The 132,500-nt window shown below is 34.7% G+C and overlaps 10 protein-coding genes across 17 annotated transcripts in view; 7 read left to right on the forward strand and 3 right to left on the reverse strand.

Annotated features, from left to right (window-relative positions):
- The first annotated feature begins 23,607 nt into the window (after positions 1-23,607).
- LOC134281186 (uncharacterized) lies at positions 23,608-27,259 on the forward strand. Its single transcript, XM_062763655.1, has 3 exons — positions 23,608-24,359; positions 24,452-24,580; positions 26,839-27,259. The coding sequence occupies exons 1-3, from the start codon at positions 23,660-23,662 to the stop codon at positions 27,231-27,233; spliced, it is 1,224 nt and encodes a 407-aa protein (XP_062619639.1). The 5' UTR covers positions 23,608-23,659; the 3' UTR covers positions 27,234-27,259.
- Positions 27,260-32,022: 4,763 nt separating this feature from the next.
- Positions 32,023-45,112, forward strand: LOC134281185 (uncharacterized). The gene is made up of 3 exons (XM_062763653.1): positions 32,023-32,785; positions 32,880-33,008; positions 44,718-45,112. Exons 1-3 carry the CDS (start codon positions 32,023-32,025, stop codon positions 45,110-45,112), a joined length of 1,287 nt encoding a protein of 428 aa, XP_062619637.1.
- Positions 45,113-49,022: 3,910 nt separating this feature from the next.
- LOC134281182 (A disintegrin and metalloproteinase with thrombospondin motifs 9-like) lies at positions 49,023-57,173 on the reverse strand. The gene is made up of 6 exons (XM_062763650.1): positions 57,066-57,173; positions 56,079-56,330; positions 51,004-51,281; positions 50,153-50,347; positions 49,764-49,911; positions 49,023-49,480 (listed from the first exon to the last, which is right to left on the reverse strand). The coding sequence occupies exons 1-6, from the start codon at positions 57,136-57,138 to the stop codon at positions 49,422-49,424; spliced, it is 1,005 nt and encodes a 334-aa protein (XP_062619634.1). The 5' UTR covers positions 57,139-57,173; the 3' UTR covers positions 49,023-49,421.
- Positions 57,174-62,317: 5,144 nt separating this feature from the next.
- LOC134281188 (uncharacterized) lies at positions 62,318-63,250 on the forward strand. Its single transcript, XM_062763659.1, has 2 exons — positions 62,318-62,885; positions 63,204-63,250. Exons 1-2 carry the CDS (start codon positions 62,327-62,329, stop codon positions 63,248-63,250), a joined length of 606 nt encoding a protein of 201 aa, XP_062619643.1. The 5' UTR covers positions 62,318-62,326.
- On the forward strand, positions 63,227-94,967 carry LOC134281187 (cilia and flagella-associated protein 47-like). Of its 3 annotated transcripts, none has more exons than XM_062763656.1 (60): positions 63,227-63,381; positions 67,521-67,814; positions 67,920-68,074; positions 68,787-68,994; positions 69,193-69,239; positions 69,474-69,702; positions 69,962-70,131; positions 70,401-70,540; positions 70,748-71,008; positions 71,308-71,466; positions 71,758-71,962; positions 73,263-73,415; positions 73,779-73,882; positions 74,071-74,153; positions 75,217-75,417; positions 75,523-75,635; positions 75,915-76,048; positions 76,381-76,491; positions 76,682-76,812; positions 77,643-77,765; positions 78,009-78,218; positions 78,432-78,500; positions 78,770-78,949; positions 79,320-79,616; positions 80,957-81,164; positions 81,256-81,454; positions 81,651-81,742; positions 81,881-82,013; positions 82,339-82,438; positions 82,673-82,847; positions 83,062-83,314; positions 83,487-83,714; positions 83,899-84,121; positions 84,364-84,559; positions 84,812-84,909; positions 85,151-85,267; positions 85,488-85,622; positions 85,891-86,154; positions 86,437-86,454; positions 86,984-87,254; positions 87,422-87,673; positions 87,780-87,919; positions 88,151-88,273; positions 88,416-88,545; positions 88,649-88,845; positions 88,986-89,129; positions 89,222-89,340; positions 89,440-89,494; positions 89,613-89,761; positions 90,347-90,494; positions 90,735-90,910; positions 91,016-91,123; positions 91,452-91,668; positions 91,885-92,041; positions 92,265-92,493; positions 92,647-92,915; positions 93,127-93,298; positions 93,407-93,568; positions 93,722-93,890; positions 94,031-94,967. In XM_062763656.1, the coding sequence occupies exons 2-60, from the start codon at positions 67,665-67,667 to the stop codon at positions 94,247-94,249; spliced, it is 9,678 nt and encodes a 3,225-aa protein (XP_062619640.1). In that variant the 5' UTR covers positions 63,227-63,381; positions 67,521-67,664; the 3' UTR covers positions 94,250-94,967. The 3 variants fall into 3 exon arrangements, with proteins under 3 accessions (XP_062619640.1, XP_062619641.1, XP_062619642.1); XM_062763657.1 differs by having other exon boundaries at positions 79,320-79,601; XM_062763658.1 differs by lacking the exon at positions 86,437-86,454.
- Positions 63,968-67,360, reverse strand: LOC134281183 (dnaJ homolog subfamily B member 13-like). The gene is made up of 7 exons (XM_062763651.1): positions 67,233-67,360; positions 66,891-66,997; positions 66,549-66,710; positions 65,880-66,037; positions 65,272-65,404; positions 64,637-64,808; positions 63,968-64,398 (listed from the first exon to the last, which is right to left on the reverse strand). The coding sequence occupies exons 1-7, from the start codon at positions 67,298-67,300 to the stop codon at positions 64,245-64,247; spliced, it is 954 nt and encodes a 317-aa protein (XP_062619635.1). The 5' UTR covers positions 67,301-67,360; the 3' UTR covers positions 63,968-64,244.
- Positions 94,968-98,215: 3,248 nt separating the features above from the next.
- LOC134281189 (nucleolar protein dao-5-like) lies at positions 98,216-107,069 on the reverse strand. Its single transcript, XM_062763660.1, is given in 11 exon segments — positions 98,216-99,033; positions 99,467-99,556; positions 100,261-100,320; positions 101,002-101,748; positions 101,790-102,169; positions 102,172-102,189; positions 102,192-103,460; positions 103,463-104,001; positions 104,464-104,553; positions 106,710-106,771; positions 106,945-107,069. Coding segments are annotated over 11 exon segments (3,525 nt in total). The 5' UTR covers positions 107,056-107,069; the 3' UTR covers positions 98,216-98,874.
- A 2,672-nt stretch (positions 107,070-109,741) lies between these two features.
- On the forward strand, positions 109,742-110,494 carry LOC134281201 (uncharacterized). The gene has a single exon (XM_062763684.1). The coding sequence runs from the start codon at positions 109,742-109,744 to the stop codon at positions 110,492-110,494; it is 753 nt and encodes a 250-aa protein (XP_062619668.1).
- Positions 110,495-110,618: 124 nt separating this feature from the next.
- On the forward strand, positions 110,619-111,254 carry LOC134281202 (uncharacterized). The gene has a single exon (XM_062763685.1). The coding sequence runs from the start codon at positions 110,619-110,621 to the stop codon at positions 111,252-111,254; it is 636 nt and encodes a 211-aa protein (XP_062619669.1).
- An 8,273-nt stretch (positions 111,255-119,527) lies between these two features.
- LOC134281190 (trithorax group protein osa-like) overlaps positions 119,528-132,500 on the forward strand; it is a 35,949-nt gene continuing 22,976 nt past the window's right edge. For 2 of the 6 annotated variants that reach the window (XM_062763665.1, XM_062763663.1), the window contains exons 1-4: positions 119,686-120,806; positions 125,813-125,986; positions 126,411-126,614; positions 128,265-128,318. In XM_062763665.1, the coding sequence (XP_062619649.1) occupies positions 120,138-120,806; positions 125,813-125,986; positions 126,411-126,614; positions 128,265-128,318 (1,101 nt within the window). In that variant the 5' untranslated portion in view covers positions 119,686-120,137. The other 4 variants (XM_062763666.1, XM_062763667.1, XM_062763661.1 and 1 more) reach the window with 4 other exon arrangements.

The raw sequence follows: 132,500 nt of genomic DNA on the forward strand, positions 1-132,500 counted from the left end.
ATTTTATACAAATTGAATAAAAGGGTATTGGGAATAACTCTTTGAAAGATGAGTCGATTCCTTGATCATTCTACCGGAATGTAAATCAGACAAAGCGATAGGGGTTTTTTATTTGAATTTTGATTGGGCAGCAGGCAGAGCCTAAATAAGTCCTCTACACAAAGGGCAAAGTAATAGGGGAGGAGCTGAGGATGCCTTATGTGTACGTATATCCCGCAGAATTCAAAATATGCACATAAATGTCGTGCAGCCGAATTTGTGTTTGACGTCAGTGGGCAGGGAACAATAGTAAATAATGAAATTGACATGGAGGCCTCGTGTAATTGAAATCATGTAGTCTTCATTTTTAACTCTAAACTTGATATACAATGTAACTTCACAATGTTATGGAAGTATAAGGAATCACTGTCTAGTTATTAGAATATACCAGGGACATCAAGGTAGTTGGATACGTGGGATAATTTATGCGAAGCGGGCTTTGCTTATATATATATACACAAATTGTCCCACAGTTTCAACTATCGTTGATGCCCTGGCATAATTTACTAACTAGACAGTGATCCCCTTTTTTAAATTAAATCTCGTACGTCTGTCTTTGTGTCTGACGCTAATTATAGCCTAATATGCATGTAAATCTCCCGTGGCTGTCTTTGTGTTTGACATCAGTGGGTGGGGACTATTGAAATTGACATGAAGGCCTCGTGTTTAATTTAAATCCATAAGACAACATTTTAAAATCTAAATGTACAATGTAATTTAACAATGATATGGAAATATAAGGAATCACTCTCTAGTTAGTAGATTGTGCTAGGAACATCAACGATAGTTGGAAACTTGGGATGATTTACGCGTAAGGGGCTTCGCTCGTTATATATGCAAATTGTCCTACGTTTTCAACTATCGTTGATGCCCTGGCATACTCTTCTTACTTTAGATAGTGTTTCTTTAAATACATTCTATTCTTGTAAAAAAGACAAAAGAGTGAAAAATTCAAAGTTAATAGACGAGTCAAACAAAGTGATAATTTAATTCTAACACTCTTCAATATCTTTTTTGGTGATTTTGTGAATTATTTTTAGAATTAAGTACATACTGTGAAATCATCAATTTTCGGTTGGGTTAAATTTTCGTGGTTTTCAAGGTATGAAGAGACCCACGAATATATGTCCACCAATGAATGCAATTTATAACATATATTACAGTTTGTACTACTGTACAATTTTTCAACCATGAAATCAAATACTCACGAACCAATTTATTTTCCTCTAACCAAGAAAAATTAGGCACTCGAAAACATGTGATTTTACAGTATTCTGCTTATCTTTATGATATACCTCATGTGTATCACTCAATTTCACTGTTGATTTTACGCCATCACGTGACGTTGTGGTCCGACTTTCCGGATCACCACACTATGGTTTGCTATATTTTGCTACTTATAAGGGGTTATATCATAAAGAACAAGGTATGGTTTCCATACTAATTTTCCCCTGTGGTTTCTAAAAAAAATGAAACTGGTGTAAAAGATGAAAATTAATACTTTCTGAATCATTTAAATACCATGCAGAAAAATCATACAAATCAGTTTTCTCACACGTGTGTTTTTAAATGCTAATTGTGACGTCATAAACATGTGCATTTTCCCGTATTTTCTTCAAAAGTTGCAGAAGACACCAATTTTCAATGGAACTTTCTTTCAGAAAACATAATTGTCCACAGGCATCGCCCACAATGATTTTAAGATATGTGATTTTTTTTATGGTTTTTTGCACAACATATCAAAAAATTAAAGTGGGTGACGGCTGTGGACACTATTTTCTAAAGGAAAATTACTCTTGGAATTGGCTAATTTGAGGCTCTTTCTGTATTTTAAATGCATCTTTTATCATTATAACAGTAACCCGAAGAGCCTTATCACGTCTCGTTGACATGCGCATATCATCAGATCAAACTCGACAATTCGCGTCTCGCGAACTGTATTGATGTTTTAGTTGTTCAGATTGGAAATTGTATGTTAATATGAAAAAAAACCCAGATGTTACGAATTTTTTCAAGAAAATCAGTTGATCAAACATTAGATTCTATTACATTCATCAAATGAATAACGTAACTAATGAATCTAAATATTTGGCTCACAGTTGTGCTCAGATCTGATGGAAAACCGAAATTTACAACTATACAGCTTTCATAGTGTGTAAGAAAAGCTTATTTTGCTATTATATCAAATCATCTTCCAAATATTAATTTTCCAGCTGAAATTATGTTGAAATTATATCAGTCAATGACCACCAGTTTTAAACATATGGATCGGAAATATGGATAACTGACTTTAAACGTGATTTAATGTCTTCAGACCAGTTTCCCCTTGGGGTTTCGGGGTTTTCGAATTTTTTTTCCTGTTTGTCTGTCTGTCCACTTATCTGTGAATCCCTTGTAACCAGAATTTTCTCTAGGTACCACCAAATTTGAACTCTTGACCTTAGATTTGACTAATTTTACAAAAAAGGTTACCACACTTTTACCTTGGCCATATCTTTTAAACAATTTGACCTAAAGATTCTATGCTTCACATGTGTATTCACTGTGATAAGACCTTTCAGTAGATAATCATATCTTTGACCTTTTGATATTAGAGTTAGATAAACTTTTTAACATTGGCCATAACTTCAGAACAGTTGAAACTATAGGGCTTTCATATATCACAGGTGTGTTCCTTCTAAGACATTCCTTTGGATACCAACAGTTTTGACCATTTGACCTTGACCTTTGGAGTTTGGCTTGCTTTTGAGAAACTTCAACCCTCCCCATAATCAATTACCATTGAACTGTTCTTTGTATTTAACAAAGATTTTATGACCAAATTGCTATAGACATTTATTTGAATGGGTGTAAAATGTAGGCAGGAATCGGGAGTTAGAGTGCGTAGTTCTTTGTTTCCTTTTATGTATCGAAAAAAACCGTACCAAGACAAAAAGTATAATATACGTATCGAACCATGAAGAAGGCGTATTGTTTCACCTCTAAAAACTATAACTGTTTCATTTCTAGAACAAGAATCTTTTGTTGATATCAAAAAGAATATATAAACAAAATTGATTCATACTGGCATTAATGTAATGTAATACTTTTGTGTAAAAAAAATAAAATACACCCACTGCATCAATTATTTAGCAAATTAAGATGAGTATAACCATGATAACGATGAGAATAATTAAAAATTCATGTGGCATAAAACTACCTGTTAAAAAAGAAAAAAAACCCGTAGATGACTCAATGTGTAAAATGAGGGTCTAAAAATTGGTAACGGTTGATTGATTGATTAATTGTATATTGTTTAACGTTCTTCTCGAGAATTTGTCACTCATATAGAGACGCCACCACGTATGAAGCACCATTTCTATATTTTTGGGGTAGTTTTTTATATAAAAAAATTTTGAAATCAATAATTCGATTTCTTGATATCAAAAAATAAGTCTTGATATCAAGAATTGAATTTTTGATATCAGAAAATCATTTTCAAGGCCAAGAGAGGACGTATGTGAGAGGGAAGAATATGGGGTTAAAAATAAATGCTTTAGTATTCAAGTGAAAATAGTTTCATCGTAATAGTGATAAATGGGAGACAGATAGATACTAAACCAATTATTTTGTTGATCCTAATTATACTATTCTTCTTGCTTTTCGGCAAAAAGCTTTATCAGCTTAAGGATCCTCTTTTGTACTCAGGTGACCTTTAAGGCTCTTGGGTCACTTGTATTCAATTAAAATCAATTCTTAAACGCGCACCAATCCGGTAAAAAAATAGTTTAAATGTTTTTTATATTCATTATGATGAAATAAAACTTTCCAAAACAACATTTATTGATATTCTAAATATTAATCTTAAGTACAAAAAATAAACTGTTTTTAAAGACTTCGGTGCAATCCTCTAAAGATTAATTACCTCTTAAATCTATTTGTACTCTAAAATGCTTTGAAATAATATTAGAGTACATGTATTTTAAACATGATGAATATTAAAGGTTAGAAAATTAGGTCCTGATTGTACTAACTGATAAGATGATTCGACCATAAATCTTGTGAAATGATGACTTCAAAGGAGGCTGTTGATATAGTTATTTCATCAGTTTGATTTTCAATACCTTGCCTCATTTTAAAAAATGTTCGCACATGGAGTATGATCTTGCATTTCAAATCAACTGGGAGACATAAACCCTAGTATATGCAGGTGATAAAAAGGGTATATTTCTTTCTGCTGCAGCTCTCTGCTTGAGAAAATTCGGACAACTTATCTGCCCGAATTTTCTCAAACAGAGAGTCAATGTTCTTCAGCTATCTTAACCTCTGTAAAAATAATTAATAAGTAAAGGAAGATGTCAGGAGTACTGTGCAACAATCAATATATTTAAGAAGTAGAGTATATATATAATTAAAATTTGCTAGAAAATTTACTCCCCCCCCCCCCCGATAAATGCAGGATGTTTGACATCATAGACAGGTCCTTTTTCGATACAAACGGACAAATTTATGTGTATACAAACTAACGTTCGTTGCCGTCATGTTTGTCACAGAGCTTGGTTGTTTGAATACCATCAGCGTATTTTTCTAGCAAAATATCCAAATATGAAACAAACTTGTCATCTTTATCTCAAGCTCACCGAGTTATATCAAGTTGACATAAGAATGAAAATAACCATTGCTGATCAACAATACGTCGTCCATATTATAAATGTCTAACTGAACGCCAAAGCAAGCGTGTTTGTCTTTTCATATACCAGATTTAGCACAAAGTCTGCTTATATGAATTTAAAAATAGATTTGCTAATAACGGAGAGCAATTCGTATCAATTGGAATTCCAATATATGAATGGAATACTTGATCTCCAAACACCACATAGATATTGTCAATCAGAATGTTTTTAGCAAAATAATTTTGCGAATGACCAATTACAAGGTAAATTATTTTGCTAAAAACATTTTCATGACATGTACACTCAAGTACCCAAAATTAATATTTATACTAATCAAAAAGATGCTTGAGCCTCTGATTGACAATATCTACGTGGTTGAGACCAGCACTCAAAGAAAAAAACCTAATGAATTTAACTAGTGTGCCTCGAACAGGTTTTGCGATTAGTAAACTTTAGGTTTTGCGATTAATAAACTTTCAGTATACGAGTTAAGTTAGTGAGTTGTGTAATGGGGGTCGTATAGATACTTAGATACGTAGTGAAAGATACTTTGCAATTCTAGATTTACCAATTGTCAAGATTGTAGCACTCATAGAAAACACATCTGAACCGTATAGTGGTTTATTTGAAACTTCACAAGTATATAACATAACGTTATAGTAACGTCTATTTCATAGAACTGCGACGTCATAGTTCGGCAAAAGTCATTTACATAAACATGATTATATTGACAAAGGTAAATAAGAAAAGCACTTATGTCTATAATTCACAACATTCTCCGGCCCACCAAAGTGTCCATATTTTACAACATTCTCCGGCCCACCAAAGAAGTATGAATTGAGTGAGTCTTTGGACCGAGAAATAAGAAGGGATATGAAAGATGAATAAAATCTTCGAAAAGTTCTTCGCAATGTCACATGAAATGTACGCTATTTCACTTGGATTTAGTTTGGATTTGCTCTTTGCCTTTGAGTTTGGTACCATCACGTATATGAACAAAGTCTCACAAGAAATCGTCTTCCTCTTTACTCTAATGTCCGAAGTACTCTCTGATGAATGCATTCTCTTTGGCTTGAATTTGCTCCTTATGCTGATCAATCTGATGATCCGTAATCTTCACCTTCCTCTTCATCTCTGCGATCTCATCCCGTGACTCGATGAGGTTCTGACCGTATGTCCTCTCGACATCTCTGAAAGTTTTGAATGTGTTCTCCTGTTGCCTGATATTGGTGTCATCCTCGGAAATCCTCTTGAAGTCAACAATCTGCATGCCATGAACTTTGTTATAGTCTGCGTAATTCTGAGTTAGGTTGCTGGCCTCTTTGGTGTAGTGGGTTCGTTCCTTTTCCAGTTGGTTGATGATGTTCATCCTTTCTCGGGTCTCCTCTCTGTAACTCTGTTCCAGGTTATTCTTATGAATGTTATCTAGTTTATTGGATATCTCGGACTCCCTCTTCAAACCAATAATTTGATCTCTTGGAGTTTCTCTCTGCTGCTCTACATCTGAGTGAATATTTTCTCCCACTTGTTGAAGTTTCCTTTGAGGTGCCCACTTTGATGATTTGAGCCGTTGTATCTCCTGTTTGAGTGTATTAACTTCAACTTCTTTTTTCTTCAACTCTTCAGCTTGATTCTCAGCTGTCATCTGATGTGTAGCAATTGTCTGTGCATGAAATTTGGTCTGAAGCATTGCAAACTGGGTATGTAAAATGTTTACATCCTTCATGGTTTTCTCAGTCAAAATCCTCTGTTCTGATATCTGCTGTTCCAATGTAGCAATGACACTTTTATAGTTCTTGTTTTCATCTTGAAGATTCTTGATTTCCCTGGTCTTTACATCCAGTTCAGCCTTTGCTTGTGATCCATGGGTATTCCTCCTATTGGTTTTGACTGCATTATGAGTAGTGCACAAACTTGTGTGATGACGTTTTTTGCAGATTTTGCAATTGGATTTGGACTGGCATTCCGCAACACGATGTCTCCCTAAACAATTAAAGCACAGTTTGTCACGTCTGACAATTTTCATCCGGTCATTGTGTTTTGTGTATCTTGTACAGCCACTTGAATGATGCGACTCCTTGCAAAATGCACAACATACTCGATGATTCCGAGGACTGTAGTTTCGTTGTGGTTGCTCATCACTGGATTCTGAGTGCATGTAGAAAATAGCTGTAGCACGGTCTTCTGTTGTGTCCATATGAGTTCCTGCTTCTAGTATGTCAAGTTCCTTGTATAGAGCCTTTCTCAAGTCACCTAGTAACCAGTCGGTAGATCCATGCTCGCGTGCCAAATTTTTGCGTAATTCACAAGGTAATTTGTTAAGAATCACAGGTACTAGAAGAGAACCGTATGTATCTTGAGCTTGTCCGTATGATTCTAAACCTCTGACGTATGTCTCCACTTGGTCATGAAAATGACGCAGGCTTGTGAGATTATTCTTGGGAGTGGGTAGGTCCAAGAGCGCTTGCATGTAAGACTGAGTTATCTTGTGTTTTTGTCCAAACCTTTCATGTAGAAGCTCAATCGCTCTGTTGTAGTTTGCATTTGTGAGTGCAAATCCTGAAATGGTGTTCGATGCCTCTTCTGCTACTAAAGACTTTAAGTAATTAAACTTTTGAACTTCTGTCAACGTGTTGTTGCTATGAATAGCCGAATCGAATGAATCCCAGAATGACTGCCACTCCAACACATTTCCCTCAAAAATGGGTAAGTTTAATTTCGGAAGTTTGTGGAAGTTACCACTGTTTGGATTTGAATGAAAGCTTGTAAAGGACTGAGGAGTTCTTGAATTTTCACTGAAATTGTGTCTTGATTGACTATTCTCTTCAATTTGTGAATTTTCATTCTGGTTTGAATAAATGTTGGCTGATGGATTCAAATTTGAACGATGAACTATCAGATGTTTCTTATATTTTCTCATTTTAGAATTAAGATTGAAATTGTACTCATCTGTCTCCAGTATTTCTCTTTCAATATCCTCCTCTGCTGTTTCTGTTAGAATCATCCAGATCTCTTAGAATTTCCTGTTTGTCTGCCAATGTCTCTAAAATTGCCTCAATTTCCTCTGCATCTTCATTTTCTTCATCCAGTCTTTTTAGAAGTCTGGTTACAGCACTTCTCTGTCCTGCTCTTACTGCCTTCAGTTTAGAAGTCATCTCTCCTCTTTCGTCACGGCACCAATGTCAAGATTGTAGCACTCATAGAAAACACATCTGAACCGTATAGTGGTTTATTTGAAACTTCACAAGTATATAACATAACGTTATAGTAACGTCTATGACGTCATAGAACTGCGACGTCATAGTTCGGCAAAAGTCATTTACATAAACATGATTATATTGACAAAGGTAAATAAGAAAAGCACTTATGTCTATAATTCACAACACCAATCTTATCTAGTAAATATATCCAATACCTAGTAAAACTACCTTTAAGGTAGTGATTGTATAGACAGTTAATTTACTTGTGTTCTTAGTGACTTTAACTAACTAGTTATTTTTTACAATGAGGTCGTTCCAACAATTTATTGGAATTCCCATGGGGATAAACTGTGACCTGTTATTAGCAAATCTATATTTATATTTTATATAAAAAAATTCTGATTGTACACACAAGTAATCTCCATTGATATTAAAAAGATGCTCCAGTCTCTGATTAATAATATTGATATGTATTTTGTGGAGAAGAATTCTTACAACACACTGTTAGAATTCTCATGGGTACCAATTACGCCCCACTAGCTGTCACATTTTAGTATTCATATGAAGCAGAATTTTAAAAATTCTACAAACAAGGAGAAGTGCGAGGTCGATATGCTTTTCCTTAAAATCGATATATGTAGGATTAACCGAATAAAGGGGCTACATTTTTATATTATCTTTTAAATAAATTAACAAACCCAAATTTAAAATAATATGAACAAGCCTCATGTTTTCTATGTCATCTTTTTTAACACAGGCTAAAGATTAAAGAAAAATAAGTGTTCATCCTAATTGTCACTTTGAGTTTTCTTTTTACCGATAGAGTAATCTAAGGAACGTACATTTAATAAAAGACTACATTTTGTTTTATCATAATTTATGAAAACCATATTTTCTAATTTATATAAATTAAAAGACCCATTCTCTTTCCAATGCATTGTTACATGCAACCAGTTATTACATAACATCATAATTATAAAACGGAGTTAATTGAGAAACATCAAGCTATTCATAGAGACTTCAGCAATTTTGATATTTTAGAGATTATTTCCTTTTTTAAAAACATCATATCTATATGCGTTTCAGAATCTATAAATAGTAAAACAAGTATATACTGTTATATTCTTTAATCATGTGATCAAGTTAGAGCCATCTCTGAGAGCTTAGAATAAAAGAGAAAGATAATATCATAGTATAACATTTTCCTACATCACATAATGAAACGCTTAATTTTGTGTATATTGCAAATGGGGACCTAAAATGGCTTATTTATGGTATTATTTCTCTGGAAAATTATCTAGTAATTTTACAAGATTTCACTATTGATATGATATACTTACTGAAATTTCTGATTCTTTTTTCATACAATTCAAAGAATACGGCGTCTGCTTCAATTTGTGTCCCAGCTCCTGAGGACGATACCCCCTGAAGCCGACATTTCTCAAGAGTGTTCGAATATATGATCCCAATGCAAACATCATTTCCGAAACAGGACTGAGAACAAAGACTAAAGGAAGCATTCCAGATGACAGCGATCGTCTCAGTCAATGTGGACTCTACAGTCGTCTTTTGGAGATTCATGCATCGGGTATCTACTTAAAATTTCAAAAACCCTCATGGTAAGTAGTGTTCTGTCGACTCAGGATAATAATAATAAAAAGGGACATGTAATTAGGTAGGGACGATATATTTTTCATTCGAAAACCCTTGCTAATGTAAAAATGTTTTTAAAGTTATTAATGGGGTAAAACACTAATTGGAATGAATAAAAACCTAATTTAAAAAAAATTCGAGTAGGTCGTTTTTGTCAATCGTTCGAGAGAGGGCAGTTTTTTTTTCAAAAATGGCCTTACACTTAAAATATCTTAAAATCATGTTCCATATATTATGCTGAAGACATCTTAAAGTCATGTTCCACATATCATATTGAAATTATTGTAAAATTATGTTTAATATATATCATACTGAAAATATCTTAAATTATTTTCCATAGGCCTATATCATACTGAAAATATCTTAAAATTATGTTCAATATATATTATTCTAAAATTATCAAAAAATCAGGTTTCATATATTATACTAGTACTGAAAATTAAATCATTTTTCAGTTTATATCATACTTAAAAATTAAAATATTTAAAAAATCATGTTCAATTTATATTGTACTATAAATATCTTAAAATCATGTTCCATATATTATGCTGAAAATATCTCAAAATCAAAATCCATTCCCAGAGCAAGTAGGACATCTTCTTCATATTTTTTAAAAAATGTTTTCATTTATTCTTTAAAATATTTAATATTATTTAATATTAGTTGCAGATTACCTGTGAGGATATATCTAACTGTAAAATCCAAAATAATCACTAATATAATCCACAAGAGTTGCACGCTTTTCATAATTTATTTTCAAAGAACGACTAAGCCGAATACAACGAACATGTGTACAGGTATATATAAAGTCAAACTATGGTCGATGATTTCTAAAACGTCCGATGAAAATCGATTTTTCGCCAATTCTGCTCCTATGTTCATGGTTTCCTTTAAATCTACATCTACGGCACTAACGGCGGAGCTATATGATATCTATAAATCATATATCTATAATCGAGGTACCCACCATCTCTCCCAATATCTATAAATCGAGACACCCATCATCTCTCCCGATATCTATAAATCAAGGCACACACCATCTCTCCCGATATCTATAAATCGAGGTATCCACCATCTCTCCAGATATCTATAAATTGAGGTACCCACCATCTCTCCACATATCTATAAATCGAGGTACCCACCATCTCTCCCAATATCTATAAATCGAGGTACCCACCATCTCTCCCAATATCTATAAATTGAGGTACCTTCCATCTCTCCAGATATCTATAAATCGAAGTACCCATCATCTCTCCAGATATCTATAAATCGAAGTACCCACCATCTCTCCAGATATCTATAAATCGAAGTACCCACCATCTCTCCAGATATCTATAAATCGAAGTACCCACCATCTCTCCCGATATCTAAAAATCGAAGTACCCACCATCTCTCCAGATATCTATAAATCGAGGTACCCACCATCTCTCCAGATATCTATAAATCGAGGTACCCACCATCTCTCCCGATATCTATAAATCGAGGTACCTACCATCTCTCCAGATATCTATAAATCGAGGCACCCACCATCTCTCCCGATATCTATAAATCGAGGCACACACCATCTCTTCAGATATCTATAAATCGAGATACCCACCATCTCTCCCGATATCTATAAATCGAGGTACCCACCATCTCTCCAGATATCTATAAATCGAGACACCCACCATCTCTCCCGATACCTATAAATCGAGACACCCACCATCTCTCCCGATATCAATAAATCGAGGCACACACCATCTCTTCAGATATCTATAAATAGAGGCACATCTCTCCCGATATCTATAAATCAAGGTACTCACCATCTGTTCCGTTGCAAAATTACGTTACTTCAATATCGCAAAAAGGACAAACTACCCCCGACGTTCACCCCACCCCAGGAACACACTCGTACAAGCGCGTTAATATATGTCCCCTTTAATACCGTTGCGAGGTTATCTGTAAATCTGATTTGATTTGTGTGATTAAGTTTAAAAAGTCAGTTCTTAATTAGCATAATATAAGTCCTTTTTTTATTTGCAACAAGAAAACTAAAATATGGGTACAGTCCACTTATTGTTTTCCCATAAGCGACAATTTTAACGTTTCTTCTCATAGCAATGTCCCTAATTTTCGTGACCCCTCAAATCGTTGTCTTTCCTTGGTTAAAAGATCGAGGTGGCATGTCAGATTCGTTTTCCGGCAAAATGCGTCTGTCTGCGGGAACCTCTAAAATGAAAGTGAAAGTAGGGGAAATTCAGAGTTCTCACTGGCGTTATAATACACAAAATAATTCGGCTGATTTTCTTGATAAATTACATTTGCCAAGCTTTTTTGGTAGGAAAGATACTCCTTATCAACAAGTGTGAGGCTCAGTTTAGTACATCTGCACAATTTTTTTATGCAAGTCTGCAAGTTAAGGAACTTATTTTTTTCTGCACTACTTTCTTCTCCACCGTTTCTAAAAATAATTAGTAAGATGTACCCATATATTGTGGATAGATGATTCGTATATATAAACAAGGGCAAAATAATGATACAAAATTCTTTTTTGAAAATAGTGAGAATACTTGAGATTCTGATTGGCAATATCTATGTAGTTTTAAAGATGTTTAAAGTCTTATAGCGGTGTATCGGAATATCCATGGGTACCAATTTCGCCCCATTATAAACAGACCACTTTTTGTATTCGTTTGAAGCAAAATTTATTCAAAAATTTACACATGAGAAGAAGAAAACACTTGCTATGAACTTCAACTCAACATTCAGATAGATGACCTATTATCAATTGAACAATAGCTACTTATTTTCATATGTAAACTCATATAATCCATTGAAGTTGAAATAAAAGATAACATAGAGTTTGAGACATCTATTTCATATTTGGATATTTTACTAGAAAAAGACATTGATGGTAACCTTACAACAAAGTATCTTGATAAACGTGGTGCTTTTAACTTAGTTATCATCAAATTCTCTTTTTTTTTAAATCAATCGATCCTTTTAACCTACAGATAGAGTTTATATCTCCCAATTGATTCGATACACGATACCTTGGCATGCGTAATCTAAAAAGAGACAAGATATTGAAAAACAAGTTGATAAAACAAGGCTATTAACGGTCTTATTGAAGTTCTATTGTCGATACAAGACCTTGTCAGGAAATAAATCTAAAATCGGCAGTTTTGTTTTGTTTTTGTTTTTTTTTTTAAATCCCGGCAATTGTTATAGGTAAATATAAAGTCTGTGTCAAATTCTCTAAGCAACTCAAAAGCGAACCCGCAGGGTTTTTGTTTGAAAAGCATGAAACTGCAGCGCATGACTACTTTCAAGACACAAGCACTTGTTCCGGTAATAAATTTTTAAGTGTTATTATTAAACTTATTATTATTATACTGAGAGTTAATTCTTTTATCGACCCAATTTAACTCCCGTTTCTTGAAACTAGTCATGCGTTGCAGTTTCAAGAATACAAAATAATTCAAAGGATGATTGTGTTAATGTAACTGAATGACTATATAATGCACTGTATATATCCTATCAAACTCGAGATTTGTGTTGTCATCATTAGCTGTGAATTGTACAAGGCATGAATCTCAAAAATAAATTCAAAGATAACTTATGGCAGCTTTCCATTAACAGATTAAGATGCTAAGAACATATGTACCGACAGTGTATAGGATGAAATAGAACTATGTATTTCGTTATTAAAGGCATGCTTATCCATTTTTGTTTCAATAAGAAAACATACAATTTATTAAATATTTCTACCTTTCATTTGAGATTTTATCAATGGTGTGATATTGAAAAAAATATTTCCTGCATTGAAAATATGCGTATTTGGAATTTAAAAAAAAAATCGTCATTCTTTATGTAGTTTCAATTCGAAAAGTGTTCTTAGAATTTTGTTTAATCTACAGTCGTACTTTCCGTTAGCTTCTTGACTTTTGACACGCCTTCTAATCTTTATCTAAAAACAAGAATGAACAGCTTGATAACTTTTTTGTATTATTTAGATAAAGGGTATATTTTATATCTTTATATAAATGTAAAAAAAAAAAAATAAGGTTTTAGGGGAAAGCAAGACAACCTTGTTACTATATTTGTTTCTTTATTCTTTATCCCAACCTGCTGCTTTAATTCAATGACCAACCAAGCGCTTCGAACTCATTAGCAGACCGAAAAAAAGGAAATAGAATAGGTGCTTCTTTATTCATCAACTGCTGGCAAAGGACATTGGTGCTCCTGAAAATAAATTCTCGAGCATAAGTACAAAATTTTACGCATTTTTAGCTTGTGTTGATGCTTTTTTTCTTAGTATCTCGAGCATAAGCGACAATTTCTTATTTCCAGCAGTCCTTGTATATATTTTTTATGTTAGCCAAGGCCTCTGACTTTGCAACATTAGTAACAATGTTCGATAGTTTATAGCTAGAGGATGATATTTTTTCCCCAGCACATGAAGGAGCACCTGCATTTTTTCTTTTTAACATATAACACTTTTTCAAATAGGTTAGGGGAGAAAAATTAATTTACTTACTATAAAAGACAGAAAATTGACAGATCTGACAGAAAAAATAATTTTCCGGAAATACTTTTAAAAATCTCATTACTTCCGTATTTTCTGTACATTTACACAACTCTAAAGCGCATGCTGATAACAGCATTTCTAATCTGTTCGACTGCTTCCATGTTCAAAAAGCTGTCTTTTTTTCAGGGTTACTTTCTGAAATCACCATCATGAAGGATACGTCCAAGCCTCAAAGTTTCAGGCCTAATCTAACAACCAAGCTTTATAATATACGTGATGACTTTAACTTTTCAATCTATAATTACTGGATTCAGAAACTTCATAAAAATCCTCACAAACAAAGATATACATAGTGGGTTCCAATAAATGTTCAACCAAGCCTCTTTCTTTACTCCTTACCTAGATATTTACAGAAGTGAAGGAGAAACTTCAAGAATATTGTGCAACAATATATTCAAGAAGTGGTGTTAATCAGATGTGGAAAATTAAAAATTCCAATGAACTTTGGGACAATTTGCAATCACAAGATGTTACCAAAATCAACAGCTTAAAAATTTACGACTTTTCAACTTTATTTACAACCATTCCCGACGACAAATTAAAGTCCAGACTTTATTATATCAGTGACAGCTGCTTTTTCCACAAAAATGGAATTAACTCGTATATATACTTACCTTGTCATTGGTCATTTTAATAATTAATTTGTTAATTTTCCGATTGTTCATACAAGTACTCTGAAGATGACAACAAAAAAGATGCTTGAGTTTTTGATTGACAATATATATGTGTATTTTTAGAGATCAGGTCTTTGAACAATCTTTTGGGAATTTCCATGGCTACCAATTGCGTCCCGTTACTAGCAGACCTATTTTTGTATTCATATGGAGCAGAATTTGTCCAAAATCTTGTCGTGAAAAGAAGAAAATACTTATCGTGGCCTTCAACTCGACATTTAGATATATTGACGACGTATTGTCAATTAACATATTGTTATTTCCATTCCTATGTCGATACGATATATCCTGGTGAGCTTGAGATAAAAGATACCACAGAGTCAGACACATCTTTTCATATTTGGATATTTTACTTGAATAAGACGTTAATGGTAATCTAATAAACAAGCTCTATAATAAACGTGATGACTTTGACTTTACAATCGTCAAATGAGAGATGATGGGTTTTCAGATTTGACCAGTGTTAAAAAGTTTCCAAGTGTGCTGTAATGTTCGACTCCCATTATCTTGACCTTGATTTAGACTTATTTTTCAAGCATTTTATCATCACTGCTAACTCTTGAAGGAGCGTAGTTAGGGCATTCATATTTGACTCTGGCATTATTACCATTAACAAGCATTTCCAAATCTACTATGATTTTTAATCCTTAAGACATTGTCCTAATTAAAGTTTGACTTTATTAAAAAAAATATTTTAAGCTGATACCTTTTGATTGAGAAAATAAGGGCCCATGCATTTGACATGTGCTGTGTGGTCGTCTGTTATAATTACGAACGATGTCTTTTACACTTCAACATATCTGTAAGAGCGATTATGAGCATAGTAGCGATACATCATGACTTTCAATGTTAACTTTTCCACATAATTAGCATCAGTGACAATCTGTCTGATGAAATGATGTACGTCTTTTCTTTTAAAACTGGTTTGTCCATCTAATGCTGTTGGTCCATTGTTATATATTCAATCAAAAGGTACATCCAATGTTAAATTTTTTTAAAAATTTGATCAAGCTTCAATGTCAAAGAAATGTTTTTTTTTTTAAATAGTGAAGACTCCTTGGACATTCTTCAAAAGATATGACCAAGATATTTTTTCTCTTTATTAATTATATTAATTACAAACAAACAATAATGTACGTAACATGTAAACAATATTTAATATGACAATTTTGATTAAAGATAACAATTGTATTTTAACATTTTAAGAAATAACAATAACTTCTACGAACTAGCTTCTACAAGATGCAAGACTAGATTTTTGTGTTTAATTATCTTGGAATCCGAGATGTTTTGGATGCTTGATATCAGATGTAACATCAATGATATCAATTACTCCTTATGTTTCCTTTCTCTTTGGTGTGATTCTTCTTATACGATCTATACTTTTCCAATCAAAATTTAAAATTAATGAACTTTTCTTTAACTTTTTCCCAGGTGGATTTGGCAGAATAACTGCGTTGTTTTGTAGTTTAAAAATACATATAATATGTTAACGATTTTCTTTTTTCCCAAAAATTAACAATTTTCTCTTTTCCCATGAATCTAATGTTTTAGAAATTCTATCAATTTTATCTTGCCATTTTTTTCTAAACATATTTCTTTGTTGAGTTCTATGTACATACCTAGGGTAACCTTTGTATCCACTATCCCGTAACATGATTTTTTAAGGATCCTAGTAATATACATTCCGATTTGTCAATGTTCACATTTGGCCCCGGACTTTTTGAGAATTTATTTATTACTTTAAGGACATGTTTACTGATTTTATTCTTTAAGTTGATTCGTTGAATCGCCTGCATGTTGCAACATATTGATCTCATTGTAATTTCAAATTTTGAAATTGTGCATATATTTCGAGGACTTAACACGTATAGCTAGTATTTCAAATGTTACTAGTATCATAAGTAATAAAGCGGATACTGGAAGCCTTGTCGTATACCTCTAGTCATGTTACATGTTCTGGATGTAAATCCTTTAGTTTTAACTCTAATTTTTTTTTATTGTTATGCAGTTTTTATATCCATTTGATAAAATGTGGGCAACATTTAGTTCTTTCAGCGTCTCAAACATAAAGGACCATGCTACAGCATCAAACTCCTTTTCAAAGTCAAAAAATAAACGAATTTTATTTTCATTTTGGTCTCCACAATATTAAAAAATATCCCGGATCAACCTGGTATTGCATCCACTATACAACTACCTTTTTTACATGTGGATTGGCCATTGTTAGTTTTGACTAAAGTTAGAATTTATTCATTTTTTTAAATAGGCAAAACTTTCTGAAAAAGGTCACGGGGTAAAAATAATCGTACTATGTTTGGAAAGGTCTTGTCACAGGAAATGTACATGTGAAATATAAAAGCACTATTGTTTCATTCAAAAGCTATGACCATGATTAAAGTTATACGACTGAACGAACAGAAGAATGATTTTAATGTCCCTTTAAAAGCCGGGGACAAGAAATACATTTTAGAAATCAAATGTAAAATCAAACTAGTTCGTGCATTAGGCCATGAAATTTTTTGACAAAAATTGTTTTATGCTTAATAGGTAAGAGAATTAATTTCAGAATATGGATTCAAAAAAAAATCAAACAAATAAAGGGTACAAAGATCTGTTAGACATGTAAATAAGATTTGTTTTGTACATTTCATTATTCAATTTACAGAAATCTATAAATTATTTTTTTTCCTTTACGAGATTAAATTTTGCTATATTATAGTAATGGTTAAAGGCTTGAAATGATTAAAGTTTTATTAACATAAGATTTTGGGAGTGCGAACTGATCTTGGCAGTTCTTGAACATTAACGACCTCTGAGACCTTCAACACCTCTAAGACGACATCCTCTTTTTCTAAGTCAAATAATTCTAAATACGGCAAATAAGTAAAGAAATCTTGAAATTGCTGCTTTAGCTTACTATTTCTGTACTCTTTTTCATATTTTTTATAATCCTCTCTGGTTCTAAATTCCATATAAAGTAAAAGAAAACCAAGTTCAACTTGTACTCTGCTCACATTAAATTCAGCAGTTATCAGAGCTAGCTGTTTTGCAAAGTGAAACAGAGCATTCATTCTTTGGAGTACTTCAATATTTCCCCACCATTCTATGTTTTTGGTTACAGTGTTTGAAAGGTCTCTAATAACATCTCCATCTGCCCCAAGATAAGTGCCTTGGGCACATAAATCGACGTTCTCGACAAGTGATAAGGCTGATAATTCCATACTTTCCTCACAGATCCAACGGTAAATTAAGTTTGTAATTATTAGTGGCAGATTGTCTGCATTCCCTTGTAGTAGTCACGGAAATCGTCGTTGAAGCTTCAATACCTGTGTCAGCTACAAAAAAATATTATCGATTATAACTTCTTTTATGATTAATGTTCTTTTATGAATTCGAACTACAAACCATTCAAAAAGCCTTGGCCATTTTTAATAGTTCATTTAAATATTACAAAGACATTAATTAATGCTTTTAAACTTTGCTAATCATAATATTGTCTTCCCACAAATTTTTATTAAAATAGAAAATTAGGTGTTATGACTACCTAATTTTCTATTTTAATAAAAATTTGTGGGAAGACAATATGAAACCAGTGCTAATTGTAACGGGGACCGTTACAGATGTTCCCCAAACACTCCCCAAATGTACGAAAGCCCAGAAGGCTCATTCGAGATTCGAGGTTCGAAATACAAAATTCGAGATTCGAAGTACGAGATTCAAAATTCGAGATTCGAAATTCGAGTTTCGAGATTCAACATCCAGATTAACCAATCAAAAGCGGGTTCAACATTTGATTACTCCCCTTTATTACGATTTTAATATCAAGAAATCGTTTAATATATTAATAACAAATGAGTCGTTTGATTAAATTACAATGCAAGAAATAGTATTATATATATTTGAAGGAAATTTAAATAATCATTGGATTTTTTTATCAGCAAGATATACTTCAATTTATATTATGGCTTCTTAAATATTAGAAAGAATACATGTATCAGGAGTGTATATATTTTTGTATTGTCTACTTTGTTTCCGGGGTTGATGACTTATAAATAAAGTTATGAATAAGTGTCAAGTGTCTTTCCAATCACACTGAAAATGTTACTTTGTAAAACTTGAAGGGCGACGTAGTATTGACAAAAATAAAATTATATATGTATTTTTCAAAAAATAAAATTTTCGCTTTTGATAGAGGAAATCCATAAAAATTAAGTATTTAATTACTTATCTTCATCTAAGGCTTTGATTTCTTGAATTAATTAAAAATTATGTATACGATACAGATTGGCAAGATGAATTTCCTCTGACCATACCGTTATTAGAGGAAATACATAAAAATTAAGTATTTAATTACTTATCTTCAGTCTACCGCACAAATTTCTTGAATTAATTAAAAATTATATATACGATACAGATTGGCAATAAATCGTGGACAAATTTTTCTCTAAAAGTAATGGGCGCACTAAGCTGAAATTTTCAGTAAATGTTTATTCATCATATTTAAGTGAATCATAATGTTTTTGATAATATATATTCAAAAATAAAGATTTTATTGAATGTGCACAAGGTAAATTCCTATTTGCACGGTAAAAATAGCAAGGTTATATTAGAGAAGACATAAGAATTAATTCATAAGAAAAGTTTTCAATACATAAGATTAAGATGAAAATTATCCTAATTCCATTCCTTAATCAATTCTGTCGTCTTTTTAAAAATTTCAACCGGTATATATTATAGGTATAAATCTACATTTTGGTTAATTTTTGGCAGTTTAGCATTTGAAATGAGAAAGTAAATACACACAATACACGAAAAACATCTTTTTATAACGTTACGGCGACACACGGAGAGCAGTGTCATAAATAAATTCATCTATGTTCTACAAACCAACTTTTGCTGGTGGTGTAAGAGACTTTAAATGAATACAAAAGAAAGAAAATATGAAAAATATTCAAACCAGATCTTTAGTATATAAATGAAATGAAAGTTTTCTCATGAACAAAAAGATGGCAGTATTGTATTATATTAAATAAAGTACAAAACATTTTTTTATGGACAATACCACTGTCCACAATGATTCTTTCTAAGATGGTTAAAAACTATTATAAGTATCAGAAAAGATTCTCTTTATTAGTTGAATGATAAAAAATGAGAATGTCTGTAGAAACTTGAAATTTTAATAAATCATAATTTAATGAATATCCATAGATTGTTTTTTATTGGTTTGACATTCACTGATTTATTTTCCTCATAAAATGTTTTTTAAATGTAAAATTTCTAAAACTGGGGCTTACCAACTTTCGTATAAAGCAAAATTGAAACGTGACGTGAAATTAAATAGTTTGTTATCATGTACCTCTACAATATAAGGGGGCTCACAATTTGTTTACCTATGCATATATCTATTTTAAAATTTGTTATGTATATTCATAATTTAATCAAACTAAAAAAAACTAAAAATTTCATTTTATACACCGCATATGTACCAGATTTTTTGATTATAGACATATTTATCAAAAATGTAATGAAATATATACCCTTGAATTACTGTGCAGTGTAGAGACGATTCGTTATACTAGTTTTTCATTATAATCAAATACAATGTTTTCCCTCAGCAATGATCTGATAAAAAAAAAATAGTCAACCTACTCATTCCGCAAGTCAACGATAAGACCATATAATATTCCATATATACGTATTTACTATTTTGTTTAATGACAAAAATAAAATTATATATGTATTTTTAAAAATGTAATCCAAACTTTATTTTTATTTCGTTTTAATACATAAAACATTTTTTCTTGCATTATCATTTTAGCAAATGACCCATTTGTTATAAATATATTCAACGATTTCTTGATAGTAAAAACATAACAAAGGGGAGTAATCAAATGTTGAACCCGCTTTTGATTGGTTAGTTTGGATTTTGAATTTCGAAACTCGAATTTCGAATCTCGAAGTTCGAATCTCGTATTTCGAAACTTGAATCTCGAATGAGCCTTTTGGGCTTTCGTACAAATCCCTTTCTGTGCCTAATTCCTGTAAGACATTTTTAAAAATATGATAAGTATCGAAAGATTTCATCAAAGAATTATAAAGCCTAGAACGATATCAACTATATGTCATTTAATGCATTGTACGCGCAAGCACGTGCATGCACATGCAAGATGATTATGGCATGTTGTTTAAGCAACTAAAATATCTGAATATCGTGAGAATTAATAAAAAATTCTTTACTATATACATTTTACTGTTTTTCAAATATATTGGCCATTTTGCGTATTTCACTCGCGCACATGCATGTTCGTGCATTCATTTTGATAGTACCATAATGTAGGAATCTATTATACCTATTCATATCCTAAATTTTATCCCGTTTCGTATAAAATTAAGAAAGTTGTAGACATTTAAAGTTTCAGCCAATCAGATTGCAGCACACGTGCATGCTTTTCATGATAATTCTTATATATCATGCTGTAGATCCTTTTAATGTATAACCATGTTCAAAATTTCAAAGGATTTTGTCGAAAAACAAGAAAGATATTGAGACTTCAGTTTAAGCCAATCAGAGCTGTTCATAAATATTTTACTTCTTATTTTAAAAAAAGTTTCCCATCTTCTCTGTTTTAGTATCATGGCAAAACGGAGAGGAAAACTGCAAAGAAGAAAGTGAAGCACATAAAGAGTGTTTAAGAAAACTAGGATTTAAGATATAAACATTAGAGGTACAGTAACATATCAAATTGTATAAATTTTTTTATTACAATGAATTATCAGGTGTGCAGAATCAATGGAATGTTTTCATTTACTTTCTCATTTACTTTCAGTGCTTATTGTCTGGTTGATTGAATGGAGAATATGAAAGCTGTGTACAAGTTTTAATTTGTCCCAAGAGTCTGCATATTTTATATGTAGGACTGTGTGAAATTTTGGTATATGTTTTACATAACTATTTATATTATTTTGACTGAGACTAAACTAATAAAAGAAGTTTAACATAAAAAAACCCATTAGGACAGGCTAGTAGGAATGGAGGAGAAACAGCAAATTTATCAGTATATAATTTCCGATAGAAAATAAAGACAGCTGTGTGTCTCATTGTGTGCCATTACTTCGTATCTTTGCAACAGAACTTGTCCGCATTAATTTTTGTATTTGGGAGACTATTTGGGTATACGTAACGTTGGAATATTTTAAAATGCACAGCTAAGGTAAGTTTTTTGTTTTATTCTTTGAACAAAATGTGTTTGTGAAACACTGCTGCTCCGTACGGCAGCTATTGACGAAGGTTTACATTTATCAAATGCGAATCAAATCCAAGTTAAATTGTTGGTATCAAAAGGAAGGACCTTTCACAAGCAATGCTTACGAAATATGAAAGCCCTAGTTCTAGCCAAGGTTAATGTTTTCTTTTTTACATAGTGGATCGAACTCTAAGAGCAAAGTCAAATGGTCAAAAATACTCATTCAAAAGTCTTGTCACAATGAATACACATGTGAAGTATGAAACTCTTATTACACTAACTGTTCAAAACTTATGGCCCAGGTTGAAGTGTGGTGGTGGGGGGGGGGGTTTAAAATTAAGTTAAAATCCAAATTCAAGAGTCAAATTAGGTGGTACCCAAATGAGTTCTCGTATTTTGTAAATTGCATATTCTGTAATGTTTTAATTTCTGAAAATGCAAAATGCCTTACTCCTTCTAATGTCTATGTCGTATATCAATTCTTTCTTTTGTAATTAAATACAAGTACTTTGCAATCTGCCATTTGATATAAAAATTATAGAAACTGAAACTTATCTATAAATAACTTCATTAATATCGCACCAAGAATAAATTTAATAATTTCTAGATCATATCTAACAGGTATATATATTATACCAGCATCTACACATGTACTCAAAATTGCGCTAATACTTTTCTGTGTTTTTCAACAAGGAAGACTTCCTTTCTGTTCAAATGATTTTACTTGACAACATCGCCATTTTAGCTTACCAGAGTCAGACTCTAAAAAAATCTTGTTTTTTAATTTTTATTTCTTTTGGGGTCCATTGAAAATGGAGCTTAGGCGGAACTTCACATACTTTATGCCTGCACAGATATAAGCCGTGAAACAATATTTTCTATTCTGTTAAAGCTATTGTCAATTCTCTTAAAGTTCCAGGGTAACAGTCTAACCTGTAAAGTCTTAAACTTCCTTACCAAAAATTGAATGTTTATTTTTCGGGGTGAAAATACAGTCTATAAATATTTAGTGTCCTTCCCTGTTGAACACCTTCACTGAAAAAAAAACTTAGTGAAAGTCACTGGGAATACTAGTAAATTTACTTTCCATACAATAACTATCTCGAAAGTAGTTTTACTGGGAATTGGGTAGATTTACTAGATAACATTAGTAAATCTAAGAACTTATAAGTAACTTTCACTAGGTATTTAAGTATCTTTACGACCACTACTCCACTTTTCACTATTTTAGCTAGTAAACAGAGTGATTACTAATCACGAAGAACGCTTTACTAGACACACTAGTTAAATCAACTAGGTATTTCTTTCAGTGTTTCTAACTAACCTTTTTAACATATTCAGTATGATACAACTTACTTTTGTAAAGTTTTATGACATCAGTGAGCTTAACAGTACCGACGTCTTCATAATTTGCTTTTAATCAGATAAAATGACCACTTAATTTCAATTGCAATTCTCCTACTTCAGATTATCCCACTTTTATCATAAGTGTTTGTACACAATTAATTTGCTTGGGAAACACATTAGTTTAGCGTATAAATTGTTCACAAATCCACGCCATGAATGAGAAACAAAAAAGTCTCTACATTTAGTATACATCCGTGCGATACTGCTAACTCTTTGCATGATGAATGCATTTATCTGTTTTACCCTGATGATTTTTGTGTATTCAACGCATTGTTTATCCGAATTAACTGACAGCGACTCTCGTAATACAACGGATTCAGGTGGAATCAAAAACTCAGACGTATTTCGTCAGCTTCTGAATCAGGAAACTCTTATTAGGATGAGCATGGGGAAAAATGTCCATGGCCTGATGAAAGACATGGTCACTCTGAAACAATCTTTGGTCTCATCTGAGAGCGAAATTTCCACTTTAAAGCGGACGACGACAGAGTTGAAAAAAGAGTTGGAAAAACTGAAAAAAGAAAACGAACGCATTAGCAGAGAAAACTTGGTCTATAAAGAAAATATCTCTGCCATTCACGAAGATATCAGTCGCATAAGCAAAACTCAGCAGGAATTAGAAGACGATATTGATAAACGAAGACAAGAATTTGAGAACAATGCCACAGAAATGCTTGTTAACATGAATACTGAAGTTCGGTACTTTAAATTGACTGTCTTGAACATGAATGAAAAAGTCTTAAGTGACCTTGAAAAAATCCCGGATATTATCAACGAGCAGTACAACTTGATATCCATGAACTTAAACAGGACTCTAGAATATTATAATACAGCTTTTACTGCCGAAAGCAAGAAATTATTCATCGCAATTTCAGACGTTGAAACATCTCAAACAAATCTTGTTTCCTCCGTCACAGGTTAGTACGATATGCTTTGGTAACATTTGAAATATATATCTCTTACAGATCGTAGAATTTTTAAAATGAATTTTAATTTTTACTTCTTTTAGATGGGATGAACACAAGTATCAACAGTCTACAAAGTGAAGTAAAGCAGTATCAACTAGATTTGCTCAAACTGTCCTCTGCTGTGTCTTCATTACAAGTGTCCCAAATGAACTTGTCCAGAAATGGCTGTGGTAAGTCATATTACTTTTATCATTTTAACTGATGGTATCATTTTTATGGGACTTAGAGTCTATAAACTATAATCATGTAAGAAAAGAAGTTCTTACAAACCTTTTTCTAGACCAATGAGACTGTGAAATGTTAACTTTTTTATTCTCTTGACGGTAAAACCGGTCTTTATGTCCAACCGCCTTTCTGTCAGTCCTGCCTACTTGATTTTCCGCACTTTTTTTCTAAATGCTTGCAGACATTGGACTGGTTTTTGGTATGCTAGTTGATAAATGTAAAAGCATAACTGAAATTGGTTTTCGTAATAAATGATTTCTAATATTGAAATAGAAACGGAACACGTTGGTTATACCGATAATCTAGATTCTTATTTGATACCCGGCAGTCACATTACAGCGTTTAAACCAATGAACTTGTGATACTATATATATATATATATATATATATATATATATATATATATATATATATATATATATATATATATATATTATATGCATTTTCCTCATGTGCAAAATCACTGTGTGACTTTTTCAGTAATGTGACTTTTTCTTGCTCTTGACTTCTTTCAATAGACAATGCGATGGTGAATGGCTTTTATGTAACCTTCAAAACTGGGGTTTTCCTTTTTGGTTTAAAAAATTTATTAATGGATGAACTAGAGGTACATGTATATGGCATGCCAAATTCACAAAAAATGAGCTAAACATAGTTTCACAAATGATAAACTAGGTTTATCGACTTTAAACTATAGTTTACAAACCGTAAACTATAGTTAACGATTCGTTAAGTATAGTTTTTATCTGTAAATTATATTTAACGGCTGTTAACTATAGTTTACAAATGCTAATCTAAGTTTATCTGTCTGTAATAAGCTTTAACAATAGATTTTGTTGATAAACATAGATTCACGTTTGTAAACTATAGTTTACAATCGTAAACTATAGTTAAGAGTTGTTAATCATAGTTTCACAAATCGTGAAACTATATTTATCAGATCGTTAACTACAGTTAACGGTTTGCAAACTATAGTTTACAAATCGTAAAACTGTATTTATCAGATAATCTATGTTTTGCGATCGCAAATAATTAATTTTGGTGTTAAGTATAGTTTACGATTGTGAAACATAGATTATCGCGTTAACTATGGTTTACAGACGTAAAATATAGATTAAAATTGTTTACTATAGTTTACAGTCCGTAAACTATACTTTACAAGCGATAAACATAGTTTATCGACTGTGAAACTATGTTTTGCTCATTTTTGTGAATATGGCGTGCCATACATGTACTATCAATCGATATCCTAATCAAGGCGTTCCAACGGCAGTATCCGTAGTTGTGACGATCTCTAGGGCTTCTTTGAAATTAAGCTTGGTTTCACTTAACAGACGCACCTGAATTCTGTCGACATTTATTCCCAATCTGTCCCGAAGCATTGTCTTCAGTGTTGCTCCAAACGTACAATGTTTGGAAAAGCCCCCGAGTTCTACTACATATTCCCTGACCGATTCGTCTGGTTTCCTCACACGTTTGTTGAACTTTAAAAAATGATTTCGAAAAATTTTGGATGTTTATGGACACGCTCTGATATCTTAAGTTACGCTCGTAAAAAGGTACTCTATATATTTATAGAGTTACTCGTCACAACTCAACCATTGGATCCATAATTTTGAATTCACACTATGTGGCCCAGTCTTTAAGACAATACGTGAATTTTTATGCATGAATATATGAATCTTTAAGACAATACATGAATTTTGACCATTTGAAAAAATTTTACTTGAAAGGAATAATGACCCTTCCTTCCCTTGGTAACTTTGTTTGAATAGGACTGAAGAAAAAAAAGTGAAGTGTTAATAGATGACAGACGACAGAAAGGTTCACCTGAAGTTTGGTTCAGACGAGCTAAAACTTATTTCTTCAAATACAATCAAACCATGTATTCTAGCTATCATGACTTCCGCCCTCCAATTTAAGGAGAAAATGATTTTTTATAATAAAAAATTAAAAAAAAAACAACTAAGGAATTAATATGAGAAAAGGGGAAGAAAGAAAAACAAACTAAAAGTATATATTACAAGAGAAACTTCCAGATTACTAGTATTTCAAAGCAATGGAAGGAAAATCGTATGAAGTATGATATATTAATTTTCTTTTTAAATATGTCAATGCTAGTTTGCAATATTCCTATGTATACATAGTACATTTAAAGAGGAGAACTTTGATATTTAAATCCAACATATTATTTTACTTTTAGGTCAAAAATCTCAAATTGGATTTACAGCTGGAATTACTTCACATAATAGTGGCTTTACAGGAAGCAAAATCGTATTCCCTAAAGTCTTATACAACGAGGGTCAATCGTATGATTCGACCACAGGGATTTTTACTTCTCCCGTTGAAGGACATTTTGTATTCTTTACAACCAGCCATTCGAATACCAAACACCTCGAAACTGACATAATGTTAAACGGCGTCGCAAAAGTGAGGACTGAAGCATATAATACGGGGGATGCAACATATCAGACTGGCACAAACATGGTACTGATGAAACTTCAGCGGGGAGACAGAGTGTGGATTGCGAGAACAGGTGGAACCGGCTACTACACAGAATCGGTACCCATAATGACGTTCTCTGGGTTTATGCTTTAGACGAAAGCATGGCTTGGCTTAAATTTGAAATGAAAATAAATAGGTTCAAATACACGAGGGCTGTTCAATAAATAATGTCCTCGGTGCTCAGAAAGAAGCAAATGACTTTTTTTCAATGATTTAATCTTCATGATTTTCGTATTGATCTCTTTTAATTCAAATACATGTCCGTAACATTTTTTATCCAATTTCTGATTCTTTTTAGAACTCATTTTTGGGTATGACCCTTAGTAAACTGGAAATTGGCAGATCCAATGATTTCATGGATTTGTTTTTTTCCTTCTGAAAGGTGTTTTTTCAAGTTTGGAAAAAAAACAAGTCAAAAGTTCAAAGATCTAGCAAATATTGTAAATGTGAAAAAACAATAACTTTCTGTTGATCCCGAAAACCCCTTTACTCTTCAGGGCATGCGGGTTTGGACGCTGTCATGAAGAAATTCAATGTAGTGGATTCCTGATTCTGAGTCCTTCCTTTAATAAAACTTTCGATTTTTGGGGGCAAAAAATTGCTTTCTAGACTTTTCCAGATATTATACTGTCTCTCCGAATACGAATTTGAACAACAATACCACTAATATTTAAGAAAATTGCATATAAATCTGTCTTTGTGCTCTTGCATACCTTTGCTTTTGTCAGACCGCCGCCGTTTTTATAAAGTACATCTTATGGTAAATTTTGTTTTGATGATTTTAAGCAAGAGATTCATGTTCCAATATCTGTTTAAATATAAAACAAACGTGGATAACTACAATTACTGGTATTTTAAAATAATTGTTAAGATTTTCGTACACGCTGTCGTTTTCACTCATTTTTCAAAATAAAGGGTGACCTTTGAGGACAAAGCTTTTTTTACTTCAAACGTTTCTTTAAAACAGTGTAAACTACTCCCGATATGATGGCTATCAAATTTGCTATGTGTCTTAAAGTCAATCATGCATCATCAAATATTTTTGTTGAAATTTGGCAAACAGTACATAAGTTGTTTTAATTTTTGTTGGCAAGGAAGGTACCCATTTCTGATACCTATTATAAAAAAAAAATTATCATTGAAATCCATCTGATCATTTGTCTATAAATCAGGCATCGGTTGCTGTAAATCACACATATTTCAGTGATTACTTCTTTGGGATGTTTAAGAGGTTTTACAGCAGCTTTAATGTAGCCTTTATTTTCACTCTAGTTTACCGATTCTTTACCATTCATTTATAAAGCAGTGTCTCGAAAAGCCCTTGTTTCCCAGCTTCTCACGATGAAACTATGTGATGAAAAGTGGTTACATAGACTATTATAAATTCAGTAAAGATTTAATAATGATAGAAAGTCAAGTTTAATGTCATATGATATCTGTATTGTATATCACGCAGTTCAGGACATTATTTATTGAACAGCCCTCGTATACTTGTCACTTTTTCAATTACTTCAAACTTGAATTACATTGATCTTTACAGGTGTAATTAACAACTTCCATACAATTTACTTGTATTCATTCGGATTAATTCCACACATTTCAAAATTTTTATAGTGAATAAAAAATTCATAGTGTGATATCAACTGAAATTTAGTTTTGTTTTTAATGATTGAAGAAAATGTGTAGGGATAAACTTTAAAAGGAGAAATAACGAGATAGCAATGAATTAAGTTTTATTTTACAATTTTTTTTCAACACTAGTATATAAACGATGTACAGAAATTTTTTTATATATATACAGTTCATGTTCATAACATACACATCATTCAACTATTACACAAAAATGTGTTTGTGAAACGTTGATACCTCCCTTTTGGTATTTCATGACCAAGGTTTATGTTTTTTTCAAACCTAGATCAAACTTCAAGATTAAGGCAAAGTGTTCAAACGTTAGTTGATTCCCAAAGAAAGGCCCTGTAACTATTAATATGAAATAGCCCTAGTTCCAACCATTCAGAATATATCTAGTCTGAAAAAAAAATTGGGATTGAAGACCAGTGAGTTGCATTGTCATCCACTGAAAAAAGTGCATGCATGTATTTATTGTGCACAAAAAGTGTGCTGTTTCTCGATTTATATATCTCTGTATATTAAACATGTCGTCTCAAATTATTATACACCTCGTGTTCCAAACATATTTTTCACTATTTCTACAACAAAACATTCTCAAAAACCGTTGTTAATAATCTTCCTGGGCTTAAAACAGGGCCCATACAAAATTTTGCCTTTTGATACGACCGTTAAGCTGCTGATCTAAAGCACTCTGATCTGAAAAAATGAGATTGATGACCAGAGAGCTATATTGTGCCACTCATAGAAAAAATACTGTAAATATATTAATTGAATTATGCTTGTTTTTGGATTAATTTCTCCACATTCTTACTCCAACTGTAAAAGAATATCTCAATTTCAAATTTTCAAAATATTCCTGTGTTTCTGTCAACTATTCTCATATATGATATCTGCACAAAGCGCGTAGGACTGAAAAATGGCAGGGTAAATATGCAAAAGTTTTGATGGTCTGAATTATAGACCCATGGGGTTTATAAACAACGGTTATGAAGAATGTTTCGTTGTTAGATTTGTCAATATCCTTTAAGATCATTTGTGATTTATTCTTTGAACAAAATGTGTTTGTGAAACACTGATGCCCCCGTATGGCACTAATGGCAAAGGCTGAAATTTCTCAAATGTGAATCAAATCCACAGTTAAGGTCAAAATTATTGGTATCAAGAGAAAAGTATTTTCAAAAGGAATATTTATGAAATATGAAAGCTCTAGTACTAACTGTTCAAATTTGTGCCAAGGTTAAAGTTTTTTGGGTTTTTTTTTTTACAAAGTGAGTCGAACTCTAAGATCAAAGTCAAGTGGTAAAAAAAAATATACTCTTTGAGAAGTCTTTTCACCATGAATAAACATGTGAAGTATGAAACCCTTACACCAACTGTTCAAAGGTTTTGGCCAAGGTTGAAGTGTGGTATTTTTTTTTTGTAAAAGTAGAGCAAAAACTACATAACCCCAAATCTTCAATTACGAAGGCATAAAAGAACCCTTCGGTTACAAGTAACAATACCATCCCACAGTGAATTCCTAAAAGCAAAGTTTTTCTGCCTTGCGCTACTTTTTTCAAACACTGCAGAGCATAGATTTATGTCCCAGTAAACGAAGTTTCGGGTATAGTGTTTGCCTTGTCCATCCGTCCGTCTGTCTGCCTATTTGTCGTTATGCTTTTATACTTCACATGTGTATTCACTGTAACAAGACTTTTCAGTGAGTATAGATATTTTTGACCTTAGTGTGATCTTGACCTAAGAATTTAACCCATTTTTTAAAGCTTTAACCTTTGTAGCACTGGGGCTTTCATTTTTCACAGGTGTTTTACCTGAAACAATTGAAACATTCCTTTGGGTATTAACACTTTTGACTTGACATTTGACGTTTGTTTGACATTCGAATTTGAGAAAATTCAAGCCTGGTCAAAAGCTGCGATTCATTAGCATCAGTATTTCCCAAACACATTTTGTTTATGATGTTTAACATTCTGAAATTGTTGAAAACTCGCTGATCTATAGCGTTATGGTTTTATATAATTTTCTTTGACCAATATGGTCAAAGACAAATATATAAAACCATAACGCTACATATCTGCAACTAGTTGAAAACTAATGAAGCGATGGTAGACAAACCATCTCTTCACATGCGTCTATTTCTTCATTTAGCTATCTTTATAAATACCTGGCAAATGGCTTTGATTCCAAATATATATGCACTTTTAAAATTATACTCAAAACAATCATACTTATAACTAAAATTGTTCGAGTTAATCCTAACTTCGAAAAAAAAATGCAATTGTCCTGTTGTTAATCCTAACTTTAAAAGAAATATGTAAATGTCTTGTTATAAAGGGTTTTGTATACTGTATATCTTAAATAGTTTTAATTTCTTAAATGTAAAATGCTTTATTGCTAGTATGAGCATTACTTCTATGTGATGTAATCTTTCTTTTGTAATTGAATACAAGTACTTTATAACCCACGATTTGATATGTATATGGAAACTGAAACTTATCTATAAATAGCTTCATTAATTTCGCATGAAGAATAAATTGAATAATTTCTAGATTATATCTAACAAGGTACAAGTACTTTTAAGTTTTCTAAGTAAATGCCAACACTTACACATGTACTCGTAAGTGCGTTATTACTTACATGTATCTGTTTTTATCAACAAGGAAGACTTCCTTTCAGTTCAATAATTTTACTTGGCAACATCGCCATTTCAGCTTACCAGAGCCAGACTTTGAAAAATCTTGTTTTATTATAACCTCTACTTCTTTTGGGATCCATTGAAAATTGAGCTTAGGTGGAACTTTTCATACTTTATGTAGACTATGAATAGAAATAAGCCATGAAACAATATTTTCTATTCTATTAAAGCTCTTGTCAATTATCTTCAAGTTGCAGGGTAACAGTCTAGCCTGTACATTCTTAAACTTTCTTACCAAAAATTGAATGTTAATTTCAGGGGAAAAACAATACAGCCTATAAAAATGTAGTGTCCTTTCCTGTTGAACACCTTTCTAGCTAACTTTACAACATATTCAGTATAATACAACTTATTTTTGTAAAGTTTTTTTTTCAGTGAGCTTAACAGTACCGACGTCTTCATAATTTCCTTTTAATCATATAAAATGACCACTTATTTTCAATTGCATTTCTCCTAATTCAGATTATCCCGTTTTTATCATATGTGTTTTTTACATAATTAATTTGATTGAGAAACCCATTAGTTTAGCGTATAAAATGTTCACAAATTCACGTCATGAATGAGAAACAAAAAATCTCTACATTTTGTATACATCCGTGTGATACTGCTAACTCTTTGCATGATGAATACATTTATCTATTTTACCCTGGTGATCTTAGTGTATCAACGCATTGTTTTTCCGAGTTAACTGACAGCGACTCTAATAATACAACGGATTCAGGTGGAATCAAAAACTCAGACGTATTTCGTCAGCTTCTGAATCAAGAAACTCTTATTAGGATGAGCATTGGGAAAAATGCCCATGGCCTGATGAAAGACATGGTCACTCTGAAACAAACTTTGCTCTCATCTGAGAGCGAAATTTCCACTTTAAAGCGGACGATGACAGAGTTGAAAAAAGAGTTGGAAAAACTGAAAAAAGAAAACGAACGCATTAGCAGAGAAAACATGGTCTATAAAGAAAATATCTCTGATATTTACGAAGATATCAGTCGCATAACCAAAACTCAGCAGAAATTAGAAGAAGATATTGATAAACGAAAACGAGAATTTGAGAATAATACCACAGAAATACTGGCTAACATAAATACTGAAGTTCGATACTTTAAAATGACTGTCTTGAACATGAATGAAAAAGTCTTAAATGACCTTGAAAAAATCCCTGAAATCATCAACGAGCAGTACAACTCGATTTCCATGAGCTTAAACAGAACTCTAGAATATTACAACACAGCTTTTACTGCCGAAAGTAAGAAATTATTCATCGCAATTTCAGACGTCGAAAAAACTCAAACAAATCTTGTTTCCTCCGTCACAGGTTAGTACGATAGGCTTTGGTAACATTTGAAATATATATCTCTTAGAGATTGAATGTAGTAGTTTAAACTGATTTTTAATTTTACTTCTTTTAGATGGGATGAACACAAGTATCAGCGGTCTACAAAGTGAAGTAAAGCAATATCAACTGGATTTGCTCAAACTGTCTTCTACTGTGTCTTCATTACAAGTGTCCCAAATGAACATGTCCAGAAATGGCTGTGGTAAGTCATAATACTATTATTTAAGCTTCATTTAGCACCGAGAATATATAAACTTTAACCATGTTAGGAAAGAAGTTCTGAATAACCTTTTTTCTAGACCAACATGTGGCTGTGAAATGTTTAACTTTTTATTCTCTTGACGGTGAAACCGGTCTGAATGCCCAACCGCCTTTCTGTCAATTTGTCCTTCTTGCTTTTCATCACCTTTTTTTCTAAATGCTTGCAGACATTGAACTGGTTTTTGGTAAGTTATATGATAAAATTCAATGTAAAAACATATAGGTCCTAAATCGAAATTGGTTTTCGTAATAGATGATTTCAAATATTGAATTAGAAACGTAACACGTTGGTCATACCGATCCCAGCGATAATCTAGATTCTTATCTGATATCGGCAGTCACGTGTAGCGTTTCAAGTTTAACAAAATCAAAAACTTAAAAATGTATGACTTTTCAACTTTATACACAACCACTCCCCACGATAAATTAAAGTCCAGGCTTTTTTTTCATATCCTTGACAGCTGCTTTTTCAATAAAAATGGAACTCGTTACTAAGTTTACTTACCTGGTCATTGGTCATTTGTAAAATTATTTTGTTAAGGACAGATGATACAAACAAATTTTTTTTCATTGAAAAAGATTTGATATCATGTCGCAAGTTTAGAAAAGTGGATGGTTCTTAGAATTTTTCTCCGAAGAACTGGAAAATGAAATAGACTTGGAAAATATTAGTAATATTTCAATAGAAAAACAAATATAAACAAATCACAGTCAGTAAAAGTTTACAGGTGACAATAAATATCAGAATATGTTATCTTGGCGCTAAAAGTGTAATATAAACCTTAGAAAAATATGCCAAGCCGGGTGAATTTAAAGAGGAAGATCAAAATGACCAAAAATTATCAATATCACATAGGCTGAATTTTACCATTTAGCTTTTCCTAATAAAATTCACCTGGTTTGATATATTTTTCTTAAACACATTCTGACTGCACACACAAGTACTCTGAAGTTGACATCAAAAAGATGCTTGAGTTTCTGATTGACAATATCTATTTAGTACATGTTTCTCACCTCGAACAAAGGATTTTTGCTGCTACCAAATCACTTGGTACACCCCAAGCCCAAGCTTTATGGTTGGTTGACTCTGCCATTGTGTGCATAATTATTGACCAAATCATTACCAATGATAGGTTACAATCATGGACACAGGGCAAGGTCACCATACAATGAATAGTGGACCTGATGTGCTTCATGATAAAAAAAAAATCTACATAGTTACATAAATCAGTACACGAAGAAATATCTCCTTCTCTTCCCCTGTATTTCTTCCTGAATTATTCAACTTTAGCCAAAATTAAAACATGAAAAAAATAATTAAAATCAAAAGTAAAAAAGAAATTTAAGAAATGTCTAATAATTGATTGAATATTTAGGATTTACCATTGGCATTTGTACTTTAATCAAAATTATCGCATTGAGAAGTGAGAAAAATAAAAGAATAAGATAGGACAAGAGACATTCTAGGCCCCCTCTTCAAAAAACTAATATAATATGTAATCCAAGGGTATACCAAGCCTAGCAGGAAATGATATTTTTTTGGTGTTATCCCTGTAATTTGGTTGCCTAGCAACACATCAAACATAACAACCATGAATTGAATTTAAAGTCAATTTCAGAAATATTTATTTATAGAATTATGTATGTGTTCCATATTTTTTAAGTAACACATGATAAAAATCATTTAAATCCTAGAAACATTGTAAATTGTAGGTGAAATACAGAATTTAATTTTCTAGGGCAACCAAAAATGTCCCAAGTAACAACTTTAAATGCATAAAATTATTGAGGAAAAGGGATGTTTGTATACTATGATATGAAATTGTAAGGTTCAATGTTGATATCTCAAGGATTAAGATCTATGTATCATTAGAATTCAAAATTTTATCCTACAGGCAACAAAGAAATCCTTAGCAATAGCATTACAGTCATGTAAAAAAAATGTATAAAAGTGTAGGGAGATTTCTTAACAGTTTGTATGCAACCACGGCGAGCATCAGAATAACAAAAAAATAATGTGACAGTCACATATTTTTGTGTATTTTGTGTACAGTGTATATATATATATATATATATATATAGATATATAGAGAGAGAGAGAGAGAGAGAGAGAGAGAGAGAGAGAGAGAGAGTAAACATTAAACTCTTAGTTACCCAATAAACCCCTAGTAACCATATATTTCAATTTCTATTCTTTTTCTCTGTGATAACTCTTTGAAAGTTGACAGAGTTTATTTCTGGATAATTCTGTAGGAATGTCAATTAGGCAGGACGATATGTCAGGAGCTAAGGAAGCCTAATACGCATGCAAATCTCGTGTGCATCTGTCTCTGACGCTAAGGAGGCCAAATATGCATGTAAATCTCGTGCGGCTGCCTTTGTGTTTGACGTCAGTGGGCGAGGACTATTGAAATTGGCATGGAAGTCCTCGTGTGATTTAAGTCTATGTCTACATTTTTAGCTCACCTGAGCCGAAGGCTAAAGTGAGCTTTTCTGATCACATTTTGTCCGTCGTCCGTCTGTCTGTCCGTCCGTCTGTCCGTCTGTAAACTTTTCACATTTTCGACTTCTTCTCAAGAACCACTGGGCCAATTTTGAGCAAACTTGGTACAAAGCATCCTTGGGTAAATGGAAATTTAAATTGTTTTAAATGAAGGGCCAAGTCCACTCACTAGGGAGATAATCAAGAAAAGACAAAAATAGGGTGGGGTCATTAAAAAAATCTCCTTCTCAAGAACCACTGGTCCAGAAAAGCTGAAACTTACGTGGAAGCATTCTGGGGTAGTGTAGATTCTAAATTGTTCAAATCATGACCCCCGGGGGTAGGGCGGGGCCACAATGGGGAATCAAATTTTACATAGAAATATATAGGAAAAATCTTTGAAAATCTTCTTCTCAAGAACCACTGGTCCAGAAAAGCTGAAACTTATGTGGAAGCATCCTGGGGTAGTGTAGATTCTAAAATACTCAAATCATGACCCCCGGGGGTAGGGTGGGGTCACAATGGGGAATCAAAGTTTTACATAGAAATATATAGGAAAAATCTTTGAAAATCTTCTTCTCAAGAACCACTGGTCCAGAAAAGCTGAAACTTATGTGGAAGCATCCTGTGGTAGTGTAGATTCTAAATTGTTCAAATCGTGACCCCCAGGGGTAGGGCGGGGCCACAATGGGGAATCAAAGTTTTAGATAGAAATATATAGGAAAAATCTTTGAAAATCTTCTTCTCAAGAGCCACTGGTCCAGAAAAGCTGAAACTTATGTGCACATGGAAGCATTCTGGGGTAGTGTAGATTTCAAAATGTCTAAATTATGATCAGTGGGGTAGGGTGGGGTCGCAATATGTATTACAAGGGGGAAATCATGTAAAGAACAAAATGGTCAAATCTTCTCAGGTGAACGATGTGGCCCATGGGCCTCTTGTTAAAGTTTAAATCTACAATTTTATTTCACAATGAAATGGAAATATAAGGAATCACTGTCAAGTTTCGCCTGTTATGTAAATTATCCCATGTTTCCCACTATTGTTGATGCCCTGGCATACTCTCAAAACTAGACAGTGATTCCTTAAATAAATCCCTAGTAACCAAATAAAATATCAAAAATAAAGAACTATGCACGATAATTCTCGATTACTGCCTACATGTAACACTTCTTTGAAAATTGATTGAATATTAATGGCAACTTTGTTTATGGCTTTATTCAAGTTTTACAAAAATTATATTGTTACATATATCATTCTTTTGCCAAATACTAGTACGTTTTGCGAAAATTCATACAATAATCTACTAGCATACATAGATGAAAATATGTTCATTATACCCCCCGCTTGAAAAGCGGGAGGGTATATAATAATCGTTAATTCCGTCCGTCTGTACGTCTGTCCGTCTGTCCGTCCGTCTGTTACGCTTTGGGGTACCCATCTCTTATCTGCAACTCCTCTCATACCACTGAATGAAATTTGATGAAACTTTCACAGAATCTTTATTACATATTGCCATTGTGCACCTCCTATTTTACTTTTTGATCCGACACATATTTTGGGTTTCCCGGACACAGCAAAACATGGACTTTGCAATTATAACTATATGGAGGCGGGAGGTATCATTTAGTGAGCTCAGCGCTCACATACCTCTAGTTTCGATTAATGGACTTTGGGTAGTCGGCAGAAAAACATTTGTAGTTCTTTTTATTTATTAAACTTATTTGATATCTCTTTATGTACTAAGTATTTTTCTGTTTCAATATACAACAGCAATGACCTCTCATTTTTATATAAATTAAAAGCATCACTTCCTTTTCTGCAATGATTGTATTTTGCATAAAGTCACTCTAACAGGTTTGATCCATATATGTATTGAGACTAGACTATTGCCACATAAAATGCAGTTTTTTCTTTTGGCATCTGTAACTACAAATTGGAGACTTAATTAATATACCTAAGAAACTTAATTTGATATGGATATGAAAATATATAAATTGAATGTGAACTTATGTTCGGGCGTAGTTGTCGCATGTTCGAAATTAGGTCCACGTAATTTGTTGGTACAAATAGCAGTTCGCTGGGTTGGGCGTTTATCTAAGCTCGCTCGGTTCTTTGAATATCAAGTTGTTAGGTAGTAAGGTACACTGTGTATTAAGAACATTTTGTGTAAAAAAAAAAAAAAAAAGGACGATATACAAATTGAATCTTCTGTAGATGATTTGGAATTGGGATTATCTTGAGATTATTTGTATAATATTGAAAATAAAGAGCTAACGAGCAGCATCCTGTTTACGACATATGTGTGTGTTGATTATTTAGTTCATGATTAATTTATATTTGGACGAACGAAGTGAGGGAGAATATAATATATCAAAACTAGACACCAAATCTGTGAGGCTATACTAGTAGCTGCATTCAAAACCGTATGTGCATTACAGAATAATCAGGAAAAATACATGTTACTGATAATCCCACGAATTTTATTTCGATCCCACGAATTTTATTTCGTTTCCACGAATTTTTATTTCGTTCCCACGAATTTTTTTCGTGGCCACAAATTGAAAAAAAAATCTCATACCATGTCAGGTATACCAGCTACCGTAATTATCTGAGTGGATAGGGGCATTTTAGGGGCTCACACATACATGTAGCAGAAAAAAGAAAGGGACATGGTTCTTTTCTCCTTTGATTTAAAACTGTTGTATTAAAGATTTTAGATGAATGAAAAGTGTCAAACATACGGTCGAAATGATAGTGTATTTACAAAGAGGCAACTAATTTTAAGCAGGGGTTTAAAAGGCATTTTTACGTGTATGCAACCTAAATTCTAGAAAGTTATATGATCTTCCTGCTAAGTTCCTGGACAAGTAATAGTTAGCTAGTTACTTAGTAATAATATTCAACACACATCGGGGTATTATCATTGCCCCAGCTATACAAGTCCCTTAAACCCGAAGTTTAATCTAGTTAAAAAACAAGAAAGTCCCCAAATTCCGTCAAAGATCATTTTAGCGGAAAAATGCAAACTTTATTTATAATTCTGCAATCTTTTAGAGAAAAAGTGAGGAAAACAAATGGCACATGTGGACTGACAGAGTACAGCTAGACAGACAGACGGACAGACACAGACAAAATCTACTGTTCCCTCCATCCAGTTTCACCGGTAGGGAACAAATAAGCTGATATCGGATCTACCTGGTAACAAGTAAAAAATAACAAAAAAAATAACAAACTGTAAAATACACTATGCATTTTCTGTCGCAGACTACCCTATACTTGTAGCTTAATCTATACGTGGAATATTGCAATCAACAGATATCTTTACTTTACTACATTTCTCTTTACAGTGGAAAAACTTATATACATACTTGTATATACTTTTTAAAAGAGTCTTACATTGAGTAAACTAAGGTGACCTATTGCTATATGTTTTCGTCCGTCGTCGTGCGTTGTGCGTTAACATTTGAACATTTTCAGCTTCTTCTCTGCAACCAATGAACCAATTTCAACCAAATTTAGCACAAAGCATATATGGGTGAAGGGGAACAAAAATTATGAATTTCATGATCCCTGCCCCCCTGGGGCCTGAGGGGTGGGGCCAAAACCACTAAAATTAATGTTATCTTTAAAAATCTTTTTCTTTACTCCTGGACATCAAGCAGTCAAACTGTTTGCATGATTATAATCAGCAATGAGTCCTCTACCAAAATTGTGAAATTCATGGCCCTGGGGTTAGGGGTTCAAGTGCTAGGGCGGGGCCCCGATTTGTAAATATTTCGATGAAATCATCCGCATCTAGGGTAATTTTTTTTTATGTGCACTGACAGCTGGGACGGAAGTAGAAAAGAACGATAACTCTAACTTAATAACTGTTCTGCATTTACAAAAAAAAAAACAACAAAAAACAGGCGTTGTAATAACAATATTGTGAAATTTGGATGTTTATGTAGTATGTTAAAAGTTAATCGACATTTATCAGAATCTACTAGTTACAGTTATCTTGTTACATGGCGAACTTACCGTTACATGTAATATGAAGAGAAATTATTCCCTCTCGAATTTAGTGTTCCGAATGACATTACATTTAATGATGACGCCCAAAAATACCGGGTACTTCCGTCCCAGTCATTGCACATAAAAAAAAATTACCCTAGAGGCGAGTGATTTCAACGAAATATTTACAAATCGGGGGCACATAAAAATTAAATGAAAATATGAAAGGAATATATTAAAAATTTATTAATGTATACATATCCCATGTTTTATTCAGGCTAAGATAAATAATCGACCGAAGTTTAAGCGAGGTGAGGCGGATGACGAGAAAAGAGTTGCAAGCCTTCTCTCTTTATATGTATCAGTGGAAAACGACATATTTAAAAACAGCTTGTAGAGACAAAAGAGTTACATTTTTGATAACATATAGTGCATATTAGAACAGAAAAATAGAAAAAAGGTGACTCGAACCCAGATTTAAAAAGAAAAAAAATGGAAAGGGGGGGGGGGGGGGGCGGGTCCAAACCCAAGTGCCTATGGATTTGACACAAATTTCTTCTCAGAGTCACTGTGTGATGTATACTTTTTTGTAATGTGATTTTTTTCTTGCTCTTTACATCTTTCAATGGTCAATGCGATGGTGAATGGCTTTCATGTAACCATAAAAACTAGGGTTTTCCTTTCTGGTTTAAAAACTTTGTTGATGTGTGAAGTAGTGGTACTATCATTGGTTATCCTTATCGAGGTGTTCCAATGGCAGTATCCATGGATATGAGGATCTCCAGGGCTTCCTTGAAATTAAGCTTGGTTTCACTTAATTAATAAAGGCCCTGAATCCTGTTGTCATTTAATCTACATATTTCCTTATCGTCTCGTATAGTTATCTCACACGTCTGTTGATCTTTAAAAAGTGATTTCGAATAAATTTGGTTGTTTTTGAATACCAGATTCTATTGTTACTGTAAATTACCTATTTTTGGAGGACTTATTATCGCAAATGGGCTCTTCAACAGCAAATGGCGAGAATAATAATTCGCGAATGGACGGTTAATCAAGAGATTTTACATAGATTTCAGATCCATTAAAATTAAAAGGCGAGTAATTTTATTTCGCGTGTGGTGCTTCTCGCGAAATTACGCGATAGTTAATTCCACGCGTAGATTTAGGAATCTACAGTATTTGTTTCGAACTATGCAAGCCCCCTCGTCTGATATCTGATGGATTGATTATATTTTGTTTAACGTCCCTCTCGAGAATTTTTCACTCATATGAATGCGCCCTTATATCTGAAGCACAAGCACTTGTTTCGGGAATACATTTTATCCCGTAGTATAATAATAACACAAGGGTGTTATACTATGGTAAAAAATTTATTACAGAAACAAGCGCCTGTGACTGAAGATACGCTTTTCTAAAGGTACTCTTTATTGATTATGTTATAATCAAAGTTTATTATCAAAATAACAAGTTATCACACTTTGCATCGCTTTCCTTGTTGTACCTCCATACTTTCCCTTGGGGTACCTCTATACACAAGTCACGTGGCTTAGTTGACCAATCATATCAGTTGTCAGTCATTCTATAAGCGTCTATCAAAAGTACAGTTGTGTTTACATTTTTACAGTTCAATAACTTTATTACCTATCTTTATTTGTGATTACTATGGATTTACTATGACTTCTCGAACTGTGTAAAGTGATATCTTAATGGTTTGAAGTGTATTTCGTTGGAATATAACTTATGTGATTGTTTACATTCTGACTCGGTAACTGTGATTACTCACGAAGTAACCTAATATACTTACTACACGGATTAATTATCGAGGACAATTTATGTTTCATATCTCGTATGTATTGTGTTTATTTATTTCACTATGCCTAGAAATATAAGAAGAAATAGATCGAGATCGGCAACAGAAGAACCACAAGTTGACCAACCAATGTCGGAGTCTGAACCCGAAACTGACACAGTGTTAGCTTCCAATATGTCGCGGAACTTAGACAGAAACAATCCTTTGAATTGGACTATTGCCGAACTACGTGAGAAGTTAAATGGTTTGGGGATTGCCGTTCCTAAGGGTTTGTCCGCGACTGTGTTAAGACAATTATACAACGAAAACAAACGAGACCACGTGATTGAGAGACCGCGGGAAATAGACTTGGGCGGAAATGACGTAAATGAAAACAACAATGGCGGCCAACAAGCATTGTTTTCTTCTTTACAGATGATGGCGAAGTCTTGTACGGCCTTACATCGTTACTTCAAAAGGACAAAGAGAAAGATAACCCATTACAGAAATTTACCGCCTTACAGAAAACAGTCACCTTGTCGAATGCACCTACTACAATTGGAGCCACAGGATATTCAGGTACTCAATCTCATTTTCTTCGTCGCATCACAATAATATGGGTGTCTCTTCAAAAGAAGTTGGCCATGTTGATCTAGTTTCGACAGATTTACGTAAGAAGATTCTAAGAGGCGATGATGTCAATCTGTGTGCGCTACTAATTCCTTCTTTTGAGATTCAAACGGAGAAAAAAGAGGACAAGCCGGATAAACGTTTGAGTAGAAATTTGTCTATCAGCGAATTTGTTACGGCATTTTGCCGTTACAAACGAATCATGTGTGCCCCAACAGCATATCCCTGGAGACAAAACGAACTTGATGGATATTTAGCTCACATCATAGAAGTAAACAACATTTGGCCCACCAAGTTCTTCGAATATCACAAGTTATTTTCTGCTAAATGTGCGATTACCTTGAAACAGAGAAACATTTTGATTGACTGGTCAAAGGGAGACGATGAATTACTGAAAAGAATAGTTGCAGGGGCAGAAGTTAATTCTTGTGACATTTGCAGTTCTACTGCTCACGTCACTTCCATGTGTTTAGAAAATGTCGAAAGCAAAAGTACAGATGATGTAAAGCATTTAGGTAAGAAACAAAACCAGCGAAGAGACAAGTACGATCGCCAAATTTTATACCATGAGGGCATGCCGATTTGCAATAACTTTAATTACACAAGATGTGCCTTACCTTATTGCAGAAGGGCACATGTGTGTTCTTCATGCATGTCTCCTAAACATGGAAGAAGCAAATGCTCAGAATTAAATGCAGAGAAAACAACATCGAATGTCAAATCAAAGAAATCACCGAGTGAACCTAAATGACTAGACAAAGAAATTGAGATCAATATGCAGGCAACAACTCCCATAAATGTAGAGAGATTACAAATGGAACTAGCCAATCATCCCGACAAAAACTTTGTTAAATACTTAATAGACGGATTAAGTAATGGTTTTGACATATTTATGGGAGATGATGTTAACATTGATCAATCTTTTGAATGTAGAAACCTTAAAACTGCAAGAGAGGACCCACATACAGTAGAACAATTGATTGATGCTGAAGTTAAAAAGGGATTTTTAGTGGGTCCATTAGACACTTTGCCATTTTCAAAATACAGAGTGAGTCCGATAGGAATTGCAACAGGAAAATACTCAGGAAAGAAAAGATTAATTCTCGATCTTTCCTCACCACATGAGAACAGTGAAATAGACAGTATCAATGATTTAATAGACAAAGACAAGTGTTCCCTCAGATATGTCAAAGTGGACGATGCTATTAAAAAGATTCAAGAATTGGGAAGAAATGCTATTTTATGCAAAACAGACATAAGTGATGCCTTCAAGCTTATACCTGTGGATCCAATATTATGGCATTTATTATGTATCAAATGGAGAAACCAATATTACTGCTTTGTACGTTTACCATTTGGAAGTCGCAGTTCTCCAAGGATTTTTGACTGTTTATCACAAGCTATATGTTGGATAGCCAAAAACAACTATGGTATTGATAATATGTTTCATCTATTAGATAATTTTCTCACTATTGATAAATCGGATAGGATTGGAGAAAGAACAATGGCTTTGCTTTGTACTCTGTTCAAGCGTTTAAACATTCCTCTGTCTATAAAGAAAACAGAAGGACCTACCCAATGCTTGGAGTATTTAGGCATTATATTAGATACCAATAAAATGGAAGCAAGACTGCCTTTAGAGAAAGTGGACAGAATTTGTAAATTCATCAAAGACTTTCTGAACTGTCGATCAGTGACGAAAAGACAATTATTGCAGTTGCTTGGTCATTTTAACTTTGCAGCTAGAGTAATTTTACCAGGAAGGCCTTTCACCTCGCATCTAATTGCCTTATCAACCACTGTAGATAATTTAAATTTCTACATAAAATTTGACCGAGAAAGCAGAGAAGATCTACGTATGTGGCTCGAATTCTTGGAGAAATGGAATGGTGTTTCCGTTTTTTATGAGAAAATACTTACAAGTAATGCAGATTTTCAACTGTATACAGATGCCTCCTCCACCATAGGATATGGAGGATATTTTCATGGACATTGGTTTGCTGAATGCTGGCCACAAGAACTGAATACATGTATGAAACAACCTATCTCCATGGCATTTAGAGAGTTGTATCCGATAGTAGTTGCTGCTTTGCTATGGGGACATTTGTGGAGGAGAAAACGAATTCTATTTCATTGTGATAACTTGGCCGTGGTAGAAATAATCAAAAAACGTCGCTCATCAGACTTACCAATTTCAAATTTGATGAGAACCCTGTGTTATTGTGCTGCGAAAAACAATTTTGATATTTATAGTGAACATGTACCGGGTATAACAAATGTCATAGCTGATTCTTTATCCCGATTACAGGTTCAGCGTTTCAGACAAGTTTCCTTATTGTGCTTTTTGGTAACTTTGTTTGAAACAGGACTAAAGTGAAGGGTTAAATAAATACATGGCAGACGACGAGCTAGAACTTATTTCTTCAAATGCATTCAAAAACTATAATCATGTGACTTCTGTCCTCCAAAATATGAAGAAAGCGATTTTATATTATATGAAAAAAAAATAATTAATCAAAACAAACAAAGTAATTAATAGGAGAGAAGGGGGAGAAAGAAAAACAAACCAAAAGTTTATTTACAAGAGAAACTTTCTGATTTTACTGTAAGTTAAAGCAATGGAGGGATAATCTTATGACATATGATATTTTTTTTATATGTCCATGCTAGTTTGCAGAAATCCCTATGTACACAGTACATTTAAAGAGGAGAATTGATATTTAATTAAATCTAACATATTATTTTATTTTCAGGTAAAAATTCTCAAATTGGATTTACGACTGGAATTACTTCTTCTAACAGTGGCTTTACAGGAAGCAAAATCGTATTCCGAAAAGTCTTATACAACGAGGGACAATCGTATTATTCGACCACAGGGATTTTTACTTCCCATGTTGAAGGACACTTTGTATTCTTTACAACCTGCCATTCGAAAACCCAAAACCTCCAAACTAACATAATGTTAAACGGCGTCGCAAAAGTGAGATCAGAAGCATTTAATACGGGAGATGCAACATATCAGACCGGAGCAAACATGATACTGTTGAAACTTCAGCGGGGAGACAGAGTTTGGATTGCGAGAACAAGTGGAACCGGCTACTACACGGAATCTGTACCCATAATGACGTTCTCTGGATTTATGCTTTAGCATGCTTTGGTTTTAAAATTGAAATGAAAATGAATATACATTTCAATACTTGTAACTTTTTCATTTACTTAAAATTTTAATTACTAGTACATTGATCTTTACAGGTGTAATTAACAACTTTCATGCAATTTACTTGTATTCATTCAAATTAATTCCACATTTCAAAACTTTTATAGTGAATTAAATATTCATAGTGTGATATCAAATGAAATTTAGTTTTGTTTATAATAATGGAAGAAAATGTGTAGGGATAAACTTTAAAAGGAGAAAAAACGAGAAGGAAATGAATAAAGTTTTTATTAACAATTTTTTTTTTCAATACTAGTATATCAACGATGAAAAGAGAAAAGATGCAATTTCATATATACAGTTCATGTTCATAACAATTACACATCATTCAACTATATTACTAAAAAATGTGTTTGTGAAACGTTGACGACTCCTTTTTGGTTTTTCAATGCCAAAGTTTTTTTAAACCTAGATCAAACTTCAAAATTAAGGCAAAGTGTTCATACGTTAATAGTTGATTCCCAAAGAAAGGCCTTGTAACAAGAAATTTTAATAGCCCTAGTTCCAACCATTCAGAATATATATAGTCTGAAAAAAATTGGGATGGACGACCAGAGAGTTGCAGTGTCACCCACCCATTGAAAAAAGTGTATGCATGTATTTATTGTGCACAAAAAGTGCGCTGTTTCTTGATTCATATATCTCTGTATATTTAGCATGTCATCTCTAATTATTACACACCGCAATTTCTTATAACAAATTACTCTGAAAACTAAAATTTTTAACCCTTTGACCTCTACAGGCACATAGTATCGGGGGCGGGGGAGAGCCCTTCCTCCATTTTTTTCAGACATAACTTTTTATAGTAGAAAATATTCATTAAAATATTGGTTGCCCCTTTTTGATGCAGTATACAGTAGTCAAATAAGGGTAAGATAGTATGAGTAAAACATTTGAGCAGGGAGGGATCTTTATCGTGCCACACCTGCTGTGACACGGGGCCTCGGTTTATACGGTCTCATCCGAAGGACCGCCCCATTTATTCGCCTTTTACGACAAGCAAGGAGGTACTGAGTACCTATTCTAACCCGGATCCCCACAGGGCGAATAGGAAAGAGGGTCGTTGAATAATAATTTCAACATACTAGTATAGTAGAATATGGCATGTCAAACGTTGCAATATTCGATCTTTTCCGTTTGTATGATATGATTTTTATTTGCATTCTATAATTTTTCATTTGTATTGCATAATTCTTATTTGTATTATATAATTTTCCCATTTGAATTCAAAAGTATGAGTAAAACATTTGGAACTGAAGGCAGTTGGAACCCCCCCCCCCTAACACACACACCCTCTCCCCCGAAATAGGATTTTCAAGTTTTAGCAATTTTCCCTTTTTAATATATTTTTTGCTTGTCAGGTTTTTTCCCGGTTCGGTTGAATATCCCCTCCCCCACTTTCAAAAGCGATGGTACTTGCCTACTCTACCTTGTAGACTTAAACAAAATTTTAATCTTCGTCTTAACTTTAAAAAGTTAGTACTCGGGCTTTTATATTTTACATACATACTAGCAAATTCATTGACACTTGTGTAAGTTCTTTGTTTCGATAGCAACATTTTGATCTCCTGACCTTGAAGTTTGACTTTCATTTGAGAAACTTCAGCCTTCGTTCGAAGCTGCCACGCGGGGCATCAGTGTTTCACAAACAAGTATTGTTTTATTTAAAATTATACAGTCTGAATTCATAAAAAAAATATTATATATGGATGAAACATAATAAAATGAAGATAACGAACAACGTCCCAGATCAAAAATTCATAAAACAATAAAAAAAATTGGAGCAGGGCAAATACGGACCCCCAAAACATTAGAAGTGGGATCAGGTGCCATGGAGGAGTGAGCATCTCCTGCCGATCGGTCACGTCTGTGCGTGCTACTTGTCACGATCCGGAAACAACGGAAAATCCATCGTCAATTCAATGTATAAACAATGGACTCTTGTTTCATCAACTTGTTTGTCAATAATTTACCTCGTTTAAATAAAAATTGTTCATACAGAGCATGCTCTTGCGTATCGAATCAACTGAGATACATAAATTCCGCATGCAGGTGATGAAGGTATAATATCGCTGCATAAGTAAGGGAAGTTGACGATTAAAAAGTTAAAGTCATCACGTTTATCATAGAACTTGTAAGATTTACCATTAACGTCTTTTTCAAATAAAGTATTCATGTATGAAACAGATGTTTCAGACTATGTGGTATCTTTTATCTCAAGCTCACCAGGCTATATCGTGGAAATCACCATTGTTAATTGACATACGTCGTCGATATAATGTCTCTTGAACAAAAGCTATCATTCATTATGCAAAAGTATGTAAGGCAAATATAGTGTCAGATATTGAATTACAAGATGTATAATTAAACGGTAGTACATGTATTAGTACAAATGCGGCCTTCGTTTGGAGTCTTATCAAATTAACCGATCGACACAAAACTGAAACCAAAGGTTGTCTTTGGAAAGCATTACGTCACGCTTTTTGCTCAAAAGCTTGTATCTCGTATTTTTTTCTGTTAGATTATTTGTACTAAAAGAACTTTGATTTCACTAAAAGGTAATAGTTAAATTGTATTTTACTAGAATAGTTGTTCCCTCTCCAGAATATTTCACTGATATGGAGACGTCACCATTGCCGGTGAAGGGCTGCAAATTTAGGCCTATGCTCGGCACTTAAGGCCTTTGAGCAGGGAGGGATCTTTATCGTGCCACACCTGCTGTGACACGGGGCCTCGGTTTATACGGTCTCATCCGAAGGACCGCCCCATTCAGTCGCCTTTTACGACAAGCAAGGTGATACTGAGGAACTATTCTAACCCGGATCCCCACAGGGCGAATAGGAAAGAGGGTCGTTGAATAATAATTTCAACATACTAGTATAGTAAAATATGGCATGTCAAACGTTGCAATATTCGATCTTTTCCGTTTGTATGATATGATTTTTATTTGCATTCTATAATTTTTCATTTGTATTGCATAATTCTTATTTGTATTATATAATTTTCCCATTTGAATTCAAAAGTAAACTGGTCGATTAAAACCTGTAGGGAAACCAACAAAAATGGATCCTGCGAGCAACATTAAGTCTAAAATTGCCAGATTTTACTGAAGGATACAGGTATGGCTAAGTCACAAAACATTTCAACACAACACTTTTATTAGAATTCTAACAAAGAAAACTAGAGGTACTTTGAGCACTGAGCTCACTAGTAAGTAAGTTAATTTTATTTAAGGTCGGCACTTTATACATTGCAAAACAAGAAACATGAGCTCTGTAGAGCTCTTAAACCGACTATCTGAAACCCACTTAAACCCACTAAATGGTCCCCACACCTTGCTACCATTATAATGGCAAAGTCCATGTTTTCTGTTCTGGGAGATAAAGAATAAGTGTCTGATCAAAAAATAAAATAGGTGATCACAATGGTTTTACGTAAAATGAATCTGTGAAAGTACCATTATATATAATGGTAAAGGAGGAGTTGCAAATAAGGTATGGCTATCCTAAAATATTATAGACAAAATGGCAATGTCCATATTTTGCTGTAGGAAACCCAAAATTTGTGTCCGATCAAAAAGTAAAATAGAAGGTGCACAATGACACTATGTAACCAAGATTCTGTGAAAGTTTCATTAAAATTCATTCAGTGTTGCCCCAAAGCTTAATGGAGGTACACAAACGGACATCTCGATCACTATAAGTATACCCTTCCACTTTTTTAGCAGGGGATATAATGAATGAAATAATATTTCTACCAGAAAATTTGTTTTTTATACCCTCCGCTTTTAAAGTGGGAGGGTATATAGTGATCGGGATGCCCGTCCGTCCGTCTGTTACGCTTTTGGAGTACCCATCTTTTATCCACAACTGCTCATATACCACTGGTGAAATTTAATAAAAATTTCAGGTCTACCAGAGCAAAACATGGAATTCGCTATTATAATCAATTAGGAGTCGGGGGTATCATTTAGTGAGAAAAAAAATAAGAATACGTAATACATTTTTTTTTAATTTTTAGATTACCTTTCGCATTATTTATTGAACGACCCTCGTACAGCATCAGAATGATCGTTTCCATAAGTTTCAAGACGAAGTATTTTTGCACAATATTTTGTAGACATTAAACCTTTTGTTATGACAGTTCAAAGACTATAAAAACGAGTATGAACGATTTTTTTATCCAATCATTAAATAAGTACATGTAGTACATAATCTATGAGTTCAGGACTATCCAGTTTTCACGGAATACCCTCTATTTCATCGCAGGTAATTCTCTTAGCAGTATGATAATAAACAACTGAAAAGAAAAAAATATGTATATTTAATTGCATGCATTTTTCACCCCCTCCCCTCATTCTATATTTATTAAGCCCTTGAAGTCATTGAGCAAATCTAAAACTGAGCGATTACAAGTTACAAGTATCTCTGTTAAAACATAAAAAGTATCCTCGTTCGCAAGTATGAAAAGGTAAAAGTGATAATAAACCTTCCAACCAAAATTACCCTAGTTTTATTTTCAAATACCATTTTTACATTTCATAATTCATTACGTTATTTTTATATCAATGAAAACGTCTCACCTGATCCATGCATTGGTTCTACAGTTATGTTAGTTTTCGGAAAACATTCAGCACACCAACCAATCAAATGGCAAGTCACTCTAGTAGAATCTGGAGACCGACTTAATTCCAGCACTTCTTCGTCATTTGCAAGAATTCCCCATGTAGTCTTTTGAAGAAAAATATGTCATATTTTAAAATGAAAGATCAGAGCATATAACAAAAAAATTATATGCTTATAATTATTTTTCAGCTAACTTGTTAGCAATGTCAAATTCCATTAGAGAGAGATATCAGCATTTTGTTAAGGTCACTCTGACTGAAGGATTGGTTACACAAACTATTGATATTCATAAATAATTGAAAAATAAATTGTCCACCCATTTGATAGGAAAAAAAGAGAGAATTACCGATTTTGAAATAGCTACCCCAGTTCCTTGCAGATCTATCTGAAATCTTGCAAAAAGCTGGCATGGTTGATTGTTTGCATAATACCAGGTCTTGGTAGCGGTGCAATCGTAAGTCGTCCCAAACGGCACGTTCTCTACCGCACTGACACCAGTGGTATTAGCAAATGTGAAGTCGTCCTGCTTAATGCTCAATGACTGCATGGAAATTTTAAATTCACTGGTATATACATCATCAAAAAGCTGTGTCAAATATTAATTATCATATCATAATATCTTTGGTCTTTGATATCAAGATTCAAAAGAGGAAGCTATTTTATGGAGAAGTAAGTTACACTTTAAACTGTCTTAATGAATTGTGCTATAAAATTTCTTTAAAAAGAAATCGCAGCCAAATGGAATGAGAGAATCAGGGAAAATAAAACATTTCCAATCGTATAGATATTATAAATGTTTAAATTTAAAATTGACTTTAGTTGCTAAGAAAAAATGTCAGGCTCTTTTATCAGGAAGAAGTCTTTTTACCATATGAAATTTTATTTTGGGATGGGGGGTCAAGGTCCATAAATGGGCGACCAGCATGTCAATGAATATTTCTAGTCTAATTAATTTGATTGAATTCATTAATTTTAAATATAAATTTGTTTCGTTTTTTTTACATAAATGATTAGCTATTCTAGATTCAATCTATTTGCCTTTTTTGTGGGATCACGAATATTAATCATCATTAAAAACCCAGTATGATTATAAATATGGGAATGATTTTGAAAATAATAAAAAAAATATAATCACAGTAAAGACAATTTTACGTGTATCCCCGTCACATTTAACACAATATAAGTAAAACCCTTTACCTTAATATCTATTTTTATCTTAGAAAAGACCGTCCTCATCAAAGGATTGGAATTCCTGCTACACATTTGATCCGCCTCTCTCCAGTGAGTACTATCATGCCTTATAAAGTAGTTCTCTTTGGGCAGTGTGACATACTCAGTCGCAGTGTCCGGTGACGTCATATTATGACAGTAAATCTTTAAGGGTGTCTGCCTGTCAAACCTTTCTGGGAATAACCAATACTCGCCGTCGTTAGAGGAAGGGGAGCATTTCTTAATCTCAAAACAACTGGCAGGATCTGTGTACGACAAATATTAATCATTTACTGACAATATATGTACTTAACCACTTGGAAACAGATATTTTTATGCAAAGAAAAGAATTTCTACATGTATGTGTGCTTTGTAGATTTTTCAAAAGCATTTGAAACTGTTTGGAAATCTGCAATTTTATACAAATTGAATAAAAATGGTATTGGTGATAACTCTTTGAAAGTTGATTTGATCCCATGATCATTCTACCGGAATGTAAATTTCTCCAAGCGGTTAGATCACGAGCTGAGAAGGCTTAAAATATGTATGTAAATCTCGTGCGTCTGCCTTTGTGTCTGCCGCTAAGGAGGTTTAATATGCATGCAAATCTCATGCGGATGTCTTTGTGTTTGACGTCAGTGGGTTGGGACTATTGAAATTGACAGGGGGGGGGGGGGGGGCTCGTGTGATTTAAATCTTAGTCTACATTTTTGAAATCTAAATTAACAATTTATTTCACAAAAAAGTGAAATACTAGTATAAGGAATCACTAAATAGTTAATAGAGTATGCTAGGGACATCAACGATAGTCGTTAGAGAGGACTTATATAGGCCTGATGTCTAATCCAGTTATGTAACCTGACTTTGCATAAAATTAATAATCTAATAAATTGAATAAAACATCAACGATAGTTGGAAACGTGTGATATTTTATGCATAACGGGCTTCACCCTTTATATATGCAAATTACCCCACGTTTCCAACTATCGATGATGCCCTGGCGTATTCTACTAACTAGACAGTGCTTCCTTAAATACATACTATTTTTGTAAAAAGAACAAATATATGAGTGAAATATTCAAAGCCAATAGACGGATCAAACAAGGTGATAATTTAAGTCCAAAACTCTTCAATATCTTTTCTGATGATTTTGTGAATTATTTTTAGAATGTAGGTACTTCATACTAGATACTATGTCAATTAATCATATTTTTTTGGCTGAAGATTTCGTCCTTGTATCAGAATCAGAATTTGATCTACAAAACTGAATAGATGTTTTAGTTATTCAGATGAAAAATTGTGTGTTAATATGAAAAAAAACCCCGAGATGTTATGATAATTTTTTCCAAGAAAATTGGTTGATGAGACGTCATTTAGATTTTATTACAATCTTTAAATGAATTGTTTTAATTGCAAATATTTACATTCCCAGTCTTTGTCAGAAATAAAATTAGAACTAGTCAACATACTTTAACTGGTTTAGGTTTATCGATAGGCTTGTTTTAAAAAAATCACGTGAGGGGCAGGACATCCATCCCCGTTACATCTGGGGTCCCTCAGGGCTCTGTCCTTGGTCCCATCCTTTTCCTCGCTTACATAAACGACTTGCCGGAGCATGTGAAGTCCCAGGTTAGACTTTTTGTAGATGATACTGTCATCTATATTACTATGGATGGACAGGGATGTCAGTCAATGCTCCAAGAGGACCTTAGGCAACTAGAGAACTGGGAGACCTTGTGGGACATGGAATTTAATCCAAGTAAGTGCCAGGTTATCCATGTAACGACATCCAGATACCCCATTTGTAATAACTATATACTTCATGGTCAGGTATTAGGGACTACATCATCAGCCCGGTATCTGGGTGTCGATATATCGAATAACTTGAACTGGAGCCAGCACATAAGTCGGGTCACAAACAAAGCCAACAGCCCCCTCGGCTTCCTACGCAGAAATATACCGACCAGGAACCAGCAGCTCCGGTCAGCAGCATACAAAGCAGTGGTACGTCCACAGCTTGAGTATGCTGCCAGCGTTTGGGACCCTCACTTGGTTACACTTATTAACCAAGTTGAGGCTGTTCAGCGCAGAGCTGCAAGGTGGGTGATGTCGGATTTTAGAAGAACATCAAGTGTCACAGATATGCTACAAGCCCTATGTTGGCGAAGCTTGCAACAAAGGAGGGCAGATGCAAGGCTTGTACTTATGTACAAGATCGTGCATGGACTAGTAGCCATCCCCTCAGTTCAATTCATCCCCCCAAGTAGGACTACCCGATCATCTCATTCCCTCACCTTTCGTCAAATACAAACTACAAAAAATGTGTATAAATATTCCTTTTTCCCTCTTACTATAGTTCAGTGGAACAGACTGCCGGGCAGTGTTGTCTCGCTTCCAGATGTTGAACATTTCAAACTGGAAGTGAGCAAACTGAATCACCCCAGACCTTAATCATATTATAGTGTTTTTACATCTTTTAATTGTGAATACTGTTTTTCTTAACTTTTTATCTTCACTAAAAATTTAATACTGTTCCCTTTTCACCACTTTGAAATTTACTTTTCTATACTTTTTTTTTACATCTTTTAATTAGCTGCGCACCCTACTCAGAGTACTCAAAACTTGAGGGCGAGTAGTATCGAGAGATAGATAGATAGAAATAGAGACAAAAGTGGGCCTGGCTTGTAGCACGTGAATTTGCTGAATCAAGAATGTAAATATGTAGGACTCTAAAGTGCGATGGGACTCCAAAGTCCGATGGTCACGCCAAAGTCCGATTGTCTGCGCCAAATCCCGATGGTCTGACACGCCAAAATCCGACGGTTCGGAAAATAATTAACGTTTATGACGTCATAGTAGCACTGCGCCCAAACCTCAATGCCGCGACATGCAAAGGTCTTTAGAATAAGTATAGATAAATGCGAAAACTAACCCTTATCTCTCAGGCAGGTGCGAGACTAACACTCGAAAAGTGTGTATTAGCAATATCTTAAATATCTTGAGTTAGGGCAAGACTAACCCTAATCACTCGACTTGTGTGCGAGGACTAACCCTAATTCACTCGGGTTGTGCAATGCAAGGACTAACCCTAATCAATCGAGTGGTGTGCGAGGACAGACCCTAATATCTCCGGAATGTGCAAGCAAAAAGCAAAATCAATAATAAAAATTTTATTAGAGGACGAATTCAGAAATGATTGCTTTTGAATGCAGGACAACGGCGTCAAGGATTGACGTCGGATTATTGTGACGTCATAAACGTTGATTGTTCATCCGCACCATCGGACTTTGGCGTGTCAGACCATCGCACTTTAGCGTCGCGCGTCTCATAGGAAACGAGCCATCGGACTTTGGCGTGACCATCGGACTTTGGCGCCCGTAAAAACAATGAGCCATCGGGGTTTGGCGCAGACCATCGGGGTTTGGCGAGACCATCGGACTTTGGCGTCACCATCGGACCTTGGAGTCTTACAAATATAAGGAGTAACTGTCAGATTTTTTTAGTTTCATGACGATGGTCAATCGAATGGCTTGCGTGATAATTTTATGCCTAAACCGTAAACGTCTTCGACGTTTATTTATGCGAATTACCAGTCAAGCCAATCGATTGATCCATCATAAAACCAAAAAGTTAGAGTTATTCCTTACTTGGTTCAATGATTGAATAAGACAGTGACATACCTGTATACAAAGTGAGGAATCTTTTAAATAGTTTTGCCATCTTGTTTAACAGTGATGATAAATTTATCCTAATTGGCTTGGCAAAATATTTGTTAAATTGTAATGCCTTTATTGTCTACCGCTTTCGCAATAGCGAGGGGACATTAAATCTCATTCGTCTGTCAGTCTGTCCGTCCGTCACAAAAACTTTAACCTTGTGCATATCTTTTGAATGAGAAGAGATATGACTTTGATTTTATACATGTGTATTTCCTGTGAAACCTTTCTAAATACACTATGATTTTTGACCTCATGACCTTAACCTTGAAGCTTGACCTACTTTTAAAAGATTTAAACATTACTTTTAAATGGCCATAACTTTTGAATGAGAAACGATAGGGCTTTCATATTAAACATATGTATTTATGTGACAAGACCTTTCTAACTACATTATAATTTTTGATCTCGTGACCTTCAATTTGAAGTTTGACCTACTTTTCAAAAATGTTAATTTTTCTTTTAACTTCTGATTGAGAAGAGATGGGGCTTTCGTATTTGAATTTTGCATTATCTTTGACTTGATATTTCCGAGCATGCTGTGATTTCTTATCCCTTGACCTTGACTTTCACGACTGACCTAATTTTCCAAAAATTTAACTTTTGATATACTAGTAACATCTGAATGACATTTGATAGGGTGTTCATATTTGACAAATATGCCATAAATAATGACATCTCATCCACAAAGACACCGAAAGCGGGGGGTCACAATTCTTCGAATTTGCTTGTTTTACTCTTAAAATTCCTTTGAATACCTCTATTGACAAAATTTTATAAAGTTTTAATGTCTCCATTCATTTCATTAATAAATTCCTTCCATTACCTTTTACTTAATATTGTATGTATGTCAATTCTTTGTTCCATTGTTAACTTTTATTGTTGCTTTACATGTATTTCTTGTTTGTACTTTTTTGCCTCATGAGAGGCCATAAAGTGAATAAAAATGTTTCCAAAAAGTTTCAGTATAATATCAAAGTTTCAAAGTTTCATATAGAAATTAATAGAAGAAATCAATAGCTATTGAACTGTTCTTTGTATTTTACACAAAGATTTTATGGCCAAATTCTATCAATATTGATTCAAATGGGTGCAAAATGTAGGCGGGAATCGAGAGTTGGCGTTCATAGTTCTTTAACACACTTTGAAATTTTTTTCAAAGTAAGTTGAGTTTGTCCCAATTTTAACGCACTTTTAATTTTTTTCCGAAGTGCGTTGCCACAATGCATGTATTTATATCACACAATAAAAACCAATGTGTAAATTCCATGCTCAATTATGGAATTTTTTCTCTAAGAAATTATAAAATTATTTTATAAGATATCACTATTGTTATGATATACTCACTGAATTTTCGTATTCTTTTTTCAAAAATTTCAAAGAATACGGCATCTGCGTCAATTTGTGTTCCCACTCCTGAGGACGATAGCCTCTGTAGCCGGCATTTCTCAAGAGTGTTCGAATATATGATCCCAATGCAAACATCATTTCCGAAACAGGACTGGGAACAAAGACTAAAGGAGGCATTCCAGATTACAGTGATCGTCTCCGTCAATGTGAACTCGACAGTCGTCTTTCGGAGATTCATACATCGGGTATCTACTCAAAATTTCAAAAACCCTCATGGTAAGTAGTATATTTTATCGACACAGGATAATAATTTTTAAGAAAAGGTACATGTAAGTAGGTTGAGACGATAAATTTTTCATTCGAAAACAATTGCTAATGTAAAAATGTATATATAATTTATAAAAAAAAATAAATAAATAAATAAAAAAAAAAAAAGATATCATTTTAATGGGGTAAAAAAAACTATTTGTAATGAATAAAAACCTAATTTTAAATAAAGTTTCGAGTTAGGCCGTTTTCATCAGTCGTTCAAAAGAGGGCAAACAAGTTTTTTTAATGGCCCTATACTAAAAATATCTTAGAATTACCGTATGTTCCATATATTATGCTAGTACTGAAAATATCTTAAATTCATGTTCAATATATTATACTGAAAATATCTTAAAATTACGTTCTATACATATTATGCTGAAGATACCTTAAAATCATATTCCATTTATTATATCGAAAATATCTAAAAATTATTTTCAATATATATTACACTGAAAATATTTAAAAACTATTTTCAATTTATATTATGCTGTAAATATCTTAAAATCATGTTCAATATAAAATATTGAAAATAAGTTAAAATTATATTCCATATATCATTAGGAAAATATCTCAAAATCAAGTTCCATTCCCGGAGTAAATAGGACACTTGTTTATGTTTTTTAAAAATGTTTTCGTTTATTTTTTAAATATTTAATATTAGTTGCAGCTTACCTGTTAGGATATATCTAACTGTAAAATCCAAAATAATTACTGATATAATCCACAACAGTTGCACGCTTTTCATAACTTATTTTCAAACAACGACTAAACCCATTAAAATGAACAGGCGTACAGGTAGTTATATAAAGTCAAACTATGGTCGATTATCATTTCTTTAAACATCCGATGAAAATCGATCTATCGTCAATTCTGCTCATATGTTCGATCGTGAATTCCTTTAAATTTACATCAACGCACTGCAAAGAATAAACTGTGGAATCACAAATTTTCGCGGAGATTTAATTTTTTGTTTTTTAGGTATGAGGGCACCCACAAATTTCACCACGAAATGTAAAACGTTACGTACAGGGTGTTTCACAATATATGTCACACATCTAAATACAGATAGATAAATGACAACAAAAGCTACCTATACATTTCATATGTCATTTAAATCAGCATATATTCAAAATTATATTTTTGAGTCAGAAGTACCCAACATTCTCCATTTCAGTTACTATGGCAACAAATCCTAAAATGTCATTCTCCACGTGTTTTCTCAACATTACATCCTAAAAAACTTAAGAGACTAATGCTTAGAAATTTCTGACCATTGTTTTTTTAAGTTTCACAGGTTACTTGAAACTTTTTTGTTTTATATCTGCCTTTTTAGAACCCCCAAAATGCACATCTTTTTTTTATTTAAAGTTGCATTTAAATATAAAATGTGTCGTTTCAAAACTACCCCGGTATGTGCTAACTGGTGTCCACTTCTTTCACTCTTCCTTTCAGTAAATCTTGCAAACTTTATGCGGATCTGAACGTCAATTGACTTTAACTGCTGAAATCCTGTATGCAGATGTGCACTTAACTCAAATTTAAGATTTCTAAATACACTTGATATACTGAACGGCATTGTTACAATCCATTTCTTAAACTCAGGTCTAACTTTCATGAGGTTTTCTCCATAATTGATTTCTCTTAAATATTGTTCTCATCGCTTCTTGATTTTTTTTTTGGGGGGGGGGGGATTTAGCTGTCTTTCATCTTTACATTGTAATTTAGTTCAAACTTTCTAATTATTCTTATTATATGAATACAGATATATGTTCTAGACAGCAATATCTGGTCCGGATGTTTCTCACCATCACAATGTACAATATACTGGATATCGTTCTTATAATAAAAGTTCACAATAAGTTTTTGCTGCAAGATGTGCTCCATTTTGAGAATAGCTGAAATTATAAGGTCACTGATTATATCATCAGTTACTTCAAGATATATCATAATTTCCCCAATACTTTGCAATATCATAATTTTAGATCAATACGCTTACATATAGTGTTTTATTATTTTTGGTGTCACGCTCGATATTCAGATTAATCCCATTAAGATGTGTGACATATAATGTGAAACACCCTGTACATACCTTCTCAAAAATTCTTCATCCACGAATTCAAATCCAAATGAACCAAGGGTTTTTTACTCAAACCACGAAAATTTGACCCCACGAAAGTATGTGAATTTTGAACAAATAACACATACTTTATAAAGGTTGACCAGATATATCCTCTTTTTAAATTTAATTTTTAAAATTTTTTGTAAGGAATGATTGAAAAAATTGATATTCCAAAAATGGGGGTATACATGTTCATAAGGCTGTTTTGCTAAATTTATCTAAGTTTTAACATAAACTTGATGTGATTTGGTACATAGCTAAATATGATATGATATCACATTGCTTATAATATTCAATTTTGGCTGTTGAATTTTTAGAGGTATGTACTCTGAGACATGTTGTATGAAAATTAACCTGCAAAGATAATATTGTGTCTTTGATGGGTGTTTTGTTAGATTATGACTTATTCAAGATATTCAAATTAAAAAATTAACAGTTTGACGGAAAAATCTGAAAGTAGAGACCTAGGTTAAATGTTTTTTTTTATGTTAAACATAATAAAACAATTACAAAGAAATCAGCAAAAGAAATAGAAAGTAATGTTTCCATCATATGTTAGATTTCATCGAATTGACTACTCAGAGGTCTCAATTAGAAAACTCTTATTAAGAAAACCGTTAGTAGTATTCATATTTTGTATTTTGAAAGTTATCTGTCTTATCAGAGGGTCGGTACCCCTTAACACCGTTGCGAGGAGATTTAAAAACACATCTTTTATTTGGTTCTTACTTTCCTGTTCACTTGAACAATTTTCACCAAATAATACGCGGAGTACGTAAATTTACTTTTTTTATCGTTACTTTGCTGTACAACTTCTGGGCTTATTTTCAAGAAATGGGGGGGGGGAGTTTTTGTAAAAGCTCGGCTATTGTTCGGTAAATATCAAGTCATTGTCGAATTCTCATTGCAACTCAAATGCGAACTTGAAGGGCGTGACACTGCAGCGCATGACTAGTCTCAAGACACAGGCACTTGTTTCGGTGATGAATTTTTAACCTATAGTATAATAATAACACTTTTAAAATAAATTTTTAACCCATAGTATAAAACATGTAATAACACTTTTAAAAATTAGTCATCTAAAAAGTTTCATGGGCATTTGATTTCGTTTTACAATTATTTCAAGGTAACCCTATGCAATATAGTTTTATATAAATTTTTGGGGAATATAATTTTAATTTGTGACTATTTACAACCAGATTAATTAAATGATTATCCCTAACAGATATTTGTGCTTTAAGTGTAACAAATTATATTTGATTACTATATGGTAGTATTATTGCTGTACTTCACACCTTGAAAGGGATTGTCACCCCCACCCCCAAAAAAATCCTTGAATACCTTTTCTGCAGCCAACCTTCTGATGCGTTATTATAAACAACAGCTAGAAGCATCCAACCTTCTGACGCATTATTATAAACAACAACCAGAAGCATTCAACCTTCTGAGGCATTATTATAAACAGCAACCAGAAGCATCCATTCTTCTGATGCACCATTATAAACAGCAACCAGAAGCATCCAACCTTCTGATGCACCATTATAAACAGCAACCAGAAGCATCCAACCTTCTGATGCACCATTATAAACAGCAACCAGAAGCATTGAACTCTCTAACGCACTATTATTAACAGCAACCAGAAACATCCAACCTTCTGATGCACCATTATAAACAGCATTGAACTCTCTAACGCACTATTATTAACAGCAGCCAAGGGCATCCAACCTTCTGAGGCATTATTATAAACAGCAGCCAGAAGCATTGAACTCTCTAACGCATTATTATAAACAGCAACCAGAAGCATCCAACCTTCTGACGCACTATTATAAACAGCAGCCATGGGTATCCAATCCTCTGATGCATTATTGTAAAAACAGTATCCGTCTGTCACAAAAACTTTAACCTTGATCATAACTTTTGAATGAGAAGAGATACTTTCATATTCCATATGTACATTATCTGTGATAAGACCTTTCCAAATACATGTATACTATGACTCTTGACTTCATGACTCTGACCTTGAAGTTTTATCTACTTTAAAAAAAATTAATTTTAAATTTTTAATTTAAATTGGCCATAACTTTTGAAATAGATAAGATGAGGCTTTCATATTACACAGGTATATTACTTTTGACAAGGCCTTTCTAAATATACAAGGATTATTTTAACCTGTGACCTTGACCTTGAAATCTAACCTACTTTTCAAAAATTTCCTCTTTCTTTGTAACTTTTGATTGAGGAGAGATAGAGCTTTCATATTCATATCATACATAAGTGTGACAACAGAAAGGAAGAATTCTGAACATCATAGAAAACTTTAGAAATTTATTTTTGCATTATTTACAACCAAAATACCAACCAGGCATCCAGTTTTTTGTTTGTATCTTCTGACATTAAGCATTTCAATACAGTTCGTGTCAAATTGTGAATTCCTGCAATATATTATTAAACGGCAGTTTTTTGTAAAAGCTCGGCTATTGTTCGGTAAATATAAAGTCATTGTCAAATTCTCTTGGCAACTCAAAAGCGAACTCGAAGGGCGTGACACTGCAGCGCATGACTAGTCTCAAGACACAGCAGGCACTTGTTTCGGTAAAAAAATTTTAAACCATAGTATAATAAATAACACTTTTAAAAATTTATTACCGAAACAAGAGCCTGTGTTACAAGAATGATCGCGTTACAGTAACTGAATACTGAAATGACTATAATTCACTGTGTACATGTATACTCAAATATATTTGTCATCATTAATTATGAATTTTACAAAGCATGAATCTCCAAAATAAATTCACAGGTAACTATGGCAGCGTCCCATTAACAGATTAAGATGCTAAGAACATCTGTACTGACAGTGTATAAAATGAAATAGAATTATGTATACAGGAAAATATAATAATACTAAGTAATGTGGGAGTACCCTAGCTACGGCTTTCCATATTTGTCCAACATCAAAAGATTATACAATACAATGTAATTTGTTATTTTGGGCATATCCATTTTTGGTTTAAAAAAGAAAAAATACAATTTGTTAAATATGTCAACGTTTCATTTGAGATTTTATCAATTATATGATACTGAAAATATATTTGTCGTATTGAAAACAGGCGTATTTAGAAAGTAATTTGTAAAACAAAAATGGCCATTCTTCATATAGTTTTAATTCGAAATATGCTCAAGATTAGAATTTTGTTTAATCTACAGCCCTTATTTCCGTTAGCTTTTGACAGGTAAGTGCACATGTATACCAATCTCATTACAATCAGATCGTTTGATCAGATTGACATCATGTATACTAAAGTACTCTATCAAGTCACACGTACCTTCTAAAATGAACAGCAAATAAATGACAAACAAGTTGATGAAACAAGAATTTCAGCAGTCTCGTTTAAAGTCATCATTTTGTAAATTCTATGGTCGATAAAATGACCTTGTCAGCAAATACAATTTATCATTGAGTCAAACGCTGACTGGCGTTTTTCATACTAAATGTTAGTTCATGATTTATACCCCGGTACACTAAATTGACGACAGATTTTTCTGTTATTTCCCGATAATGACAAAGAACTCACGGCAGGTGTTACCGGTCGGCAGGGGATGCTCACTCCTCCATGGCACCTGATCCCACCTCTGATGTTTAGAAGTTCTGTGTTTACTCTGCTCCTATTTTTATTTTGTTTTATGGACTTTGATATTGAATGCTGTTTTGTTATCTCCATATCCTTCATTAAAAAGTTGTCTGTTAACTTGTTCGTATTATGTGGATAAAGAGCAAATCATTATATAAATGTAAGAAATGTTTAAGGGGATAAACATGACATTCAGGTTTCTCATATTGTTTTTTTTTTTAATTCCAAACTGCTGTCTAGGGCTTTTATTCCATGGTCAATCAAGTACTTCTAACTCATCGGCAGACGGACAAAATGGAAATAAACTCGATGATTCTTTAATTCACCAATTACTGGCAAAGGACATTGCTGCTCTTGAAAATAAATTATCGGGACTAGCTCAGAAGGTTGCCACTTTAGAGCGGACTATTTACGACGATGAGATACAAAATTTTACACAGGAAATAAATAATATCAGAAAACAGACAAAACTTTGTGAGCAAAAACTTCAGGCATACGAAGAACGAGAGGCAAACGACACAGTGAAGTGGCAGAATATCATGAACGTTGTGGACAAATTTAAAGACCAAGTTCGTTACGCAGCAGTGTCTCTTTTGGATGTGAGTGAGAAAACCAAAGAAATTAATTCTTCATTGACCAGTGTAATCGGTAATCTTACAAACTTACAAGGGGATGTATCTACTGTCCAGTACAATGTATCCAATCTTTTCAGCATCCTAAACAGTCTTCAGGTGCAACTTTCAGGTAAATTAGATATCCTGGTATGTTTTTTCGCATAAGATAATTCACTTTCAATAAAATTTCAAAAATCTTTCTATACTACTTTGGCCTCAGGAAAAAGATGATTTCGGAGGACCAGTATTTTTACAATTGACCATTATAAGATTAATATATATAATGCATTCTTTTCACGATTAACGTTAGTGCTGTATATTACCCTCTTGTTTACACGTATTATAGGAGCATAATGATGTTCTTAACAGTGAACTCTTATTATTCAACATCCTAATTACTAGCAATTAAAACGAGGTATGATAATTTGTAATTTTTTATTTATATCAGATTCTTCTAAAAAAAGTGGCCTTCAGCGCAGGAGTGAGATCTACTAATACTTCCTGGAGTAGCGGTATTTTGGTGTTTGATGAAATCATTTACAGCGTTGGAGGGGGTTATAGCCCGACTACAGGGGTCTTCACCGCCCCTACCCACGGGACCTACGCCTTCTATGTTAAGATTCAAGGTTATGTTGTCTACGATATTCAAGTGGATGTCGTATTAAACGGGATAAGTAAGGCCAGATTGATGATCTATAACCTTGGTTCTATCAAAAACGACTACGAATCAACATCAAGCCTGGTTTTGCTTGGGCTCCAACACGGGGACAAGGTTTGGGTGAAACATTACTATGGTCAGAGTTATCACACACAGTACATTACTCTCACTATATTCTCTGGCTTGCTCATTTAATTAACAAATTTTGTCAGTATTTTAAAATTAGGGCTTAAAAGTTCTACAGCTTACAACGAGGACTGCAGCAGTAGTATGCATTTATGCTGCAAAAGGTTTACATAACAAATGGAAAGTGAATGATTCTACCCCAGTGTGGTGTATATTTGTGTAATCATCATATTATTGGAAAGAAAAAAAACTTTGAAATATTTTTTTTTGTGGATGCTTCCAATAATTCAAATATATTTCTATGTACATGTATTCACTTTGTAACTTTATTTTGATTGCCTATAATAATTTATCAAATTAAATATGCTATATTACCTCTTAATTAAGCATTGATATTTAATTTTTGTAAATTATAAGAAAAATCAAAATTTAATTAAAGATTTATTTTCATGATATATCTATACATACAAAGATCACAGTATTTGTAAACATGTATTATAAAATTCTTGCCAAAGACTTCAAAAACTTAAAATATACAAATGTATATTCATTAAATATGGGATGCTTTACTTCTCAGAAGAAGGAAAAAACACTTTCAGAAATGTTCTCTGCTTTAAGAATATTGCAAAAATTTTTATTTTTCACTTTCTAGATGGTTAAAGTAAAAGTCCAGCTTCTTTAGTTTATATTTCATTAATTATATTTTTAATGGAGAAGTGCCTTTTTGATAAGGTCCTTTCTGTCTGGTGTCAGGGAGGTGGGGAATTCAATGTCAAATTCTATCACTAGATCCCCCTTCTTCTGGGGGTCTGCTGAAATTGGCATCCCCTCACCTGGGACAATCTTTGTGTAACCTGGCCTGAAAGGACAAATTGATAACGGTAATGAATAATTTTAAATGCTTGCGTTTTTACAGAAATATATTCTTTAAAAGCAAATTTTGAAATTTATGGATAAAGTGAAATATTATGGAAGAGACTGAAATCTATTTCCTTATATTGAACAGGAAATTAAGATACATAATGCTACTAAGAAAAATAGTTCACAATTGCATTAAAACATTGTCTGAAAAAAAGGTACAAAATTTCAGTTCTTACTTGATAATGTCATTAATGGGGATGTGTAACACCCGTTCATCCAGGGTAATGATCTCCACTGTACATCCTGTCAGGGCTTTCCCCAGAGGAACCTTGGCTGTGTGGATAAGATTAATCCCCTGTCTACGGAATCGAGGGTGGGGTTTGTCTTTCACAATGAATACTATATCAGCTGTAATTAAAAATCAAAGTTTGTATAAACACTAAAAAAATTATGCACAGTAAAAATTGTAACAAAGATCTGAAGACGTTTTTGCAAAATAAAAATTCATAATGAATATTCCAAAGAAATTGAAATATTAAAAATGATGATTGAAAAAAATATTTTTTAACTAAATTATTTTTAAATTTTTTCCAAATTAGACAACAATCCAAATTAGACAACATTATAACAATTGAATTTCCTGAAAAGGACTGAAAATTTACATTATATGTGGAAAGATTATGAAATAGATACATATCAGATTATGTCTTCAGTTTCATTGAATTTTTAAAAAGTTAATTGGACCATTCAACCAAGAACATTAAAAATACTGAGAAATGCTGTGATTATAAGAGCAATGCTGTAAAAGACTTTAAACTCAATGCTTTGAATTTTTGCAGACTTGAGACACATGCTTGTATGGTTAGCCTACCTGGGACATTGTTGGGGCCTTGGTCTCCCTCCTCAGGGAATGTGATTTTGGTTCCAGGCTTCCAGCCTTTTTTGACTGTGATGGTTAGAATTTTCTCTCTTATACTTGATGTGTGACCATCCTCATTCATAACCTGCAATGTTAATCCAAGCATGAAAAAGTGGAATTTATCAAAGAAAACTATATTTGTGTGCAAGGAAGTTTTCTTATATAGCTATTTCTTCATCTAATTTAGAGATTCTTTCTGTATTATAAAATATCCTTTAAAGTAATAAACAATCAAAGACTTCAGACACAGAAAATGTGTCAATTCTTTTAAAAAGACAATTTTATGCCTGACCTGATTTTCACTAAAGAGAATTTTCTTCTACAATGCAGATGTGCTAATTCACACTATCATATTTTGAATTAATGAACCTCATATGATTTATAAACACTTCTTTATTTTAAAAAGTGTCTTCTCGAATGGTTTATTAAAATTTTGTCACTTTTGCATTGACACATAATAATTAAAATGTGTTTTATTTTAATTTTCTAAAAGGAGTTAGAAAATGCAAATTGTGGAATGAAAAACATACATGTGCTACATAAAAGTAATGATTTCATACCCTCCTTGTGATTTTCATTTTCTTTGTGCATCCATGGAAAACTTCTTCTAGAGATAATACAAGGTCTCTTTCTATGGGTGGATCCTGCTTCTTTCTCCCTCTACCTTGGAGTCCACCAAAACCCATACTAAGATCACCATCTACTCTGTCATAAAATTCTGAAAAAATCAACAACAAAAAATGAGATTAGACATTAATAGGCAAATATAGTGAGGAATGCATTGTATATATATTACAAATAAAATACTAGTGCATGTTCAACTTTTTTGGGCCTAAAAGCAGTCAACGTAAATCAGTTTCGTCTAGAAAATGTCAATATGTCTACTTGGTAGACTACCCTACAAAATCTCTAGTACATATGCTATGTAATACACATATGGGCACCCCTTTATTTTTGGCACCCCCTTAACTTCAATTTTTTATTGTATAACTTGTTTGTATAACCCTAAACAATTAAGTAAAGTTTTATATAAATTGTCATCAAAAAAAGGTTTCATGTGCATTAGATTTTATTTTTTTTCAATTTTTGACTATAAATATATACATATAAATGATATAATTTCAGATTAAAGAATATTAAATGAATTAAATCCCAACAAATATTTCTTCTTTAACATAAGTGTATCAAATTATATTTGATTACTATATGTTTATTGCTGTACTTCATACCTTGGAAGGGATTGTCACCCCCAAAGAAATCCCTGAACACCTTTTCTGCATTTCCATGGAATGTGTACCCTTGCGTCCAGGCCCCTGATTCCCCACTTCCCTGCGGAACACCATTTTTCAGACCTTCTTCACCAAACTGATCGTATGTGGCTCTTTTTCGAGCTGTAAAAAAAATATCATTGTTACTATTCCTTTATACATGTAATCTACAAAGTATGTATTCTGATGAAATAAAACACATAACCATTTTTTTTTCGTTTACCTAGCTTAAATGTATAGCTTAAGAAAATTATTGAATCATTCAAATGTATGGAAAATATGCTTAAAATAACAAGAACTTACGATCACTTAAAACATCATATGCCTCTGCACACTGTTTGAATTTATCTAGAGCATCCTGATCTCCTGCGTTTCTGTCGGGGTGATATTTCAGAGACAATTTTCTATAGCTGTGAAACAAAAAGATTTAAATCATTAATTTGCAAATCTGAAAACATCTAAATTACGACCATAAACACTGATAATATGACACCTTTTATCGATGTTTTTTGAGGGTAAGACATGTTCTGTCACCGGGTCATTCTCATCAGAAAGTATTTCTCAAAGTAAACATTTTTAAACGATTAAAAATAATAACACGTGGAAAAATAAGAATATCTAACTGAGTAAATAACATGTTCTTACTTTTTCTTGATGTCAGCATCTGTTGCACTTCTTGTAAGTTTTAAGATATCGTAGTAATCAACCCCCATGTTTACAATCTTTTCCTTCTTCTAACTTGTTTACAAAAAATGGCGGATCACATGGCAACATGATAGCACAACAAAAATAGCGTTGTTTTCGTAAAAAAAATATTTGACAATTTGAAAGTGTCAACTATTTTATAACTAAACATGTAATATAATTTATATTTATTGAAATCTATTTTTAATTTATTTGTAGCATATATTATATTTTTAATTCAAAAGTCAGATTCGAAAATATGACTAACTTTAAAGGGTTTGGAAATCTCCGAGCAACAGCTTCAAACAGTATGGCCGAAAAGAAATGATAAACTTTTCACGGGGATTTTTAAATTGATAAAGGTCATATGCTGTGAAAACATTCTTGTTCATCATGGAGGGGGATGTTTCAGGAGTGAGAATATCCCCACCTGTTGTTGAATTTTATGACACAGAACCAAATAACGTGCATCAATTAAATGTGACTGTAAAAAACATCAGTAAAACAAGCAAGAGCATTCGATTCTATGGACCAAAAACCAAGGTAAATGCTATCACGTAATAAATTACACAAAGAGCCCCTCACACTTGTAACAATCAAATTAATAACATTGGGGATTAGTAAAGACATGTATTTATAATTTTATAGTATTTCCAACTGAGGGTAAAAAATCCCAACAAACCAATTGCACCGGGGTTATGTGTACCAGCCGTGGTAGAGTTTGAAACAACTGAAGCAAAGGAAGTAAAAGACAGACTTGTAGTCACCATTGATGGAGATGTCCTAGAAATTCCTCTGATTGCGTATGTTTTGATTATATCTGTATATACATATATATACATTAATTAAAACTGTCCTAATTTTATTGTGGTTGCATAATTTAAAATTAGTCAGAATAATCTAACTGTGTCTTGGTATAAGCCCTCACCACAGTTAGAATACCTCCCATATACTCACAATGTTGCAAAAAAATGCTGAATCGCATCAAAATGATTTTGAAGAACACAAACGGACTTGCACAGAAAACAAAAACTTCCAAATTATAATAACAAACCTTTTTGAGGTTGTGAATGGCTTTAAACCTAAAGTGTAATCCAAATAAAATGAAAAATCAGCTCATTTTCTCAACATTTTTTTCTCGCTTCAAATTTACCTGCCATGTTTAATTCAGAATTACTCTAGCTTGATTATTTGTATTAAATGCACTTAGTTCGAGCTGTCGCCCGTGTTTATTCTGCAACATTGTGAATACCGATACACAAATTATAATTTATTGTTAAACCAGGTCCGAAGGAGGACGTTTATCATTTCAACGATAGAACATTCTATCTACCCTAAAAAATATATGGGCTTATCTAAATATGAGCTGAAGGTTCAGTAATAAAGCTGAAATTGCTGACTATTGTTTAAATAATTCATTGATCTCTTCTAAATCAAATCATAATGCTGTTCCCTTGTCTTTTCAATTATTTGATTGTTTATTTGATTGTTTAAGTTTTAAAATGACTATTTCAGCTATCCATGTCAACCTGTTTTGGAGATTGAGGAAGAAGTTTATTTTGGAAATTTAGTGGCCAACAGTAAAACCATATCAAAGGAAATATCATTATTTAACCATGGATCTAAAGCAGGAGAATTCAAGCTGAAGTATTCTGGGGACAAGCCCATTGCTATAATGCCCACAAGTGGATCAGTACCACCTAAAAGTGTGCAGCTGATCAAGGTATATCAGGGAACCATGAAAGCAAAAACTTGTCTCTGTATACTAAGAATTTTTATATTTGTGGGTAATAATCAAATTAAATGAGACTAGTACAAAATATTAAATTGTAATCTGTATTTTGTCTCATCGTCCCTTAAGAAATAATCACATGCCTATACATACTTGAGAATGATTTTATCAATACACTTTTCTCTGCAGATTGAATATGTTACAAAAGAAGCTGGGAAAATAGATGAAACAATTAAGTAAGTTCTTTCAATACTTTTTACCCATAGATCTTCCGAATTTTGTATGCAAAGGTTAAAGTAGCTGTGTTAATTGCGGAAATGAGATTATTTTGTAGAATTACCCTAACATTGCAAAGGATTTTTTACCATTTCTTCTGCATTCTACCACTTCTTTGCATTTGTCATTAGTTGAGAAAGATATTTAGTGTCATTGATATAATAGAGTCATAGTATAAAACTGATTGTTTGTAGAGTTAAATTAGAAGGTCAGGAGACAAAATCGCTGATGGTGCGAGGTGTTCTAGTGGACAGAGCGATTGAGGTTTTGTCCTTGGAGACAGAGGAGCCCTTAGGCTGTGTCAAGTTTGGTGAAGCCTACTATGGCTCCGATAAAACAGAGTGTGCCATCCTCTATAACAATGGCCCGGAGGCTGTGAACTTCGTGGCAGTTCTAGATGAAGATGCTATTGCGCAAGAAATGGTAATTTATAATTAACATTGATATCCATGATCTGCTCCTTCTTTAATCACATAACAAGTCTGACGTCTTCAGTAAAATTAGGATTTTTATTATCAGATAGATAATAAAAAAAAGTATAATACATGTAGGTAAAAAAGTTTAATGTGCAAAACAATTATGTCTTATCCATACAATACTTTTCACAGTGAAAACAACTCTTTTAGCTCAGTTACAAACCCCCTTATAGTATATTAATATTAGATCTATCTGTAATCCACAGGGTGTTGATTTGACCCGCAGTACAAATGATGCTCTGGCAGATCAGCTGACTGAGGGGGAGAAGACTCAGGGCTGTACCAATGTCATCACCTCCCTCATCACTGCCATCCCTAACCAAGGCGTGCTCAAACCTTTTGAGAAAATCCCAGTGTTCTTCAGATTCAGCCCTAGGTAAAATACTGTGAACAAAATAAATCTAATGTCAAAGCAAGGTTTAAGCTTGTTTGAGGAGCTGTTTTCTGAATCTGATTTTTGTTCAAATTAAATTTAAACAAATGGATATGATTTTCTACTCAAGTCTCATAACAAATAACCAGAATTTACCCAACTAAAAGGTCACATAGAGATAAGCCTCATACAATATGATAAGAAGTTCTCATATATTCGATCAAAAGAAGGCTTTTCCCATTTTTGCTCATGCTTTGAACATCAATTTGTAGATGGAATGCTTCAAAAGAGGGGTGGAAAAGCCAGGTGACCCCTCCTCCCAGGAAGGACTTTGCCTTGTTTATGCGAATACAGATCATAGGATCAAGCAACTTGTCAGAGAATACCACAGGGTCAAAGAATACTAAAGATGGTAAGTTGTAACTTTTGACCACCCAATACATGTGAATTATGCTAAAACAATTAACATAATTAAAATATATTTTGGTTGTTTTTCAGCTAAATATGAATATAATTTAAGATTTAATTTCAAATACTAACTAGTACTATTACATAAAGCAATGAAAAACAAGCCACCTTATTTCTGATATGTTTGTAACATTGTTTACATGTGTTACAGGGTCGATGGTGGAGGTAGCCATGACAGGTACAGCCCTCCCTGTCCTACTGACCATCTCCCCCTCCTACAAGTTCAACTTTGGAGAATGCCAGGTGGGGGAACATGCTGATGTGCTGTGTACCATCAAAAACGAGTCCAGCGTCTTACCGGCCATATTTCAGTTTAGGAAGATCGCGCACTTCCTCACGCATCCTGTGAACGGAAAGATTCCTCCCGGAGGGAGCCAGGATGTCATCTTCTCCTTCTCACCAAATCAGATAGGTAGGGCATGCAGCATATAATCCAATGTGGAAATAATTTCATAAACATTTCTTGAAATTCTTGAAATTATATATTATTATCTTGTGCATTGTCACATTATAAAATATTGAGATATTCCATCAAATCACTGAAAAAAATTGAAACTACATCTTAGCTATTTAAGGCTATTCATAAACTCTCTAAAGACACCAAATGTTATACCAAATCTCTAAAAAAGAAGATATTCATTTTAGCTTTCTTGATTAATAAACTTGTTAAAATAGCTATCAGATGGTTGCACAATAATTTTTTTATTTTAGGGTCTTTTAAGCCAAAGCAGATGTTGGATGTGATTGGACATGTAGCGGATAATCAGAATCCGACCCTGGCCCACCTACAAGTCATTCACACCTACCCCGTCATGTTCTCAGGGAGCAGTCAGCCCGTCCCTGTGGAGAGAAAACCCAGGTTTAACCCAGGTAAACACTGAAAATCACAACAACTAGTATCAAGTCTACAGTGAACTATTATAGATGTTGAATCAGTTAAAAGAGTACATACAATATTCCAACTTGGACTAAATTGAAATTTCACAGCACTGCAAAATTAAATCACAATTGCTTTTAATTGATTTAAACCATATTATAGTCGAGGTATTTTAAATATAGTCATCCTAACTGGGCCTGCTATTTTGGCCCACTTTTTCCACAGATATCTTTGCACACTAATTTTGAAATAATTTGGTTGAACTTCCACGTAAACAATTACAGGACTCACTCCTTACATTAGTAATGAAGTAGGAATGTTTGTGGACACTAAGATGTCTGAACTCGATGGCAGCCCCAGGAATGCAGTGGCTGGGGGACACAAAACTCAGCTGCACAAAGTGAGTTACTACGAGGACGACCCTGAGGCCAAGGTCGCGTTCCCGAATGATCGAGCACAGAGCATCCGACCAGAGCACAACAAATACAAGTAAGTCATCATAATCTTACTGGTAATTGAAAATAAATCCCACTTAACAGGACGATGAAATGTGTGCTTAATGCATTTTGTAATATTTTAGGCTTGGTTAAAAAAGTCTGATATTGTAGATAAATTACTTTCAACCTAGTTGTTAAATTTTTTTAGAATATTGAAGATTACATAAAATACTCCTCTATTTGCTTGAACCCCTATATGCTTCAGAAGCTACTCTAAGATATCAATTTACAACAATTACATCTTTAATTGATTTGGAAATAAATAAATCAGCCATATTTTTTAGCTCTACTGGTCAGAGACCAGAAGAGCTTATGCGATAGTAATGCGTCCGGCGTCCGTCCGTCTGTCTGTCTGTCTGTCTGTAAACAATTTTTCAAAATGCTACTCCTCCTACAGTTTTGGTCTAATTTCAATATAACTTGGCACACAAGTAGACTACACTAAGATACATAATTCTGTATATCGGTTTTTGATTTCGATGAACGGTGTTGCCGTGGTTACTAAAAATAGAAATTTCTGTGAAATTCTTTTAAAATGCTACTCCTCCTACAGTTTTGGTCTGATTTCAATATAACTTGGCACACTAGTAGACTACACTAAGATACATAATTCTGTTTATCGGTTTTTGATTTCGATAAACGGTGTTGCCGTGGTTACTAAAAATAGAAATTTCTGTGAAATTCTATGAAAATGCTACTCCTCCTACAGTTTTGGTCTGATTTCAATGTAACTTGGCACACAAGTAGACTACTTTAAGTTACATAATTCTGTGTATCGGTTTTTGATTTCGATAAACGGTGTTGCCGTGGTTACTAAAAATAGAAATTTCTGTGAAATTCTTTCAAAATGCTACTCCTCCTACAGTTTTGGTCTGATTTCAATATAACTTGGCATACAAGTAGACTACACTAAGATCCATAATTGTGTATATCGGTTTTTGATTTCCATGAATGGTGTTGCGGTGGTTACTAAAAATAAAAATGTCTATAAAATTGTTTCAAAATGCTACTCCTCCTATAGTTTTGGTCTGATTTCAATATAACTTGGCACACAAGTAGACTACACTAAGAACATAAAGAGACTTTATCAAGGATCATTATTCTATTTATTGCTGTTGTAAAGTTTCAATTCCCAAAAGCTTAAGTACTTTTTTCTTCCTTTGCTATAAGTACAAACCAGTAGAGCTTCAGTCTCGACAGAGACTTCTTGTTTCAGCTCATATCTCTGCATTTTCTTCAAGTATGCAGTATTAAAATTGATTAAACATTTAACCTGTGTATATTTATTTCAGGACGATTTTCACCCAGGCTGATAGGCACGTGTATAAGGACCCAGACTACATGATGAACGCCGAGGAAGGCCAGGCCAAACACTCACACCGTGACAGCTACGTCATGATGCTACGAGAGATGAGACAGAAACGACTCAACCGTATCAAAGCAAAGTAAGTCACCCATGACCACATACATCAGTTACATATACTATACAGTAAGGATATTGAATTAGTATAGAATCTTGATAAAAAATCTTATATTCTTATATTATTTTTTAAAGACTTTATGGGCAATTTTTTTGTTCACGACATCTTGACAATTTTGAAGATGTCAAGGCCTTGGCTTCATCATTTTAATTTTTCAAAATATATAATTCATATACACAGTGACTGCTTATTTTACAAGGTGATTTAAAAGACATTGATTCAGTGGATCAAGGTTCTTTTTTTCCAATTTTGACATATATTTAAAAAGTAATTTCTTTGATTAATCTAAAAAAATATTATATTCATTGGATAATTATTGTTTTGTAGGGAATTCAAAGTCACAAACAACAGTGTTGATATTGGTATAAAGTCTGCAGCTGGGTTGAAGCCTAAAGTCCTCACTCAACAAGAAATTCAGCCAGACCCAGAAAGTAAGTCATCACCAACAGATGTCCTCAAAAGTCAGCTAAAAAGAGATTGTGGTTCATATTTAAAAAAAAAAGTTTTGTGTGTAATTGATACATTTCAAATAGTATTTTCATGTAGCAAAACATCATGCATGACTTGCATTAATGAAGAAAATTTTGCATTTGAATTTAATGTTTTGTTTCCATAAAAGCACCCCGGCCTCCCAATGCTGACTTCAGACTGCTGAGTTCCAAAGAGCTGAGTGCTGCAGAAAAAGAGACAACTGCCAAATCTGTAAGTAGAGTAATCTCCCTTGTCACACTTACTTTATTTATATATGCTCATCTTGGACTCCATGAACAATTATTAAGGATGCTCCTTTTTAAGCGGTTAGCTAGCTAACCGCTTTATGGCATGGGCTCCAAAAATATCAAACTTCCATAAGGCGCTACCTATCGACATCGCTTTATGGCACGTAACCTTTCCTTCTGCAACCAAAACCGGAAATTTCCACAAGGCGCTACCTATCGACAACGGTAACTTCAGCAAAGCGCTTCCTATGATTTGTATACTGTTCATAATGGCCCCCTGGTGAGAGATTGACAATATGCTGTGTATGAAGAGTGGCTATTATAACGATTATATCGAATTCTTATTTAAGTATTTACCAAAGCATTGACAATACTTAGAACAATAACTTCAAAGAACTGAGAATTTGGTCCTTATTACTTGTACATCGTGCGATCTCGATTTATAGCAACTGTTAGTTTATTTTTGAAAGTTGAACGATACGGTTAATTATACAGCAGGTTGAAGGTTATTACAGACTGCAAAAACATCAGCAAATCTCTCGATCGAGTTTGATTTTCCTTGCCAAAGTATTAAGAAACACCATTTATTAAGTTAAGTAATACCTGAAAAATGCAGTTAAAAAGTACATCTGTAAGGTTTACACTTTTTGTAACGTTTTTATGGAAACAATAGGATTACCTCCACAATGAAACGTTTGTTTTCTTCTCTTTTCTTCTCTGTCTAATAAACAGTATTAAAAAGTATTACAAAAACAGAATGTCTGTCTTTTTTTCTCTGATGGCATTGGACAAAGATATGCATACTTAAATATCATTTCATGCACTTTTTTCGGCACATATAAGATGAAAGCATGCTAACCGCTTTTCAGTACTTTCAGTACTTTGATTTCTAAAGATATTTCTTGTTCAGTAGATTATTATGCACTATAAGTCATGTCGAGAATTTTATAAAGAGTTCACATCTTAAAATCATGCATGCTTACATAAACTCAGAGACTAAAAATGCTTCTGAATTGCTGTTATTTTTGTTTCTTTTACTATTACAGGTATGTGAGGGTTTGAATGCTGTACCCACAACTAAGGTGGAGAAAACTGACTGCTCAAAATGGCTGTCTCCACAGCAGCTCCACCAGGTGGTGGTAGGGCCCGCAACTCTGGACTTTGATAAAGTCTGTCTGCGATCTGTTGTTACCAGAAATCTCAGCATTATCAACAACCTGGACCAGTACATACACATTGTGGCGGAGGTATTTTATAAACAAAACTAACAGGAGACAATTTATGGAGTATTTTGATTTACTGATTTTAAACAGTGCAGATAATAAACAAATAATCATTGGGTTTTATTTTAGATTGATTGTCGAGAATTGCGCCAGAGTAGCCCACTCTCTCAAGTTGTTCCACCCAGATCCAAAGCCCATCTGCCCATTGTGTTTGAGTCCAATGTAAAAGGAAAATTCCAAAGGTAAAAAAAAACTTTCTGCCTGGTTTGTTATCCACTTTGTAGGGCTGTTAAACTGATTCATAAAAGAATTCTCTACAGCAGTTTTTGTCATTTCAAATTTCCTGAGAGAGGATAAGACTAATTTGCTTCGCATTAGCTTAAAGAACAAGTATCAACAGACATACTAATTTGTAGTCTTCTTGAACATTATTTTTAAACTTCAAAAATTGCAATTTTTTAACAGACTTTATAGGATACAAGTCTCTTTTTACATCAATCATATTTAATGTGCTGGTTTAGGTCAGTGTCATACACAATAAATGGATTCTACAAGCATCATGTTACCGTGGTAGCAGAGGTCGTTGCCGTGGCACTAGAACTCTCCACAGAAGAACTGGTTCTCTACCCGTCCTACGGAATGCCAGCAGAAGCTGGTGAGTTCTCATCCATTTCATACAAGGACATAATCTTATTGAACAGATATCCTCTCTAAATCATAGGATTAAAAATAAATCAAGTCTGAATGTGTATTTCTTCTTCCTTCCTTGCAAAATTCTTTCTGGTTGACTGTATATATTTGTACAATGTACTTAAGTACATTGTGTCTGGTAATGGATAAAAAGATTATAATTTGAAAGGACACTCCATTTTCCTTGTTAAATTGACTTGCTGATGTCCATATAATCTGCTTGACAACATTCATATTTTCTGTCTCTGTGTTCATTCTGTCACATGAAGGATTGACTTGGTTTTCTTTGTGCTGTAGGTCTTAGGGGAGTGATAACTCTGAAGAACACCCTGAACTACCCGGCTGAGTTCACCTGGGCCCCCAATCTGGGAGAGAAGGGCACTGCCTTCTCCATTAGACCAGCCACAGGTGAGGTTCTCAGGGGACTTGTATTCTTATGGTTTCTTTATTCTTCTACTAGAGATAAACATAAAAATCAAGTTAAATGGATTTTGAGCTCTGCTGAGTTAAAACATTTTATTCATTGGAGCCCTTGTAACAGACCATACCTGTGATCACACTTGTCTATAGTATGAATGTTTTGTTTGTGATTTTGTAGGTACAGTGGACTCTTACAAGGATCTGGATTGTGAGGTGGTGTGGCACCCCTCTTACCTTGCCCCCGAGGACGGGTCATTCTCCCTGATGATCCACGGGGGGCCCACCCTACAGCTTCAGTGTCGGGCGGAGGTATGCCAGGGTGTATTTCCTACAAACCTGACCACATTGTATTTTTCCTACAAAACTTGACATGATTAAATTTTATTGCATTTCAGTCCTCACACTTACTTTTTTACATTACAAAAAACATTTAATTCACAACTTGCACCTTGCATGCCTCAAAGGAAAGCGGACTGTTAAACACACAACGGTAAATGTACAGTGAAGCGTATCAATGAGTCAATCACATGATCAGATAATCATCCTGGAACTTCAACATGTACATGATTAGATATATAACGGGTTTATAATATGACGAGCATGATAATCGTAATGCATGCTGTGTCAGAAAAAAATACTCTGAAAAAATTCCATATTCCTCTTCATTTAATCAATTTCTACACATTTATATTACTTGTCTTAGCATGCTTAGTTTTAATCGCCGGTATTTAGTTTTTAGAGTTACATTGCACTATTTTTATTTTTACAAAAAACATTTAATTCACAACAAATTCATTATCATTAAAGTAAACAGAACATTACACTGGCTTACTGTATCAACAATTTTTCATTTAAGGTTCACAAATTTTAACATTTGTGAAGTAAGATACAGGATAAATCCTTTTCAATTTAATTTTTATTTTTTAACTTTAAAAAGTGTAAGTTGTTCCAATGTTTTGTGTTGCAGTGGTTAAGTCTAAAAATAGTCAAACCAATCATTGATTAATGAAGATTAGGAAGTCTAACACATTTTTATAAACATACCATGAAATTATGAAAGTCAAAGGTTTAAAGAAATTAACCCTTGGATTGTAATTCACATACCTAGAATGAAGCATATTTTTATGTACACTTGACAGTTGGGGACCACTAATGTCCAGTTTGTGGAGAGAAGAGTCATGTTTGGACAGACCCCAATCAACATTACCACCACCAGGACAGCACTGCTGGCCAATACAGGTCACACCCACGCCTATTTCCAGGTCAGTGAAAGACTTCTTTATAGAATTACATGTATAAACTTAATAATAATCCTCCTTGACTTTGTGTCCAATTCTGTTTTTTAACTTGATGTAGAATTAAGAGCACAACCTTACCCAAGAGAATGAGAAAACAGATATTATCATAAAATTTACATATTTTCAAAGTTCGTTGACCATTTTATTTTGAAAATGAATTGTTTTTATGCAGTCACAATGACAGAGGTACTTTGCCCCTTTCTTTAGGTTCTGGACCCCAATCCCTTCCCTGGGCTGGTGGTAAGCCCTATCCATGGAGTTGTCCCTGTAGGGGGGCACGCAGAACTGAAGGTCCAGCTGACTCCCGCCGCGATTCTCAAGTTTGACACCAAGATACAGGTGGCCATTAAAGGAGGGAAGACCCTGGAGTTAAGGATGGGAGGCAACGTAGAACCCCCCACTGTGGATATTGATGTGGTGAGGAATGAGGATATCTAATCAAAAACTAAACTAATCAATAAAATTACTTAATTGTTTATTAGAAATTAAAATCAAGTTAATTATAAAGAGATCTTTAAGAAAAAAAGAGTTTCCGAAACTGTTCAGCTGTTCAGGGATCATCAAATAGATTCCTGATGGTGTCATCATGTGAAAGATTTACTTTATCTTATCCTGTTTTTGTAATTACAGGCGACCTTTGACTTCAGTGGTGTGTATTGTGGATCTGGTTCTACCATCACCTTCAAACTGACAAACCGGGTAAGAGTTATCACCCTTTACAAAGTTTGATAAAAATAAAGAACAAATCTTTAATTTAGTAATAAAATGTTTTGAAATGGTTTTCTTCAATATCTTTACATGTACCGAGGTATTTATCATTTTAAGATTTCTGACACATTGTTGAGATTTGTTGTTTGTATAATATTAAGTGCATAAAATTGCTATTTTGGCAAAGTACACTGGCTGTTGATCTTTTTTCTTTTTTTTAAAAATTATTTATACTTATCTAACGCATTTATTATCAACAGGCAGTGACAAAGTGTAAGTTGGAGTTTGATCTGACGAGGTACCGGGACTTCACTCTTAATTTCCCCGGTTACCAGACTCAGGACGATTACAGCTACCAGCTCCTCAACCCAGGAATGTTTACTGTTACCATGGCACCAGAGGAAACCATCGAAGGGGAGCTGATCTTTATGCCTACAGAGGTAAGATAATTTATTGATATCTTAACTAAGTACAAAGTATTTCAAGTATTTATATTTAGAATTATGAAAATTTCTTCCATCAAAGAAGAACATGTGATTTTAAAGTTAAGATTTATCAGTATTGAGTGTATCATGCTGCAGATGTTTTACCTCAAACAGTTTGAATGTAAAAGACAGTTTCTTATTACTTTTACATGGAAATAGGTGAAATGATGTAAAAATATATAATTGCAATTTTCCAGTATGTGTCATATTTTCTCATTGACCAGAATATTTATAGAGATAAGCTTGGACTTGCAATTTCTTATTGTAAAGATCCTTATTTTTGAGTTTAGGATCAGATTGTAATGATATAACATTTTGTTGGTAGGTGGCAGCTTATGACTTTGTGATGCCGGTCATCATTAATCAGATTGGGGCCCCTTCCCCGGCCCCCACCCCCTTCCCTCCCACCCCAGCCCCATCCAATAAAAACAGCCTGCAGCACATCATAAACCCCCGCCCACAGCCTCCCCAGGTAGCCACCCCCAGGAAGCATGTCATCGCCACGGCGCTGAGACAGCCCCTTCAGTTGTCCTCCAATAAGATTGAGTTTTCTCTGCCGTCAACGTTTGAAGATCCCACTGCTTCAACAGGCATTGGTGTCACAAAGGTATATATATATATAGTCTTCTTTTTGCTTAAGCTCATATTTAAAGAACTTTTAAATTTTTTTTTGTATTTTAAGAAGTAGCAATAGATCACTGCAACTAATAATTTATTTTCTTTGGGCCAAAAATTGCACTTATTTTAAATGCACATTAAATTTGAGTTTTTCAAATTATTATTTTTTTTGGAAAGTAGGAGGGGCACTTGTTTAAAAACTAAAGGTGTTCATGATATATTATATGCTTTTTGTTTTCAGTTTAAAATGATGGAGGTAACAAAAGTCTTGATAGTCATTTTTTCTACATCCCAATATATGCTTTAGTTCTATCATTTTGCTTTCATATATATGCACACTTATAGCAAAAATATCCATTGCATATGTATGCTATTTTCTTGCATCAGCCATTTGACTCTGCAACAGGTAGCTTTGATGTATTTACAGTTAGAACTTGTTCTTTAAAAACACTGGTATCTTGAATGCCAGGGATAAATAAGTGATATGGCAGTCCTAACCATTTTCTCAAAATCTCTGAAATCTTGGTCTCATCAAATTTGACTGTATTTATATATGCAATTTTTGAATGTTAAATAAAATAAAATTCATGTCTTTCATTCATTCAAAAAGTTAAATTTTCTTTGTTTGAAATTGAATTTAAAAATGAATATGAAAGAAATCTGGGAATAGGCTTTTCATGGTTGACACATCAAAGGAAATTTCCATGATTAGTGAACAAATGTTGACATCAAAGCTTAAATGTTTGCAACCTATTCATGCTGGTGATGGCTGTATACTTCTGTACTGAAAATACATTCAGTTTGAAAATGGACAATGATATTTTATATTAACTGTTAGCTGCTATGCATATTTAAATTTCAGAGGTCAGTATATGATTAACCCGCAATTACATTTTCAATAATAGTTAAAATACTTCTTAGTAATAAAGAATGATTTCCTCTAGTGTTAGAGATCTCTTAATACTTCCTTGAATTAAACATTATACCCCTATTTCTATAGATGTGATAGATATTTTTAAAAATATTTAGATTTATTTATTTAAACTAAGATGTATACAATTAGGATTGCATTTTTTTTTACTTGAATTCAAAGTATTGTATAATTATCAGATTACAGATACATACATGTATATGAGATTTGCATCTAAACCTTACAATATAGGCCAAGATGAATAGAATATAAAATCAGGGAGTTAAGATTTAAGCAATTATAAATCTCTTGGATTTAACTTTGTGACTTCTGTTGTTTTTTTTTAATCTAAGGAAAATTAAAACAATCGTGAATATTAATAATTTCATTCTGTTATGATTTGTAATCAAGATTTTTTTCTTTGATTTTTTCAGAGCACAATCCTTGTTAACAACAGTGACAAGCCCCTGAAGTGGCTGTTTAATTTGACGGAGAAGGTGGAGGCTCTAGAGGAGGGTCTGTTTAAGTTTACCCACTCCTCCGGGGTCCCCTTTGTAGTGATGGGAGGGGCAGAGAGTAAAGGTATCGAGGGAACCCTGGAGCCCGGCAAAACACAGCAGATCTCTGTCGTGTTCTGTCCAAGTAAGTACATGTTCCTACAAAAAACATCTGGAAGACAAATGATTGATGAAATGGCTTTCAGTATAACCAATATTTTTACTTCTATTATCAGAAAAACCAGGAAAACATGAGTGTGTGATTCCCATCTTCATCAACGACAATCATGAGAAGCCTTACCAGTACCTCCAAGTGATCGGAGAAATGAAGTCCCCCAGGATCTGGTTTGACCCCCTCGCCATAGTGATGACCCCTGTCCCACTTCTTACAGAGGTCAGCACAGAGTTCACCGTGTTGGCTGCCCAGTATACAAAGTAAGTCCATACAGTTAGTAACAAGAGAAGTGTGTGCTTTCATCTAAATCCTCAAATTTAATAGAAGTTTAGATGATTCAAGTAAATTTAATAGTGAATTTATTTTGAGATGTTCAGTAATAGATTTGACAGTTTAGTTATTTATGGAGTATCCATAATGTTTACATGGAAATGACCTTTAACCTTGTTTATTCAGGGCTACTGAGATATCTGTGGAGCTACCAGAAGTTGAGAGTGAGGATGGCAGTATCATAACTCCACTGACAGTCAGCTGGCCCGAGGGATCATGTAAGTCTTTTACTCCACTTATTGTACCGTACATATATTTTATATAGAGGGGTAACCTGTCAGGCATGAAAATGACTCTAGCACTGCCTTAATACTGAGAGCATAGACAGATATAATTGAGGTTTTTATTTATTACAGCTGTGATAAAACCATGTAATGGAGATGACGGCCAGATTGAACCCTGTGCTCTCTGCTGTAAAATTGTCTTCTCTAGTCCCAAACCAGTGTCCTTCTGTGAACCTATCAAGTTTATTGATGGCAATGGAAAAATGTAAGTTAAAAATATATTCTTTTGCTCACTGAAAGATCGGTGGAACCTCAGAACCTCAGGAACAATTTACAATAAAATTGATAATAAAATCTTAATTAAAGAGTCTTTTTTTGAATTTTACACCTGACATGAGAACACCTCCTCCATGTGATGTTGATTTGTTTATTATGTGATGTTGATTTGTTTGTTATGTGATGTTGATTTGTTTGTTTTGTGATGTTGATTTGTTTGTTATGTGATGTTGAATTGGTTATTATGTGATGTTGATTTGTTTATTATGTGATGTTGATTTGTTTATTATGTGATGTTGATTTGTTTATTGTAGCTTTAAGCTGATGGTGACAGCCACTGCTGATAACTGTCTTCTGACCTGCTACCCATTCCTGGCTCTCCATAGAACAGACTACCAGATAGTATGTGAACAGGTAGGTCCTAGCTCTCATTAGAACAGACTACCAGATAGTGTGAGAACAGGTAGGGAAAAATAGGAAAGTGAAAGCTGAAGTTTAATAAGTGACAGTTAAATGCAAGGACACAGTAGAAGCAAAGGGGGGTTACTAGTATTCAGTTAAGCTTATATTTGTAGACAGAGTATTATTATATCATGTTTCTTAGTCCTTGTTTATTATAAACACTGATTTACGATATGAAAATTCCAGGGAGCATCTCCAAAGGGAAGAAAAGTGTTGGTTTCAAAGGACAATCAGAATGGCGGAGAGGCAGTTTTTATTCCATGTGCTTCACCTCAACACAACAGCCGCCCCTCTACTAGTGCTACCAGTTCTAACTTCCAGGTCTCCTCATCAAGTTACGAATCCTCAGCCAGTGTTACAGGTACATGTCTTACTGGTTACATACATTCTATTTTCTTATTTGTAACATGTACAAAGCTGTTATCTTATTGGTTACATGCATACATGTATAATTGTTGTCTGATTAAGTTATGTCTGTTGCTGAAAGGCATAATAATTTGAGGATCATAATTTGTACTTTGCTATGATATGAATCATATGTTGCATGTAAAGCTAATAGACTGCAATCTCTTCAGATTCGTCCGATGAAAGTACTCCAATGAATCGTGAAGGAGCCATGAACAAGCCTCCTTCTGGATCAGAACAAAATGTCAGCCGAGGTCAAATGGACCTGGCCTCCAGGTCACTGGGGTCAGCCATGTTCCCAGACGAGGACACAGATGAGGGAATATTCCACATGGAGGTTCTGCTGGCGGTCCAGCGGTGGTTCTCCTCCCAGGGGTGGCCAGGGGGACAATTCCCCATTATCATCCCTCATTCTCTACGCTGGTAAAAACTTAATTCACTTATAAATTTTACATCAATTCAGCCATTAATTTTTTTTTAAGCATCAGACATTAAAAACCACTTTGTTTTGAGAGATGTAATGCATTTTATCATTTGAAAACCAATATCACTTGCCCAAAAACTGAACAATAAAAGCATTTTATCTTGTTTTCAGTGGAATAAGCAGAAAACCAATCACAGATGACTCACCAAAAGCCGCCAAAGCTGGAAGCTGGGACACCAACAACCTGAAGAAGGAATTTAAGACTATCTACGACATGATCAGTAACCTTAGTGGTCGACCGGTCCCTGGGATCCCCATCAACTCCCCCCTCCCCTCAGACCCCATAGAGAGGGTCAAACAGATCTACTGGCAGCACGCCACACTTCTCACCTTTCTCAGGTAAATTAAAAGTCAATAAATATTCCACATTTTCTGAATTTTTGTAACATTTGTATTTTTTTCCAGTGAGAGATATCTAACTTTTGCACAAATAAAACAAGTGGTTTTATTTTTTGGCTTAATTTTTTTTATTATTATTATTTTGCAAAAGGTTGTTGTAAATTATAATTTTTCTGTGATTTAGGTGCCAGGGAGCGTGTGTAGCGTCCATTAAGCCGGAGTACCTCCTAGAACCCCGAGACTACCATCTCTGGAAACAGATGCAGAAACAGCTGAAGCTGGAGCTGACCAAGCAAGGGGAGGTCACTCAGGCTAACAACATGGAAGAGGAGGAAGAGCTGGAGGAGGACGTATTTGAGGCTGTCTCCAAACGGGCCTGGACTGACATCCTACTACAGCTTCTCAAGGTAACTACTGGCCTATCTCTGTCAATAGATTTAATTCAAACAAGTTACTGGTAAAAAAAGGAAGGGGGTTGGGGGTATCCTGCCTAAACTTGAAAAAGTATATTTGTAAACATACACATGATTTATTATTAGAAAAAGAGAAAAATTATATTAAAAAAAAGTCTTCATATTTTTAAATGTGAAATTGTTTCTGCTTAATGTTAGATAGAAGGCCAACACATTTCTTTTTTTTTCTTTTGCAGACCCTAATTTTGTCCAAAGTGACCCCACGCTCACTGAAGAATACTCCGTCCCCAGATAAGAACATAGACCTTCCCAGTATTAACCAGGACCCGCTGAGTTCTAACATCTACAGCGTGGGGGAAAGGATCATCCTGACATGGCTCAACCATCACTACGAGACATACAGGGAACGAATCTGGACAGGGTGTACCAAAGGTTAGTACCCATATCTGAATTTTAGTCAAGTCTATAGTTAAATATGAATATGGCCAGTTTGTACTAAAGGTTAATGCTCAAAATCTGGACTTTACTTAAGGCTTAAAATCTTTTGTGATAAGATTTTGAAAAGAAAAATGTACTCACGGAGACATTTTTTACTGCTGCAATTTTAAATTTTAACGATGATAAAATGTGTGTCCAAATGATAAGTCTTCATGATTTATATGTATACCAATTATATCTCTATAGGCGGTGTCCCTCCCTCGAGATGGATCGTGAACTATGACTTTGATCTGCTGGATGGCCTGGTCATTGGAGCAGTGTTAGGGGCCTATCTCCCATTCCTGGTGAGCAAAAAAATCTAAAATGACATTAATTTTCTTAAAGAAAAATGTTTTTCTAGGGCAAAAACCTACAGGTATTTGAGTCAGACTTTGTATAAAATGTTTGTGGTCTATCTATGTAAGCATTTTGCGTTAACTGATTTTCAGCAAATATACCATTTTAGATGAAATATGTTTCTTCAAACTTCACTTTCATATTGAAATGAAATTCGTACTGAGAATTTACTGCTGTTTTCTTTTTTAGATTAAGACCCATCTTCAGGACATGTACACACACCCTGCCACGGCCGAACAATGTCTTCACAATGCTCTGAAGATTGTCAATGCCATGAGATACGTAGGGGTAGACTATGACATACAGGTACGGAGGTCTTCATTATAAACACATTAAAGTAGTTCTTTATCCACAGCCATTAGATACAATTCCTCATCTTGATCTTGAAATACCCCTATTCCTACATACAATGACAAGGGGGAAAACTCTTTTTCGTATCAATAAGTACTTTCTTCATATCATGCTAATATAAATACAGTGATTTTATGAAATAAGACTCATTATGCTGTTTTCCTCTGTGTTACAGGCAATAGACATCACGGACCCCAATCCTATAGCTCTACTGATGATGTGTGTCCATTTGTATCAGAAGATTCCCCAGTATCTCCCTAAAGCCACTGTTGACTTCTCTGGTCGACTTCACACCACTGTGTGTAGACAGGTAATGTATAGAAATGTCTGTTAGATTCCCCAGTACCACCCGAGTAAGCCACAATAGATTTCATTGGATGTGTTGAGAAATAATTCCTTCTGTAAGGTCTCTACATCTCTTCCAGCACAATTAAATACTGTACTGTGATAGTGTCTGTGTATTTGTGGTAGTACTTGATCTTGTTAAGTCTAAACGTCAAGCTGGAGGAATATGAGAAACTTGAATATGGCTTATTTTGTAGGAAAGCTTGTTTAATCCTAAATTTTTAAAATTATAGGTGAAGCTGAGTAACCCCAGCAGTAAGCCTCTACAGTACCAGGTTCTGGTGGCCGGTCACGACGCCCGAGATTTCAACGTCCCTAAGGGGGACCAGGTGACCATTCCTCCCCGATCCTCCCTCCAGCTGAACGTGGAGTTCACCAGCCGATTCCTGAGACCGGCCGAGGCCGTCCTGGTACTAGTGGGTAGAAGACACGGGTCGGCGGTCGGCTCAACCTTGACCTTTAACCTCAGAACCCAGATTGACAACATCACGCCAAAGGTATGGGATAGTGGGAATCTACAGGGCTGATAAGATTTCCAGCATTTTCTGAATGTTTAGAGGTTCATTGAAAATTATAGAATATGACTTTTTTAAAAATCTTTTTGAAGTGACAAATTTTCATTAAAAGGTGGAAGATTGAATTTAATAATATTCTGGTATCTGGTACAATATTTTGCTGTGTGCTCTGAGTTGTATGTTAATCAGTAATTGGGATGTAGGTTTTAGCTCTAACTTTTTCGTGCTTTTATCATGTCTCATTCATCATCCTGTTGTTTCCAGCATTTACATAAATCTCAGGTATTTCTACACATTGTGCATTCTGTGTTAATTGTTTGTTTTAAACAATGAACTAAAGCTATTTGTCTTCCTGACAGAGAGACAGTTTACTTCATTGGACAACATTTCATTTTACAGTTGAATATCTAATGATTAACTGCACCAAGTTCAATCTGCAAAAATGAAAACTAAAAAAAAGAAAAAAAACCCATAAAAAAACCCTAACAAGTTTGAGTTTTGTTTTATTCATTATTAACAGCATGCAAAGTTTGCAGCATTTCAAAATCAGTTTTTTACATATTAATTGCTGCTTAAGTGGTTTTGATTAATAAAACATGTACTTACAAGTTTGTGTATTGTGCTTAATTTCTTTTGAGTAACATAATGTTCTAAAAGTAGCAACAACATCAAGCTGAATTAGGTACATGTACTGCTACTTTAAGTTGAAATTAATGTGTTAACAGAAAATATTTTTAAAAAGGAATCAATGTGGCAATAAGAAATTAAATGAATCAAGGCTGAAATGTAAAACTTGACTTCCCCTTTACAGCACACAATAAAAACAGAATCGCCCTGCTATGAGCTGGAGAAGATCCCCCTGACTGTGACGAACCCCTTTGATGAGGGCGGGGAATTCCGTGTGGTCCTCGTGGAGGCCAGTGCTGACCTGCTTGACCCCAGTAAACCGGCCAATCTGATGAAGCCTAAGGAGAAGAAGCGCAGGAAGATCCGGGCTCGCGTGGATCACGGGTTTAAGAGGCCAGAGACCCCGCCCACTCCCCCTCCTCCAAGACAAGAGGACTCCTTCTTCAAGAAAGATGGTATGATCTACTTAATGCAAACATATGTTTTGATAAAATATAATTATGATAACTAAATTGCATAAAAGTAAGCTGTGAAAATATTTTTGATGCATAATATTGATTATATTTTTGAAAGATTTTGTATAGTATGAAGTAAAAATAAAACTGTTGTATGTATTTTTTAGAACCCCCCATGATGAGTGCTTTCTACAGCCCAGTGGCAAGTCTTTATTTGGAGCCACATGGTACAGCCAACATAGAAATCCATTTTCTGCCCTTCAACATTGGAGAGCGCCAGTGCTCAATTATATTCTTGAATGAATCTATTGGAGAGTTTCTGTACTCTATTGAGGCCACTGCCACTTTACCCTTACCATCAGTGGTGCCATTTTTCAGGACACCACACAGCGTACGCATCACCAGTGCTGCTGCTGCAGGTATAATGAAACTTGAATATTTTAGGTATAAAATGTTTTTCAGTCAATTTTTTTTACTTTTCTTCAACATGGATTCCAAATATTGAAGAATTATCTCCCTTTGCAGGAACTGGGCGTGGCCTGTTTGGGGGAGATGACAGAGTTGTCTATTGGAAGACAGAGGCAGGACAAACATTAAAGGAGAGCATTCATGTACCGATCACAAACAAGGTCAAAGAGAGGGCTCTTCTCATGGCTGCCCAACAGGTAACAAAATAATAACAGCTGAAAAGGTTTTGTGTTACGTTCTGCAGCAAAGGAACATTATTGTCACACAACTGAAATATTTTCAATCTATTATATAAACTTAGGAATTTTGGGGGGAGTTTTTTTTAGGGAGATTTCAAATGAGAAATAAATTCACACATTGAAGTAAACTTTTCTTTTTGCCTGTATATAATGACATGTATTAGATGTATAGAATGAATTTGTTTGTAGCGGATGTCGGATAAAGAACTCCATCGTCGCCTGGTGACAGGAACCATTAACACATGTAGTGTCACATCCAAGACTGTCACCATGCTATCCACAAATGCCAAACAGAGCATCAGTCAAGCCAAGGTAGGACTGAGAAAACTTATTGACTCTTTTGTGAGTAAAGGGACAGGGTTATCAAAATTGAAAACAAGAGGAATCCTAATGTCATTACAGAAAATGTTGAAAGGTTTGTGCATCTAATTAAAACTTACTCCACATATTTCAGGCCAAAGCACCCAAGGGAACTACCTACAAGGTGAAATGGGACTCAGAATTCTTTAAACTGCCAGAAAAACTTGTAGTTTCCTTACCTGGCCAGAGATCAAGCAGTGCACCAGTAACCTATAATGGCAATGGTGGGTCTGATTCCCTTAATACAGTTACTAACACTTGATGTTGGAGAAAAATTTAACTTGAAACTGATTATCATTAAATATTTTTATACCGCACTGATTGTAGGTAAGGATTCCTGTGTGGAATTACCTATACAGTTTACAGCCAAGGAACCTGGGCACTATCCATGTCAGATAGAGTTATGTGCCCCTGATGATGTCCGTGTCTACAAGGTGGAGTGTACAGTTAACCCAGAGGGCAGCACTGCAGAGATTGAGTTTAAGGCTCCTGTTCATCAATCAGTCACACAGGAAATACCTATAGTAAGAGCTGAACTTTTCTCTGCTCTAATTTACAATGAAACTGGGCTTTTTCACAGATAGACATATATATCTTTAAAATTCTTTTTAAGGCATTTAAACGTTTGCACTTAAAATTCTTAACTGTTACTGATATTTTGCAGGTAAATATGACTAATCATGACTGGCCTTTAAGGGCTGCCATTGAAGGTTCTGGGTTTTTCGGTCCTCCAATGATACTGGCCAAGGCGTACAATAATACCAAGTATCCACTGGTCTTCAAGCCTCAGAATGAAACTGTTGTTCAGGTACATGATGACAAAACTACCTGAAAAAATTCATAACAATAATTTTGTTCAGATTTTCAATTTATATCACTTTTATAATTTTGTTTCTGTAGGGCAAATTAGTCCTGTCCAACACAGAGGATGGAACTGACCATGTATTCTACTTGTGTGGTAAACCCCAAAAACCACTGGCTCTGGACCATGTTGTCATCAGATGTGAGGCCAAGAAGGGGTACGTCTCTCTCTTTCTTTCTCTCTTATAATCTTGAACTTGATTTCAATCTGTTTATGATGAAGTTTCTTTTCACATTTTTTTGTTCATGTCTTTCAGAACTCAACATATCTTATCAGTCCCCAATGTGACAAAGAAGAAGCTATGTTATAAGGTAGATAGTACAAGACCTGTTCTCATAGACGAATACTGGCACAGCTTCATTCCTCCAAACTGTTGTAAACTATTTTGTTTGTAGAGTTGTCCTTATAGCTATGTATGTCGTGTTTTAGGTGGAATCTGACTTCTCCTTTGTGAGTGGTAACAACTCTCTGACTGTCCTACCCGGACAAACAGGGACTTATGGTATGGATATAACACCGAGTCGACGAGGGGTGTACAAAGGGATCATCGCTTTCATCGCCAGCAAAAACCCTGTAGTGTGAGTATATTGATATCAGTTTAAGACAGGGAGACAGGATAAAACTGATTATTATACTTCTGTTAAAATGTTTCTTATATAAAGTTCAGAAGGTAAAATAACTATCTTTTATAGATCATGATAGCAAAACTATACCCCGGGGTATAGTTTTTGCTATCCACCCTTGGAAAATTTTCATGCAATTTTTGCCACCAATTTTGATTTCCAGCGATAAATCTATTGACTGATGATGTCATAATGACTTCAGTAGCATTGTGACGTCATCAGGATTTCGGATTATTCCTGCAGTATTATCTTACTCAAAATATATTCAAACCTCATAAATTGCATTATACATCAGTATAATAAAATGCTTATCCACTGGTTGTGAATGTAGTTCCCTGTCGCGGGTTTGATAAAAGAGCTATCCCACTCACAACCAGTGGATAAGTGTATACTATTTTATTGTCACAATATCATAATTTAACAACCTACAGTTAGAACAATTAAGAAAATATAAACTAACTAGTTTATCTGTATGTAGTTTGATACAAAAAAGGTAAGTATCATTTATATTATGACATTTTGGTATGTTTCTGGTTTCAGTGAGATTGACAGCGATGGTGATGAAATTCCCGATGATGAGGATGAGGAAAGCAGGAAGTACTATGGTTACCGAGTGTGGTACTCACTGGAGATCCACGTCAAGCCGAGTCCGCCTGAGAGAATCATGGCCGTCGAATGTTGTTGTCAGGTACATGACTATCCTGATTATTTATTTTGACAATTAAACAGAAGTTGTTCAGATCACTTAATGTTTGTTTTGAAAAATTGAGAGAAATTTGTAAAACATTGTTAAAAATATAAGGATGCTGGGATCAAACTTCATATAGACATTAAAATGGTATTGATATGACATTTTCATGCAAAGGGTCACATGGGGTAAAAATATGGGTATGATTAGCATTATCAATGTGTTTATTTATCATTGTAGAAAAAAGCAGTATTAGAGGTCATCGTAAGAAACCCAACCCCTGAAGACATCACACTAGAGGTCACTATTGAAGGTCGTGACCTTCATGGCAAGGACTCCATAACCCTGAAAGCTGGGGAGAAGGATGTGTACACACTGACATATTCCCCCGCTGTGATAGGGATAAAAAGAGGAAGGTATTCACCTTTAAAAAGATACTATCTGCAGTGAATATGAATATACATGTATGCTCTCACATTCAAACCAAAATGGGTCTAATTGTTGCAATTTATTTTTTGTAGTTTGATATTTTACCATAAGAGTGTTGGGGAATTTTGGTACGACCTCAGATTAAAGGCAGACCCCCCACCCCCCACAACCCTCCCTCACATGGAGTGTGATCTTGGAAGGTAAGAATTTATACCCGCTCTTTATTTTTGCTAAATTCTTTTTTTCTTTTAAGGATAGATGACCTGATTTATAATTCAAAGACTTAGAATTATCAGCATATAAAACATGGAACACTTTCCAGTTACTGTCTAGAGAAAGCACACATTACATATTTATACCCAAAAAATTACCAAAATTTGTTATTAAAATACTATTGCATGATAAAAATGTATTTTTCCATGAGAAAATTATAATTCTGGAGTGTAATGAAAACTTTGTCCTACATAATGACCTTTGTATGTTTCTTGAATGGAGAAAAAGAGCATTTATATAACCTTTTTGATACAGGTGGACAAAACAGATCATTTTGCTGAGCAACCCTACAGATGAATTACTAGAATTGACACCCACTATTTCCAACTCCAATAACTTCTCCCTGGAGCGAGATAATGAACGCCCCCTGATACTGCGGCCTCATTCTGAAATTGAGGTTCCTATACACTTCATGCCCTCTACACTAGGTCAGGGTGATCATCTGGCCAAAATCACCTTCCACAGTGAACAGGTAATGTTTAAATTGAATAAAATTACAACTTGAACTTGTTTTCAATTCTATCTGTTTATCTATACTATAATCAGGTTTCTTGTATGTGTAGTGAAAACTATGGGAGAGGGAAAAAATAGAATCTTAAAATGTTTAACCATAATATAGCATATTCCTTCCAGTATATACATCTACCACTGCATCGACTATACATGATTGTTTCTTTATTGTTTTTAGCTAGGGGAGTGGGTGTTTGTGGCGTCAGGGACAGGCTTGCTGCCCCAGCCCCAGGATCCAGTCAGTGTGTATACAGAGGCTGGCTCTAACACCACTATGATTATCCCCTTCAGGAACCCCATGGACTATGCCGTATTAGTAGACGTCTCCCTAAAAGGTTAATTACCTATGTTCATTGCTGCATTCTCGCTCTTTAAAAAAAAATTATTCTTTGGCTTCAAGTTTTGTGTGGTTATATTTACACAAAAATATAATAAAGAAGCAAGAAAGAAAGAAAAAGAGATGTATTTGTTGTTAACTAATTGAGGTAATGTAGGTAAAATTAAATTCCAGAGAAAAATAACGAGCTTGAATAGTTAACATATCTTTTACTCCTACAGACACCAGTGTTGGAATGAACCAGCTCCTGAATAGTGCCCCGGTCCCTGATGCAGCCTTCTGTCTCCTCCTAAAGCAGAATTCCACGATCAGGGTGGGGCCAAAGTCTACCCTGGATATCCCTGTCTGCTTCGCCCCCACAGAAATGACAAAGTACGAGGCTCTGTGTTCTGTCATTGTCAGGAAGGAGGACGGCAGCCGGTGGCAGTACGCCCCCAAAGACAGCGAGGGGTAGGTTCAGAAAGAGGTTTCTCAACCAGATTATCAATATGTCATATGTTCGATGAATACATGTTGCTTGTACTTTATACAAGAAAATCTGACAAATGTAGTTTAAGTTTGTTTTTCACATAACTTCAGTGTTCACGGACATTTGATTTTCAGGTATCAGCTGTCAGTCACAGGAAGTGAGGGACTGAGGGAGATAAGATGGCTGTATCCAATACAGGGAATCCCAGAATCCAAACCCATCAAGGACTCCTTGGGGGCGGTAGTGGAGTGTAAAGCCCGGGACAGACTGGAAGAGAGGCTGGAGGTCACCTTGTCAGGGGTCGCCCCAGCAGCCTCAGGGCCACACAAATCTGTGTTGACCAGATCAATCACACCTAAAGGAAGCAGTACAAACATCTCTGATGGAATTGTGGTTGGAGAAAGTAAGTTAAAGTTTATTGAAGAAATTTTAAGCAAGCTGATTGAAATTTTTTTCTTAAAATTCATCAAAAATAAGAGCATTCAGTATCCAGGGTTATGAAAATATTTTGTCATCAGAATAACAATAACTTCAGTTATAGTTTTTTCTTCATTTTTTAAAACATTACTTGTCTGTTTGATGCTGCTAACATAAATTTAAATTTTATTTCTTAGCACTTGCTACAGCTAATGAATTTGAGTATGAGCTGAAGTTCCCAGATCGAGACTCACAAGAAAATCTGCAGAACTCAGTTGCCTTGACCCTAGTTCGAGCCCAGAGAAATGACACTTCAGGGCTGGTCGTGCTTGTGTTTAACTTGGTTTTTGCTCCTTTTAAGGCCATGAGGTAAGAAGGCATTCTTTATTGTTTTTTGGTCAATGATAATATCTCTGAGAAAGTTATAAATATTTAAATTTTGTAAAGCACAGCTATAGATTTAATGTTGAATTTCAGCCACAATGTTGAGCTGGTGGTGCGAGCCGCCACTGGTGGTTTGTGGAGATTCCCTGTGAAGTTTGTGGCAGCTGAGCCACCTGTAGATGACACCATTACTATAGAAGCCACGGGTCTTAACAAGGAGTCCAGTGTCGGATTCAGGCTTACTAGTCAGTCCAAGTGAGTATCTATAAAACTTATTACACTTCTTCGAAGAGGATTCGATGGAGAAGATTTAATGAAGTACCTTTTGTTAATAAGTATAGAGGAAGAAAAGAGAACACAGAATTTCTACTAGAAAAGGTCATGAATTTATATTTAACCCTTTTGTAGACACCCTGTAATGTACAATGCCTACTTTGGAGCCGGCAGTGACCCTGAGTTCACCGTCTCTCCGCAGACAGGAGAGCTCCTCCCCCAGGGCACCAATGGGACCCTACTGGCCATCAAGTTCAAACCCGCTCTGTACGGAAAGATCTATCAGGCTAAACTTGTTATTCAGGTAAAAACCTAATTATCATTTTGGCAATTTATTATTTCTTATATGTAACATTTTCAAGATTTGTATGAACAAAGAGACATATGTGTCATATTTAATGCTATGTACACAATTACATAAAAAAAAATTGAACTCTAATTTAGACACCAGATATGCAGTGGAGCTATGATGTGAAGGGAGTATTACCAGAATATAACCCTCCGCGGGGTAAATCTGCTCAACCTATCGCTGGGCCCCACCCAGATCCGCGAGTCAGGGGCGAGAAAACAAACTACATCCGTGAAAATCTCAGGCTGACTACAACAGCTGTCTCCTCGCCCATCAAAGGAGCCCCCCTACTGCAAAGATCTCTTAAACTGTGAACAGTTCTTGTGTTTTATAGGACGTAATATTTAAAAAGTCAACCAAATGTTTCTTCCACTGATCTTATTTTGCCCTTAAGAAGCAAGGCAGATAAAGAAATCTTAATCTTATTTTGTTATACCTGGATCTGTTATTTAACTAATGTTGTACCCAAATATCCTTGAATATAGTCATAATTGATATACATATCAAATGCGCATTATCGAATTGTTTTGTAAACAGGGTTTTCCGTCCATAGTGCATGTGATACAGACAGTGTCAAGTTTGAAGATTGTACATGTATGATATTTTCTACCAGTAGAAACACTATTTTATTTTTGTATATTTTATGTTTACACTTGATTGCATTTTCTGTTATTTTTCTATAAATGTATGTATGTTTGTTTGTGGCTGAATTGTGAATGTTCTTTAAACAAAATCAATAAGCACTGCAAAAGTTGATACAGTACACATATATATATATATGCAGTTTTTAGTTTAGAAAAAAATCCCAACTCTTGATGAAACCACCACATGTCCTTATTGTCATGTGTCATGACACAAATGTATGCTGCAGCTGTCAAAAACCTTTGAGGAGTTTGCCAAATGTTTACTTGTCTGCATTGCTGTGAAAATAACTGTGATAAAAAGTCACTTTTTGTTGACAATAATTTTATTATACATGTATTTATATTTATTGTCTATTAAACTATTTCAATAAAAAAACTTGAGATGAAACACCATGTCTGTTTTAATTAAAACATTTGTTTAGGTTGATTTGATTTCTGTTTCTTTCTGGATAGGATGATATAAATTGGTTCATAGCAGGGGCATAAAGAGTCTTCTTCATAAATTTTTATTGAATACATTAGCATGGAAGGATTTTACTATCCCACAAAAATAAGGAAAAACCTTTCAAAACATTTTTTTATGATGCAATACAATTTGTTTTATCTGTACGATGTATATTTGTTTATGGAACAAGCCAATATGTATAGTTTAGCACCCACCATCTCAAATGTTTGGATAAGATTAATTAAATAATGTGGGGTTGATGAACGATGCTGGAAAGTGGTGAAATTAACCCCCAACCCCAAATATATATTACAGATCTGCAGCTAAAGTGAGCTTTTCTGATCACATTTTGTCTGTCGTCCATCCGTCCGTCTGTCTGTCCGTCCGTCTGTACTTCTTCTCAAGAACTAGTGAAGGGCCAAGTCCCCTCACAAGGGGAGATAATCAAGAAAAGACAAAAATAGGGTGGGGTCATTAAAAAATCTTCTTCTCAAGAACCACTGGGCCAGAAAAGCTGAAACTTATGTGGAAGCATCCTGGAGTAGTGCAGATTGTAAATTGTAAAAATCATGACCCCCGGGGATAGGGCAGGGCCACAATGGGGAATCAAACTTTTACATAGAAATATATAGGAAAAATCTTTAAAAATCTTCTTCTCAAGAACCACTGGGCCAGAAAAGCTGAAACTTATGTGAAAGCATCCTTAGGTAGTGCAGATTGTAAATTGTTAAAATCATGACCCCCGGGGATAGGGCAGGGCCACAATGGGGAATCAAACTTTTACATAGAAATATAAACTGAAAAATCTTTAAAAATCTTCTTCTCAAGAACCACTCTCAAACTTATGTGAAACATTCTTAGGTAGTGCAGATTTTAAATTGTAAAAATCATGACCCACGGGGATAGGGCGGGGCCACTGTTTTACATAGAAATATATAGGAAAAATCTTTAAAAATCTTCTTCTCAAGAACCAAGCCAGAAAATGAAACTTATGTGGAAGCATCCTGGGGAAGTGTAGATTCTAAATTGTTAAAATCATGACCCCCCAGGGATAGGGCGGGGCCACAATGGGGAATCAAACTTTTACATAGAAATATATAGGAAAAATCTTTAAAAATATTCTTCTCAAGAACCACTGGGCCAGAAAAGCTGAAACTTATGTGGAAGCAAAGATTCTAAATTGTTAAAGTCATGACCCCCGGGGGTTGGGCAGGGCCACATTGAGGAATCAAAGTTTTACATAGAAATATAAAGGAAAAATCTTTGAAAATCTTTTTCTCAAGAACCACTGAGCCAGAAAAGCTGAAACTTATGTGGAAGCATCCTGGGGTAGTGTAGATTCTAAATTGTAAAAATCATGATCCCCGGGGGTTGGGCGGGGCCACAATGGGGAATCAAAGTTTCACATAGAAATGTATAGGAAAAATCTTCTTTGCAAGAACCATTGGGCCAGAAAAGCAGAAACTTATGTGGAAGAATCCTGGGATAGTGTAGATTCTAAATTGTCACCCCCGGGGGTGGCCACAATGGGGAATCAGAGTTTTACTATGTTGAATCAAAGCATCCTATGGTAGTGTAGATTTCAAATTGTTTAAATTATCATCAGTTGGGTAGGGTGGGGTCACAACATGTATAACAAGGGGGAAATCTGGTAAAGAACGGAATGTTCAAAGCTTCTCAGGTGAGCGATGTGGCCCATGGGCCTCTTGTTTTATGATACAATACAATTTGTTTTATCTGTACGATGTATATTTGTTTATGGAAAAGGGAGCAGCCCACCATCTCAAATGTTTGGAAAGGTGGGGGGATCCCCAACCCTATTAACCCCCAACCCCAATATTACGTGCCTGCATATGTAAAGTACTTACAGTACAATAACTATTTTGAAACAAGCAATCTTTGACATGAAGAAAACAGACTCTCAGAGTGTCACACATAAATTCTTGTGTATTCTGTTTGGTAAAATTAAATCTATTGGAAATTATAGAATTTTGCAGAAAATTAAGTAAATGTTTTGAAATAAGTACAGAAGATTTGAGGCAATCAGACTAAGAGCTTGGCCCATAAGTCTTGGTATTTTTGGTGTTTATGTAGATGGGGTTATCGAGTTGACATTGCGAGATATGAATGCCTTCATCAGTGGCAAATACCTCAGGTATTCTGTTGCTTTCCCTGACTTGGTTAGTTATGGAGTCTCTCATTAGCATAGTCAAGCAAACAGAAAAAAGAAGAGTTCCAGGGATCACAAGGGTGTAAGGGGTGAGTACTGTGAATATTTCCCTCCCTTCCGTTTCTGGCTTAGCATGAAAAATTCATGAATTTCTCGATACAACTCAGATTATTTCATATGTTCCAAGATATTGATTGGATTTGACAGCATTATGGATTAAGACAACATTTTAAACAAATAAATTTATTGAAAGGGACTTAAAAGTTTACATCTTTCTAATCAAAACTTTGGATTACACAATATTCGGATTAAACAAGTTTGACTGAATTGTCAATTTCAAAGTCTGGCATCTTTGCTAGCCAATTTTTTCCAATACACAACTCTCCTCAAAAAACTTGGCCTAGGGTGTTGAAAAAAGTTGGGATTTTTTTCTTGAGTTGTGATTGGAGTTGATCTGACATTGTTCAGCAATTGTTTTTTGTAAATGATGATATCTGTGTTTGGGATAGATCTTGATCTTCAATCTATGGAAGGAAAAACTCGAGGAACAACGATCATTCAAGTAGCATACTATTTTACGAATGGAAAAAGGTTTCAGCCAATATCTTTATGCAACGTCCAATTACGTGATTAACAATCTAGATTGAGGATGTGAATTTGCACCTCAAATAAGAAATTACCATAACTCAATATGTTCTTGTTAATTTTTCTACAGAAAACACATTTTACATTGTATTTCTGTCAATGACGCAATCTGTGCGTACCTGATAAGATTAGAGATCATGTGACGAAAACAAACCCTTCTTTTGTCAGCACCATTGGCCAAGGGTTTATTAAACCCTTGGCTAGCAAAGACAGAAGTCTTGGGAAAGAGGTCAAATCTTATTTTGTTTCATAAGAGAAACACTTCTGCAGGAAAGAAATCGTACTGATTTGATATGTTGCAAAGTAGTTTGATGTTAAATGATACAATGACAGGACTTCAGATTGACACATCACTCTTAAAAACTGACAAAGACAATTTGTACTCTCCAGGTTTATTTCTCCATGACTTACAGTATATGAATTTGTAAATCAAATGTACTGGTACAATGATTTTTATCAATAAAAATGAGAAAAATCAAGATTTCTACACATAGAATAATTTTTTCTTGATTTCAAACATGGAATATAACAAAAATTCTCATCCACTTCTACTGTTATTAAGAAATCTTTGAATGATAAACAGACTTGCATGAATTTGTCAACAGGTATGTTTTCTCACTATATGATCCTGCACAAGAAATTTTTTAACATTCATCTTACAATCAAAGTATCAAAGTATAGCTGCAATAAGGCAAAATAAGTCGAAATTATATATGTAATACAGCCATGACAATTTTTTTTTCATGAAAAAATACCCCCTTTGTCCCCAAAATACTTTTCCTACAATAAACAATCATAAATCATCTAATTCTCTGGCAAACATATACACATGAAATTGCTAATCCCAATTTCACAAAGGAAATTTTGATAACCTGTTAAAAGAAGTATTTTTCTTCATCATTGAAAATATGGAAAGCTTCAACATTTGATAAATTTCAGACATTTTATAGAACACATTTACAGAAATTATTCGTTTTAAATCCAGATTTTGTACATCAAAGAATTAACACATGGTCTATGAGGTCTCCTCTTTCTCTATTCACTGTCAAACCTTATGGAGTAGACATTTGTGTCTATAGCTCCTCCTGCATAACTTCCCCTCTTTTTCTTGGTCTTTTCGTGCCTGAATGATTTGCCCTGTGTGAACTTGAGGTCACGGTTGGCCTTTTCTCCCCAGGACCCAGCCGATCCTTTCTACAAAGTACCAGATTTGTCATCAGTATTACCTATACCTGTAATGTTTTCCATAAAATTCTGACAAATCAGTAAAAAGATGGATTCACCAAGATGCCCCTGTGGCCTTGATCTCAAGGACCAACTGAGTATAATGGTATAATGCATTATATTTTAATTCAGACATATGGTTACACATCTTAATACATAATAAAAGTACCTTGAGCACACTCACAAAATTACCTTCCTCCCCCCCCCCCTCCAGTTTTTATGATTCCTAAGCACATTTTTTTCTGTAACTGAACTTGAACTTGTCAAAATTTAATCAGCATGGGTTTTGATTATGCCGTAATGACAAACCGATTACATAATGTCTACCTTACTGAAATCAGACTTTTCTTTGCAAGTACAGAGCGTTCACCTTTTTACACTTGTAGACTTCAAGGTACTTTACCTTAGCTTCAAATGAATTGTCTGCCAGCCTGGAGTCTACTGTTATCTTCTCAGATTGTACTCTCCTGAATGGAGTGTTAGGTGTTTTCTGCTATTTTAAAATAAATGTTATTGATAAATTTCTTACACTTTTTTTTGTGTATAATTTCTAGATTAGAATTATGTATAAATGAATGTTGCAGATCTTTTTTATGTGTTACATTTAATATGAGGTTCATTTTTTTCTTTATCCTTCACAAAGATTACATGGAGTAACTATTCTCTTTATGGATAACAAAGAGGTAGCCAAGAGGCCCATGGTCCACAACACTCAGCTGAGTATTTGTCCCTGCTGTTATTCATCAGATTGTGGCCCTACCCTACCCCTGGGAGTCATAATTTGAACAATGTATAGACTATAGCAGAATGCTTCCAAATAACTTTCAGCTTTTCTGGCACAATAATTCTTGAGAAGAAGATTTTAGTTTTTCTTTATATTTCAATGTAAATCTTTGATTCCTGATTGTGGCCCCACCTTACCCCAGGATTCATAATTTGATCAATTTAGAATCTACACTACCCCAAGGTGCTTCCACATGGGTTTCAGTTTTTCGGTCCCCGTGGTTTTTCTTCATAAGATTTTTTAATGACTGCGCCATATTATTGTCTTTTCTTGAATATCTCCCCTTGCAAGGGGGCTTGGCCCTTCATTTTTAAATTCCCCTCACCTAAAACTGCTTTGTGCCAACTTTTGGTTAAAAACTGACCCTGTGATTCTTGGTGAACTTAAAATATACTTAAAAATAAAGTGAATACCTTAGACTTAGCCGAGCCTTTACTGGCTTTCTGGTTGAGGGAATTGTCAGAATTTTCATCCTGAAAAAAGGAAGGAAAAATATTAAGAATTAACAAGGAATATTGTCTGTGTCTTTAAATGATTATTAGACATAGAAACTCCTACACTGTTCAATTAGACAGTCTTCTTCTATCATTAATTTCCTTAGCACTTTCTCTGAAATGAATGTCAGTTTTTACGTAATAACACTCAAACAGCGATATAATATGCATTCAATGTGGTTAAGACAATATTCTGATAAATTAATAAGACTCTACACATCTGGGCTAATACACACATATAATAACTATTTCATGAAATATCTATATACCTGTAGCTAACATGAAGTTACATTCACTTAACACATTCATATGCAGCTGTTTTATTCGTTGTATAAGAATCCCACAATTAAGACTTTATATTTACATCCACTGAATATTATTTCCTTTATTTCTTATGAAGACCATTGCTGTTAATCAGTTCATGAACAACACTAAGCAAGCCACCTGCAGATTTCTTAAGCAATGACTGTTCTATCAATTATGCATACAATGACATACACATCCATAATACAATATTTTTTACTTAGAATTTTTTTATAAAGATATTAATATAACAATAAAATGTCTTTTTTTTTTTAGATTAACACACCTGAGTCATTTTGTGAACCAATCACCATATTTGAAGTGAACCTGAGATATTTTCAGAACCAATGTACTCACCTTATTTGACGTGAACACCCCAGAATCATTGTCTGAACACACCCCATTAACAGCTCCATTCACCACAGGAGTAGAGGTGGTAGGCCCTTTGACTTTCTGTTTGTTTCCTGGTGTTTTCTCTTCATCATCACTGGAGTCTGATGAACTAGAGTCACTGCTTGAACTGTCTTTTTTATTTTTATTATTCTTTGAGTCTTTTGTTCCTTTTTTAACGGGTTCTTTTTTATTAGCACCTGCTTTCAGGGTTGTGGCTTTCTTCACAGTTTCTTCTTCTGAAGAATCTGAAGAGTCACTACTAGAACTCTCCTGTTTCTTTGTTTTAGGTGTTGTTTTTATCGGACTTTGCTTGGCGGCCACTTTAGGAGTGGCTGACTTATTATCAGGTTCATCATCTGATGAATCAGAAGAGTCACTGCTGGAGCTTTCTTTCTTTGCAGGAATTGTTTTCCCTGGAGTCTCTTTTCCTCCTGCTTTAGCAGCAGAAACTTTCTTTGCAGTATCTTCCTCAGTGGAATCTGAAGAATCACTGCTAGAACTACTTTCCTCCTTCTTTTTCTGGGCTGCAGTTTTCTTGGCTGGTGTAGATTTAGCCGGTGTTTTAGGTGTAGCGGCTTTCTTTACTGGCTCTTCATCTGATGAATCTGAAGAATCACTACTTGAGCTGTCTGCCTTCTTCTTTTGTACAGGAGTTGACTTTCCTTTTGGAGTTGTTTTAGGCACTGTTGCACTTCCTTTTGGAGTTGTCCTCTTTCTTTTTTTAGGCACTGTTAGAAGTTGCTTTTTGCAACTTTCTTTTTTGGTTCTTCATCTGATGAATCTGAAGAATCACTGCTTGAACTTTCCTCTTTCTTTTTAGCAGGAGTTGACTTGGCAGGTGTTGCTGGTTTAGAAGTTGCTTTAGGAGTGGCAACTTTCTTTTTTGGTTCTTCATCAGATGAATCTGAAGAATCACTGCTTGAACTTTCCTCTTTCTTTTTAGCAGGAGTTGACTTGGCAGGTGTTGCTGGTTTAGAAGTTGCTTTAGGAGTGGCTACTTTCTTTTTTGGTTCTTCATCTGATGAATCTGAAGAATCACTGCTTGAACTTTCCTCTTTCTTTTTAGCAGGAGTTGACTTGGCAGGTGTTGCTGGTTTAGAAGTTGCTTTAGGAGTGGCTACTTTCTTTTCTGTTCTTCATCTGATGAATCTTACTGAAGCTGTCCTCTTTCTTTTTAGCAGGAGTTGACTTGGCAGGTGTTACTGGTTTAGAGCTTGCTTTTTGTGTTACTGCTTTCTTTCCAGGCTCTTCATCTGATGAATCTGAAGAATCACTGCTTGAGCTGTCCTCTTTCTTTTTAGCAGGAGTTGACTTGGCAGGTGTTACTGGTTTAGAGCTTGCTTTTTGTGTTACTGCTTTCTTTCCAGGCTCTTCATCTGATGAATCTGAAGAATCACTGCTTGAACTTTCCTCCTTCTTTTTAGCAGGAGTTGACTTGGCAGGTGTCCCTTTGGTAGTTACTTTGGGTGTAACACCTTTCTGTTTCACCTCTTCATCAGAAGAACTGGAAGAATCACTGCTTGAGTCTGCTTTTTTCTTTTTCTGTGTAGGAGTGGGCTGCAATGGCTTCTTCTTTGAAACTGTTGTTAAAGCTGCTGATTTTTTTGTTGGCTCTTCTGATGATGAATCAGATGAAACACTGCTTGAACTCTCTGTTTTCTTTGCCTGGGTTGGATTTGGTTTGGCAGATGAAGCTTTAACACCACCTTTTGGTGTTGTTATCTCTTTTGTAGTTTCATCATCTGATGAGTCTGATGAATCACTACTGGAGCTTTCAGCTTTCTTCTTTTTAGGAGCTGCTTTTATGATTGAGTTCTTGCCTGTCTTAGTAACAGAGGCTTTTGATGGTTCCTCATCAGATGAATCAGAGGAGTCACTGCTAGAGCTGCTCTGCGTCTTCTTTGCTTCCACTGATTTGGGGGGTCCTTTAGTTGTTACTTTTCCTGGGGTCACTTTCCCTCCTGCTTTAGCTGCAGTAGCTTTCTTTGCAGGTTCTTCCTCAGAGGAATCTGAAGAATCACTGCTAGAACTACTGTCCTCCTTCTTTTTCTGGGCTGCAGTTTTCTTGGCTGGTGTAGATTTAGCCGGTGTTTTAGGTGTAGCAGCTTTCTTTACTGGTTCTTCATCTGAGGAATCTGAGGAATCACTACTTGAGCTGTCTGCCTTCTTCTTTTGTACGGGAGTTGACTTTGCACTTCCTTTTGGAGTTGTTTTAGGCACTACTGCTTTTGATTTTGGTTCTTCATCAGATGAATCTGAAGAATCACTACTTGAACTTTCCTCTTTCTTTTTAGCTGGAGTTGAATTGGCAGGTGTTGCAGGTTTAGAAGTTGCTTTAGGAGTGGCTACTTTCTTTTTTGGTTCTTCATCAGATGAATCTGAAGTATCACTTTTTGCTTGAGTTGAATTGGCAGGTGTTGCTGTGCTTTAGGAGTGGCTACTTTCTTTTTTGGTTCTTCATCAGATGAATCTGAAGTATCACTGCTTGAGCTGTCCTCTTTCTTTTTAACAGGAGTTGACTTGGCAGGTGTTGCTGGTTTAGAATTTGCTTTTTTTCCAGGCTTTGATTTCGGTGTAGCAGCATTTTTACTTTTATTCAAAGAGGAAGGTGGGGGAACTGCATTGTAAGATGTATTTTTAGCATTCGCTACTTTCTTTTCATCCTCTGAATCCGAATCAGAAGAACTATCATCTGACTTTTTAACCATTTTTGGAGCTTTTTTTACGAGGGGTTTCTTGGCCTTGGGTTTATCGTTTTCAGTATCTGAACTTTCCGAATCGGAATCGGAATCTGAGGTTCCACTCTGTGCTTTAGCTGGAGTTCCTTTCTTTGCCTGAGGAGTGCCTGGTTTCTTAGCTTGAGGGGTAATCTTTTTCTTTTTCCCTGGTTTGGCGTCTGAATCTGATGAGTCACTCTCTCTGTCCCTCTTTTGGGTTTGTTTAGGAGTCTCATTTTCAGAGTCACTGTATATATTGTAAAGATTATCAGCCACTTATAGACTAAAGAGAATATGTTGCATCAAGTTAAGAATACCTTCTAAGGTTGTCATTGTGGACATACTGTAAACCAACTTTTATTCGCATGTGAGAAATTTCTGCGAAGTTCCCGAGAGCCTCATCATCGTGAATGTTTCTTGCAGCAAACCTGTCCTTAAAGTGTATGTGTCTATTAATAAAAGATCCAAGAAGGCTTGATCGCAAAAATTTATCATCGCGAACTCGTTTGTCCCCAGTAAATCGCGAAATAAAGTCATCGCGAATAAAAGTTGGTTTACAGTATATCAATTTACAAAATGAAAATCTTTTCAATACATTAAAAGATTAAGAACACAATCACTAAAACACTACAGAACTAGTACTGGTCATTGGTAAATGGTAAGTAATGTGAAACTGTATCATTTTCTGTATTATGTATGTCTAACATACCTTGAGGAGTCACTTGAAGACGAGTTTTGTTTTGACTTCTTTGAGGCTGGAGAACCATCAGATGAATTCAGTTTTCTTTTGTCACCCAATCTACATGAAAAAACAGATCTTAAGTACCCTTAAACTGATCCCTCTAATTGAAAATAACAAACTGCACTATTCCAACAGTTGCCAAGATGATTACTGGTACCAATTCATTACTGTTGGTCACCAATGGTAATAAATTGCTACAAACTGCAATATGAAAAAGTTAAGTTTTTTACCATTTTTCAGAAAAATTCTGTTTATTGCACTGCTTAAATCTTATGACATAAATTTATATGTTTAACACTCGTGCAGTTCAAAATTATTGGTTAACTGGTGTATTCCGATTTTGTTCTTCACAAATACATATCGCTGTATTTTTTTGTGAAAAGGTCTGTTAACGTAATGGGAGAATTGCCCATAAAGTTTCATCAAGAAATCCTGCCAGACCATGTCTAAAACACTTGAACAGGTTGGGCACACCCCACCAAATGGTCCTTTATCCCCCGTTCGGTAAACAATCGGTGTCGAATTTAACTGACCAAGTGGTGGACTTTTTTATTCTATTTCAGCAATTTTCATTAAAATAAAGCAAAAGTCATTTGCATAGGCATTGGGGAATTTTAGTGAACATGTTCCTCGCACAATTAACATGAATCGGTGGAATTTCCATGTGCATGCAATTTCTCCGTAACTTCTGTAAAAATGATACCCATATTTTTCCGTAACAGCCGAACTTCTTGATCAATCGATCCAAAAAAATTATTGTGCTATTTTGGATAAAAATTCAATTTTGTCCAGTGGTTTAACTCTTGATAAGTTAACTTTCAATCTATATTTAGATTTTTGTAAATATATATCTCCATAAAATCCTGTCAAACACGAGCTCCTCATGCTTTACCGGTATGGTGGGCAATTACTGCTATAAAGTTATATTTTTCTAGAGTTGAACGAAATATTTGTTGTTATTTTTCTTTTAGGATGAAGTTGCAGATTCCATGCGACCTTTTGTGGTTTACTATGCATACAACTGATGAGTTTAATTTATTTAATAAATAATTTTCAATAAAAGATTCACAAAGTGACTTTTGCAATTATTCTTGTTTTTGTACCAAGTACATACTAGTTTTAAAACAATAGTTATATCACAATCCAATTGCATTTATTATTGTTATAGAACAAAGGCATACAAAATAAAATGAAATAAAGGCGAAAACTTATTTTTCTTTTGATTTCCTAATTGAAAATTAACAAAAATGTGCCTCTGTAGTTAAATCCAACTTTTGATCAGGCTGAAAAAAGATCGTCGTTTTCACTGGTTTGCACTATTTAAAAGCGAAATAGAAAGTAAAGAACATGATTGCATTATCTGATTGATTGCCCAGTTAATCGAAATAGAAAGTAAAGAACATGATTGACAGGTGCAGCATCATTGGAGAAGAAGAGAATTTCCTTTTAAAGTATAAAAACCGAGAGATATTGCACTTGTTTACAAATGAGACGTCTCAGTCAAATTTTTGACTGAACGATCTTTCACAAAAAATTGCATGTTGAATTTCCAATTTTTTTCACTCAGAACAACGATAAATATCTATATTTTATTCCACATATCTTAAAATTATGTGCCATTCCACGCAACTCCATGGAATTGAACACAACCAATTTTCTCCCCCAAATGGTCAGTAAATTTCGCCACCGATAAGGGAGATTGACTACCAAACGGGGGATGAATGACCATTTGGTAGGTTGTGCCCAACCTGTTGAAGATCAACGACCCCTACTTACTTTGTAGATAGAATGTTCTATCGTTAAAATGATATTGTCCTACGGACCCGGTTTAACGATAGAATTCGTTCCGTGTATTCGTAATGTAGCAGAAAGAAACACGGGCGATAACTCGCATAGTGCATTTACTTGGAACAATCTAGAGAGTTCCGAATGTAAACATATCCGGTAATTTGAATCGAGAGAAAAACGTTGAAAAAATTAATTGGATTTTCGTATTTATATGGATTATTTTTTGGGATAAAAGGCATAAGCAATCTCAAGAAGGTTTGTTTTGATTATTTTGGTAGTTATTCCCAGTGCAAATCATTTTATATTCTTCAAAATCGTTTCGGAGCGGATCCGCTCCGATTTGCTACATTACAAGTATATGGGACGTATTCTAACTGTGGTGAGGGCCTGTACCGAGACACAGTTAGATTATTCTAACTACTTACTTTGCTGCCGACCACTGTACATATATTTGCTGAAGCTTTGGTGATCCTGCAGGAGGAGGCTTCTGTAAAGAAAGTAAAAATCTGATAATCAAAGACCCAAAACACACCAATCTTTCTACCAAAAAAATGCACGTGGCTAAATACGTAACACGTGCTTTTGTTTTGGTTAGCTTAAAAACAACACTTGAATGCGAATACTCCATGTCATTGTATAAAATCATAAATCAAAACATACGGTTTTTAATTTTTTCTTAAATGCTTCAGCGACATCTTGGCAATATTCTTTTAGAAAGTCATAAACCAAGGGAAGAAGTGTCTTAGGATTGCTTTCACCACCAGTTGCCATTTTGCAAGCGTTCAAAGGACAGAGGATTCAGAGTAGCGTGCACGCTTTATTTCGACTGTGTCGATTTACCCATAGGACCAAAACGAACCCCGAACATTCTTAAAAGGCCCTAAACTTGCTAAAAGACAGTTTGAAAGAACATAAAATAAAAATATAGTAAATTATGACTGATTGGGGTTACAATTATTTCAAATTATGGTTTTATATCTATTTATTGAGATTTACTCCCTAGTGGACAGGTTTTCGCCTACATCGCGGCCTGCCAAACTTTAAAGAGAATACATATAATTCATTCCCGAACCCCTCCTTTCTATAAACTCTATCTCTCATCTGTAATGATAGTCGCCAGATCCATTGTTGCAAAATATTCCAAAACACTACATGACCTACAAAACACCGATTAATTAATAGGTATAGGGAAAAATTATTTTTAATAATTTAATAACAAGTGTACCTGATTTTTAAATGCAAAGGATCAAACTTCTTTTAAATAATTAAATGCAAAAGATTAAACTGTGCGATCCCATTCGATAGATAGTCGAATAGTCGAAAACTTCTGTTTTATATTTTGATCGTATTTAATTGGAACAAAGGTGGATTATGCGTTATGATGTCTTCGATATAAAAAGGGAAATGTCGAAGTTTCGAAAATAATAAGTACATACCTTTAATGAAGGTCATATTATAGGACATCTAATAATTAGTAATTAGTAATTAGATATCTGTCCTGTAAGAAATACTCTGAAATTAATTCAAAGCAGTTGATAGAGGATTACCAGAGAAATTTTCAAAAATATAATTACTCGAACAGTAATTTATGAATGAACAAGATGTGTTCGTGAAACACTTTGCGCCCGGCGGCAACAAAGCAAAAAACTATTTTTAGCATATAGGCCACAGTCAAGGTCACAAGGTCATTGAATTAATGCTATTTGAAAGAACTTTAGTATAGGAGTATACATACCTTTATGAAGTCTATATCTCCTATGGTTCAAATTTTATGGCAAAAGTTCGAAAATAGCTATTTTTAGCATTAAGGTCACAGTCAAGGTCACAAGGTCAATGACTTTGGTGTCATTTTGTATGAGCTTTATTAGTGAAGTATGCATACCAAATATGAAGTCTTATATGATTCGAAAGTTATGGCAAAAGTTTGTAAAAGCTATTTTTAGCACGTAGGTCAAAGTCAAGGTCACAAGGTCATTGACCTTGGTGTCTTTTGAAAGAACTTTATTAGTGGAATATGCATATTAAATATGAAGTCTCTATATCTCAAGGTTCAAAAGTTATGGCGAAGGTTAAAGTTTTCAGCAGACAAACAGACATGCAAACAATATACGCCTCGGATCTATCGATTCGGGCGCATAAAAATGTAATGAGGTTTATGAGGAAAAGCATATTTTTGGGAAAAAAATGAATACTATGAATATCAAAAAATGCTATGGTGGAAAGAAGTATATATAATTAATAAAGTCTGCTAAATGGCTGTGTGATGCGTAGAGTGTGTGTGTCTGTCTGCGTCTATGCTTGTCACTCTCGCTTTCAGCTCCACCCCTGGCTAGCAGCTTGCTGTGAAAAATAAGCAAAATCTTATTTTTAAGACAGTCTTCCCTGCCAGTTGCAACCTCTCCATAGTTAGACCTATGTGTCCCAGATATGGGATCCACCTCGAGATAGCAGATGGATATTGGGTACCTTGCAATCCCAAGCAGAACCACATGCAGGGTCTTGGAGGAGACTAGGCCCATAAATGCACTGCATGTATGGCCCACGGTGAGTGGATATGCCCTGGTGCCTGTAATCCTAGTTCCCAACAATGAACTACTGTCTTGTAGATACCTTTGGGAGAAGGAAAGACTAAGGAGTAAACCCTACAGAAATCTGGAGTAAATACCATGAGGCTGTTGGTGTAACCACACTTCTGGCAACTCTCTCCGTGCCACGGAAAATGGCCGTCCAGGTGGGGACGTTAGCCCGGTAAGGCAGCTACCTAGGAGAAGATAAACTCTTACTGAAAAATCACGGACATATTTTAGACATTTAAAGCCATAGATCTAGTGGAAGGACACCATATACCCTGGTCCTCCAGGTTGGGAATTGGGCGCAGGGTTAACAACCCTGCCCTGTAAAAGGAGAAAGTTACCGAAACAGCAACAAGAAAAACCTTTACTACATCGTGTGAAAGGCCTTCCGAGTTAAATGAGACTCGTATGAATGCTGGCAATCAAAGCCATAAGGACGTTACCAGAATGGGAGAGGACCTGAACACCACCACAATCAAGCTCAGACTAGGGCACCGGAATGTGAGGACAATGTACGAGACAGGCAAGCTGGCACAGGTAACATCTGAGATGAGACAGTATAACCTCCATGTTCTAGGTGTGAGTGAGAACAGATGGACGGGATCTGGAAAGATGAAATCCACCGCCGGAGAAACTGTCCTCTTCTCTGGGAGAGATGACAACCTACACCATGAAGGAATGGCCGTCATACTCAGGAAAGGTGTAGAGGGGTGCCTGTTGGAATGGAAGCCCATAAATAATAGATTAATTAGTGCAAACATTGTCATCATGGGGGACCTCAATGCAGGGTCGGAAAGGACAACACTGACTATGAAAGAGTAACGGGAAAGCATGGGGCTGGGACCAGGAACGATAATGACGAAAGACTGGTGGAGTTCTGTGCTATGAATAACCGAGTGATAGGAGGAACCTTCTTCACACATCGTGATATCCACAAGCTGACCTGGAACTCACCGAATGGAAGGGACAAAAACCAGACTAACCATCTGATGATCAATTGCATAAGAAGACGCTCTGTATTAAATGTTAGGGTCAAGCGGAGTGTAGACGTAGGCAGCGACCAGCACCTGGTGACAGCACTCATTAAGATCAATCTGAAAAAAGCTGAAGTAAGGCTTAACACTCAAACACGTTTTGACAATCAGAGACTGAGGGACAACACCACGAAGGCTGCCTTCATCATTGATTTAAGAATCAGATTCCAAATCTTGCAAGACACACATGATAAAGGTGAGGAGGCCAATATGGACAACACTTGGAAGCAAGTGACCCAATTGTACACTGAAAGCAGCAAAAAGAAGCTAGGCGTTTGCAAAAGAAACATCAAAAAAGACTGGATCCAGCAGGAGACTCTAATTGCTATAGAGGAGAGAAAGGAAATCAAGAAAAAGATGCTGAAGATCAAGTACCCACGACTGCGTGAGAGGCATGAGGAGCTGTTTAGTGAGGCCAACAAGAGAGTCCAGAAGATTGCACGCCATGACAAGAGAGAAGTCATGGACCAACTTGCAGCTGAGGCAAAGGAAGCAGCAGTACGGGAGAGCAAGGGAGAGTACACAAGATCACAAAACAAGTGTGTGGTAAATTTAGAGGAAACACAGGAGGACCTATCAAGGACAAACATGGAACACTATTGACAACAGAGAAAGAACAAGAAGAGAAAAATGGGCTGAAAACTTTGTGGACTTTAAAAAGGCATTTGACAGCATACACCGAGATAGCCTTTGGAACATCCTACGTCATTGTGGTATTTTATCCAAAATGGTCCACCTAATAAAGTGTTTTTATAACAACTTCCAATACTCAGTAGGACACAATGGCACCTTCTTCGATATTAAAACTGGAGCCAGACAAGGATGCGTAATGCCTGTAGTATTATTCAACTTGGTCATCGATTGGGTCATGCAGAAGACAAAAGGAAACTCTCCAAGGGGAATCCACTGGGGCTTGTTCTCAAAATTGGAGGATCTGGAAATTGCGAATGACCTTGTGCTAATGTCTCACACACACCAACATTTCCAAGAGACGACCAACAGGCTGCAAACCTACGGACAGCAAGTGGGACTTCGCATCAGTATGAAGACAATGACACTTAATGTGGAATTGCCTGCTCCTGTTAGTGTCAATGGTGAAGAACTACGCCAGACAGATAACTTTATTTACCTGGGTAGTATCAAACCCGAGGGCGGCACAAAGGAGGACATCCACAACAGACTTGGCAAGGCCAAGAGAGTATTTAGGGAAATGAATAACATCTGGAGGTCTGCACAGTACAGCACCAGCAGCAAGCCGAAGATTTACCAGAGCTGTGTTGTATCAATTCTCCTTTATGGATCGGAATGCTGGAGAATAAAAGAGACAGATCCTTCCCTACCACCTGCCTCCACCGAATACTAAGGATTTTTTGGTCCCAAATCAAGACCTGCTGAGCAGATGCAGACAAGGGTACAATCATTACCAAACTCTGATGGAGATGGATTGGACATATTCTCCGAAAAGTCCCCCAGTCAACGACTAGAAGAGCACTGCATTGGACGCAAGAGGGCAAAAGAAAGAGGGGGATGCATAGAACATCATGGCGAAGGACAGTTGAAAGCGAGATAAAAGCAATGCATCAGAATTTGGGATCATTGACAAGGCTGGCCCAGAATAGACAAGAGTGGAGGAAGTTTGTTGCTGCCCTACACACCACATGGTGTAACGAACAATGATGTTGATGATAATTATTAAGAAATAAGAATATATAGGTTGAAAAATATTTGTTCACCAGATTTTTTTTTAGAAATGAATATTATTGATTGAAAGCAAAGGTGAATAACGCTTCAAAGACGGGTCAAGGTAAAAAATCAATACACATTTTTTGCTCCTGCATATTTATTCTAAAACACGAAGACTATGTTTATATACTGAGTATTCAGTAATATGTATATGTTATGCATTCAAATGCATTGAATTTGAGGCTGTTATGGATTGGATACCTTAATACGCTATTGTTCCGAAAGTTCTTCAATATAACATGACAAAATCGACATCAACATCACTTATGATTACAGCAGCGTCTGGACACGGTGAGATACTATAGTAATTTAAATGTAAACTACATACGAAAAACAGCCTTCCAACAAGCCACGTAGCATCGAGGGAGGGGGCTTCTATTTTCTGCACATTACCTTTTACTACTGAAATGTACCTTGAAATGCTGAACACCCCCCCCAACACACACCACTTTTTAATTGGTACAAAAATATTTTCACTACACCCCACGAGATAGGATTTTTATTTTTTTTTTTTAACATTTATTTATTTATTTATTTTATTCATAAGGTTTTTTTTCAGGTACGTTGGTTTTTTTCTCTGACTGCCCCCTCCTCCCTTAAAAAACAATGATACGTCACTGCCAATAGAAATAAAAGCATGTTTCCTGCGATTTACTCGTCTATGTCAACTTTCACCATTTTGTCGGAAAAATCAAAACGCGTTTATTCAACTTATTCCATGTTATATTTTAATGCAGTTCTAGGGGAATTTCTTTAATATTGACTTCTACAGCGTATTACCCACATCGTAAAAACATTGTTTAAATTTAATCATTTTGAACGTTTTATTTGTCCAATGGATACATGTAAATCAACAGTATGATAAACTTTGATGTAACGAAACAACACCAAACAGACCTAGAACTGAGAGTTTGAATTTGAGCAGATTTAGTTGTGGAAAGAGCGGGGGCTGAAAATACATATGGGAAAGATGGGATGCGCTCCAATTCAGTGAGAAGGGGTAATGCTAGATGAGCAGACACGCAAGCCCAAGAGGCAGCCTGCAGAATCAGAGAAGGAAAGCGAAGGTCAAATGGCCAGCTAGCAGCAAAAAGGAAGAATTGGAGAGAGGTTTGATAGTGATGTAGACACAATCTTAAACGCATCACTGAAAGGAGGAATAGACAAAAAGATCCATCGAAGGCATGGTAACGATAATGTATATCGAAGTAGTGGACAGATTTTGGAAAGGAGGAAAAGCAGCAACCAAGAGGAGAAGCGAATAAGAACAGAAGACAAAGAGGGATGGCCAACATGAGGCGAGAACTGCGACAGCTGGCAAGACGATTTAGAACTTCAGAGGAGGGTGAACGACCTGCTTTGACTGAATTAAGGAGGGACCTTAGAAAGAAACTAAAGATCATGAAAAGGGCAGACAGAATGAGGAAAAGAAGGAAGGAGTGAGCGAGAGCAAGAGTACGATACGATTTACAGCCAACCCATTCCAATTTACATCAGGACTTTTAGGCAGCAAATATCAAAGGATCGGGAAAGCTAACACCTGGAAGAGAGGAATTCGAACAATATTTGAACGATATACATAGCGATCCAGGGGGAAGAAGATTTAGAAGAGTTTGAGAAGCTAATTAAACATAACAATCCAAATTATTTGTTCGACGATATAGAATTAAAGCTGCATAAAGTCAAAGATGTCATCTGGAAGTCTAGAGCTGCTTCATCACCAGGATTAGACGGAATCCCATACAAAGTTACAAGAACTGTCCGAGACTAATTCAATCTATATGGAAACATCTTAGAGTTGTGTGGAGGAAGGGGCAGTTAGCTGACAGTTGGCACCTAGCCAAGGGATTGATTGATTGATTGTATATTGCTTAACGTCCCTCTTGAGAATTTTTCACTCATATGGAGACGTCACCGTTTGCCGGTGAAGGGCTTCAAATTTAGACCTATACTCGGCACTCAGGGTCATTGAGCAGTGATGGTTCTTTATCGTGCCAGCGCCTACCGTGACACGAGACCTGCGTTTTTAAGGTCATATCCGAAAGACCCGTGACTTTCACTTCTAGTGCCGAGCGCTTGGCGAAGGAACAGTCACTACCTATGTTTACGTCTTAGGTATGACGCGGCGCCTCGAACGAGAATCGAACCCGTGCCTCGCGATCACGAAGCGAACGCTCTACCACTGGGTTATCGTGACCGGTCCCTAGCCAAGGGATGTTTCATTGCAAAGGAGGAGGAAACTCAAAGTCACTTAAGCAGTTCCGTACCATTTCCCTGTTGAACACCGAAGGAAAATTTTTCCTGGCTCATATGGCCAAGAGGATGACAACCTATATGCTGTTTAACAAATACATAGACCTGTGCAGAAAGGAGAAGTGCCAGGGGTCTCGGGGTGTGTAAAGCACACAAGTGTTCTGACGGAGATTATACGGAAAGCTAAAGAGATGAAAGAACTGGCAGTAATATGGTTGGATCTAGCCGATGCTAATGGTTCCATGCCCAGTCCAAAGTACACTACAACGCTATCATATGCCAGACAGGGATACGAACGCTGCTTAAGAGTTACTTGACAGGTTTCAATTCCGGTTCACAATTCACAATTAAATTCGGTGGCGGAGATAAACAGAGGAAGGCGTGAGATAGCCCCCTGTCAGAGCGTTCATGGACGATATGACAATAAGCAATAAACACAAAGACTATCATAGAGGCAAAATGGGCCTTGAAGGAGATATAATATATCCTTTGTTTGGCCTGTATGAAGATCGAGTCAACAAAGTTTAGGAGCCTCGTATTGGAAAGGGGAAAGTCACAGGAGAGAATTTCAGGGTTGAAGAAGAGATTATCCCATCAGTCTCAGAAAAAAACGGTCAAGTGCCTAACAGAGTTCATTTTATGATTCACTGAGAGATAAACAGAATGTTAGTGGCACCATTAATCAACTGGAGAATTGGATGAACATCACAGACAAAATTGTCTCACCAGGAAAATACAAGGCATAGATATCCCAATATGGCGTATTTCAACGAAATCTTTGGACTCTACTTGTGAATGATGTACCACTGACATCAGTTGAATCGATGGAGCGACGGATCAGTACCTTCGAAGATGGCAGTTCCCAGAAGCTTCAGCAGCATTGGTTTGTACAGCATAAAAACAAAGTTGCAATTACAATTAACATCACTGTTGAGGAATTCAAGGTCAGGGAGTATCTGATTTTGCACCATAGTAATGATTCCAAGGTAAGGGAGGCAAAAGTGAACATCAAGACGGTCTGCAAAGAACACAGTACAGGAGACAGAGTCACGCCTTAGACAAGCCGACCTAGTGGAAATTGTGGCAATAGGCAGGTAGGAAATACACCGTCGAAGAACACACAAGAATGGTGCAGTATGAAGAAGCAGGGATGCTGGCTAAATTTTGAAGGAACCCGACAGAAGTTATCTTAGAAAGAAATCTAGATAACAGAGCCGCAGAGACTGCAGTTCCATCTAAAGTCGGTTTGCCAACGCCAGCCAATCTGACAATATGAAACATGAGGGCGCCCATTGCAGTCTGCAATCTTAGTTTTAGACAGGCCATACAGAGACGTCACTGTACGCCGGTGTAGGGCTTCAAATTGAGACCCTTTTCAGGGCCATTGAGCAGTGAGGGTTCTTTATCGTGCCCACGAATACCGTGACACGGGACCTACGTTTTTAAGGTCATGTCCGAAAGACTAGAAGAGCTCGGCACTTGGCACTTCTAGTGCCGTGCGCTTGGCAAAGGAACAGTCACTACTTATGTTTACGTCTTAGGTTTGACGCGGCGCCATGAAAGAGAATGGAACCCGGGCCTCCCGATCACGAAGCAAACATTCTACCACTTTCAATGCCGTTGGAGAACAGAACTGAAGAAGCCCATGAGCGGAAAATGAAAGTACCAGGAATTGGTTGTAGACTGTCAATAACGGAGCTGGAGAATATGGTGTCTTCCAGTGGAAGTTGGATGCCGTGGATTTGTAGGGCAATCTTGCGGATTGATGGTGAGACAGGCACTGAGAGACGGAAACTCTCCCTTCTCCCTGCGGTATATGAACGTTAGAACTAGAGTCGTGAATTTTGCAGTTTGATGTAGGACTGGCTCCTCAGTTTTATCGTGCAACTTGTTTTCCTGCTAGATGTGTGTGGAAAAAGATGATCTTTCAAATCGCTGATTTGGTTTCTTATATACCGTGTGTGTGTGTGTGTGGGGGGGGGGGGGGTAATACACATTTGTACAGATACAAATTATAAAAGAGGGTCCGTAGAAAGCCATTTAATTTTTTTTTTGAAAGGGGGATCAAACATTATTCTTGAAACAAAAAAATGGGGAGGAGGGGGTCTTAGACATAATTTTTGAGGGATCACATCCGTTAAGTAAACTTTTTGTATCTTTACTATATATGTCGACAAATTTATATATCATTTGGAGCATGCTCCTCCTCCTTTCAGGTCTGTTTCATTAGTTAAATATGTTTTGTTTTGAACATATTTTATTGTATAAACAAAAGGATTGGAAACAAGTTCTTTCAACTTACGAGTTCCTCTCCTTAAATATAACTATATGTCATGCAATTAAAATACATGTAGTGCATAGAATTTTAAATGCAAAATTCTATGTTTTAAATATGTTTTCAATAAATGTGCATGGCAAATTTAGATCCTTTCGTAGGCCTAAACTATGCATTTCATGGGGGTAAAGAGCTCATATTTTTGACGTTATTGCATTATTTTTGCCGTTATTAATTAAGGATTTCCATCCATAATATAATAGGACCAAACTTTCTACCCTTGAATATCCACCTAGTACATAATACTCTGATATTTAATTAATACATTTTATAGTAGAAAAGGATTGCCCACGAGAAAGTTTAAAGAATTTCATGAAAAGGTTTGTGCTGATCCCGCACAGAGATTTTGAATGTCTAAAATTACATCGAGAAAATGTCGTAGTTTTTACGGAAAAAGAGACATAATCAAATTTTATTTATTCAAAGCAATATTTGAAACCTGGAATTGAATTTTTTCACCCATTCATTTTTTTTTTTATTTTGCTCTTTGTCCGAGATAAGCACATACCGTTTTGTGGTTGAGTTCGACTTTTCCACTTTTACGGAGATTTTTGAAAGCAAAGACATGCTTGCAATATATGGTCGTGTAGATAAATTATCGTAGATTGATTGATTGATGGAACATTGTTTAACGTCCCTCTCGAGAATTCTTCACTCCACCACCACTTGCCGAGGGAAAGTTGCATTTTTTCCCCTTATTCGGCATTGGGGGCCATTGAGCAGGGAGGGATCTCTTTTGTGCCAGCACCTACTTTGACGCGGAACCTCGGTTTATATGGTATCATTCGAAGGACAGGTCTCTACATTCTACAGTGGGATTCGAACCCGCGACGCAAGGATCAAGTCCTTACTTCAAAATACCATAGAAGACAATGGATATAAACATTTTGCCAGTGCATTTCAGCTGAAAATGAGTGCGTTTCTGAGGATCGAAGGGGGTACTGAGTGTAATTCGGAGTTATTATTATATGGGTTTTAAAAATTTATTTCCGAAACAAGTGCCTGTGATGTGTATAACTATCTTTCAAAAATAGTTAAAATGACATAATTATGGATAGTGTATTGTGATGTCATAATGAGCTTCTTAATATGACGTCATAATAGTTCATATGCACATTGGGAAAAGTACTGTTGTAAATAAGCTTCTGTGACGTCATAATAGTTTTCATGTAAAAAAAAAAATAACAGATCTGACCTGCGATATCATTTGCTGAATCCATCTTGATACTTTCTGAATAATTTTTTTGGTTCTTTTTTTTAACAGAAAAAAGCAGAGTGTTACGTACATACATGGATGTGTATGTCTATCTTTCAAAAATAGTTTACGATACGGAAAATATCATAATGACGTAATGATAGTTCATATGGGGAAAGAGTATTTTCATGACGTCGTGATAGCTTGCATGTAAAAATAAATAAGATGTCATGGTGAGGATGCGTAGATCGATGCCTGTATAATGGAAAATACCCCTAGTTCGCAGAATTAAGTTTAGACCGTCTTTTTGGTGCTATATCCATTATGATGTCAAACATGTGTAATTGATTTAACTCCCTTTCCCGTACTTTTCATCATCATGTAAAAATGACGCATTTCCATTGAATTCAAATTATTAAAATCATGTACATGTAAGTAGCCCCGATTTCTATCTTTAATCTAATATCATTTTTAAAAAAAAAAAGGTCATTAAGATATGAAAAACATTAATTAAGTGAGAGACTGTATGCAATATTGATATTTTACCTTTGTCTGAAATGAGACCAAACAGTTTACAGGTGGAATCAGTTACCCAGAAGGAACAATAAAATATAAAGATGAAACATCGTCAATATATTTAATTGTCGAGATGAAGGTCACAGCGTTAAGAAGTTTTTGAATAACTTTTTCATTAAAGAAATTTTAAGTCGGCTAACAAAGGAACACAATTAGTTCTCATCGAAATTCAAACAGTTAGTTAGCTGGAAGATCTATCTGGCTGTAAATAGAATCATAAAGTATCTATTAAAGCTTAGGTAAAAAGAAAATTTAATGCTGATATTATTTAGAAGTTAAACAGTTCAAAAAAAAAAAAAAAAGCTTTCTAATTTTGGCATTATCAATCTAGTACGTGCTATCATATGCAAATAAAGAGTTTAATTAATTTAACAAGTTTTACATATTTTACAGATGATTGAAATTTTGACTTAAGGGCCAGGTCTCTGAAGACAACCTCCACCCCCGTCCCCTACCACTGTTTCCACTGCTATGTGTAAGTCATTCAATCCAGTGGCCCTTTTCACAAAAATCTTACGACTAAGACAAAAATAGTTATTAAACATGTATATAAATCATGTATATAAGATGGTACGTTGATGGTACTTTGAATATGATTTGATGTGTCACAATCAATTTAAATCAACCAATTACGTTTTTATTTAAAAAAAAAAAAATGAATTGTGGTATTTTGATTCTCTGTAAGCTTTTGAACGTATATTTAAATATATACACAAAACATGCAAATAATCAGTAAATATTTCACATATATGTGCTTAAGAAAAATATCTTACTGATTTATTTCTTCAATATCTGGGGAAAAAAAACTCTAGTAAGGCATGCACAATGAAATTCCACTCAAAATATTTTTTCTTTTAATTATAGCGTGTAGTAGTATAATTATTTAAATCGAGTCTGTAAGGCCATGCTAGCCCTTATGGAAATTTCATGATACGAATCGAAGTTTATTTTCACAGCGTCAATTATAGTGGTTATCTGCCCATAGCATGTTGTGTTTGCCAATCCCGACCTTACGAACTCAACACTGAAATATTCAGAGCCTACGCCGCGAGTGGATGTGTATAGGGAGGTTGTTTTATAACGGGAACAGCCGTTTTCAGTTTAGTTAAAATTTATTTTTACCCCTTAAAATTCGTTTTCTTTTCACGTTCTTTATACTTTTCGGGAAAAGAAAATCTTATCATAGGTAACACTACTCATTATATTAGTCAAATATCGTGTGTTCATCAGTTAGCTTGTATACGCATATTAACGAAAGGCAAAAACCAACAGATTCGCATTAGCGTGCTCAATAATACTAGACTTGCCGTCTCATTGACGTCAGTTTTGAAAAGCCTTAAGCAGTTTTGGCGGATTCAATTTACGCCCTTTTCCATAAGATTATTTTGAGAATTGAATTTAAAGTCAATTGAATATGTCTTTTTTAGTCTTAAAAAATTTGTAAAATTATGACAATATAATGATATGAAGGAAGGATTTCTAGGAGGGGCATACACAAAAAGAAACTGAAAATAAAAACATGTGATAAGAGGGGAGTAAAATGTAACAGCTAATTGAAACAGCGGTATTGAAAAGAATGCCTGAGCCGTATCACTACCCAAGTTTCGTGTTTATCCGCTCAGTGGACAATCTAAGAAAAAGAAATCCCTGTTTTGTTTGAGGGAATATCACCGGATGAAAATGTGAGTTTTTGATCAGAAAATGATTCAGAGAACTTTTATGAATTTACAGACGTCTAAGTAGCTGGTTTGAATGCATGCATATAACATTGTTGAAAATGCGTATGAATTTATTTGATTCTTCTGATATTCCCGCTAAGTGAAGTGTAGAATAAAAGCATTAAGTATGATAAGACCATGCTGCCATCCGACTAAGTTTTCCCCACAGTAGCCTTACATTCAACAAAACACGTGTGTTGACGTTTGAAAACTAATTGTGTGTGCTAAGGAAACGTTGAAAAAATGAGTGACGACGACCAAGTCGTCCTTACTTTGGGTGGGTAGACAGCATAATGCGAAAACAACTTCACTGTGGAAACAAAAAGGACAAAAACTTGGATAGATCGGAGTTCAGCCGACTGTCAACAAGTTTTGGTAAGTGTTTACACGGAGAATGACAGTCCTGCTAAAGGACTAAGTCGCGTTATGATGAACAAAAAACTTAGATCACCGAATCAAGTTGGTGAAACGAACACAATGGACTCGTTTCAAGATGGTGGCCAACAAAACATGAACTCGACACAAGGCGAATTCATGGATGGTTCTCATATGAATGCAGATATGAACAATTATCCCCCATCTTCGATAGGTATGGAAGGTTATGGTAGAATGAATCAAAACGTTCATCCTAGTCAAATGCAGGGCTACAGCCCTTATAATCGTGAAAATTTTAACCCTGGTGAACAACATGGCGGAGCTACAGGAAGTTCGGATTATATGAATCAAAACGCAAACTTTCAGGGACAGTACCCTAGACAAGGCATGCCCATGGGTATGAAGCCTGGGATGAGGGCGGGCATGGGTAATCCAGGGGCCCCAATGATGCCCCCATATCAACAACGTATGTCGGGGCAAAGTATATCGCAACAAAGTGGCCCCACTCCTACTCTTAATCAACTTTTACAGACTCAGTCTACATCCAGCACGTCGCAACGAATGCAGCCTAACAACTACAGTGACTACCCTCAGAAAGGAATGAATGACATGAGTAACCCATCGGCTTACAGCATGCAGCAGCCCTGGGGTGCTCATCAGAGACCCATGGGGTACCACCCCGGATCCATGAACAGTCCAGGGCCAGGGTTTAGAGGACAGGTATGGTCATTTTCTTTCTTCTTATCACAGAAAAAGAATCACTGACAGTTCACAGATTCATAATCCCCGCCAAATGCTGAAATTATGGCTTATCAATCTGTTACATAATTAAGGTTCACTAACCTTCCCATTTGCAGATTGGCTAGGAAGATAAGTAGGTCTTGTATCAATGGCAATGCACTCACTGACAATGCTTTGTTTACGCTCCTGATTTGAACATGTGTTTACATCGCCAGGGCTTTCAAAAAGATTTGAACAAGGTGGTACTTTATCAAAAATAGGAGGTACCACTTGGCGAACGCCAAAGGCGTGAGCTCGCTAGGGGGGTCCGGGGGCATGCCCCCCCGGAAAAATTTTGAAATTTAGAAGCCACCAGACAGCATTTCCTGGTTTCTAGACACATAGAAGTATGCTGTTATCAGTGTTATTTTTATGCCATGTTTCCAAGTTTATTTTTGGTCAATACATTTTACATGTGAAATTTAGCACTGGATGGTGGAATTACATAGAAAAATTAGTTATTTGAGCAGAGTAACAATAAGATTTAGGTAAAACTTCTAAGTTCTATGCTATATTTCAATTTGTTGATATATATTTGTTCAAAAAATTTTGCAAGGTTTGAGTTGTAATTATGTTTTGAATATAAAAAAAATTATTGAGTCACGAAAGGAAATGGAAATTCAAAATTTAAATTTAATAAAAGAGAAATGAAATTGTATTTGCATTAAATGAAATTCATTTCTGTTCTACATTAAAGTGCAGATTAAAAAATAAATTAGAAGAAGCACTATATGTTTCATAGCATGTACCAATAAATTCAGCATATTTTTCATTTACTGGTACATGTACATATAAAATAATATACATGTGTAAATTACTCAAAGATGACATAAAATTGGAGACAAAAAATTTTTAGGTATGACTCCCTCACTTTACTGGATATGGTTACAATACTGGGAAGAAAGTAAACGTCCGCAAGGTCATTCTCTTGACCACTAGGAAACTGCTGAATCAAAGAATTAAATGTATGGCAAAAGAAATAGTTTCTGTTTTATGTCCTTTTGTTTCATCAGAAAGTTGCAGATATTTAAGACTGTAAGAAATTTATATCGTCAGCTGCGGGTTTTGACACTTAAATTTGAAGAGTTGAGGCTATCAAAATGTACAGAGGTGGTCAAAGAACTACCTATTGTTCATGTCGGTTTCTCTATCGGTCAATTGTGTTGAAGACTTTCCGCGGTCTAGTTCCTTGTATCTTAAAATCTTTTGTGAAACTCATTACCATGGCTTTAAATTGACACTTTTATTTCTGACACCTGGATTCCTATTTTTATTTTTTTTTTGGCCGTATTTATTTAAAATATATCCATAGTCATTAGCTTTTGTCAAAATCAGTAACGAAGGAATTTGACGGATCGAAATCTACTTTCGTTTTCGACAAGATCTATAAGACGCGTTACGCAATCTCTTTTGTTTCATTTATTCAAACGCTTTAATGATCTTCTTGACTAACCAATCAAAAACGTTATTAGATAACATTACGGTCTAAGAATATTACAAAGCTTGTGTAAAACATGGTAGGGCCTATCGTATTTTTACGCGATTTTTTTTTCTCCACTGAATATTTTGGCCGGTACCATGAACGAATCCAACCGGGTAAAAGTACCGGGTACCGGCAGATTTTGAAAGGCCTGCATCGCTGAAGCAATTAGTATTTGAATTTGGTGGCATTTTTTTTCCTTTGAGAAAAAGAGCCAATGCAATTTATGATTCTGCATTGATTGATTGCCAGTGTTGAGGTTCTTTTATGAATTATTGGTTAATGGATTATGTTTAACTTGTCAGAATTTATTAGATTATTGAATATTGAATGACAGATGTTAAAAAAAGTAATGTGTACTACAATTTGCTTTGACCCATTTTCTTATTTCTTTCCTGTTTGATACATACTTATGGTAATGTCATGTTTGATTGGGAATTCAAGAGTGCAATAGTAGGTAATAAATCCATTGATAAATAGTCATAAGTAGCAAGAGAAAATGATTATTTTATTTAATGGTCACTCATTATTTTTTTCCTGGAATGATGCCATTTATTAAAGTTGCCCTATTGTGAGTACTATGTGTACTCATTACTTGATAATTTTTTATCACACAGTGACAAGTTGCAAGGAATGTATTTGATCAGGGTCTTGAGTAGTTTACACATTATTACGGATGTGCAATTTTATTAGCATACATACATCTAGGACCATCTTTAAAATAATGTTTACTTGCCCTCTCCTGACTCAGTTATTGGGTGGTAGGTAGGTGTGAAAACCTTTTTTCCAGAAAATGTCAACATAGTTATTGACAGGATAAGAGGACTAGAAAAAATACATTTTGTCATGGAATTTAAAAAGAAAATTTTTTTTTTGTCAGGCTATTTTAGTCATGTACTAAACATGACAAAATGAAAGTTAAGGGACTCCGACCCTCAGCCAGGAAGGACAACTCTTTAATTTATAATTTAATTCAAAAAGTCTTTAAATGAAGCTTGAAAATTAAATATTTTCATGCAACAATTTTCATTATATGCCTCTCAATGTGCTTCAAGGTTCTTTGAACTTCTCAGAAAGATCTAATTAAAAAGTAGAAATTTTTATCCCGAAAAAGCATTTTTAGATACCAATGTTTATTAACATGACATGAAATTAGAAGTGATATATGGAGCTTTGCAAGGAACCTTGAAGCACATTGAGAGGCATATAATGAAAATTGTTGCATGAATATATTAAATTATAAATTAAAGAGTTGTCCTTCCTGGCTGAGGGTCGGAGTCCCTTAATGCCTTTCACATATATTTATAAGAAAGTTATTGAGATCAGTTAAAATAATAACTATAAAGTAGCATGTATATTGACTTATTGTTGTGATATTTTTTTGAAAAATCCTACACCACTGATCCATATGACCAGCAAGTCAATAAAAATTTAATTGATTATGTTGTTTAAGATCCCTCTTGAGAATTTTTCACTCATATATGGAAAAGCCACCACTTAAAAAGTTGAAATTCAGTGCAAATGTTTAGTACTGTAAGTAGGCACAATTGTTTTAAAAAAGTAAATAATTTTGATGATATTTCAGTTAATTTATCAATGTATGGATTCCTAATTAGATCTTATAATTGAGTATAAAATAAGAATTTTGGATTTCCATCATAACTGAAGGTACAATGTAAACATGGTAAATATGAGAGACTGCATTACTTGCTTATATGCTTTATTTCCTCTTTAAGTTACTGTATGTATAATATTTAGTGTGTACAATATTTGATGGAAATTGATTTTTGAAGAAGTTAGCATTGATTTGATTTTGTGAATTTCTATGTAATCTTTTGTATATAAGTACAATACATTTATTATGCATTGTAGTTGAAGTAAGTTCTTATCCACCAAAGCCACTAAACATACACTCAAGCAAAATTAAATACATTTACAGTACATATCATTTAATACTAGCAAGAATATGAAAAGAAAGAAAAAAGTAGCCAATGATAGTAAGGGTTATAGGTCTAGATTTTACAAAAAACTACTCTTTTTAAATGAATAATACATTATGGTCCTTTGATAAAGTGGATGAAAATTCTTTTCTGTTTTTTGAACATGTTGAAATATGATTGAAGCATTTGAAGGTGAAGGGTAGGTCCCTGCCATTTCATTGCAGAAGATGCTGAAAATCTTGTTTATAATTTATATGTACACACATGATAGCATGTGACTTTAATTTCATGCAAAAAAAAGTTAAGCATGAAAATAGGTAGGTGGAGATACTGAGTGCATTCATATTGAATTACAAAGGGGGGTCTTTATGGAGGATTGGGATTTAATTATGTGTAATGGTTAGGGCCGTGGATATGGACATTTGGATTGCTCCAGCCATGCATTTTCTTTCCTGTTACAGATTTGGTGCCGTTGACCTCCCCTGGACTTGCAGGTGAAAAGAAAACTTGGGTTGTGTCGAGGGCGAAGACCATTTAAGGAGGGAGGAATATTATATCGGCCTGGATGTCAATCGGTAGAGCACCTGACTAGTGATAATTTTATGCATTTTCTCCTTTCCTGTTACATATGTTTGGACATTTGGATTGCTATGTTTCTGTATTTAAAAAAGAAAAGTACATATTATTGCTGTTTGCACATGTAATTTTAATTTCTGTTAAGTATGAAAGTAAATTTTGGAAAAAGAACCTATTACACGTGTATGTAGATATATGTACTTTGATAGTATGTGTATCAGTTTAGACACAGCCCACTTATCACAGGTGAGAATAGATTTGTCAGGTGTAATTACAGGTAGATCCTGCATATGATAAAAGAAAATAGTTCCTTATCCCATTTGGAGCACTTAATGACCTCGTGCACTAATCTGTCGAGAGGGCAGATGTCACAATCATTTTTACAAATGTAAACAAAAAACCCATTCCATAAATGTTAGTGAGCAACGAGTATAATTTGTTATTAGAGCACACAATAGTGACATGGGTGAATATGCAAACATGCCAGCTATGTAAAGGATGAATTTATTTGTAAACAGAATGTCTACGTAATTGAATGGTTGAGGGTATTGACTTCATTTACAACATCAGACAGCTGAGATTTTGAGACGACCCCTGATATACGCTGAAGAAATTATTTACTCTCTCACAATAGTCATTATGGTGATTAGCCATGTGCTTTTCAGAAACTGTCTTTGATATTTTAAATTTATCAGAAGTTCAAGTTGAAAGTTTGGGCATAATTAAAATAGTTTTCTGAAAGTCACTGTGGAAATGGAATATTTATCAAGATGTCATCTTAAAAAATATCTGTTAGTATTTTATTTTAATTCAGATTAAGGGGACACTTACTTTATGAATTTCTCTCAACCAGTGGTCTTAGTTATTGTTTTTTGAATTTACCATTTTTACTTTTCTCATTAAAAAATTATTGAAATAAGGTTAAAGAATTGATATTTTATTTTATTTAGAACATGTCTGATTTAAACCAACCGCGAGGTGGTTACTCCCCTTCCAATTACCAAATGCCACCACAAAGTCAGTTCGGTGCTGGGCAATATTCCCCTAATTCCCGTTATGGTAGTATGGGTGCACCAACACGGCCAGGCCAAGCCAACATACCAAATGCAGGATTTGGCCATCCAGTAAGTCTAAGTGTGGTATTGTTGAATTTGTCATCACATAAATTACATATTGTGACAAAATGACTCCCCCCTAATGGAACAGCAAATAAGTATTTTAAAAATGGTGTACAGTCAACTTTTAATGTCTTTTTTAGTGTATGGGAGTATGTTTTTTTCTTGCACTCATATTGAGGTTTTGTTATCAACTAGATTAATTTTTTTTTTAGTAAGGAAAAAAAATGATTAAAAAAAAAATTTCATGTGTTCTTCCAGGATCATGATTCTGAATTATTTTTATTATATATTTCGTTATCATGTTTATATTTAGAACTCAAGTTCTATAAATCAGGTGTGTGTGCAATCTCTCTTAGTGCATCATCATCTGCATATCTTACAGTGCATCCTTAGTCATGAAAATCGTAATAATCGTTGTCTAATATTTCAGAATCCGCAGATGTCGTCTGGGCAACCTCCGGGCCTGACCCCACCCCCTCCAGGTGGAATCTCCTCCCCGATGCCTAATGATTCCCCTCATCACCGTCAGGCCTCACCCTCACCTCTACGCCGTCAGCCAACCCCCACTTCACGATCTTCATCCCCACAAAACGCGCCTGGCGGAGCTCAGCAACAGCAGCAACCCAGTCCTTCTGTAAGTATATGTTAACACCGCACAGCATTGCATACTGGAATTATTATCGTTTGCAGCTAACTGTAAAGTTTCATGTTACGTCACGATCTAGTTGACAGCTGCACTCAAGGTAAATTGTACACACCTCCTAACCGCATGCTTTACGACTGGAACTTTCTTCTTATCCCCGATTGGTTGCTCATGCATCAGACTATTTCTGTGTCAATGTTGATAATTTGAGTTGACCAATCACGTGAGTTGTTTACGCTGGATGCATCTGACGAAAAAGATAGTGACGTAACATGAAACTTTACAGTTAGCTGCAAACAATAATAAATATTTTCTAGCGTTTAGTACAGTGGACCCTCATTTATCCGGACGCTTTGGTTCCCAGTCAATTTGTCCGGATATGTGAAGCATCCGGATATCTGAATCACCAGTTAAACAAGACAGAATAACATTTAAAAATTTCGTTTCGATGAAAAATCGTCCGGATACTGAAGCATCCGGATATCTGAAGGTCCACTGTATTACTATTAAAACTAGAATATTTGGACCACAAGCTTAGAAAGCTTTGAAGTTTTGTGTATTTCACTATCCAGCGAAGTTCCCATATATATAAGAAACAGTGACTGTATCAGACACATATCACATGCTGAAATACAATAGTTTGTCTACTTTCATGTTCTACTGTTGAACATATGGAATATATATGTATGAGATTTGAAGAGACTTAGAATTTCAGTCAATAAAATTCCCTTGTGTTCATTTAGAAAACATACATTTCTTGTTTGGAAGGTCATAAGATGGTTTTTTGGCTAGGTCAGATAATATACGGTAAATTGTAGTGAACTTGAGGGTTGGTATTGCAAGTTGAAACTTTGACAGTGTTGTATTTAACAGTAATTTTTATCAAAAATGCTTAACGATGATGAGTAGAGACTTTGAAAATTATATATGTCATGAGTCAATTTCGTCAACATTTCCACTTAGTCAAAGATTCCACTTTTACAGTAGTTCATGAAAATAGGTTAGTAACTAAACCAAAGTGTTATATTATATATGTTCCTCTATCTCAGTAAAATATTACTAGGTTAAAAAATCTTGACCACTTCAAAAGTAGCAACTTAAGGTGACATAACCTTTAAACTGTGATGTTCAAATATACAATATTTTTAAAAGAATTTTTCAGCTAAAAATATTAGTGTCAGCAGGGCAACAGTAAACCTTATCTTTTTTTTTAAGGCCGAATTAGAAACGATAGTAACACTCTGATGTTTTCCACTGGATATTGTAGAACTTTGGAAAGAGGGTTTATGTCACCTTTTCTCATGACAGTTACACTCCAGTAGTACTAGTTTAATTTTAGGGCTAAGGCTTAAGATTCAAGGCCACTAAGTTTCTATATAGGGAATGCAAGTTGTATAATTTGATTTATTAATTTTGAAATTTAAATATTTATCTTGATGCAACACTGTTCAATCTCTCGGTAAGCAATTGAGAAATAGGTTTGTTCTTGATTTTCTGAGACTTGGATCAGGGTCCATGACTTTGACCTTTTTTCTCTCATCCCTCACACCAAGTGCCCAGAATTATGATAATAATTTATTTTGCATACTACTTATCCTTTAGAAGCTAATTTAATAACACACAGCTAAATTTGGCTTTCAGGGAAGTACGTCTAGCTGGAATGGGAACAAAAAGAATGTTGATGAAGGTGATACGGTAAGTACAGATAAAACATTTTATTCGTGGTCAACGGCAGTCCTGATCATAAGCTCTTTTAAGATACTCAGTGTTTTCAATAAGATTTTCAATAGAAGGAAAAATGGATGGAATAGCAGGAAACCAGTATCGGCGAGGGGTCTGGGGGCCGCCTTAGGCCCCCAGCGGGTCCAGGACAGAGCCCTGGTAGGGGGCCCAGGGGGGCAAAGCCCCCCGGCCGAAAATGAAATTCAGCATTTACGACTCCTTTTTCTTACCTCTCAGGCCATTAAAAAAGTACATTCCTGTCACTATCAATTATCAAATTTTACCTACAAAAAAGCCAATTAGAAAACAATTTTTGACTTTTCACAGATTTGTTTGACAGACTGAGTTATTTTTCTTCTGAAAACTACGTGTCTATGAAAACATATAGACAGCTTAAGTATGAAATTCTAGTACAGACAATTGTCTGTGGTAAAATACTAGTATTATACTGAAAATTCTACAAATAAATTTAGTCCCTTTCAAATAAATTGGTTAGGACTTTTATTCATATTTAAAAAAGTTATTTAGTTAAAAATTTAAGATTTCTTAAACACTTGGTGATGTGCAGTACAACCCCCCCCCCCCCAAAAAAAATTGAAATATTCTGCAATCTTAGACTTTTCATGAATTAATCTTTAAACTGATTTACTTTTTTGACATTTTGTACAGATTGCCAGAACAAAATAATTAAGAAAATGGAATTTGAGACAAATTACTAGTATATTAAAACCTTCCCAAATGTGAAAATGATACTGTTCCTGTATTTCAAGATATCTTACACGAATAAATGTGAATAATTTTTTTGCATTTTCAGTTTGAGCATTGTTGAGGAAATTCTGTAATCTTGAATTTCTACATCTGAGTCACGATTAAAATATTAAAACTTTTATTCGTAACTATTATGCTTAGCTTAACATTTGAGATTTTCAGTTTGAGGAAATTTTGTAAGAATTCATACATTTTTTCGAAAGGTCTTAAAATTATATTGGCATAATTATATATTTGCTGTTGTTTCACCGGGGAACCCCTCACTTAATACTGAGGCTGCCGCACAATCAATTTTCAATCGAAAATTATAAAACACAAACATATCTTTTCGGAAGGGACCATGCTTTATGCCTCTTAATGTATTTGATCTCAAACGCATGTGTTACAGCGCCAGCACGTTTCTCAACGATTCGTTGTCCGCGACGCCATTACATAACACTATCGATCTAATCAAACTTCCTTGAAAAAAGAGCGCACTCAAGGGAAGCTACTCTAGATCATGGAAATAGTTGCGATAAAATCTATGGATTTCACATGGATTTCACGTACCAGCCCCGGCAAAATCCTAATGATGGAAATTTCGTAGCCGGCAAAATTTCTCGTACAGGTTAATTTTGCCGGTTGCCGGCTCTTATTGAAAACACTGATACTGAAATTACTGATGAAGAACTCGTATCAAAATGTAGTTAGTTAAATAATAGGGTAGTACAGTAAAACACGATTATGAAAAAATGCTTGGAATTTAAAATTTTGCTTTGTTATAAACATAATAATATCCCTAAAATTTTGAACATATTAAAGACCTGTTTACTCTTACTACTTTGCCATATTTTGTATGGATTATATAAATGCAAAAAATACAACTCATGTTCTCCTATAATAAAAATACGGAAATTGGGAATCTGTCTCTTTGGATTTTAGCAGTTAGTTTTCGTTAAGCTCTGTCTCAGTTTGATGCTCTTTTAATCACTAAAAAAGAGAAAGATTTCAAACATTTAAGTCATGTCAGGTTGCAAAAATGTGTTGTATTTGAAAAAAAGAGTGACTGAAATGGTTATCAGAAATGTAGTTGTTCTCTAGATATGTAAAATCAATGAAAAGTGAAATCTTACTTGTAAATGCCAAATCTCACCAACATATCTGATGTAAAATACTGAAAGACAACAATACAGGTAAACAGGTCTTGCATAATACAGTCACGGGGAATGAAAATCACTTTGCTATATCAATTAATTATAAGCATGGTCGCTATAATGGTGTTTTACTGTAGTTCATTAGGGACAGAGTTTGAGGAATTGTTGCTATAGTACATTACATTTATAGTGATTGTTCTGAAAACACCTACCTACATATAGCAGTAGCCTTAGATGCAATACAGAGAGTAGAATTACTGTAAAATCACTCATTTTCGTGGGGATCTAATTTTCATTGTTTTCGAGGCATGGAGAGGCATACAATTTTATGACCACCATGAAATTTAAAAATTCCCATGCATTACCACTAAACATTCTCCATTTAGTCCCCATAAACCAATTTTTCCCTTGAAACTTGAAAATGTGACCCCATGAAAATAAGTGATTCAACAGTATCAAAGAAAAGTAACAAATAGTGAAAATAATCAATTAACTCCTATGTAAATCTTGTAGTTTGACATGGATACATCAGCCTGATATATGTTAATGACTCTAAAATCAGTTGCCTGTTTAATTTTTTTGTATGGTTGATTAGACCTAAAAATTTTGTCTGTTGTCTGTAATCTGAACAATCCTTTAATAAAGGAAAAGGTCTAAGGGAACAAGAGTTAAATTGCTTAACAAAAATAAGTTAAAAATGAAACACCAGAAGCTCAAAATAAAATGCTTATAATATAATACTGATTTTGACAAAATCCCAAAAGCTCACTCATTTTCTCATTTCTTTAATGTAACCCTGGCCCCATTCTAAAAGAGTTCATGTAAAGTGTGAGGGCCCTGTTAAATCATTATGTAGTGTGATAAATGTTGGGAGGAAAATCATACTGTTCAAAAGTTATGTCCCTTGGAGACTCCTCTAGCCAAACTGATTTTTGACAAAAAAGATGGTAGGCATCTTGCATATTGACTGCCCTTAAATGGGACTACCAATACACTGATAAAATATTTTTAAAAAGTGAATTAATCACAGAGCACCAAAGTTTTTGTAGCATAAAAAAAGGGCAGTGTTGTTGAAACGTGTGAAAAATTTGCTTATTTTGAGTCTTTGTCAGCTTTGACAAATTTTTCAGCTTTTCAGTTTATCTGCAAGGGGACAAAATTTGTTTACATCCTTCAAAGAGTACTATGGAAGTCCAAGAATTCAGATTCTTTTAACATTTAGTCATAAAAACAAGATTATTTTTTTTCAATTCCCATTGCAAAAGGTGTAGCCCTAGGAGGTGTCAATATATATTTTACACAAAGAATTAATGACTTTCCATATAAATGCTACTAATTTAAACCTTAGATTGAGGATGGATCATATATTGTAGATACATATTGTTTAAACCATAAATGTCATAGTTACAGTTTTGAAAAATCTCAAAAATGTAAGCATTTTGGCCCATAGATTTCTTATGATCAGGCATTGGTAAAATGCAGATGATTTTTTGTCAGACATGATTTAAAGAGGCTGGGGGTGGCAGCCATTTTTAGACTATTTCAATCTCATTAAAAAGAGAGCTCCATATAAAGATGTACAAAAATGATCAAATTTTAAAAGTAAAATGTGTGAATTTTTTCTTTGCCAAATGATAGTTGACAGCAAAAGATACCGTATCTAAAAAATAAGTTAAATCTGGTGGTTAATTTGGGATTAATTTGTTGACCCACCAGCCTCCTTAAATCTCAAATTAAGCCGTAATTTTTAAGAATTTGATGATCTTGAACATCATTTATTTTTGTGAATATGACACAAAGCTGAAATTTGAATAAGTAACAGTTCAAAATGTACTTAAGTTAACATCTCAAAATCATCATCTGGACAATGAAATGAAAGAGTTGTCAAAGGAAAATGCACACACCCCCTTCCAAACACATGCTCAAAAACTTTCCAGACTTGATATAGAACCCCCAAATCCTGAAATAGTCTTGCAACAGTCACACAAATCATCTGTGAATCAGGTCATCTTATGGATAGCCTTGCTTAAATCCAGGAGTTCAGATAGAAGATGGCAGTGATCGTGATTACTGTAGATCACTAAATTTTTCGTGATACCTTTTTTTCGTGAGATAGTCATTGACTCTTGATTAGCCAGACAAAATTTTCACGAATTGTGGTTATTGCTCTATATAATCTTAAGGAATACTTTTATACGCGAGAATTAAATTTTCGCGAGCACACTGTCTCGCGTTATTACGGGAAAATAAAGTT

This window comes from Saccostrea cucullata, unplaced genomic scaffold (genome assembly GCF_032062105.1).
Source record: "Saccostrea cucullata isolate Sc308-1 unplaced genomic scaffold, CSIRO_AGI_Scuc_v1 ctg395, whole genome shotgun sequence".
NCBI lineage: Eukaryota > Metazoa > Mollusca > Bivalvia > Ostreida > Ostreidae > Saccostrea > Saccostrea cuccullata.

Excerpts from the sequence above, each read along its gene's own strand:
- LOC134281186 (XM_062763655.1), top strand. The coding sequence starts at position 23,660 with ATGATGAATGCATTTATCTGTTTTACCCTGATGATTTTTGTGTATTCA. Across the intron at positions 24,360-24,451 it reads TCTTGTTTCCTCCGTCACAG|ATGGGATGAACACAAGTATC; the intron begins GTTAGTACGATA and ends TACTTCTTTTAG. Across the intron at positions 24,581-26,838 it reads CTTGTCCAGAAATGGCTGTG|GTCAAAAATCTCAAATTGGA; the intron begins GTAAGTCATATT and ends TTTTACTTTTAG.
- LOC134281185 (XM_062763653.1), top strand. The coding sequence starts at position 32,023 with ATGAATGAGAAACAAAAAATCTCTACATTTTGTATACATCCGTGTGAT. Across the intron at positions 32,786-32,879 it reads TCTTGTTTCCTCCGTCACAG|ATGGGATGAACACAAGTATC; the intron begins GTTAGTACGATA and ends TACTTCTTTTAG. Across the intron at positions 33,009-44,717 it reads CATGTCCAGAAATGGCTGTG|GTAAAAATTCTCAAATTGGA; the intron begins GTAAGTCATAAT and ends TTTTATTTTCAG.
- LOC134281182 (XM_062763650.1), bottom strand. The coding sequence starts at position 57,138 with ATGAAAAGCGTGCAACTGTTGTGGATTATATCAGTAATTATTTTGGAT. Across the intron at positions 50,348-51,003 it reads AGATAAAAATAGATATTAAG|TCATTGAGCATTAAGCAGGA; the intron begins GTAAAGGGTTTT and ends ATTTCCATGCAG. Across the intron at positions 49,481-49,763 it reads AGAACCAATGCATGGATCAG|TTGTTTATTATCATACTGCT; the intron begins GTGAGACGTTTT and ends TTTTCTTTTCAG.
- LOC134281188 (XM_062763659.1), top strand. The coding sequence starts at position 62,327 with ATGACATTCAGGTTTCTCATATTGTTTTTTTTTTTAATTCCAAACTGC. Across the intron at positions 62,886-63,203 it reads TCTTCAGGTGCAACTTTCAG|ATTCTTCTAAAAAAAGTGGC; the intron begins GTAAATTAGATA and ends TATTTATATCAG.
- LOC134281183 (XM_062763651.1), bottom strand. The coding sequence starts at position 67,300 with ATGGGGGTTGATTACTACGATATCTTAAAACTTACAAGAAGTGCAACA. Across the intron at positions 66,998-67,232 it reads GATGCTGACATCAAGAAAAA|CTATAGAAAATTGTCTCTGA; the intron begins GTAAGAACATGT and ends TTTGTTTCACAG. Across the intron at positions 66,711-66,890 it reads ATATGATGTTTTAAGTGATC|CTCGAAAAAGAGCCACATAC; the intron begins GTAAGTTCTTGT and ends TTTTTTTTACAG.
- LOC134281187 (XM_062763656.1), top strand. The coding sequence starts at position 67,665 with ATGGAGGGGGATGTTTCAGGAGTGAGAATATCCCCACCTGTTGTTGAA. Across the intron at positions 85,268-85,487 it reads GGGTAGACTATGACATACAG|GCAATAGACATCACGGACCC; the intron begins GTACGGAGGTCT and ends TCTGTGTTACAG. Across the intron at positions 87,674-87,779 it reads CACCAGTGCTGCTGCTGCAG|GAACTGGGCGTGGCCTGTTT; the intron begins GTATAATGAAAC and ends CTCCCTTTGCAG.
- LOC134281201 (XM_062763684.1), top strand. The coding sequence starts at position 109,742 with ATGAATAACCGAGTGATAGGAGGAACCTTCTTCACACATCGTGATATC.
- LOC134281202 (XM_062763685.1), top strand. The coding sequence starts at position 110,619 with ATGGTCCACCTAATAAAGTGTTTTTATAACAACTTCCAATACTCAGTA.